Raw genomic sequence first — 112,009 nt, 5'->3', positions numbered from 1 at the left:
TTACCTGTGCGTCAATCAAGTGCCAAATTCCATAGTAAGGATGGATTATAGGCTAACTTTTTTTGCGATCTACCCACACTACCTTCGACGTATTGGGCACCCCTGGTCTACAGAAATGTGAAAGCATAAAATATTAATAATAAAATTAAAAAAAGATATAACTATAAAATATATTTTGCCAAATATATTCTACACACTCACATAAACTCATATCAAATCAAAAACCAGCTCCACTCAACTATTTACAATTTAAAAACATATATTTATATACACAGTGTATATCTCAAACGAGTGCAACCATCTTCTATTCAGTCACAGTTTAATTTGATCTAATTAAATCTGTTGACTATAGACAGGTTATGTTACCAGCACAATGAGACATTAATTAGAGTCTTAAACTTAGCTCAAAGTTGTAGGTTGTTATTTTATATTCTGATATTCCAAAGTTACCAGTGATACCAAATATGTCAGACTGAAATTATTGAAATATTTACATTTAACAGAATGGTGCAGTCATAAAACTCTTGTTAGTTATGATCATGAATTGTGAAAAATCTAGCCAGAAATGGAAGGGTTCACTGTGACTCTTATAAATTACTAAGGGGAAATAAAAGTGGGAAAATTGATGGATAAATAAACCGTGCAAAGTGTTAAAGCTGCCTAAACTCTTTCTATTTACTCTGGTTTCTAAAAAAAATGGTATTCTTGATTTAAAATCCTGCAATTACTCCTTATTTTGTTGTTTATATAGATATCTTTATATTTTCATTAAAATAAACATAGTTTTAGAGTGGTTCTACTTTTACACATTGTGGTTTTCTAATGTTTTAATGTGAGCGTAGGTTTTTAAATGCACTGACCAAGAAAATATATTCCTCACTGAAACTACTTTAATATAGTAGGCTACATTACATTACATGTTACTTATTAGACACTTTTATCCAAAGCGATTTACATACTCCTGAGGGCAATCCCCACAGGAGCAATTTGGGGTGAAGTGTCTTCCCCAGGGACACAATGTTTGAACCAACACCAAGGCTCTATCCACTGCGCCACACGCCTAAAAGCATAGGTTTAAATAAATAATGGCTGAATATCATTTGGCTGCTTCAGTTTTAAGGTCCAAGGTACCATGCATGCTGGCTCACTGTCACACGGTCGAGGCTTAGCCTACTGGGAGACTGGAACATAACTGAGCCATAGTTAATGTTATTAGTAACACCTGTACCTCTCCTGAAATACCAGTCAAAAATGTCTGCTGTGAAAACAAGCCTGTTATCCACCCCTTTAAATACCATACATAAAACATTAACACTTGACAGTTTTGCAGCATTCCTAAGGAGTGAGTAGAAGTGAGTTTAAATGCCCATGTGACACGCATGGAAAACACACTTTTTGTGACAATTAAATGTAAAAAGTCTGTTTTACATTGAAGCATATTACTATTTACTGTAGCCTACATAAATGTAGATCAAAACATTATTACATTAGGCTGGTTGTTTTAACTAGCTTTAAATCATGGGGTTGAGATGGGGAGAAGTGAGGGTGCTAGGGCAGAGAAGGGGAGGGCTCCTTGATGATGCGCCAATGGGAGGAAGTATCCTCATCCAGCGTCCCTCTCACGTGTGCGCCAGTGTCAATCAATCCAGCGCGTCATGAGTCTCATTCACAGGTGATATCTATTAGCTTATCTCCTATATGCTGTCAGCTGTCGCTTCCTGCGGTCTATCAAACCTTTTCCTTCCTGTGGTGGGAGAAATTGTAGGTGGAGGGTTTGGCAAGCTGCAGTCCGCTTTGCAGATGCCATGGTTGAGCAGTGAGCATGGCGGAAAATCATCTGGAGTACGGCTACCTGGAGGGCGAGTCCATCGTGGAGCATTTCGCCGACGACGCGGTGGGTATCATCGTTTTAAACTGAATGAAAAGGCTGCCGTCCCGTTTGTTTGCACCCACGTAACCTATAGTACGGCGAACAGATGAGAGCTGTGGTGTTGGACAAGCAAGTGCAAACATAAGCTATGCTATGTGTTTCGTTTTATGACTGATAAACGGTATGTGCATAAAGACCGACATCATTGAATCACATCCAGTATAACATGCTGAGTGAGTTTTCGGCTTGGAGCCAATCAGGTGCACTGCATGTCCTGGGTGAGGTGTTGAACACAGGGTGGCTCAGTCACTGAAATAAGTGATGGTAAAACCCCGTTCTACCTGTCCTGAAACCCCAGGCCAGCTACATGTTGTACTATGACTTGAACTGATTAAATTAGTATATGTTTTCATTAAATTAGTACATTTGGTGCTTCAGGAGATCTTAATGCTACATTCACAATTGTGTAAAGTAAAAGATGTCCATCCCCTAGTCATTTTATTTAACTGAATTTCCCCCTCGGGGGATCAACAAAGGGCTATCTTCTTCTTCTTCTTTATGATAGCAAACCAATACTTTCAGGATGTTCCATTGTCTCTTTTTATATCACATACCCAGATTGGTTTAAAAAAAGTCTGCAGTAGCCTACATCAATACGTTGGGACACCAGAAAACCTTTACATTTTCTTTTTGAATCAACACAATGTATCAAAATCAAGATGGCCTGATGCAATATGGGCTACTCATGTAGTGTTGGTGATCCCCAAATCTTCTATAGGTGTTATTGTGCTGAGATCTGGCAACTCTGAAGGCCACAGCATATAATTCCCATTAATTCTTAAATCATCCAGTGACCTTGTTGAAGCATCTTTATCCAATAAGATTCTGTACTAAATTATTCAGGTTTCAAGGTTATCACGTATTCCTTTTATTTTTTCCAGTCAGATTTGTGTATGTTTTTTTTTCTTCTGTTTGTCAACACTGTATGACTTCATGCTCTGATTTTGTGCTTGTGTTTCTCAGGAGCTAGCGGCCATCAAAGCCAGAGTTCATGAGATGGAGATGGAAGAAGAGTCGGATAGACTGGAGGAGGAGAGGTGTGATGCAATTGACATGCACCTCCTAACCAGTAGCCCTCGGCCTGGTGAGACAGCCCGTGCGTTTCATTCACCTCCTGGTTTGTTACTGTGTCACTTTGTGTACAGTAAGTTACTTGTAATGCATTTGGGTACCCTCAACAGCTTATTTTTAGCAAGGTGTGTGTGTGTGTAGCATCGCAGCCTCCAGGCAGGTGAGGTAGCTGCATCCTTCACCATCTGGCTAACACCTGGGACACTTATCTCTTCTCTGTTCACATGTGCCTCATCACTGCCCAATGAGACGAAGTAGTGAGCTCCAGAGGACCAGAAGGGGTCCTCCTTGCTGCCTGCGGCTATTTTTTGCCTGTGTGCGTGTCCTCACCCACTTTCTCCCTTTTGGTTCCTCCTCAGACCAGAGATGCCATCAGAGGGGAGCTAGATTCGGACATATACTATCTAAGATGGCGCAAGCGATGGATATAATGACGGAATTATCATTGTGTTCATGGCACTTGGAGTGACCCCCCCCTATGTAGGCAGTATTTTCCCTATGCTGCAAACATAACAGCAGTGGTTACAGTTTTTGTTTCCTTCACAGGACCATTCTACAACATGACTCCAGAGGAGAGGATGGACGCAGACAACAGATCAGTCTATGTCGGAAATGTAAGATGTATATGTATTTCTTTTATATGAGAAGGTTTTTCGCACCTTTGATCTGACAATACCGTTTAATTGTAACAGGTTGACTATGGAGCTACTGCAGATGAGCTGGAGATCCATTTCAATGGCTGTGGTCCCGTCAACCGAGTGACCATCCTGTGTGACAGGTTCTCAGGCCATCCAAAGGGGTGGGTAACACTCCTGCTTACAGTTAATACTTTTTTTTTATACCTGACACTGTTTGACCATAAAATACTAATTTTAAGCGTGTTGGCATTAAAGTTTATTCTTTTTCTGCCTTTTTTCTTCCCCTTACACAGTTTTGCTTACATCGAGTTCTCTGATCCAGATTCTGTTCACAGTGCTGTTGGTTTGCATGAGACCTTGTTCAGAGGAAGGGTCCTTAAGGTGAGGAGCATTAAACTGCACGGTAGTCTGTATGAACATCTCAGACCAGTTAGTTACTCATTGTCAGTCACATCTAAATGATGCACACACAGAACTCTTAGTACGACTAACACTGGATTTTAGCATAGCTTGGTGGTGGAAAAGGTGCTTGGATAGGGTTTTCTTATTGTTAGTATCTATACAGTGATATTATTCCTATCACAAGTACAAGTTCGCATTCAACATCTTGAGTTAAAGTGCATAAGTATCAGCATGAAAATAAACCTTAATTATTTGGTAAACAGAATGACTAAAATAAATAAATAATCGTTTAGATCATCATTCATGATTATTTAAAATTGTATTCATATAAATCTAAAGTAACAAGTTGTCAATATTTATCTTTTGAAATGTATTGGCATTGAATAGTCTTAGTGCGTTTTAGTTAAATATTCAAGTAAAATGAGAACCTCAAAATTGTACACCAATTAAATGTACTTAGTTACTTTCCAGTAGTGGGATATATAAATTATCCTGATCCCTCCTTAATTGATTTTAAAAGTCAATTTGGGGCTGCTGTATAGCTCAGTTGGTAGAGCTGGAGGTCCCCAAGCGAAGGACCTGGTTTCCATTCTGGCACGGTAAGGTTTGCCACATGTCATCCCTCTGTCTAAAAACAAAAAAAGGCACTGGTTGCCCATTTAATAATTAAAATAAAAACTCCTCCAAAAAAGACCATTTGGTCATGTGTACTTCAGAAACTGTAATATCGCTCCGTTTGGTAGATATAGAAACAACCGCAAGAGTTAATGTTATTTGGGTTTGACTCAATTGTAACTATTAGGACATTAAGGTTTAGCTATTCATCAAACCATCCTAAACATTACTGTAAAAGTCTTCCTTGACTTGCAGGTAATGCCCAAGAGGACCAACATGCCAGGCATCAGCACCACGGACAGGGGAGGACACAGAGGTGGCCACACCAGAGGCAGGGGCCGTGGTTTTCGTCCGCCCCGATACCAGAACAACACTCGCGGTAGGTTCCGGTACCAGTCGACCAGGCCACAACACCAAACCCCCCACCCTTACTACGGAGCGCCTCCAGTGGGGAAGAGACAGTGGGGACACATGGACTACCACGAACAGATGCCTAAACGTTACCCGTGTCTTCTCCTCATCACCCCCCCATCAGAGGAAATGGGGCCAGGTTCAAGTGGTCCGCACTACCCTCAACAGCGCTAGCACTAACTACAAAATGCATAATAAAATTGGGTGAAAATTACTAATTATTTTAAAGAAATGTTTACAGGCATTACTGAGTTGAGTATTATGTGAGAGCCAGAATGGAGAAAGAGATGACTTTCTAAGTTGCATCAGTGATTCAGGACGTGAAGAGAAGAAGACTGAGTCCAGAGGTGTTGCATTATTAGCTTATGTTGATGTGGATGCATGGGACAATCCTCAAATAGTTATGCAGTTGCATCTCTTACTGTTTTTACAAATTGGTTGAGAATATTTTGTGTTGCTGCCTGCAATGTATTGTATAAAGTCTCCCTATGTATAACTTAATTTATTTGCTATGTTAGAAAATAAATAAAACAATGATCTGTGATCCATTTGTAGTAAAAAGTGACACGCGCACGGCATGATAATCAACAAATGTAGTTTATTATGCATTTAAATAATCAAGGCAACATGTTAACAATAGTTGGGATTAGGGGTGTTCTGTACAGTGGAGGTTCGGGGGAAGAAGTGTCAGCCAGCTTGCACCATCATTCCAGATACAATGCCATCGAAAGCCCTGAAGAAGGATTGATCAACAATTAAACAATGCTAGATTTGGATGATATAAGTGACAACATTTCTTGAAAATCTAGTCGAGCCTTAACTCACTTGGACTGAATGGTGTCCCCTGGAGTGTGGAATGGGTTGCACATTACATCAGTGAAAGAGTTGTGTAGTTTTCTGAACATCTGGAAAAGAACAAGTAATTAATTAGTAAACAACCCACACACCTTGTAAAGTTTCATCATACATGTGTGCATGTCCATCTTAAAGTCAGGTATATTGATAATTATTTGTATAAAAATGTGTGTGATAAGGATTCTGCACAAGGGACAGACTAACAACTTGCCCAGATAACTGCACTGAGAAAATATAGAGGAGCTCTTTGGCCTTACTCTCTTCCAGTTTTAAATACATTGTAAGCTGAGGCATCAGGCAACACAGTCTGGGTGTTTCTCAATAGAGGTTTCTCAATACTCGAATCTCCTTTCCTCGACTCCTATCCTCGATACTTAGTCCCGCCCACAGGAGATGCGAGCGGGGAACCGAGGAGAGAGGAGACAGCAGGCGGTTAGAAAAATGAGAACTCCTCTCTGAGCGGTCATTTTAAAGAGACGTCCATCAATGATGACAGGAGGCACAGCAGCCCTCTGTCTGATGGACAGCTGTGTTCATGACGACTTATATATTTACTTTTAATTAATTGACAGTGCGGTATAATGAGACAATAACAGATGCGGAAATATACACACACACATATTTATATAAATATATACAATTTCAGAATCAAACACGTTATTATGAGAGTGCTCTCATACTTAACACAATCAGACTGGATATATATATATATATTCCCCCCCCCCCCTCTCTCTCTCTGGTCGCTGAAATGGGGAATTGAAATTACGGGCCAAAAGTTGTATTTACAAGTATTACAAGTAAGCAGAGGACACCAAACCAACTGAGACCCGTCTGTCCACCACATCTACACACTGTACAACACACACACACACAACTACACACTGTACCACACACACCTACAGCTCCTAAAGCATAATCAGGCTACAGCCGTTGTGTATTTTATTATGTGAAGCACTAAATGGTCTTAGAAAAATATCGACTCTTTGTTTGTAGATATCCACTAAACTACAGCATACAAATACAGAGAGTAATGTAGGCCTGTTACACTGAGTGATATATATTTTACACACTGCTCTGCTTTCTGCACGGACCTCACAGCTGTTCTCACTGTAAACATCGCGTAGCGATGAAAGCAGTTTCTAAAATAATATCCAGGGGATGCATGCAGCGCTGTCATTGGCTGAGATAAGTCCGGCCGTGCGTAACACTTCCACCGTTCCCGGAAATGCATCCACGGAGGAGCCGTGGAGGACCCATCAGTGTCTCCTCGGTTAGAGCTCCTCCAGAGAGCCTCCTCAATGCTCGGTCCTCGATGTGCATTTAGAGAAATGAGATGTCCTTCAACATGGCGCGCTGAAATTCATTTCCGGGTCACAACCGGAGGACCGAGGAGTCGAGGAGGGGAAATTAGAGTATTGAGAAACCTCTAATGTCGGTGAAGGCTCCTCCAGAGCCACTATTTCAAGGATGCTACGTCATCGAGTCCCGCCGAAGGACTGTTCCAATGTCCAGGATCCTTGGAATTCTACCGAGGCCGGCGTCTTTCGTTGCAGGAAATTTCGAGGCTGCACATGTGTATCCTCCACGGTCTTAAAATCCCCACAATGCTTTGCACACGGACCAATTTCCAAAATCTTTGGCGGAAATCGCGCTCCATTTAAGGCGGGGCCTCGCATATGACGCACACTTGCACACCCGTTAGCCTGTTGCACCATTCTTCGTTTTCCGAGGCTAGGAAGGATTCTTGCCTAGCTTCTGAAGGACCTGACTCGGAAGACATGTCCTACCAAGGAAGTGCCTCGACATTGAGAAACACCCACAAATTCAGCATTTGCAATATAAAACTAGCTCAACATACTGACTCAAGTGTATACTAAACTAAAACATTGCTTGTAATGTAGCTTTTGGAGAATTATGATTGTTATGCACTTTTCTAAGACATGCAGGGGTTCAACTTACACTTCGGATTTCATTGTCCCGTAATGATGTATTTGAGGAGTCCACAACGATAACAAATTTCACCTTGGAGTTTGTTACATACCCATATCTAGTTCACCAGTCAAGGATATTCGTTTTTCCTGTTGGAGTATATTTACAGAGTTCATTAAAACCCCATTTTTTACAGCACATATTTCAATAATCATACACTTAACCATGCAAAAAACATTTTACAAGTTAAATGCGATAGCTAAAGGAGTAAGGTATCTTTGATTAGTAGAGATGTGTACATGTGTTTAGGGGTTGACAATTTTGTTTAAAGGGTATTTACTATTTATCCTTGGACCACAGTCTCTAGATTGATGATCTAATAAATAGAAAAGTCAGGTGCTGGGAGTACATGTCCCTTAACCTGTGGAGACACAAGGATACACTTTGTAGTCTTCAGTGGGATAGAGCAGACCCAGGTACAGCTCTCTCTGGTCTCCTAAAGATTTGCCCACAGCCGAGATCTTCTCTTCCACCACATCCAGGGAGGTGTGCACGGTGTAGTGAAACTTCAGCTCATTTTGGGTGGGCACACTGCGGATATACAGCGGGTAGTTCTGGGAGAGGACAATAAAGAGTACAGTCACATAATAAGCTTCCATTTAAAAACTCAACCATGTCGACGTAGATGCAGCAAATTATACACCAAAAGAATAATGCTAATGTTGTTAGCTCTGTTGGTGTCTTTCAACACCTTCAGACCTTCTGGTTTACACAGAGAGCTGACATTTGCTTCGAGACAATGATAAGTAGAAAATGGAAAACATCTTAGCATTAAAAAGCAGAATACAAATAGAACCTGGAACATTTAACAAAAGCAATCATTACCTCTTTTGCGATGACTGATATGCACACCGCCATGTTAGCTTTCCTTCTCTGATCTGTCAGGCACTATCACGTGATACGCTGCATTCAGAAGCTGGTGGAAAAGTGGAAATACGATTTGACTTGCCTATGTGGTTTCTTATATTTTATATCATATAATACATTTTAACCATGATATGCAAAACATGTTTTTTATTTACGTATTTCATTGTATTTATAAATATATTTGTTACATGATTCATTATTCATTTCGACCGATATCTAATCCCATCGCGCACGTACATTTACCAGAAGGTCCTGAATGCATCACATGACATATATATTTTGTAGTTTTGCTATTAAATCCTTATACCCAAGTCCACCATTCGCGTTAACAAATTAAGGACATAATGGCCAATAAAGCTTAAAGCAATCTCAAACTTAAATGCAAAAACACAAAATAATTGCTGTGTGTGTATGCGCAAGCGTTGCGCTGAAGTTGCCGCACGAAGACAAACAAAGCACTTCCTAGAAGTTGCTGCCATGGATGTATAATGTTGCTGCTCATATGACTGCAGCTATGCGAGTGATGTCTTCTCTAACTCTTACTCTCTTTTTTTCAATAATATGTTGTTCCTTGACAGAAAAGCTTTCAAATGCATCATCTCCAAACATAATCATCATGCTCATGGATGACGTAAGTTATGTCTTGTGTTTTTAATGTGTTATTGTAACTTTAGTTCATCACATCAGCAGCATTACAGATCTGCTTGAGCAGTGAATGAGTGTCTGAATCATATTTCTCTCTCCCTCTTTCTTACAAGTCATTTGTTTTCTCTCTTTCTCTTTCTTTTTTCGGTAAAGGTATTTGTTTTCCTTCTGTCTCTAGGCTTTCAGAACTAGTAGCAGTTGTCCATGTACTGTATAGCCTGCATCTCATTGATCCTTGCTGCCTGTGAACAGTATATGTGTGCTTTAATGTATGCTTTCTTTTTCTGAAAGGGATACACTAAGTTCGTAGTCCTTTTACATAAGTAAAAGTAGCAATACCAGTACAGAAACTCTGTACAAGTAAGAGTCCGGCATTTAACTTCTTACAACATTGTTAGCATTAAAATATAAGTAGCAAAAATAATCCTGACAATATAATGTACTTGAGTTAAATCCTTTAGTAAATGTACTTCATAACATTCCACCACTGCTTTATGTGTATCTGTATATGTGTCAATAAACTTCCCTCTGCACTTCAGATGGGTTGGGGGGACTTGGGGGTGTTGGGCCAGCCCTCTAAAGAGACCCCCTACCTGGATGCCATGGCTGCTCAGGGCATGCTGTTTCCAAATTTCTACACTGCCAACCCGCTCTGTTCCCCATGTGAGTCAGCAGCTCTATGTTGTAATATAGAAGCTAACAGGATGTTAGAACAATGCCAGTCATAATCACTACTTCCTTCTATCTCTACTTGTTTTTATTGTCACATTATCAAAATGTAAATCAAAATAGCACCTGATATATGAAAGAACCTCAAAAAAAATAAGCTTGCACCTCATCTCATTTAAATACAACATACAGAACAAAGTACACTACTTACAGTTATTACATTAACTATTGTTAAAAAGGGAGTTTGTATTTTGTACAAAAAAGGTTAATAAAAAAGTACAGATAATGTATTACAAATGCCAGTTTGACAAGCTGTAAAGGTGATTTGCATTTTTTTTTTATTGAATTGTGTTCATTGGGGTTGCACTTGACAGCAGTGATCATTGATTACAATTTAAGATTTGAATAGCAGTTGATAAACTAATGGGTATTGGTATTTGAGTTGTTACAAAAAACACAATTTCAAAAGCTTAACGTATCAACAAACTATTCAGATGCATGCCAGAGCATTATGAAAATAAGGGGGAAAAAGCATTTGGATCATCATAATGACCTTTTTTCCCATAATTTCTACAACAGCCAGGGCTGCTCTTCTCACCGGGAGGCTGCCTGTCAGAAACGGTTTCTACACCACAAACGGCCACGCCAGAAACGGTACACTTGCAGTACATCCAAACTGTGTAAATTATCCAGCTGCAAATGATTTCCTGCAGGTTTTCTCATTACTATAATGTACAGTGTGCAATTAAGTCACGGAAAGTTTTGTACACTAAACTTTGACCTTTTTTATAGCATACACACCACAGGAGATAGTGGGAGGAATCTCCAAGGACGAGATTTTGTTACCCCAGATAATGAAGAAAAAGGGCTATGTCAGCAAGATTGTTGGCAAGTGGTGAGCTCTTTATCTTTTGTATTCCAGGTTTTTAGAGGCTACTGAACTTTTAGAGGTCGCAGTATGTTGATGACCATCCTTGATGGTGCCATGGAATAAATGCCTCGCATTACAGGATCGAGGCTTAATGCCATATTGCATATTTTGGCAATTTAATCACAAATCATGTATACTTAAAGCTGGGCAGGCAGCTTTGGAAAAGCCAGCAAAATTAAGCTACATTTTTTAAAGTATCCAACCGTTTGTTTATATTTATTGATTGCTGTCATCTGGAAAGAGAATTTGAAAAAATATAACAAAATATTATTCCAAAATAACTTTCCTACTCTAGCTTTAACATTACTGATGAACATTATTTCCACATTCTTTAATCATTTAGTTTTTATTTCCACTACATTTCTTTGCAGTAATGCAACCAGGCATGCTTACTTATCCTCACAATGTTACTATACCAATCACACAGCTTTGCAGACCTGTCTTAAAGTTTCAAACCTCTGCAAAAGGTTTAAAAGGTCTGCATTTAGGTCCTAAATTGAAGTGAATAGAAACCAATCAGAGCCATAATATAGTCATTTGCGGAAAAAACATGAATTTAAGTATGTTGCGCTTTCGAAAAAAAGATTTGTAGTAGCAAAGGTACAATTGCTTTGTAGTAGAAGTCCACATTTAAACATGCAGAATGGTCCTTCAGTCTCATTGATCTTACAGTGTATGAGTTCACTTTGTTTGTCACTCAGGCATCTGGGCCACAGACCGCAGTACCTGCCCCTGAAGAATGGTTTTGATGAATGGTTTGGTGCACCAGACTGCCACTTTGGCCCTTACAACAGCAGCATCAGACCCAACATCCCCGTCTACAACAACTCTGAGATGCTTGGCAGGTAGGATAACACACAAGCACTCATATATGCATAACAGCAGACAGAAACCGAGGCTGAAAATGTTCATTCCACCTGACTCAGTGGAATAGCTTGGCTGTCTGCTTCTCTGGGTGAGTTGGGTGTCTCCCCTCCTCTTCTTTCTCTGTACCAGCTGTGCTTGTGTATTCCATTTTCCGCCCATTTGTTTTCCCCAAAACAGCCATATGTGTATTCAGGGTCATTGGAACTGGCAGCCGGGCGTGTTTTTCGCTTAGCCGTGGGTTTAATCAGCATTGCTTACCTGGGCCCTGGACAGACAAACACACACACATAGACACGCATACTCACTGAAACACACAAGCCCTCATGAGACGGCAGGTTGCGTTGGCTGTGTGCGAGGACACCTGGCGGAAGTGAAGCGTAAGAAAGAGAGATGCCTGTCACTGCCTCCCTGCTTGCTGCGCCACGCTTCAGCAACACCTCATAACAGTTCCCTCTGTTCAGATCTGCAGAGACTCCCCAGATATGTCTTTCACCAAAATCTCCTGCAAACACAGTCCGCAAGAGGGAAATTTGCTTCTGTTGTCGTAATGATATTGTCTGCGGTAGTCTAGGTAAATTTAGAGGGAGATTGAAAGCCTTGACAATACAATCAGGTTGCTATGAAAGAGTTATTTTATGCGGTTGAATGAGCAGTGGAGAAATGGCATGGTGTGGGGACAGCAGCTATTCAGATGGGATAATGGCTAAATAAATATGAAGGTTTATTTAATAAATAATAGCAACCCACTTGTTTTCCAGATACTACGAGGAGTTTAAGATTGACAGGAAGACTGGAGAGTCCAACCTCACACAGATGTACCTGCTGGTAAGTTAAGGCTCACAACACTTCAGTGGAGTATTTCAGATAAACCAAATTCTGTTTCAAAGTTTCCTCTGTAAAGTCATTATTAGAACATAATGAAAGTCACTATATATTTATGGTCTACCATAGAAGAATGGTCTTTTGTTCACCAGAACATAAAAGCACAAAAAAGTGAATCATCTATTTAACCAATTTAAAGCTCAATTAAAGCCTGATTTTGGCCTTTGATCATTGCCATGCTTTTCACCAGCAGAAGTGGATTGTTGACTTTTGCGCACTCTGTTTGATTATCCCTGCTGCCTATGTCTGTCCCTCCTATTCAGTTTATAAAGGGATCAAAAGCAGCATGCAGAGACGAGCTGCATGCTTGAGAGGTGCACTCTGTAATCACAAGAAGAAGATGGATCTGTCAAATAGAGCTTTGTAAAGCTCCTATTAGTATGCTTTTTGTGATCAACAATTTAGATTTTAGAACAGTGCGAAACAAAAACCGCAGCCCTGAAAATAGGTGGCAACTATTCCCAGGTGCAGTACCAAATAGACTAAATAAATCCATATTGTATGCCTTTTTCGAAAATAAAAGTCTCAGTAGACCTATTATTAATGTTGTTGAGGAAACAAAGGCACAACAAGTTTAGATATAGTATGTAGTATGTAGAGGAGAAAGGGGTTATTTTCTGACAGCTGTATTGTGATTCAAGTAAACCATTTGACATCTGCACTGACAGACTCTCCCACCCTCCGCCCTCTACAGGAAGGTGTTGACTTCATCCGCCGTCAGACAGAGGCCCAGCGGCCCTTCTTCCTCTACTGGGCGCCCGATGCAACTCACGCCCCTGTCTACGCCTCCAAACCCTTCCTAGGGCAAAGCCAGCGAGGCCGGTACTTTATATCCTACATTACTGACTTACTGTCCAGCAGAGGAATAAGGTTATAAACTAGAGAATGCAATTCCTGAAGAAATTGCTAGTGGGAATGCTTTATTCTGAAAAGCTGACGCTAAACTGCTATGCTGAAATGTAATGTTTAAGAAGAAAGTGAAGAATTTAGATTGAAATGATACATGAACACTGGGGGCTTGAATGTGTGATGACAGAAGAAAAGAAAGTAAAAAGGCTTGGAAAAGCAGCAGAATATTTGAACTGCAAACTTCTGAACTAACTTGATGGTGAATGGTCTGTCGCGATGGCAATGGCATTTGATGACACCCCATAATACGCTTAGATGCGTTGATGGCTGCATCGTTACCAAACCTGTGAAGTTTTGGGGCGTTTGGAGCAGTTTCACGGAAGTTATGAGAATGGCGAGCATTGTGTTGCCATGGCAACGGCATTTGAAGAAATCTCAAAATTGTCCCGTAGATGTCTTCACGGCTGGACTGTTAGCACACATGTGAAGTTTGAGCACTTTTTGAACATTTTCATAGGAGTTATAGCGACATCGTCTTTTATGACGAGGGATGCGTTTCCATGGAAACGGCATATGATGAAACCCCATAATTGACGTAGAGCTGTTGAGGGCTGGACCGTTAACCATTATCTGAAGTGGTGCTGTTTTGACCCTTTTCATAGGCGTTACGACAACATCGTGTTTTATGGCGAGGGATGCGTTTCCATGGAAACGGCATATGGTGAGAGGTCAGATTTGATGTAGAGCTGTTGAGGCATGGAGAGATGATATACAGGTGAAGATTGTGGGACGACCGGACCGTGTCCATTGGAGCTACAGCGACATCGTGTTTTATGGCGAGGGATGCGTTTCCATGGCAACAACCTATGGTGAGATCTCAGATCTGGCGTAAGCTGTTGAGGCATGGACCGATGATATACAAGCGAAGTTTGGGCGTTTGCGTCCAGCACGTCAATGTTTAATATCTGTAAAAGTAAGAATCAGATTTAAAAGTTGTGTTACGCGAATATTGTCAGAAAGATGTGTGACATTTTAAAGTTGGAATGAGGTTTCTGAGTGAAAGTATGAAGGAGTAGTTAGCAGTTGAAGAAGTAGCAGTTAGCAGTTGAAGTTGCATGAAGATTGTTGAAGTCTGAAGATTTCTCCATTGACTTCCATGTTAAAATGGGATGTATTATGGGATGTATCTCTGGAATTATGAAAGTTATGAATGATAATAATAATATCCATTGATTCCCGACCGAGCTGAACGTTTTGATGTTTGAACAGAGTTTCTGCGATGTTCAAAGTGGGAGAAGAAGCAGCGCAAAATAACCCGGCGGAATAATAAAGAATTTCATGCGTAGCATAACAGATAGTTGGAATGCTGTGTCAGCATTCCCACTAAATTAATATAATCTCTCATTGGGAAGGATAACAGCTTTGACTGTCTGTGTTCTGCAGGTACGGTGATGCAGTGATGGAGCTGGACTACAGCGTTGGTCATATTTTGTTGTGGCTGAAGAGACTGGGCATTGAAAATGATACCTTTGTCTTCTTCACCTCTGACAACGGAGCAGCGCTAACGTCTGGACCAAATGAAGGAAAGCACTACAAATTAATTCCCACTTGCACACAGAGTTTCTCCCTTCGAGTCAGTGCATACCAAGGCACATTTTCTGTCTTGTACAGGTGTGTATTTTTATACATGCTTACATGTGTTTTTGTGCTTCTGATTCCTCAGCCGGGAGCAATGGGCCATTCCTCTGTGGGAAAGAGACCACCTTTGAAGGGGGCATGAGGGAGCCTGCCATTGCCTGGTGGCCTGGACACATCAAAGCAGGCACAGTAAGAATACCCCTGTGATTTGAAGCTTTTTACCAAATAAAGCCTGCTAAAATACAATCATTCACTTAATCCCTACCGTCTTCTCTAGAGAATAAACTAGACCCAAGATCCAGAGCCAGTTATTCCTCTTTTAAACATTGTTGCTGCTCCTTAATGTTCTGCCTATCAACAGGTACCAGGAGCTGTAATATTCTCTATAAAGCTGCAGGCGACATACAGGACCGTAAAGGAATCATTTAACTAATCCTCTTTCTAATTATTGTTGCTTTGTGTTTTATGTGTGTATCATTTACCACTTAACATACACACACTCTCACCTACTGGCGCTGTTAGCAGTCAATCTTGACTATATTCAACTTCTTTGGAGTGATTGAACTCTAGTAAAGAATTACTGCGTGATTGCGGCCTCAAAGCGTATGGGCGCTCTCTCCACTATTTCTTCAAATATTTTTGGCCTGGAATTAATACTCCAAGCTCTCTCTTTCCTGCCTCCCCCTCCCCAATTTAACCCCCCACCCACACCGTGATCCTCTAAGCCTGTGCGTTCTGCAAATGACTTTTAATTGTATTAGGGGCAGCTGTGACACGGGGCTGTGACGCAGAGGGATTTGGTGGAGGAGCGAGCGGAGGCTGCAGTCTGCAGTAAGCCTTGCCCCTGGCTCATCTCACAGGGGTGTGCTGGGGCCTGATAGCACAGCAGAGGAGCGAGGGAGAGGGGGATTGGGAGCGTCTTAAGCGGCTAATCTGTTTGTGTGTTTGCTGAGGTTGGATTGAGCCGTAATGAGGACTTCAGTATCTGAATATGCCAGGCGCTCAGGATAAAGGAACAGGAGGGGTGGATGGGGGGTACAGGGAAGGAAGCAAGGAAGAAGTAAAAGAGGTGGCTGGCATAGAAAAGAGAAAAGGAGCAATGCTTAAGACACTGCTACACTGCCAGGAGTATTCTGTGTTGTTAGGGCTTTGCCGCACCCCTGCCACTTTATAATTGACCAGTGTGTCTTAGCATGCATGTGCAGAACATGTCTGTGTCATTTGTGACTTTGCATGCCTGCATATATGTGTGCTTTTGTATGGATTAGTTGTATCTGTGCAGCTGTATCTGTGTAGCTTTCTAGACCAGTGGGAGACACAGATGTAACTCATTATACTACAAATGAAGAACATCACGAAACAAACATGTGTGTATGTTTGTATGTGTGGCTTAGCTGTGAGAAGGAGGGTCAATCGATCCTCCCCGGAGCTCTTTGGGGTTGTGATGACAAAGCTGTTTTGTTGGAGCTACTGTGCTCTGCAGCTCTGGATGTATCACTCTAGGAGGGAGGACACGACACACACAGGACTGCCCCCTCTCTGGTTTTGTAGTCTGAAATCTCTGTTGATCTGTGTATTGAAAGGTCTGTAAGCTCTTTGAACAAAATAATAGACAACAAACAGCCGTGCAATCCTTTGTTAAGGCGGGATTTCAGCAGGTTTATTTCACTCATGATAACATCTTTATGGTGTTTAAGAGACACATTTTGGGGGGATTGGTGATCTGTGAATACATCTGACAGATGAAACTAAGTAATTCACCTTACTTTTGTGAATGTGCAGAAAATTGTTGACGACTGGTTATTCTCTCGGAGGATGGGAGGAGGTGTACTGGAATGAAGCAGATTCAGCATTCTCCCAGTGCCTGAGGGGGGGGGTGAGGGGGCTAGGGTGATGAGGGGTGGTGGCTGCAGGAACAAAGATGTGGAGGCGGGTGGGGGGGTGTCGGGCCACACCACGTCGTCGAGTGTCACAATCCCTTTTGTTGTGTTTTATCAGGCAGCAGACACACAGGCAGAGTGGCAGAGACCGGATAGAAGCTCTGCCTCCCAAGATAACCAACAGCCCCCCTCACAACACAGACAGAAATGAATGAGACATTAATAGAGAGTGATGAGTCAGTTAAAAAAGTAAAGAACAAAGGGTGAAGAAAGAACGAAGTTCAGCCATGACTGCAATAAAGGGCAGGGCTAATAAAAGATGAAATAAAAGATGGCAACAGGCTGAAAGTTTAGCTTTCTTGGTCATGCAAGTTATTACCAACTAATTGTCACTTTTGCTTTTTCTTATGCCCTGTTGTCCTGTCTTCTTTAATGGTTTCTGTGTGACTGTGTGAGGGGGACTTTAAAAAAAATGAAGTGAAGGGCTAAATCTGTTAGTGTTTGTGTGTGTGTGAGAGGAAGTGTCTGGATGAGCAGATAGATCATGGAATGCATTGCAAAGCCTTTTCTGTGGCTGGTTCTGTGGATACAGAAGAAAGGGGAATTCATTTCAGTGCTAAGGAGCTTGTGTGTGTGTGTGTGTGTGTGTGTGTGTGTGTGTGTGTGTGTGTGTGTGTGTGTGTGTGTGTGTGTGTGTGTGTGTGTGTGTGTGTGTGTGTGTGTGTGTGTGTGTGTGTGTGTGTGTGTGTGTGTGTGTGTGTGTGTGGTGTGTGTGTGTGTGTGTGTGTGTGTGTGTGTGTGTGTGTGTGTGTGTGTGTGTGTGTGTGTGTGTGTGTGTGTGTGTGTGTGTGTGTGTGTGTGTGTGTGTGTGTGTGTGTGTGTGTGTGTGTGTGTGTGTGTGTGTGTGTGTGTGTGTGTGTGTGTGTGTGTGTGTGTGTGTGTTGGCTGCCGATAGGAGCACAGCGGCACATGGCGGTGCAGCTGCAGAGGCCTGATAGCGCTATCTGATTGTGAGCGTGCCGCCTCCCTCTAAGGCTCGCTCAGGAGAGAATGGAATGGAAGATCAAGGATGACAACGAAAAAATGTCATTTTATCTGAAAATAGTTCAAAGTTTATAAATAAAATAAAGCTTTTCACTGGGACTGGGAAAAGGAGATAAAACACCAGCTCGCTCCAGCCGCCTGCTCGCCCGGGCCTTGTCCTCTCCCTACTTTCTCTCCTCTTTTTCTTTGCTCCTCCTTTTTCCTTTTCCTCCCTAAAAAACTCATTTAGAAAGGAGACATTTTGGAGGCTCCCCGAAGCAGGGATTAGAGAGTAGACTGAAGAAATGCACCTCTTTCCTACATGTGTGCACACAATAACACATACAAACATCCTATCATGACTATGCATTGCTACCTTGTACATGAAGAATATCTAGCATTATAGAGTAAGCTTGTATTAAAAGCAGAATTAAACTGTTTATTCTTGATTTAGGAGCAACATTTTCATGGGATAATTCTTAGAAAGAAAGAAACCAGGACCTCTTTGTTGATGCTAAAATGTTCCCCAAAAAACACCCGTTAGCACTGCCATTAATAACGTGTGTGTGTGTGTGTGTGTGTGTGTGTGTGTGTGTGTGTGTGTGTGTGTGTGTGTGTGTGTGTGTGTGTGTGTGTGTGTGTGTGTGTGTGTGTGTGTGTGTGTGTGTGTGTGTGTGTGTGTGTGTGTGTGTGTGTGTGTGTGTGTGTGTGTGTGTGTGTGTGTGTGTGTGTGTGTGTGTGTGTGTGTGTGTGTGTGTGTGTGTGTGTGTGTGTGTGTGTGTGTGTGTGTGTGTGTGTGTGTGTGTGTGTGTGTGTGTGTGTGTGTGTGTGTGTGGCATACACATACATGGAAGAACCTAGGAGCAACGTGAGTTTAAGTCCTTGAGAGGACACTTGGCCAGTCCTCATTTCTTAAAGGCTTGTTTTGTGTGCAACAGAAACACACAGGGATTTTTGTTTTTGATAATATTGTCTTTTATTCCAGGTGAATTTCCAGTTGGCCAGTGTGATGGACCTGTTCCCCACCAGTCTGGCTCTGGCCGGCCTCAGCCCTCCTGATGACAGAGCCCTGGATGGACTGGACCTGACACCGGTCCTCTTAAACCACCCCCACAAACAGGGAAACAGGCCAGTACACACACACACTGTTACAGGAGTTCCCCATTTTTGTGAGACAAAGATTTTTGGTACCACTTTACAATAAGACTATCCTTATAAAGGATTCATAAAGGATTTATAATTAGGTTATTAATTAGGTTGTAAACACTTTATTAATCATTAAGAACCATTTATAAACAAGTTCTAACATACGTCAACACAGGCTCACTATTTGGCAAGATGACTAAGCCTTATATTGGCTACCTAGCTTAATTTGTCTTCTTCATCAGCCAGCATCCTTAGTATCTGTTGTTCACCGAGTTGAATCCCCCCCCTTCCATCTTGATGTTTCTTGGCATCTCTTTATTACCATTTATTTATGAGTTACTAACATTTATAACTGCCAAAAGGGAGCCTTATTGTAAAGTGTAAAACACATTCCCATTTATTAATGAGTTACTACCATTTATAATCGGTAACAATATTTCTAATAAGGCTTAGCAGCACATAATAAATGTGGGCTCACTATTTGGCAAGCAACCGGTTGCCCTGTTTATCTCATGTCTTATAAAAGCTTATTAATGATTTATAAAGTTTTCACAACTTCATTAATAAATGAATTACAAACTATTCTTAAACCCTTTATAAGGCTAGTCTTATTGTAAAGTGCTACCAGATTTTTTAAACCCTTTTATAATAAACATCACGTCCCTGAGTGAGAGCATTGTTGTAAACTTTCCTTTAGTTATCATCTAGGGGAAATCATTTTTCTGAATTTAAAAACGAATGTCATTCCTGTCAACCTCTAATTGCTTATTAAAAAGTACTAATGCTACTGTCCGACACTAAAATGCTGAACACGGTTAACACTGAACCCGGTAAACATTAGAAAGCCTATGTTAGATTTTGGGGATTTTTAGGTGATTAGAAAGCTCATATTCCTGGAAGATAAAAACATTTAGAGAAGGGGTAAAAAAACGTTAAAAGTTTTCCAAGACGAAATGTCTTTGTTTCTTAAAACACAAGTTTCCACGTTAGTTCAAACTCAACGTGGAAGAAAACAAATCTGAGCATTTGTTCCTAATCTCATCCATTACAGGCCGATCTTCTATTACCGTGGCAATGAGCTGATGGCTGTGCGTATTGGACAATACAAGGCACACTACTGGACCTGGAGCAACTCATTAGAAGAGTTTAACAAGGTACGTTTATTAACACAGCCTCTCTGTCCCATGTCGGTTTCCTCAGTTCTTGATTTGTGCTTCCACATCCTCCCTCTTTGTCTCTCCTAATCTGCCTCAAACACACAAACACTTACACTGTTGGTGTTATCTTGAAAATGGCTCATCAGTTGACTGCTGTGTACATCAGAGCGTAATGAATATTAATGAAGAACCCCCACATCAGCGAACTTACATCATTCATCAACCAGATGACTTGTTTGTTCTGACTCCAGTGGAGATCTTCTTCCTCGTCATTTACATACCGTCATTCCCCGCTGTAGACTTGTTCTTTTGGCACCACGGAGCTCAAAAGAAGGATAGAAAGCCAGATGCCTGCAGTATCTCTTGGGCCGTAATTACATCAACTTTGTGCTGATTAAATGTATCTGGAGAAATGTGTAATGTGACACTTGAGAAGCAGGGTAGTGTGTTCTACATTTCTCTCCTCTTTCCATAAAAAAACATGTCCTCCTGTCCTCCCATCATGGCTCTGCTTTTCCTGTGATCCAGTTTGTTTTATGCCCCATCGGTCGCTTAAATTGCTCTCTCCTTCAGGGCCGCTGAATCAATAGCAGCCTCCTTTATCAACTCATGTGAACTGAAGTGGAACTTCACAAATAATGGCTTCTGATTGCCTGTGAGTTGCCTATCGATTGGGGGGGGTGTGTAGTGTGTGTGTGTATATGAGAGAGAGAGGTGGAGAGAAAACATGAACATGTATGTTTGGTTCTCCTTATTAATGTGCAGATCAGTGTCTGTTCAGGAGAAAGTTAAATCCCCAATATGCGTTATGTCTTTGTGATTAGATTCCTTAAACGTTCCAATTAATGTAACCCATAGTACATTTTATAAACAGGAACAATTTAAACAAACTGACATACATGTTTTGCTTCAGAGAAAATGTATATTCCTTATTTAGGTTATCTCTCCCAGGAATAACATGAATTATTGAATAATTTTAAATAATAGCCCCTTAAACCCTATAGAGTTTCTAGTGTATTCTGTCTTCCTACAGAAATAACCAATCAAAGCCCTTTTACATACAACAACATGATTCCTGCTTCTTCGTCTTATATATAAAATATAATTTGTATATGGTAAAAAAAATAAACAAGAACGGAATAAGTGTGTCTGTGAAAAAGAACAACATTACAGGTTAATAGATGAGACGTTTTGCTCTGTCCTGGCTGTGTTCATGCAGCTCAGCCATGAGGAAAATGAGAAATTTCACAGGCTTAAATGGCTCTCATTCAACTCTCTTGAGGGAGTGTAGGGATGTTAATATTGCGAAATATAGTTTGTCGTGGCTCCTTGTATCTGTATTGCTGAGTAACCTGTGATACAGCAGGAGATCTATGGCAGTTAAATACTTCACAGACTGATGATTGAAAACTGAAAAATAACGATTTCCCAGACACCTGTTAGTCTTACACTGTTTTTTTATACTTTGACAACAGATTACTGTCATCAGCTCCTGCTCACTTTTGAGCTACATTGTGGCCTGTGACATTAACACTGCTATGCTTGCTAAACAGAACATGGTTCACTTACTTTTAAGCAAAAGGCATTACAAATGTTTGCTACACATTAAGACAGCAATTTCAAGATGCCTGTAAAAAACAAATGCGTTCCTATGAAATCGAAAGTAGATATTTTTCGGTATATTGTAATACAGATATGCTACAATCTATATAAATATCTGTTTCATTTAGTTTTGGATCAAAAATACACATCAGATATTTCCATTTCCATAATCCATCCTACCATCGCTGGATGCTCCTGCTCCTTATCTTGTAATAGCGACTGCTCTGCTCCAGTTTGAAAGCAGCCTAGTTGTATCCATAGCATTAATGTCAGGGGAGATATGGAGTTCTCGCTGTTCTGTCTAGGGTACATGAGACAGAGTCAGAGAGACACACAGCAGGCCTTTTCTGGCTGCTCCTCTGGGATGAGATTTTTTTTTTTTTTTCGTTCTTTTCTGCATTTCTAAGCTTTTGGCTTCAAAAGACAGGGCCTGTCTGGATGAGAGGAAGGTCTGCAGGGCGGGGGGTGACTCTGCTTCTCACATTCTCTCTTTCTCTCTCTCTCTATATGTATTTTTTAGGTGCTCTGTTGAGCGATCTCAGAGGGGGGCAGCCACAGTGCCTCACAGATGAATGCTTTCTCAATATTAGTTGTGCTCATCAAAAAGTGTGTGTGTATGTTTGTGTTGGGGAAGGGGGGAGATCTCCAGGGGGTTCTGGAGGAGTGAGTGTGACTCAATCAGGCTGCGATCACTGCCAGAATGGAGTCATGGAGCGGGAGCGAAGGCGTGGAGAGATGAAGCGGGGGAGGCAGCACGAGGAAGAAAATCCTCATTTTGTCAGTGACTTGAGCCCCGTCATGATGTACCAACAGTAGCTGCATAATGAACACAACAGATTGGAAGACAATATGCATATAGGCCGTGCAACAATAAGATTAAGCATGGGGCTTAAAGTAGCAGCTGGCTGCACGCATACATTTAAGCATTTGGATATTTAATTTAGTTTTTAGATTTTCTTTTTTGATGCACATGATGAACATCTAAAATAATCAAATTGGGCGATCATCATGGGGGAAAAAAACATAAAGAAACGTCATAACAGAGAGCAACAAATCATTACGGGAATTGTTGAGAAAATAAGATGTAAAGGGTTGTCTTTAAGTTTTTTTAAGTGATGCAGAAAGAGTTCAATGAAATATATAATTGTTTCATACCAAACATGGTTTATACATTCCTCCTAAAATGTTTAATTTATCATCAATCACTAATCTCATAAATACTCTGCTAGAAATACATTATGATACATGTACAATGATACTGTAAAGTGCATCCGAGTCATAAAAGTTGTCATTATGCTCATCTGTTGTGTGATTTCCCCTGAAGGGCATCAATTTCTGTCCAGGTGAAGAGGTCCCGGGTGTGACTACTCACGACCAGAAGGAGCACACACTGCAGCCAATCCTTTTCCACCTGGGGCGGGATCCTGGGGAAAAGTTCCCCATCAGGTTAGTTCCCTGAAAAGAAAAGAAAATCAAAACATGTGAACAGGTAGAGAGGGAGACAACGAGGAATAAGCGAAGAGATGTTGGAAATGATCTTGGGGGGAGCGAATAGGAAAGCAGTTTGCCTGTTGGGAGCGCAGTATTTGTATGAGATCAATGCTGATTCATTGGGATAAATTGTTCAGGTCTAAATTGAGAGCGAGTGCTGTTTCATTGAGTTTTGTGTGTCTCTGCCTTCAGTCAGAGGAGAGTTAAGATCACAGAGAGGATCGAGTCACACCAGAAGATACAGACGGCCAAAGCTGAACTCAAACTATTACTAAATAAGGGTGCAAAGATAGATGAGCGTCATACTACCAATATTTATGTGGTCTTTGAGGGAAAATGGTGCAAGTTGACGTAATGACTAATACATTAAGATCATCTAATAATCGCTTTGATGATTATATATTCCTTTTGTGCTCAGTGTTCGCTTTGGCTCCCTCCTGCCATAAAACCTTTCTGGATTGACCTTTCTTTGCTGCCTTCTGCAAGCTCTGCCTCTCACACCCTGCACCGCCTCATCTCCTCTTGGCCTCCTGCTCCAACTCCTTTCAGCTCTGTAGTGAAATTGGATGATGAAACATTAATGTTGTTTTTCAAATGCCCACCTTTTAGCCTTGCTATTTACTTGGAAGAATAAAAAAAAAAGGAAAAACCAATCAATACGCAGCGATGTGTTGTGCAGAGTGCTAGATGTGCACACAAACACACAGACCCATACGCACACACAAACCAAACAGGCATACTCCTGTTTCACCTCTACAGCAGAGGTTCGTCTACAAGGTCACCCAACTGCGCAACACTTTTCTTCCATCCTCTCTCATCCTCTCTCTATTCAGTCCTCTCCCTCTCCAAACGTTCCTGATACTCTTTCCCTTGTTACTTCTCTCCTTCTCCACCGACTGCTGTGCACCTCAGCTCACTTCTCCCCACTCAGCCGCTGTCCCTCTGCATCCACTGGGAGCGTTCTCCTCCATCCTAGTTAACTGTGTGTGTTTGTGTACTCATGTGTATGTGTGCGTTTTGTCCGTGTGCTCCTCGGTCCCCCAGCTGGACTGGCTGCTTGGCCATCATTAATCTCTGTCTGCACCTAAAGAGCCACTTAAGATGATGTAGGGCCTGTCTGCACACATGCCTTCACTACTGTCGCAGGAAGTGATACAGCAAAGAGCACACACACGTACACAATCCCCAGTCCTGAACAGTCAGCATAGAAATCAGTTTAGATTATAATTATGCAACCTAGGAGAGGACTCTTTAGTGTAGTTTTTTTGTCTTTTAAAAAACAGAAGGACAGCCACATATGACTGGTGTAACTAGAGAAGGCCTCTCCTGGTGGTCCGTGTGTCCAGGATGAAGCACAAACCCAACCAAGTCTGCATCTACAAAACTTGGTTTCTATCCCTATTAGATTCACCCTGCTTTCCCAAAGGGTGCCCGAGTGGACAGCCTGTGTGTTTTTGGATGTGTGTAGGTGTTTAAGGCTACAGCATTTCCCCTTTCTGATATAATGTGGACTGGATACATGTGCGCTGAGCATTCACTACAATACTCCTTGACCAAAAGCCCAAAATTCAGAAAGGATGCTAATTTGTGTGTATGTGTGTTTTGAATGTATAGTTGTTAGGTTTTGGTCGTATAACTTGTTAAAAAAACAAAGGACAGCCACATTTGACTGGTGTAACTGGACCACGCCTCTCATGGTGGTCCAGGATGACAAACCCAACCAGGTCTGCATCTACCAAACATGTTGGGTTTCTATCCCTATTGGATTCATTTAAAGCCTTTTGCTGCCTTCCTCTTTGCCCTCGGTCTCTGTGACCTAAGGCCCCGAGTTTAACACATCCTGGCTTTCACACCACCCACCTCAGCTCGGGTCCCCTGAGTCTCGGTCATCCGCAGTGTAGTCCCGGCCCTAACACTGCAGGCAGCCCTGCTCACAGTCTGGCCTCATCTGCTGCCTGCCACCGAGCTCCCGTGTTCCCAATCAATAGTCCTTACTGAAGTGCTCAATTTCCACCGGGGTGGAGTAGGTGGTGGAGGGGAGGGGTAGGCAGGACAGATGTATTTGATTGTCTCCTCAATTCCCCCACCTTCTGCCACTGTGGTTGTGGTTGTGTGTGTGTGTTCCAGCAATAGTGTTATGAATCAGTAATCAGAGTGGTGACACACCTGAGCAATGCCCCCATCCCCCTAGGGTGCCATACATTATAAATCAAAAGACTTCATTTGCATACAGCCTGCTTATTATTCCAGATTTTGCCTCTACACCAGTAAGCTGAGGGTTATAATCATGATAATGAGCTGTGCTGACTGTAGGCTTTTTATTATTTGTTTGCAGAGGGGGCATAAACAAATGATATTATTAGTTTTTGATTTAGAGGTCTGCAGTGTGAGATTTTCAGTGCATAGACAAAACAATAGAAAACATATCTTATGCAAGTTTCTCTATGCATGGCGCACTTTACTTGCAGACTTGTATGGTAGCGTAGACAATTTACGACAGTCTGATAGATATCCCCATAATTTACTTTTATTAAGTTGCTTCATCACTTATCACAAAATGAATCGCAGCAACCAGTAGTGGGCACAGATAGGAGGGGAATTAAATATCTCTCTTGCTGATCATAATCTGGCGAAAGCAGAATTTGCGATTTTAGATAGCTGAAGCAATTTAATCTGAATGTCTGATTTTTAACCAGGGGTATGAATCCAGTGCTGTCCTATCAGCTCGGGTCACAGTGCATTGATAGTTAGCTCATGACGAATGTGGCACACCAGGAGAGAGACTAATTGCGGCCAATGCACTACCAGGCGAGTAATTGTAGGGGAAAGTAAAGATTGAGAGTATCAAGGAGAGGAGCAGGTGCTGGCTGATGGAGAAAGCCTTGCTGCCCTGTGGGAGATCTAAGAGGGAGGGTAGGTGTGAGCTGGACAGGGCCTGGGGTTATTACTCTAATTGACACTTCACCTCACACACATGCACATGGTCCCCAGGGGCCAATCAGAGGGCCGGGTTTGCAGTGGAGGGAGCATGGAAGGCTGGCACAGGTGCTGCCGGCGAGCGTATCAGGGGTGTAATTGCACTGCTGATATTTGTCTATCTGTGTGTCACGCTACCAGACACCCACTCCCCCAACACACACACACGTGCATGCACAGCCCATTAACCCTACAGGTCCTATTGAGAGCAGCGTTCCTTTGAAAGCCTTCGGGGCCCCTGTGTTTTACACACTGAATATAATAATGCACAGAGGTGCTCGGGCTCACTGCTGTCCAACAACAGTAATTGAGAGACAGGGGATGAGGTAGGGGTTACATAGTTCACCCTGCTGAGCGTACTTTCCCAAAGGGTGCCCGAGTGGACAGCATGTGTGTGATTTTGGATGTGTGTAGGTGTTTCTGTTGTTTAAAGCTACAGCGTTTCCCTTCTCTGTTATAAGGTGGACTGGATACATGCGCGCAGCATTAACTACAATATTCTATGATCAAAAGCCAAAAAAATCTGAAATAATGCAAATTTGTATGTGCGTGTGTGTGTTTGAATGTATGTTAGGCTAATCCATTTATGTTAAATACCTCAAACAAATGGACAAAACAGATAAAACAGACTTGTGTTTGATACACTATGAAACCGTTGATCCGGGTCTGTATATGTGTGTGTCATTTTCAATTGTTGGTTAAGTCATTGTTTCACATGTATTAAAAGCTTAAAATACTGAGTCAATTGACAAAAATAAATACATTCTCTTTGTAATTTATCAAGCAAAATTACCAAATATGTATTCTTTGTGCTTCTATAATGTGTAGTTGTATGCTAAAATATTTCGGGCTTTGGACTTTTGGTCAGACAAAAAAAGATTAGATTTTCAGACATCTGCTTTCAATAAGAGTAAAAAATATCATCAGATAATGGAAACTGAAACAAACATTTAGTTTCAACATACTGACCATGTGTGTTGTGTGTTGCAGTGTTTCGTCCCATGAGTACCAGAAAGTGCTGAGCAGGATCTCTCCTGTTGTGGAGCAGCATAAGAGTACGCTGGTGCCCGGTGTTCCCCAGCTCAACATGTGTGACGTGGCGGTGATGGTGAGATTTATACAACATAAATATCAAGATGCACTTAGTAAAAGTGCAAAACTATATCAATTATGTTGAGAATACATTCATTGTGTGTGTAGAAGGTAACTCAGATACTGAGCGTTAATCCCAGGAATGTGTACACCTTATCTCTCTGTCCATCACACGTATACATCAGGTACACGAATACAAAGACAAATTAATTAAGCCCTTGTGAAAAAACTAAGAATTCATAAAACTATCTGAATATTTAAGTTAAAGGTGGGGTAGGTAATTCACTTCAGAAACACTTTTTGTTATATTCCATGGAATGCTCTTAACATCCCGATAGCAATGAATACATGAAATGCTTTGACAATAAATACATAAAAATATCTCATCTGTGGAAGCCGTAGTACTGTAAAAAGCACGACCAATCATCTGAGCCGGCCCGGCTAAAATAACTGGATGGCCTACCTGCCTGTCAGCCTTCCATCTGTGCACAAACTTATCTCGTGCCCTCATTGGTCATGTGCACGTTTGTGTGTGTTGGAGGAGGGGCTCTGTAAGGAAGTCTGAAGGAAGGGGCAGATTTTTTCCGGTTGTGTACTTTCAAATTCTAGCGCACTCGAGCTGGTTTCTCCATTCTTACCTACCCTACCTTTAACTGTCTGCTTTGAGCTTGCAGACTATTAATGTATAACTTGAACATATTATAACCTATATATATATATATATATATCATATCATTATCTGAACCTGGACATTTTCCTTTAGATTGTGTCTGTGTTTGACTTTTATGAAAAACATGTCCTTTAGGATTTCTTAGATATAAATTAGGCAGTGGCTTTGTCACACTGAAGCACAGAGTGAGAGCTACACGGCTGTGCATTTATTTGTGGCATAGCACTGCCCCCTTGTGGTGAATAAAATAAACAAGCACAGTAATAACTTCCTGTAAATCACTGATAACTGATAACGTAATATTCTTGTGATAACATAATATTCTTGTGCTTGCTGTGATTGCTGCTCTCTGTTACAGAATTGGGCCCCCGCTGGCTGTGAGAAGTTAGGAAAGTGTCTCAACGTGCCAAAGTCTCAGCCCTGGAAGTGTGATTGGCCACATTGAGAGGATGAGGAACCAAAACCTGAAGATCTGCCTTTCTAGTCAACAGACAACCTTATTCTTTTGTAAAATGATGTATGTACAGTGTTGAAAAGATGGACATGGGGTCAAATCAAGGGATGTTTTTTGGTATTTCATTGTATGGGTTATGCAAATAGATTTTTGCTTATAGCTGCTATTTCAATGAGTGCACAAAAGCTGTACCCGCTCTGGAGAAGCACTGCAATAAGAGCCAATGATTGAAGTCAGGAAAAATGATTTAGAGAAGTTGGGATTTTTATTTTTATTTGATCAAACCTAATGTGATGTACATAATGTTGTATTGTTGTTTTAAATATGAATCCTTATTACCTGCATACTGAAAAATGTGTTCTCAAAAAAAAGTTATTTTGTAATACCTGTTATCATGACGCTTTTAAAGTGGACCTATTATGCGATATTGGAAAAATATATTGTAGGGCCATACCTATACAAAACATGTCTGTGAAGTTTTTTGCTTAAAATACCAAACAGATCCATGCCTCATACTCATCATACGCCTCTTTTGCAGCACTATTATGGCACATTTCCACTGCAGGGCCTCGCACGGCTTAGTACGGTTGGCCAGGATCACTTTATGCTGCGTTTCCATTACAGTTTAGGAACGGAGGTATTAACTATAGTCAGGGCCGCCCCTCCCTACAGGCCAATCACGCAGGCTTCATGGGGCCCCGCCTTGCGCAGGGGGCCCCGCCCAGAGGGCCTCAGCTGCTGTGCGCAGTTCTCCGCGCACCCGCTGACACGCGAGAGTGAGGTGACAAGGGGAGCACGTCTGTAACCCGACACCGTTACGGAGCGTCCACACTACAGCTCCAAAAAAAGCTTGGAGCTGGGCGTGTCTGAAGCTTGGGGATGTTATTCAAGCAACACGACCAACAACCAATCACATGAATCTCCCGCCCCCGACATACAAAGCAAAAACCCCCGGGGATTTTATGGGAGCAATATATATATATATATAAACTCCCCAAACAGGCGAAAACCTACCAGTTTCACCCACTGTCTCTGCCACCTCCCTCCATGCCTCGCTCCTCCGGTTTGTATCCCGGTAGATGAACAGAGACTGATCATTCTATGGAATGCCATTTAAGCCAATATTAAATAAATAAATATATACATAAATAATTAAATAAATACATATATATATATATATATATATATATATAAATATGCCTATGAAATAAATTATAAAATAAATAAATTAGGCAATAAATATGTATACATGTACATTTAAATACACATTTATTTATTTCATGGGACTTTTATTTCATAATGACACATTTATTTATTTCAAGAGACTTGTATTTCATAATGACACATTTATTTATTTCAAGAGGCTCGTATTTCATAATGACATATTTATTTATTTCAGATGACTTGTATTTCATAATGACGCGTTTCTTTATTTCAAGAGACTCGTATTTCATAATGGCTTATTTCATGTGACTTGTATTTCATGATGAGACATTTCCATTCCTTATATGCAAATAAGGATTAGCTCACAGGTCCAGAGACCCAGACCAAAGCAACAGCACCACACTGACTGCTCGAGAAGAGGAAGAAAATGGAGGAGAATGACTATAAGGCAAACCACTAAATTCTCAGAGTCAGAGGGAGGCATGTAATCTGATACTCTAAATTTCACCCGCCAGAAATGTTCACTTCTTCTTCTTCGGTGTAAATTGTCCGTTGGCAAACCAGTTGACTTCTTCTTCTCTCGGTTTTTTGGCGGATTGCAAACAACTTTAAGGTGCATACCGCCACCTACTGTACATGAGTGTGAATCATCATATCATTCCATTCCTTAACTCATGGACGTATCTATGATCTAATCCAAAAATAAATAAATTAGGGCTGTCAAACGATTACAATTTGTAATCAGATTAATCACAGCTTAAAAATTAATTAATCATGATTAATCACCATTCGAACTATGTCCAAAATATGTCATTTCTTTATGTATATTGTTGTGGGAATGGAAAGATAAATGAAAGAAGGCGGATATATCCATTTAACATGTTTATTGTAAAAAATGTCTGTGTCAAAATGAAAGAGAGCACCTATCAATCATCAAACCGTGGAGTCTTAATTCATTACGTATTGATTTCTATCTTACTTAGAAACTTCAGGAAAGTCGACGGGGGGGCGCTAGTGGAGTGGAGTACTTCGTGACCACAGAGTGTGAACGTTGTGATCAGCTGTTTTAGCGCAGTTCTCCAGTGAAGGGAGGAGTCTCCCTCCGCAGCCGGTTGGCGTAATTTATTCCGTTGTACAGACCGACGTTAACAGCAGCCCTGTCTGTGCACACGGAGACCGATTCTGTGGTCCGGTGATCTAACCGCCTTCTGGAAAAGCTTCACAAGTACGTCGGTACGCAAATGTGCTTTGTGACACAAGTGACGGTACGCATTTCAGATTACGCACATAACCTGCGTACCAGTTATGTGCACCCCTGTACTACAGCAAAAGTATTCTCCGTCGGGACTTCCTGCAACAACACCACGCCGTTATCTTGATTCTGATTGGCCAAAAGACATTATCAAAGATGTTCTATTGGGAAGATGATCACTACGTGACAAAAGTTTTCAAAACCGTTTCTGGTCTTCCGTATTTCCAGACAAGTGGCTGCTGAAATCAATCTTACTAACTGCTGTCTGTGCAATTTACTCCGCGCCAGTTGGCGGACTTTATTTTGCTTACTTTAACATCATTTTTCATGGTGGGGCTAAGCCATTTCTTGGTATGGGTGTAGCCTACTCCAGCCATACCCTGTCTTTATAAATATTTGTCTGCTGGCATACCAGCAGACCAGCATTTATCTATCACCAGCTTATGTTAGTATTAAATATACAATGTATTCTGGTAACTATCAAAATAAAGACATTGTATAGTGTTCATAACAGTATTTTTATTTAATAAATTATACTTAATACAATAATATTACAAAAAAAACCTACATCTAAATAAATATATCATCTAAAAAAGATGCATTTTATTTAAAAATAACAAATATAATTCAAAATGTAAACAGCAACAAATAAATTATAAAGCCCGCACAGCAGCTGATATATCTCCGCCAGCCAGTACATTGCAGGCCAGTGTGGAGCTATTAGGATCAGTGTGTGGCGTTGTTCTCTCACTCTGGCCAGAGTTGGGGTATCAGAGGCAGCCAGGGGTGGGAACGCGTACAGAAGGACCGGAGGCCAAACGTGCGCGAGCGCGTCCACGCCTAACTGCGCGTTTAAATCGCGCATTGAAAAGAACAGCTGACATTGAGCGTTTTCTTTTGATGCGAACATATCCACCGCGGCCCGGCCGTAACGCACCCACAGCTGACTCACAATTATTGGATGTAGAGTCCAGTCTGCATATAGTGGTGCACCTCTGGACAGCAGATCTGCCCCGAGGTTCATCACTCCTGGTACGTGCGTCGCTCTCAGAGAGAGGAGACGTCCGCAGCTCCATAAGATCAGTTTGCGTGCCAGCATGCGTAACTGGAGAGAACGCAAACCCCCTTGGCGGTTTATATACGATATTGTGGTCGTGTTGTCTGTCCTCACGAGGACATGATGTCCTCTGAGAAAAGGCAGAAAGCGTTTCAGGGTGAGGAACACCGCTAAAAGCTCCAGATAATTTATGTGTGACCGTTGGAGGTCTCTGCTCCAGAGACCCCTCACAGGTCGACCTTCGTATATACCCCCCCAGCCCGTCAGACATGCGTCTGTGGTGACCACCTTCCGCGATAGGACAGCACCCATAGGCATGCCCCGTACTAGAAAAGTCGGGTGCAGCCAGTGGCGCAGTGCCATTATGCAGTGACCATCACTCTCCTCGCGCCATGACGCACGGGGTCCAGTCTGAGGGCAGCTACCCAGCGCTGAAACTCCCTCATGTGTAAGCGTCCCAGTCGTACCACCAGGATGGCTGACGCCATGAGCCCCATAACCGCAGACATGATCTGAAGATAACATATTTGCGTGGCTGTAAATGAGCGAGGCAAGCCCTGAAGGCTTTCACTCTCTCTGCTGACAGGCGGGCTGTAAAGGGCACCGAATTCAGGTGTAGGCCCAGGAAGAGTACAGTCTGGGCTGGAGACAACATGCTCTTTTCTGTGTTTATTACAAAACCCAGGTCGAGCAGGTGTTTTACGAGGACATTCGTCTGCGTAATAGCCTCTTGCTCCGACTGTGCGAGAAGGAGCCAATCGTCCAGATAAGTTGCCAGACGAATACCCTGTTGTCTTAACGGGGCTATCGCGGCTTCCGTACACCGTACAAACACTCGTGGGCTGAGAGACAGACCGAAGGGAAGTACTCTGTACTCGTAACAGACACCCTGAAAGGCGAACCTCAGATATTTCCTGTGTGGATAATATGGGAGTGGCTATATACAGGACCGTCCTGTACACAACGCCAAATGGCTATATACAGGACCGTCCTGTAAACAGCTCTCTGAAATGGCTATATACAGGACGGTCCTGTATATAGCCATTTCGGAGCTTGTATACAGGACGGTCCTGTATATAGCCATTTCAGAGACCTTATATACAGGACCGTCCTGTATATAGCCATTTCAGAGACCTTATATACAGGACCGTCCTGTATATAGCCATTTCAGGGCTTCTGTGCAGGACCGTCCTGTATATAGCCATTTCAGAGAGCTGTGTACAGGACGGTCCTGTATATAGCCATTTGGCGTTGTGTACAGGACCGTCCTGTATATAGCCTCGGCCGGATAATATACTGGGATGTGGAAATACGCGTCTTTCAGGTCGACTGATGTGAACCAATCGTTTTGGCGCACGAGACGCAACAGAGATGTGTGAGTGAGCATTCTGAATTTGTATCTTTTGAGATATTTGTTCAGAGCCCTATAGGCCGAATCCCGTTCCCTCCCCGTTTGGGAACGAGGAAATACTTGGAATAAAAGCCGCTCTGACTCTGTTCGGAGGGTATTATAGATAGCCTTCTTGTCTAGTAAAGAGAGGATCTCTTGCTCTAGAATATGGGCCGACTCTCCCCGGGCTTGCGAATGCAGAATGCCCGAAAAGTGAGGGGGGGGTGACGGCGAATTCGAGTCTGTAACCCCGTGTTACTGTCTTGAAAACCCAAGCAGAATCTGTGAGCATCCTCCACTTTTCGCTTCTCAAAGCGAGTGGAAATGTCACATCCCTGTTGTCTGCCCTCAGTGTCTCTATTTGTTGTGTTATGGGGCCCTCTAGTGTCTGAACACGGTGGTACCCCAGGTTGACAACCCCGGTCGACACTGCGCATGCGCGTGGCGGTGATGCCTTCACAGCCCCGTCCATCGTCCGCCTTCTGAGAGAGGTAGCAGCCACTCTTAGAAGGGGGTAGTAGACGTCAGACTGTTTATTGTTTTTATTGTCTTTCTTTTCATTTTTATTGACTGCGCCCTTGGCTTTAAGCCTGGAGAACGACAGTGGAAAATAATTTATTAAAAGACAATAGTGATGACATGTGTTTATGTGACTTAAACGAGCAGCGGAGCTTGCTGTCGTTGATGTTAAGTCCATTTCCCTCATGGTGCGAACTTGAGGATGACGTTCTGACATCACTCGAGGCGGCGGGAAGATGGGGGCATGGTTGCACCCCGGAAACACATGAGCATCTAACACTGGAACGTGTTCTGGAGCTGGAGAACAGGGAACTTCCAGCTCCTTTATCGAGGAGAGGAGGCTGTCAGGCCGCCCTCTTCTTCTTCCTCGTCTGGTGGCGGAAAGTCTGGACCGGCTGTGCCTGTGCGGCTACTGCCGGAACCGGAGACTTTCTTGGCCAGCTCGTCCTCGCCTCGTGTCTGGGCTGGAGACCCTGGGCGGACTGTGGCCTCTGCTGTGGCCTCTGCTGTATCAGGATCTTGAAACGGTCAGGACGTGAGGCAGCCTGAGCGAAGGACTGCCGCGGGGCAGTTGAAGGCGGCGGCTGGACCCTTCGGGGAAGACAAAGCTGGAGAGCCTCATCCTCCTTCTTTTTGGATTCACACCGCTGCTGCATCGAAGCTAGAGCGGAGCCAAATATGCCCTCGGGAACAATAGGTATGTCCAAGACGTCCTCTTTTTTCCGGTCTGGAAGGTTCGTCAGGGTAAGCCACCTGGCTCTCTCCTGTACCGCCATTATCCCCAGTGCTTTGCCCGTGGCTTGGACTGCACAGCGCTGCACACGGAGGCAAATGTCCGTGATCGCTGCGATTTCGTCCCACACGGCAGGCTCAGGTTTGATCGTCATGTCCTCGCAGAGCTCCGCCAGCTCCGTCAGCAGCGAGGAGACGTTGAGCGCCCTGGCGGACAAAGCTGCGGCTTTATAGGCTCGTTCGGTCATTGCTGACTGGAAGCGGTCTGCCTTTGCCGGTAGCGTTGGGTTCCTGCTTGTGCCGAAGCCAGCCGCGGTTGGAGGTGGGCTGCCACCAGCGGTTGCATGGGCGGCATGCGGAGAAGGCCGAGCTTCTCCATGCCGACACAGTCCAAAGAGGAGGCACCCTGGATTGGGGCCTTGTTGCTGAAAGGGCGGTCTCTCCACGAGACCGACACCTCGTCCAGCATCTCTGGAAAGACTGGGAGAAGCTGCTTTCTCATCCTCGCTGCTTGGGGCAAGTTCTTCCCCTCATAGCGAGATGTGGAGGTCTCCTTGGCCACTTCAGGCCAGGGGATGTCCAGCCCGGACGCAGCGCGTTGGCACACGGCCTGCAAGTCCATACTGAGGCAGGGCGAAGCAGGTGTGCTTTCACCCGGGGGAGCGGACATCGCCTCCGGCTTGGCAGCCTGGGCAGATGAAACGAAGATGTCATCTTCGTGCTCATCCGAGTCGGATAAGAGGAACTCAGAGGCATCCTCTTCATCCTCCTCCATATAATCCAGCTGTAGGACATCCTCCGCGGGTGGAACCACGGTGAGGTCCAGTTGGGAGCCCCAGCTTGACACAGCGCGGGGCTCCGCTCTCGCGGCTCTTGCCGCCACCGGGCCCCAGCCTGACACAGCGCGGGGCTCCGATTCCGCGGCGACCGCCGTTGTTGAGCCCCAGCCTGACACAGCGCGGGGCTCAATCTCCGCGGCGGTCGCCACCATGTCCCGATTGCCGGCCGGCGAATCAACGGACATGAAGGGGTCCCGTCCCGACAGGCTAGCTTGGCGCGCTAGCCGTCGGCGGAGACTCTTGATGGTGAAGCGGGCACAATGCCCGCACGAACCGGGGGTATCGATAGCTTCCTGGGCATGTTCCAGCCCAAGGCAGGACGAGCAGACCTGGTGTGAGTCCGTGCCCGAGATCCTAAACCCGCAGCCGCAGAGCCGGGCCTCCGAGCCTCCGACTCCTCTGGTGTGAGGGAGAGAAGGGTCCATCCTTGTTTGCCGGGGTGTCGGCGCGGAGGGACAAGCTAGTAACAGGTATGTTACCGAAAAAAATCCAACCTTATCGTTATTCCGAAAGGAAAAAACGACGGGGTAGATTTTTCTTTAAAAAATATTAACTGGTGTGTTAATATCTTTCTTATCTCCGTCTCCTCTGGTGTGAGGGAGAGAAGAGTCCGTCCCCGCTCGCCGTGGTGTTGGCTCGGAGGGATAAACTAGCAACAGGTATGTTACCGTTTGAAGAAAAAAATCAAACCTTACCGTTATTTCGAAAGAAAAAACGGCGGGGCAAATTACAATATTAACTGGTGTGTTAATATTTGTTCAATTCTTCTGCAAAGCAAAAAAGTAACCGGCAAGCGCCCGTCGACCGAATGTTAGCTTGGGTTCAGTCTGTGGACCGTTAAACTAGCCCGGCTACTGATATTCGAGATGTGCTCTGAAGAGGTGTTTGAATGACGCTGCGACGTAGCGCAAGCTACTTAAAGGGTGGGTGGATTCCCTGACGTAGACGTCAAGATCACCAGCCAATCAGGATTGGCGTAATGAGATTGATGCTTCTGTTTGCATACGCGTTGAGGCGCATCCCATAGTGAGACATCGAACGGAGTGTTATGAATGAGAACTGTGAAAAAGTACTCGCTAGCCGGAACTACGCCTAGTGGAAACGCAACCAAAAACGGGCCGGGCACGGCACGCTTAAACCGCGCTCCGCGACGTAGTGGAAATGCGCCATTAGAGGAACGCGGATTTTGGGTCCTTAGCTTAAAAAAAAAAAAAAAGAGGAGACGAAGCTAATGCCTGATCTGAAATCTACCGGAGATAAAGTTAAATTCTGCTGTGATAAAACGCCATCCTGTTCTAAACCACATCAACGATTATTTCTGAAACAGCATGGAGCTCAAATGCTTTTTCTCTTGCGGGTTTATCACATGGTCAGTTCCTTTTTTTATTTCCTGCTTTTTAAATACATGTGCTCTGAGTGTTAGCGAGGCTTGCTAATGTAAACAAAGACGAGATTACGTCCAAAACACGTCAGGCATTGTTTCTGATGGCAACTTTCTGTGGGTCCACCATCCGAAATTACGTCATATCGGCAGGAAAATCTGTATCCGCTCGTTGTACCCCCGTTTTTTAAGGATTTGGGTACAGAGGAAAAGAGAAAGGGTTTTATTTTCTGACTGCGGGAGTTCCCTGACACATATATTTATGTATGAAATACATCAAAAAGTGCATTTTGCATGTCCCCTTTAAGTGATTGTTGTGGTGACCACCTTTAATACACTGGGTTACATAATCCACACATGGAACTAGAGTTGGGGGTATTGTTTCCACACAGACATATATGTGGTTACCTTTATATGTTGTGTGCCCTCCTGGCTCTTTCTCTTGTTGTCCCGGGCTGCGACCCGACAACACCTGCATTTCTGCTGCTCATTAAAGACAGTTTTGCACCTTCGATGCACCGCCTCCGACTCCCTTTCTAATTTTTTTATTTTAAATTAAATAAAAAAATGTAATCCCCTTTAACTCTCTAGGCCTACTTCCATTTTGAAGGATTACTTGCCCTGGTGGAGATTATGTTGAAATGTTTTGTCCTGTAAAAGTCAGAGCTCATACTGTATAAAATAATGCACATCTTTCATAGCTTTCACAGCAGATGGGGCAAAGAGCTGGTGTGAAAATATTGCGCTTATTTTGGCTGACAGTCATTTCCTTTACAGCTAAAAGGAAATTGCCTGTTTCAGGAAACAGACTGTGAGCTGTCTTGCAAATGAACTTGCACCATCATGTCAGAGGATCCAAGTAGAATAACAGCCATGGAGGTGGACACTGCGTTTATCAAATCCAAGAAGGGCATCCTGAAAGTAGCAGAGATGGTGAGACAGATCGCACATCACCATGAGGTTAAAAGTTTCATGGTTGGCAACATAAGTAAGGAACTAAAATATAACCTGTCCTGCACGCTTTAAAGGGGAAGCAGATACAGCATGTGAAGAAATAACAGCATTTAACAAATCTGCTCTATAGAGTGTTTAACAACTATTTACCAGTCTGTTTATCATTGTAGGTTTTCTGCCATGTCTCTACCACTTTAGTTTGACCATCTCTGTTATTAAGTTATGAAATACATAAATAAATAAGTAATTTGATACCTTACCGTTACTGCGCTCTTAAAGAATGATAAGAATAATGCGTATTGAACTGGTTTAATTAATTAGTGAGTTTATTTAAGGTAATTAGTTAGAGGCCCTATGTTATCAGTTTGTCTGGACTGTACACTGTAAAATGTTTGGCTGTAAAATTACAGTAAATTACTGGCTACTAGTTGCATATTTCACAGTAATTGACTGTAAATATTTCACAGTAATTTACTGTAGATATTTTACAGCAAATTAGAATAAACGTACAATTAAATACTGTGACTTTACAGTTGCCATGCCCATGGAATTACTGTGATATAGCAGTACAGAGCTGTGGTATTATGGTACCTTGCTGTACATAAATTACAGTAATTACCTGTATTTTCACACTATTACTGTAGAAGTAATGCAACACAGTAGCCAGTAATTTACTGTAAATATAAAAATGTAAAAATACGATAATATATTGTAAATTTGACTAGTTAACTGGGATTTTACCATGAATCTGCTCAATCAACAAAGAAAAACAATGAAAATGCCCATTTTAACTTTGTATTACTCCATTGAAGTGCAAAGTACATTTCACAGTGTCTTGGACATGTTACGGCCCCAACCTCTACTCCGCGGTAGTGGCTCGTGCTGAGACCCGCAACATGAAAGAATACACGCAATAACCGGTACTTGGTAACATGCATTTATTGATAATCAGCCGTTTGCTCACACAAGCAAAACGGGAAACAAGAAGAGGTCTGGAGGAGTGGCCAAAAGGAACAAACAGAAGGAGGGGCCGTAGGACCCAGAGCTACCCCCCCCCCAACCAGAATTCAATTATAAACCCTATGGGAAACAAAATAAAGCCAAAAACTGTACTACCAGGTCCTCCAGGCTAAACATAAACACATCTGTAAAAATATGGCCTACAGCTCAAAATGGCAAAGAGGTATTCTAAGGAGAGTGTCTCCCGTCGTTAGGATAGGCGAGACATCCTTCTTCTCCAGCTTCTCTTTATATATACACGGCTGAGTGGCATTTGGAACACCTGGGCCGAGGCGGAGCCAGGGGCAGACCAGGTGCACCACTCTAAGTCAAGAATTTTTCTGAAGAATGTGCTGACATGGGGGTTTAAATTGCCATGCCTCTTTTTGGTTTTCGAGCCCGTCTCAGGATTAATGCCCAGGAAGCACCTGAAAACAATAAGCCAAGACAACAATTTCAATTTTACATAGATTTATATGTTGCATCGTTTATTTTAAGGCACATTCAGCGGTGAACCCTTTCAATTGAAGTGAAACCTGCACCAAAGAAAGAAATTAGTATTTAAAGCAAGAGCGATAAAAGCAAGAAAATCACTTAATTTGTTGTGTTATCACAGAGGATGGTCTGAATACAGTATTTTACTGGGAAATAATACAGTAACATGTTGTGAAATCCTGGTAATCATTGATCCTGTACATTCACAGTAATTAACTGTACCTGCATTGAATTCACTGTGAAATTCAAAATTACAGTATTATATTGTGAACATTACAGGTAAAGACTGTAAAGTGGTAAAACAGTAATTTATTGTAAAATATTACAGCTAAATATTGTGAAATCATGGTAATATTTTACAGTGTACAGCAGTTACAATGGTCTGGTAAAACTACATTAGAACAGAATTGTCCCCATTTTGTCTTTAATAGTTAGATAGTTAGATATTTTAATGAGATATGGACCGCAAAACAAAAAATGTCCCTGGTTTTCATTTTTAAAATCAAGTCACCGAATGCAAGTAGTCACCTTAGCTTATTTTGTTATGAGATGTGAATTACTGTTCAATTTAGTTGATGTAATAATAGCTTGGTTTCTTTTACATTAAAACAAGTTACAATTTTTGAAAGACGTCTTATGTTTTTTTTCGGGGGGGAGGCCCTTTTTCCAGTTTAGAGCAATAGCCCCTCCAAATGTCTGTGCACGTCCCTGCAATGAACATTAACAATTCCAAATGCTCTACAACTGATACATTTCCCTGAGCTTACTGTACAATGTGACTCGAAGTGTTGTAAACTGGCATGTTTCAAACTCTGTATTCAAATGTATTTATTGCAATGTATTTCTGATTTGTGTTTGACGATATTTTTTTATTTGATACAAATCTCAATAAGACACAAATATCAATAAAGCCTTTACAAGGGCTAGTTTGTTGATGCAGTGATCAACATTAAAATATAATATTAGCAACTGTATTAGTTACTTGTATTTAAAAATAAATGTGATTAGCCGACACTCAGTTCCTCTTTTTCTATAGGATGTGCAACAGGTCGTATGAAGGAAGAGTAAATCAGCTGATGTTCTGGTTCCTGTTGGAAGTTTAGAATACAAATTATAGATAGAGAATACAAGAGAAATGAAGACACAAGAAATAAACAGTCGACAAATATTTCTGAAATCGAAATAAAATAGCGTAAAAAAGTTAAAAAAAATATGTGGAAAATATACATGATATAAAAATGTCCAGTAATGCGGGATATTATTGTGCAGAATCGTCCTGATACGAAAGCTCAATATTGTGTTTATATTTAAAGAAGTTTTCAAATTGCATTTATTGCAGTTACCATTTTCTAACTGTTGTGTCTCTGTTTCTGCTTTAGGTGACTCTGTTTGTGGCCTTTGTGTGTTTCGCTGTAGCCTCCAGACCAAAGTACATTGCAGCCACAGTGCTGGAGTTTGTTATCACTTCCCTTCTACTGCTGCTCTACCTGTTCAAACTCAACAAGAGGCTGACATTCTTCTTCTGGCCTCTCGTTGTGGGTGATGTTTTACAGCACATAACAATTGAAGTCTACTGTAAGTGTTGCATTTTAAAAGTCATTGTTCTAAAGCTATTTTTGTTTGTGCAGGATGCTTTTAATTCAGTGTTTGCAGCAGTCTACTTTATTGTCTTGAGCCTGTTGGCGGCGACTACCTACACTGTCACAGGCACGCTGGTTGGAGGGGTGAGAAATATATATTCTTTAATCTATAATTGAAATCTCAGTTGTGGGGGTCAAATTTGAAATGGATTTTAGTTTCCCCTCATACATTGGCATCAAAATAATAAATAGCAGATAGCAATCATAACATTGCTTGTTATCTCCATTCATCTTCTGACTAGCCCAATGTACATGACGTTTGATTTTCTCTTTAGTTAGACACACTGAAGTGTTGACAGGAAATATGCATGTCAAATATGCTCTTCATTTCCAGATATTTGGTCTTGTCTTCGCTGGGCTGATGTGTGTGGACAGCTTCGTACTTTTCAAGAACATCACATTCAACCAGCCAAGAAGTGAAATGAATACAGTAAACAATGAACCAGGGACGTGCACAGGTACGGGCTAATGTTGCCCGGGCAATGGCCCGTTTGGCCTTTTTGGCTGACCTGCCCCTCTGGAGAGAGCGAGAGTTTGTTTTAGTTTTTTCTGTTGTGGCCGAATCAACATGATAAGCCCACAATTAGTATTGTAGCGTCTCGCTGCGGGAAACACACTTTGTCAGCGCTGTCATCTGCCTACTTGTTGTTATTGTGCTTCTGTCTTTCTGTGTCTTTTCATCTGTAAACTCCCTCAACGGGGCCGCTCGCTCTCTTTTCTTGATCGCCCTCTCACGGGTGAACAGTTCAATGTCTGTTTATCATTGTAGGATTTCTGCCATGTCTCTACCACTTTAGTTTGACCATCTCTGTTATTAAGTTATGAAATACATAAATAAATAAGTAATTTGATACCTTACCGTTACCGCGCTCTTAAAGAATGATAAGAATAATGCGTATTGAACTGGTTTCATTAATTAGTGAATTCATTTAAGGTAATTAGTTAGAGGCCCTATGTTATCAGTATGTCTGGACTGTACAGCAGTTACAATGGTCTGGTAAAACTACATTAGAACAGAATTGTCCCCATTTTGTCTTTAATAGTTACTAACATTAGATATTTTAATGAGATATGGACCGCAAAACAAAAAATGTCCCTGGTTTTCATTTTTAAAATCAAGTCACCGAATGCAAGTAGTCACCTTAGCTTATTTTGTTATGAGATGTGAATTACTGTTCAATTTAGTTGATGTAATAATAGCTTGGTTTCTTTTACATTAAAAACAAGTTACAATTTTCGAAAGACGTCTTGTGTTTTTTTTCGGGGGGGAGGCACTTTTTCCAGTTTAGAGCAATAGCCCCTCCAAATGTCTGTGCACGTCCCTGCAATGAACATTAACAATTCCAAATGCTCTATAACTGATACATTTCCCTGAGCTTACTGTACAATGTGACTCGAAGTGTTGTAAACTGGCATGTTTCAAACTCTGTATTCAAATGTATTTATTGCAATGTATTTCTGATTTGTGTTTGACGATATTTTTTTATTTGATACAAATCTCAATAAGACACAAATATCAATAAAGCCTTTTCTTTGCCTTCTGATATGAGGAGTTGGATATTTCCACTGAATGGCTGACGATTGTGTTGTATGTGTGCAGCTGGGGGGCATCACATTTCACATCTGGAGAAAGCAGATGTTGCGCTTGTTGGGAACTCGCGCTGCGTTTCCGCGCTGTCATTGTTTCCGTTTCCACCTCCGAGAAGCCTCACGCCTCCACATATATTTTCTTTAGCTTTTGATCCGTTACATTGCGGGTTAGTTTGAACTCTCTGACTGTTGAGGAGAGTTGATATCTCTTTTTATCCAACCATGGGGGACATCGAGACTCCCAGCTCGATTCACCCGCGCCAGACTGTCCTGCTGTCGGTCCTCCCGAGCAAAGAGTTCGCCTCCTCAAGGAAAGGAATGCTGCTTATTGCTGAAGTGGTAAGAAATGGACCAGAGTGATCAGTGGCGTTTTTATATGTACAAAAGTGGTGGGGCACAAACAACTCAGATGTCTATAGCTTCTGCAGTGAGGTTCATGGTTGGTGAGGCTCTGGCATTGGCTCTTCAGGTTTACAAATATTATATTTTGACCTAAATCAAAATATAATATTATTTTCAAAAGCTTTTTTTGTCTGATGCTTCAATTAATTTTAAACAGACAGTTCAACAGAAGGATACCCAAAATATGTAATTGTATCATTTAAATATTGAATTGTTCTCTCTTAGTAAGATCCCATTTTCAATAAAATTGCAGTCTTACCTTGACTTGAAGATGAAGTCCATTTGCCTATCCCTCTGGACAAAAATCTCTATTACTTTTTTGTAAAAGTCCTCCTTATGTTCTTGTAGTTTCAAAAGTCTATCATAAATCTAATCAATAGATTTATGATTCGAAAATTATAAAAGTAGGGTAGACATGTGGATATTATCCGGCTGAACAAAACGTGCATTTATCTAACAGGTTTGTTTCCCACAGATTTTATTTGGAGCTATTTTCTAAAATCTTATGGAGAAATATCATTGCTTTTTTGTGGAGGGAAGCCATGCGCAGCTTACTTCCGGGTTTTAGGATGCGTCACTGCAGCTCTCTCTCCTCCTCTTCACACACCACACTTTTCGCGGCACACGTACTTACAGCCAATCAGCTCTGAATTACGTGAGATGACGTATGGTGGGGATGGCAGCTCAGTGCCCCTATGGTCATTATTTTTTTGCCACACACATTAAATAGGACAATACTCTGAGCATGCGCAGTGTAGTTTTTACAGTCACCATTGACTTAGACAGTAAGAGGGAGGGGCAGGATCGGGTTTTGTCCCACATGGCTCTAAACAGCTCAATAGGCACACACTGTAGACACTAATTAGAAGAACACAGACTAAAACAGCAATGAGACGAATCAGATGATTAAACATGATCTTAAAATATATTTTATATATTTTTTAATTTATTTTTTGCATTTTTTTGTAATCATTACTTTTAATACTTTCTGCTGACACTAGGTGGGGCTGTGCCCCACCTGCCCCTAATGACCAGTCGCCACTGAGAGTGATCTGAAACCACTGATATTCTTACTGTGCAATGCCTTCGCCAAACGCGCCCAAAAGTCAAATCGCTAGTTAGGCCTAGTTGTATTTTTTCTTTTGTAAGAGATATGGCAGCCATGACAATGTGTTGCATTAATGCATTAATGTAACTAATTTGGAAATAACTTTAACGGACTATTTAACTCTCCTTTTGAATATGGGTCAGTCGGTTTTCGTCTCGGGGTTTCTAAAGGGAAGAATAGTGAGCAACTTTGAGGGACACTTCGGAAAGTTGGAATACAGTTTTCTATGGATTATGGAGACACTGAAGATCACTGTAACCATCTTCTCCATTGAAAATAGCCATATGTGCTGCTAGGTAAGCTAGATAACAGTATACACTTTTTTAAGACTGTTTGTTTAATACATTTAATCAGCTAATAAAAACAACTTCCGAATGGCTTTTTCAGTGACTTTTCAAGTGCATTTGAACAAAGCATGAACTGACTGTAGCTACTCGTGTTTGATAGTGGTGGGGGGTGGATGTCTTCTTGCTTGTTACTGCTATGAACCCTCAGATTTGTGTCATGTGAGAGAGCATGCAGTCATCTTCCTCTCAGTCACATCCTTTGGTCTGTTGCCATAACATGTAGCCTGGAGCACAGTCCTTACTGTGTGTGCATGCAGAGCTCAGCAGCCCCTTGCACTCTCTCACACACACAATGCAGTCTCTTCACTGCCACTCAGCAATGTGACTGTGATCTTCATCCTGAGGCTAAACATGTTTCTGCATAGCTAACTAAAAGGCCACAGGAAGATCCACATAATGGATACACTTCTCTTTCAAATCTAAAGACACACTTTTAGAAACACGCTTTTTTATGTGAATCACTCCCTATGTACTTTTAAGTCTTGATCTGTTGTTTATTGCATTGCAAGAATAGCTTTAAACAAGAATAGCGTTACATTTAGGCTAATTCCGTAAATTAAACAATGGACAAGTAAAAAGGAGCTTACAATGTCAACAAAAGCAAATAACAACCCAACCTTGCCATAAAACCTTGATGCTCCTAGATTCCTAACATTGCCCACAAAGATGTAGAACAGTCAGAGATGGTAAAAGGAGAGCTACTCCAGTATAACAGTATGGTAGAACATTTTGTCTCATGGTATCTCCCAACCCTAACTGCAACAAATTGTTACAGAAGAAACTGACCGTGCAAATTCCATTAAATGTTGTTCAAGTGTTCGTTGCCAGCCGAAAAAAATAAGCCTCATCATTATCTATGAGTGAGGGCAAAGACAAATGTCCTAAATCCTGCATTGATACCAATATATGTAATGAGAGATGTTTTTATTTTGTATTTATTACGCTGTTATTCCCTCTACAATCCTAACTGATGCATTCAGAAACTCAACTTTTATTGGTTTGTAGAACATTAGAACACGGAATTCATTTGATTCATCTGTGTATGTCGTTGTTGTTGTATGGGTTTATCAATGGTATTTTTTCTGTTGATATTATTATGTTATTTACTGTACTGTGCCATGTGCACTGTGTGAGTTCAAACTCAATGCTGGGAAGCTGTTGTTTATTTCATTAAGTATGCAGTTGTACAGTAAAATGAACGCAGGCTGTAGCTTTTCCCTTCCTGGGAGTATTAGTCAGACACATATTCTGCTGAGCATGCCTATTATACACAATGTGTCAGAGCACTGTGTATTCCTCATTAGGCTTCAGTCTTTGCCAGCAACAGGCCCAATAAGAAACACAGGTTGTATATGCGCTTGAAAAAAGCAGATTTGTGTAACATTTGAAACATTTCCATAATGCAAACAGGCTGTTAATAGGCGTGCATGATGTGGTAAAGTTGTGCTGTCTCCCTAGGTGGTATAAACTGGATTGTCAGAATTCTTCGCTCAGTATGCCATTTTCTGGCCCTCAGAACTTATAATGTATTTCGGTGTTTAACACTCATGCACTCACAGGTTTCACTATACCTTTAATACCTGCGCAGTTGACTCATCGCAAACCTTTTAAGGGCAAATCTTTCAAAACAAGCTCCCTCACATCGGACCTAATTTCAAAGCACATAGCTTTTGGTATGGATTTATAAGCAAATGAGTAGACGATTAAACAATTATCCAAAAAAAACACAAAATCTTTACTTTCAGCCCTAGACCAGTGTTATTCTCTGGACTCGAAACAAAAGGAAACATTATTGTCTCACTGATGTGATGTGTTTTTCTTTCTTTTTTGCCAGAGAATGCAACAAATTGTCAAGATTACACAAGCTCATCCTGTGCTGTTGCTCAGTCATTCCAACATATACTTTATTCTTTTTGAGCAAACAATACCTGAGGATCTACTGAAAAACGAGAATAAAAGCTTCCTGAAGCTGTTATGTGTCTTATTACCGAGAAATATTATATATCCCTGACAGCATACTGCTTATTTGCAGCATTTTTAAGTAATAGCAGCTGCAGCAGTGGGTTCAGGCAGGGGGAGTTCCTAACCTCAGGCCAGGGTAGGAAGACTGAGACAAAGACAAGATGGCTGGGCCTGTCTAAGATTACAGTGTCTGGACTTGCTTATATGGCACTGATATGATCTGTCCAGCACTCCTAATAGAGAGCGTCAAACACAGTGCAGGCTCATTTACATACATTTGAACTACTTGTTGCAAACACAGAGCCCGTTTGAACGTCCTCTTTCAGTAACAGCTCTGTGTTTGTGGGTGCTTGCACAAACGTGTGTGAGAGAGAACGACAAGGCCTGAGTGAATAAACGTTGTCTTTTACAGCTCTTAACAGCTGTATCTCCAAACAGGAAGTGGGCCTGAAGCTGTAACTCACACAGACTCACAGCTTCAGGGCAAGGTAACATGATCTTAGGGAGCAGATCATAAAATAGTAAATGTATTTATCTGTTGGGTCGAAAATGTAAATGTGCCTTTTGGTTCCAGCGCAGCTCCTCTTGCTTGGAACAGTATGCAAAAAGAATGGAAACCGAGCAATTTGGTTCCACTGCATGTTTTTAAAGCTCGGATAGATGCTATGCAATCTGATACTGTTGGTACGTCGTTAGGTATGTAAATTGTAACCCTGTAACTATGTTGTATGATGTCCTTTTTGTTTTTCTGTTCTGTCTTCATGTGTAACCTAATTGCTGCAGGTCTCCCTTGAAAAAGAGATCAATGATCTCAATGGGATTCACCTGGTTAAATAAAAGTTTGAAATGAAATAAATAAATTGGTTAAAGGATTCAAAAGCTTTATTTGTTATGCATAAAAGCTACTGTGTCGTTTTAGCAATACAAATATTGAGACAGCTCCTCCGGGTGAAACAAAAACACATAACATAGTGAAATACAAATGGTGGCAAGTTGCAGGATGAACAAAAACATTGACATATAAAATAGAATAAGATAATCAGAATGCAAAATTAAATACTGTACTGTGAAATAAATACTTTTACCGTATGTATGTGGAATTAACATAAACTCAAGACAGGGGGATATGTCCCTTCCTCAATATCTCTAGTTGTCTTCAATCACAGAAAAAAACACATGTTTTATTTCTTTGTTTGAGGCATGAGTCATTAACTCCTCATTGATCCAAACTTGCTGTACATGTTGCACTTACTTCTCTTTTTATTTGTCTTTCAGGCGCTGTCCTTTGTTTCATTTATCTGTTTCGCGGCATCCACAGCAGCAGCCTTTGTGACATTTCCCCTGCTGGAGTTCCTCACTGCTCTCTTCTTGTTGTTCGCCTACTCCATCAAATTCAATGAGAGGTTTAAAGGCTTCCTCTGGCCTCTTATGGTAAGAGCAGTTTTACCATAACTTAAGTGATACCCATGATCTTGTACATGAGAAAACAAAGAAATGTTTAAAAAAAAGTTACGGTTTTCCTCTAAAACATGTTATTTATTTCCTCTCTTAAAGGATTTCTTGAGATGTGTGACTGCCTCCATTATTTTCTTCATCATCTCCATAATGTCAGTATCCAAATATGTGGACGCTGCCTCTAAGGCTGCTGGGGTAAATTCTCCTTTTTATCTCTGATTATAGCCTACAACTCCATTGTTTATGTATTGTTAAGTACATACAACTCTTTAAATCGTTGTTGAATAATTCAGTTTTTATCGCACCAGTAATTTTTCCCTGTATTGATATCAAATGCCTTTCTTTTCACAGATATTTGGGTTCATTGCCACCATCGTCTTTGCTTTAGATTTTTACCTCATTTTTAATGAGCTGGCCACTTTCCTGAAGCAAGGAGGAGGGGAGACCAACGAGGAGCCATCGAGACAGCAAGGTAATACCCAAAGGACAATCTGATTTAAATCAGACAAATAAGACTATTTGATTTTAAATAAATATACTTTATTTATTAAAATACACATGACTTAATATAGGCCTGTAAGATATGAATTATTGCGCAGTATGTTTTGTTAAATGTAAAAAAAATCCACATTTCTTAAACTAAAATGTGTTTGCTTTAACCATCCACCATTTAAAGTTGTACGGTTGACTTATTGGGGCCTATTTTGGCAGTGCACATACAATGACTGAGCCGAGTTGTGTTCATGCGTATGACAGTATCAATTTAGACATGATATTTAAGGGTTAGTGCTTCAGCCACTTCCTTTGGTTCCCTGTTTTTGGCAGACACAAATTCACAACTTGCATCAGACCGCTTTAATATTCGAGACAACCCTTTTTGCATGCTTGAATGTGCCTCCTTAACTTTGATGTTGAGATAGATCAAAGAAAGATAGAGAAAGATACTTTAGTTATTTTTCAATTGTATTTGAGATGCAATAAATGAGAACCTTTCACCTCATTTACTTTGCTGTGTTAGTGCAAGTTTTAGAAAATAACTTTTTAAACCTTTTCTAAAAAAAAATCGAACTAACTAACTAGTGATACATCTAGAGGGGTGTGAAGATGCTTTATGTGATGATGGTGACCCATACAGTCTATGGGGTGAACCAGCACTTTAACAAACAGAGTTGTTGTATCTTTCAAAGTTTGGGCTTGTTCTGTAGTTTCATCAAAGTAGAAGCCATAGATTTTGCGACATCATAACTCAACGTCAGATACTTAAATCCATGATGTCCTCCAACATGTATTCATGTCTTCAAGTGCACCATATTGTTCAATGACTTGTTACTTTCTGGGATTAAAGTTAAATATTAATGTAACTGGTACACACCAATCCAGATACCTAATCTGTTGTTTGCATTTTTTTTCTAGGTGAGTTTTCAGACTCTGACTCGGACTGAGCACACGGACCACCAGCAGGTCTTCACCAGCATGTTAGATCGTCACATAAGGGTCACATTGATTGTCAACTAAGTGAATTAATTGGTGGATTGGGGACTTTCTCCATAAAGTAGTTGGTCTTCTGTGAGGTGAACGGACTCTCTCTTCTTCCTACTTTGAATTCTCCTGTTGAGCGTTCACAGGTGGAAATGTATTTCACACATTAATCATGTCCACACATTCAGAAAATGTCTAAACTGATGTGTCAAATCTGTGTTGTTTTTTTAAATGACTAATTTACTGCTCATTATATGTAGTTGTGTTTCATGCCTTAACACAAACCTATAGTGTCTTAGACGATTTAGAAAAAAATACCTGATACTTAAATAATCATTAAGCTGTGAAATTGTTTGAAGATACTGAGTTTCAAGAGCCTTTTGTACAATCTGCATGTAGAAGCATACGTCTTAATCTGGAATATTAATTAGTATTGACTTTTAGGTATTTACAGTGTCCTTATTTACAGACATACTGTATCCAACAACACTAAATTGCTGTCCTTAGTGAATCAATGTTTATGAATACTAATAGTGAAGAAAGTAAGTGCAGTATAATCATCATTTATACATTTGCAGTATTGCTATAAAAACACATATGTACAGTATAAAGAAGAAACGATTGGTTTGAGGGTGGCTGGTTACAACCTCTGTCAAATTTTTTACAGAGTGAATTTTCTATAAATTGAAGAAAATGTTTGCTTATCTTCTTTAAAAACTATGGCGTGTACTGCATAAGCTCTTCTTTCTGGGTCCTTATATGGTTTACATGTCCCACAACTTTTGTTTAGAGTTGCCATGAATGAAAGCTATAAACACATTTTCAAACCTGTTCAAAAGACGCTCTGCTCTAATGTTTCCGTTTGTCTACTGTATGTGCTTCGTACAACCTGTGTGTGTAAATGACACTTCATGCATTATGATTTTGTTAAATGTTTAATATGTGATTTGTTTTTGTTTGTATCGAAAGCATATTTTCTTATGTTGGTTGTGCATTTTTTTTTTTTGCTTGCAAGTCTGATTTTTCAGTATTTCCAGAAACATTACTGAATAATTAGATGCACTAAAAGTCACAGTGACTGATATGTATTATACACTGCACTAGTGTTATTAACAGCACTGTGAATTTAAAGCAGATGAATCAGAGGCCTTTCACTTCCCTGAGGAATTCTAACTGTTGAGCGAAATTGGCTCAATAAAGATATTCTAAAGTTGCAATCAATTGTTTACTGTTGTACCATTTACTGTAAAGTTTTGATAGTTTGTTTCCTGTGTGGCTTCACTTAGATTCTTTATTTAACTGGTGCCTTGGCAATAATATATCCACATTTTTGTTGATAAATCGGGGTTTAAATTGATCTACGCCAGCTCAGAGCTGTAGGAAACACATTTGCAGTGAGAACTGAACCGGCGTTTATCTTCACTATCCCAAATAAAGATATAAACAATTAATCTCCAAAACTCCACATTTTCACAAGCTCACAACAACAGTGTCAACTTTTTGATAATTGACATTTTCAATGGGGTTTCGAATGATTTATTTATCATAAGTCAAAGAATGTGTTATCTTGTAAAATGTAACATCACTAAATCTGGAGATGCCCGGTTTTCACAAGACAGCAACTGAATTAAACCATAGCCATTTGCTGTGCATACAAAATAAAGGATAATAATCTCGTTATTCGAAGGAACACTGCATCGTTATATAAAAGAGGCCCCTTAATGAACTATTGTTTGTCAGCTAAAGTTTGTTTTTTATTGTTATTCCCTTTTGTGCAAAACATGTTGGAATGAAAAAGTGAGCTATTTTCAATAATGTCCAAATCACTTTATTTCAATTGTCACTGTAAACTGATGTGAAGCCTTTTGTGAATGTTTAAATACAAAAATACAGCTACTGCAAATAGCAAGAACAAGTTGGGCTCCATGCTGTAAAGGACAGACGTTATTGAAACCAAAGCACACAGGATTAAAAGGAAACAAAAGAGCGCTTCACCTCCAATTTCATTCTAACAATCATAATGATCATTCACGCTTTAAAGCACCTGGAAACTTGTGGAAAGCATTTCTTATCTTTCCCATAAATAAAAAATATGTAACATCCTAATACAGCATAGCGTTCTAAATAGAGCTGCAATATTGAGTTTTAATGGATAAAATGGTCAATTTATATTATCAAATAGAATAGTGATTGTGTTACTAAATGTAAATATGTTTACATCACTCAGAAACAAATCCATGAATGCAAAGTGAACACATGATTGTCTGTTCAGAAAAGTACTTCAGTCACTAAACCAGGAAAAAAGTTGTTTATAATATAATTGACTAAAAGCATGATTAAGGCTAATAGCTCTCTGAATAGTGTGAACCTTTTAAGCTATTTAAGAAGTCTTAGTTTATATTTCAAATGATTACCCCCAGTCAAACACACATCTGCTCCTCTTCTTATACACACCAGTGAGGGTATCAGGCTGTACAGCAACACGGAGTGCATTTTAGAAGACCACCAGGTGATGGAGACATAGAGTCAATCTAGAGACTTAGAAGACTTTAAAGAGGTCTCAAACAACAAATAAAACACACATGTGGGACTATAGTGTAATATCAAAGCATCAAGAAGCCAAGAATTAGGTTAATTTCTTTCTTCATTTTAAAAAGCATTTAATTTTCCAAGATGTATCCTCCTGTTAGTCAACTGGTCAAACAGAAAAAGCATTTAAGGAATAGCAAATATGTTTCGGGCTCTGCATGTATAGAGCTTCATGACAACTGCATTGTTGAGTTATAAATATTTTCATTATACGAAGTGTGATAATATTCTGCAGATACATTTATTCTACCAAACACAGAGTGAAAGCTTTTACAATTATGTTAAAAGTACCGTATTTGCATCCTTCACTTGACTCTTCCATTTAAAAAAATCATTAAAGTTTCACTAAAATGGTATTCTCTATGACAGTCATATCATAACTTGTGGTTTTAATGGCATAAAGAAATGCAGATCAGAACGAGGCAACCTGTGTTTCAATTTAAAATCCTTTTTTTAGACTCAAGATGGAAGGAGGGTGTCAATACCTGAGATTCAGTCTATAGGCTGGGGGCTTTGATCCTGACCAGGTCACCAACTCAATTACTGTCACTGATGTACCATCAACATACGTGTAGCCTGAAGCCATAGATATGTGCAAAAGTCACAAGATACCAATTACCTTATGATCACCTGATACAACCTAATCCTGCCTCACAATGTTGACCCAACACTGACCTTGAAATTAAAATGTTAGGAATGCTAGTGTGAATATCTTTTTGATGGTTACCACAACCTGAGATAAGGAAGATGAAACAAAGGATTTTTTGTTTGGTCTCATTATTGTGTCAATCCCATCGGATGAATGTGTGTTGAATCTGTTTCACTGCTGTCTTTATTGCAGTTTAGAGTGACCCTGTACTGTTACTGTTTACGTGTTGGCAGCAGAGATATTCAAAGCAGCTAGAGGTCCGGTGTTAGAGGCATTTGTAAAGTTAGTGTAGACAAAGGAGAAACACACACAGCATGTGTAATCTTAACATTCAAATATCTAATGTCAGCCTTGATAACCAAAGGCTGAAGTCAGTATCTGAGAGATAACAGTAAATGTCATGGTGCCTCTGTCGTGGAGCAGGTTACTATATGCTGCAGGTCCTGGATCCACGGCTACATTTATTACCACAGACATCGGCGCAAAATAAGCAAACTGTACAAAAAGCTGACCTTCTTTAACTTCATTCACAGTGAAACACAAAACCTTCTAAAAAGTCAACACCTACGCCAGAACAGGAGTTAGTGCGCATTGGAGTGTAGTCAGACATTTTTAGTTTTGGCTCTTCGTTGGAGTCATCCTTCATGCTGACTTGGAAAAACATGAGGATGAAAAGTTTTACAGAGAATACCTTCTTTCTGACTGGAGCTCTTTACTTTAGAGTCTGTATGTGTCACAGAAGCCCGGAGGCCTGATGAACCAAACCATAGAGCTCATCTGTGGATTTGAAATGAACACTTGATGAGAAGTCAAAAGCATGTGGTGAGCTGGAGATGCCCTTCCACTGGACACTTGAATGAAATGCTGATCTGAAGACAGACTCCATCTCAGTCTGGTGCTGGTAGTGTGTCTTTCCTTTAGTCTTTCCTTTAGTCTTTCCTTTAGTCTGTCTGATTCTCTGCCTGCTTTCATGCAAGCTCGGGTCTGGCCTCCATTTCTCCACGAGACGCCGTGCGCGCTCGCATGTACTCGCTGGTCTGAGCCGCCCCCTGACACCCATTGCCCCGGCGCCACCTCCGTACCGCCAGGAAGGAGTTGACTCCGTACACACCTGTCACCAGGAAGCCGAAGATCTGCATACAAGTGGAAAATGGAAGTATAATAACAATGTCAGAATTAAATGGGACGCAAAGAGCTAACCTAAGCTAGCATGGCCACACTGGTTCTTTAATTAGACTGAAGAAGTTACATCTGACAGACTTGATCAATTGTACAGACCTAAAAGCTTACATATTATATAGTTCATGATATATAATACAAATGCAGAAATGGACTTGATCCAGGTTTATTTTGGCAGCTTTCTGCACACTAAACCTATAGCATGTGACTCAGATCAGCTAGAGCTATCCAGCAGCAGATGGTTCAATAATCTGGTCAGTCTCCTCTGCTAACACACCCATGAGTTAAATGAAATAAGTAAGACGTTTGCTCAAATCTAAGCTGACAGTTTTCAAATCAATCTGTATAGATTTGCCTTGATAGGAAGCTAGATGACTGAAGATGGAGGTTTGTAAAGATGTTTTCCATGTATCTGAATAACGTGGAAATAGAGGAGGGTTGTGAATACTCACCACAGCTGCTATTTCAGCTCCAGTGTTGTGGTTGATGCAGGCCAACACGAGAGAGGACAAGAAGAAGAAGAAGGTGCTGGCCGCTGTGTTAACCAGGTCCTACAGAAAGACACACAGATAAATAAAAGATAAGATTAGACTTCAAGTGTGCATCACAAGTATTTTTTACAGGATGAAGCTCAAAGGGTTTCTTAAGGGTAGCTGCTGATGCAGAGTCATTTATGATGCCAGTTTTCACTACTTGTTTTAAATACATTTGGTCAATGCTGAAAAGGGTTGATGTTCAATGCTCAGCTCCACATAAAGTATATATCATATGTCAATTCAGAAATTCACAAAAAGGGAATTCATACAGCAGGTGTAGCATCTAATGCATCTATAGCACTCAGTGACAATGTTATAAAAGCCTGCCTTTTACATTTTCAAATGTTTTTTACCCCAAAGCACATCAAAGTGCTATTTGAAAAGTATTACACAATTCATTCAGTAAACAAATACAATAGAGCTCCATCGATGCTGATACCAACGCATCATTTTAGACTTTAGACTTTTCAATATATGAGGGCGTTTGGTTATAACCAAGTCGGACAGGTAGGACATCCTGGATGATGTTTTAACATGTTGAACAAACTGTTTGCTCACACTCTTATAAATATCCAAACTGCTTCACCAAAAGTCATAAACTGCAGGAGGGCAAAGAAGCCAACAGCATACATGTATACTTAAATGTCACCTAGCACCTCATATTACTACACACAACAGACATGTAACTGGCTGCATCCCCCACCTTTTACACATGGGAAGGAGAATGAAAGAGACACTTCCCTTTGATGTTTGTACTGAAGGACAGGCTGTTAGGGAAGGGTTAATAATGAGCCTGACTGGGGCTCAGCGCTCGTGATCAGATGCATGATTGTGATTATGGCAGACGTGGTGTCTCATAAGCGCCCTTACAATGGCCACAGACACACACACTGACACAGATACACAGACAGACAACTCAGCAGGGCAGAACCCATTGCAGCTATGTGTAGTTTAATCAGTAACACATTAAGATGGAAACCATAACATCTAATGCTAACTGGAACAGTCAATGTACACCAGTGTTATACTATAACCTCACAATAAAAAAACTCCACCCTCCATACACACACATACGCGCACACAGTCACATGCACACAGACACACTACTACAAACATTGACGACAATACTAACAAACACTCCTATCTATCTCTCCCAACTGGTTAAACAGGAAATGCTGCTCACGTTCAACTGTCCCGCTTTCTTGTGCAGAAAAGCGAGATCCAATTTGTTCCCAATAGGCAGTCAGTTCAGTCCCTTCAGTTGACCCTCAGCCTCTCCGCTTCACTCATTTCCCAAATTCCACAATTCAACCAAACCGGCACTCCGTAAAACCTTAAATAACACAACCAAAACCACTGGCTCTCTGGCTTACTATTGGCCCGGTCATTGTTTTATCATCTGTATGTCTGCTAAGATTCAAAGCATTGCACCAACTAGTATGCTTTAAAATATTAGTTGCATTTGAAGTTTTTCCCAAGCCCCTTTGGACTGAGCTAGAGCTGGCTCCAAAATAAATGTTGCGTGACAAGAGGAGAACCTGTCCACTATACTAACAAGGAGAGGTGTGACATGTTTGTAGGAGGCACTTACTTAATATCCTCAGTGAACCATAGCTAATGATGTTATCTTGAACCTAAAAAACTGTAAAAAAACTAAAACGTTGCTTATTTTAAAACAAGAGGGCATGCGCACATCCAATTAATTTGTTCGCAACATAAAAACCTTTTTTTGTAGGTTTGTTAAACATAGATCTGTGTCACAAATATAGTCTTTTTGATAGTTACCTTTAAGGAGATCCCCTACAGAAACGACATGGATCAAAAACCAGTGATAATTGGATTTTCCACTATATCAGGTTTCTACAGAAGAAGGGGTACTTCTATATATATGCTATATACTGTATATATATATATGTTCAATATTCCTATACGTGCGTCCATGTTCATGTTTTGCTTTCAAGATAGAAGCTGGGAATATTCATTGGACCGGAACCATGGGAACCCTAGAGGACGAGCAGAGCATTAATTATGAAATCTATTCCTCTGGCAGTCGCATCAAGTCCCGCAGGGCCTGAAAGCTTCATGCAAAGATAAATTGTCTCTCAGGCTTTCTCATCCACGCCTGACTGATTATTTTTGAAAGACAAATAAAGATATCAGGGAACTATTTCATGTCTTTTGTCTGCCTGGGTGGCAAAGTTCAGATGTCAAAACCCAGAAAGCTTTTATTGGATTCAGCTTTTAGGTAAAGTAAATACAACATGAGCAAAGTGCTCTCCGGTCTGAACTGATGATAGATTAATGACTACGGCTAATAATAACCACAAATCTCAGCTATGTGCACAAATTCAGCAGGAGGGTGTAGATCATAACCGGCAGAATAACAAAGAGTAACAAAACTGGATTAAAATACACATGCATACTGCAGATACAGGCTTTAAGTTCACAAGGTAACTTATGTTGGAACCCATCAGGAATCCTAAGCATTATGCAGAACTAAAGGGATGTTTTGGCACTGTTATGTGTGTGTAGTAAGGATTTCAATGACTACTAATACATTGGTTGAATATAAACAATTATAATACACCCATAAATCAGTTTAGAAATCACACAATATTGCTTCTGATTTTGGCTCAGCCTTACATCCAGCAGATTATTACTTCAGTAAGTATTCCAGGTGATAAACTATGGACGTTTTATGATGCCGATTTTCCAAATGTTAACAAAAAGGCTATTAAAACAAACTGCAGATTTTAGGTTCAATAATAGATAGGGCTCCAATAACATGTCATGTACAAATATGATTTTTTTTAAGCACAAACATCTGGATTTTTTTGTATAAAATGTCAAAAGCTAAACACATAAGGATGAAAAGCATATATGGTAGTAGAAAACAATGAAGAGATCTGAATGCCATCCAACCAATTGCATACACATACACATATTTTGTGATATGATACAGACAGCAGCTTTTTATTACATTCCTGGTGTAACAGGACCAGCCAAACTGGGATGATTTACTGTCTGTCCCCACAACAAAGCAACCAGAATATATTGGGCCAATTTGCAGAGTATTCAAACAGTTGAATAATACAACTATTCTACTATTGTCCTCAGGGTCACCCCATTTCTGTCCCAAAACCCCTCAGCTTTGCCAGAATATGTAGGGCTGTGAATATAAAGGGAAACAATTCACTGCGCGGTGTGTCTTTATCTGCCAGCTTCTAGCATGTAGTGCAAAGTAGAGCTCATTCACGTAAACTAAACCCTGAAGAGTCACCCAGTGGCTTTACAACCAGATCCCAGGACAGCACTCATGTCTGTGTTGGAGAGGCGGGAGAAGAGGTCAGAACCGGGTTTCCCCTTTGAGCTGCCAAAGTCATCAGAGGGTGAATTGGAGGAGATGGGATCAAATACCACATCATTTTACCATCAAAACCTCCTTCTGAGACGTTTAACTGCATTATAAAACAACTCACTCCACAGAGGAGGAATGCTCTGTTTGTCTTCTCTTTGACTTTTGCTTATGCTTACAATGTTTTTGTCTTTACAGATATACTTTGTGTATATTCTTCGTGTGCTTTGTTTTAGTTTTTCACGAGTTATAAAGCTCTTTTTACCTGTTTGAATAGAGGAAGAATCTGAGTAAGCCTCTTTTGTTCCTACATTGTAATTAATCTGTTTCCCTATTGAATGTATTTTGAGTCTTCTTTAGTGTTTAAATAAACTAAACTAAGTCCACAGTGTTGAGTTTGGAAACAGGGGAAGGCAGCAGAAGGGTTAACAGCTGGTTAACACTCTGAAATGCTTACTCATGATGACATTCTCAAGGGCCTGATTTGATTGGAGCAGCTTTGAACTTGATATACATAAACAGCGTGGTGCACAACCTACACCTGTGGAGTGGAGCTGAGCATCTTGTGCTTGTAAATTACACAGCCGTTAGGAGTCAGGGCACAGACTGTTAGAAATAGCTCACAAAAACTGAAAAGCAGAGGGATTTTTGTGCTGTAAACACAGAATTTGTTGTCATCCAAATATTCGGTTTTAACAAAATATAAAAGACTCAAAATCGTTGGGCATACAGTATGATTCCAGCAATAACAATAAGCCAGACCGTGGCCCACAATTCTAATTTCTTTGAAGAACAACTTCCTTTGTGAGTCTAAAGGCACGGACACACCAGGCCGATTATTGGCGTCGGTGGGCGTCAGGCCGACGATGAACGTCGACACGCCCTACTCAGATTGGTGTGTCCCGCACAGGGGCGGACTGGGACTAAAAATCAGCCCAAACTGTCAACGGGGGGGGGGGGGGAGCCTCGCTGCGGGGAAACGGTGGACCTAGTGACCCGATCGGAGTGGGCCGAGTGGCCTGACCGGCCCACTTCGGTACCGGCCCATCGGGATTCGTCCCGATGGCCAGTCCGCCACTGGTCCAGGACCGTCAGGTCTTTTCAGCCGTACCGACGCCTTTTCGGCCGAAAACCTGCCGATTCAGGCCAGTCGGCAAAATAAATCACTCTGATTGGCTGTTTAGCTAGCGAATCAGTGCATGAGAAGCGAAACGGAAGTGAAGGACCAAAACAAACTATTAAGAAGGCAAATTTGAGATTTCATTTAACTCCAGCTCTCGACACAGGTTCGGGAAAGCCCCATGAGCTTCTCGTTGTAGAGTGAAAATGGAACGCACACGCTATTTGTTGTTTGTTTATATCATGCAGTCTGTTCTTCTTCTCTCGGTGTATACGCAGTCTGTCTTCCGGTTGTTGTCTCTTTTGAATGACGAATACACACTACCGCCGCCTGCTGGTAAGGAGAGTTATTGCCACTCACGCATGCGCAGTTCGTACGTGCTTCTTGGCCGTCGGCTGAAATCTTTGCGGTGTGTTCCAGTGCGACACATGGCCAAAACGCAGAGACGTGAGGCGACGCAACAGTCGGGGTCCGTCTGTGTCAGTTCTTTGTTGTCAGATTGGTGTGTCCGGGCCTTAAGGCGATGCACAACCAAACTCACTTCTCAACATGCCTCTGCCTACAAATAATATGTGTTAATTACATATTTCTAGACTGCTCATCACATGAGGAAAATCATTAGAAAATCAGAGGCAACCTGATAAATGCCTCAGCAGAAAATTACTAGAATGTCTAAGAAAAAGTACGAACAGTAGGATTTTTGATTATATGGACTCACACTCCGAGACTGTGAAAAGCTTTCATTTGATGTCTTTCTGCCAAAAGTAGAATCCAAAGGCACCTCTCTTTCTGTATGAGGTGGAATACTGTACCACGGATGCCATAAAGCAATCTGATAGCTATGGTTGGATTTGGACATCTGGCTTAACATCCACAGCGTACATACTACAATAATCTACGCTGTGTGGCCTCTGGAAAATCACTTTTTCCACTCTCTTCTGCAAAGGATACTTGGCTGCCGCTCAGAAAACACCAACATGTGTATGCAGGCAAATACTGAAAGGCAACCAGTATCTGCTGGAGAACACCCACCACCACATTTGCTTACAGCTGACAATGCAACATCCTGGTGGTAACACTGAAGCTGTTCCCCTCCCAAACAGTTTTATACTCTAATAAGCTTCACAATTTACTGGTACAACCAGCTTGTGCTGCGTCCGATAGGTAACGCAAGACTCGAGCAGTCCAATTAAAGCTTTTTTAGATTTGGTCGGAAACAGATACTAGGCTCTTAGTTTAATATTGCACATGTCCAAAACCAATGTGGCATAGAGGGCTGACATGTTGTCTCATACAAGGGGTTTTAAGTACCTTTTATTCTAAACTGAGTCATATAGTCTGGTCCTATCACACATCACGTCTGTGTGTACCTACCGTGAGGCTCCAGTTGACGTGGGGCACCTTGGTGTGCAGGTTGAGGCAGAAGATGAGGAGGAGGACTCCGGTCACCACGAAGCAACTGCAGCTGACAAACTCGAAGAAGTAGACCCCCCCGCAGGGAGAACACATCATGATAGTCTCTATGCAGATGAATCCAATCAGTGATAGGACCTGAGGTGAAGAAGAAAAGTAGAAGGGCATGTTAAGTATTCTGTTTATTGTGTTTTTTAAATGTCAGTCTCTCTTAATGCCTGTTATATCAGTCAAACCTTTTGCATCGATTTGTATTAATGGTATCTGGATATATCGTCATCAGAGCTAAGTCATCCTCGGAACTACAATATGGCAAAAAATTTGTAAATGTTTCTCGGTAAAAGTGCTCCTCAGCATGTAGGTCAAACCATTTTTCTTTAACTTTATGAGTCTATTTGTGCTGAAATTCCAAGGTTTCCAGATGATGAAGTGATTGTCCTATGAATAGACTGGAGGCCATAAGCCCATCTCCAGAGTCCCAGTCCTGGCAGCCTGTGAAGATGCCTCCCTCCGGCCAATAGCCATCAACAAACCACAGTATGGGAAGAATTCTGCTATTTAGGTGTTCCTCTTGCCATCCAGACCCCGAAGAAAACCACACACAGATTACCGATTGGCTTGGAGCGGTCTAAAAACCAGAGACATAACAGAACCAGGAGAAACTCACTGAGACTAATCACTGACCTGACGCTGCTGAATTCAAACCAGTTTAGACCAGATCTGCTTGGTCTTTTGTCTTATCTGTGTTTATCTTTCCTTTAGCATTAGAGTAATTTCATGCAAAGCAAGTCTTACAGTAATGTCTGATTTAAACTGCCGCATACAAAAAACAAAATGCTGGTAACAGTCTAAAAAGCAAAAGATTGAGGAAGTTCATTAATCATTTGGTAGAAACACACTTTCTCTAAAGACAGACGGAACAATCTGACAGGTATGTGTTACAGTTCCTGTTAAGCCAGGCTAATGTTTTCAATAAACTGCTGTAGTCATTTCATTCATGTACAGTCTACAACATTCACTGCTTCTTCTCTATCAGCCTGACACTTAAGTCTGTATGCTCCAGGTTGCTTTGATGACTTGACATATTCAAGGTTGCAGGGTTTCAATCTTGGTTATATTACTTTTTTCCATAGAATATATAATAATACAATTGTGGCTTGTTTTCATTTTTACGTATATTATGTTAAAATGAATAAGAACCCCAGGCTGAAGTGAGGGACTTTTATATTATGTGAAGGCTATTACTCCAGGCAGCTTTGCGCTTGGTTAAGCTCCATTTACAAAACTTCAAGACCCATAAATATATAAACCAGAGTTCCAACCTCTTTGAAATACACTTCCTACGTTTCATCAGGGACACAAAGTCAAGGGAATTATGCAGGTATGGGTTTAGGGATGCCATCAGGTTATTTCAAGAATTTCAGGGGGCAGTGAGAGAAAAAAGACTTGAGAGAGATGGTCACATGGCTGTTATATGTGGGAGGTAACATACATGGGAATAGGGGAGAGCAACAGTAATGTATAAAAGCAACATGTCAGATGACACAGAAAGGAAGGAGGAATAACTTAGAATTGGGAAGCATCAGCACTAGGATTAAAACTATGCAATGCACCAAGTGTTTCAAATAAATGTATCAATGGAACACCTTACTCCAAAAACCAAGTTCATACAGGACAGAACAATATGCATTGTAATAATGCACACATAAATAGATGGCTCCAACATAAGCCCAGTCTAAAAATAATCTTTAAAGCCTTAGAAATGTTTTTCATCCGAACAAAAATGGCTTCACAATAGTAGTGATTCAAACAAACATACACAGACAAGCACACACAGCATTGGTCTATATAGTCTCCATGCAAAGCTTTGTTCTGAGCTGCTTTTGACATGGAAATGAAATGAGAGCTGTCACACTGCTTAGATCTGTGTAAGTGTGTGTGGACTCTCATTGAGAAGATGTAGGAAGTGCAATGATTTGCAAATACTGTGCCTTGTATTTAGAGACTGGTCATACGTCATAAAGTGTATCTATGAAAAGTTGAAATCCTGACTTAAAATCCAAACAATGAGATGGTTTGTGAAACCCAATATAGATTTGTCTGAATCCCCACAGCTAGTTGCATCTCATTGCTTCACATAATAATGCCCCGGCCACACGAGGACGAAAACGGTCGTTTGCGTTACTGTTTAGTGTCATATAGACCGTTCGGCCACACGAGGACGACCGAATACGGCACTAAACGACAGCGGAAACGATAACGGGTCCCAAGGTGGATAGAACGGCATACGCAACGCTCTGGGGGGTCCAACGGCTCCGTGTGTACGCCCTCTATACGATCATTTTCTGATAATGATGAGGCAATAGCCCCGCCTCTCCCCACCTCTGCTGCTCACCCCCGCGTCAAAGTAAACTGCACACTGAATTCAGATTATTTATCTTTCTCTCGATATGGACATAAACACGAGTGAAGTCTAATCTGACAGGACGGAGACACCTCTCAAACTACCTAAACTAGTTATAAATATGTTTATTTTTACTGTCGGCCGGGTCACTCATTACTGGATCAGCTGCTGCATGAGACAGACACTGACGCTGTCCAAAGAGAGGGAGGAAAAAGAGAGGCTCCCTGTATTTTATTATTATATTATATAGAGTCGTTATTCATTTGTTTTAAAGCTCAATAAATAACAAAGAAGACCTTTGACCGGCACTTTTATAATTTTGTCGGAAGATTTAAACATTAATACACGTTGACTGGCAAAAAACTCTGCCCGGTTCCCTCGGCCCCCACCGCGGAGAATAAACAGAAGGGCAACCATGACAACCATGCTTCTTCGCTGCTTTTGTGGAGGAAGTTACAGCGCCACGTACAGGCTCCTGCATATGTACTGCAGCTTCTCCAGCGGTTGGAGCTAAACGGAGCGGTCTCGTGTGGGCAGACACTATCCGGATGACTATTGCGTGTGGACGGAAGCTTTTTTGCGATTGCGTTTGCGTTAATCCTATGCGTTTAGCCGTTTTCGTCCTTGTGTGGCCGGGGCATTAATGAGCAGAGTGTACTGTTTCTGACAGACAAACTGTTGTGTGCTGACTGCTACTGGTGACCTGTCAGTGGAGGACTCTCCTGTTTGTGACAGACTCTTCGTCCATTCTTTCAAATATCTGGCTCTGCCACAGAGAAACCTAAAGATCCAAAGATAGTAATACATGTACACGACATGTCCTGCACTAACATTACCAGAAATACACTAAAGACAATTGACAGCAAATCCACTGGGCGGGTCACCATTAAAACAAAAGCTGTATTTTGTACAGCTGCTGCAGCGTCATTAGATCGTGTAGTTAGATAGTAATACATCCAAAAAGGTTACACCCAAACAGGAGTGGAGGGCTGCATGGGTTGAGGGGGTGAGGTCATGTCTGTTGAAGTAAGCTGATTGCTTTCCCCAAGTCCCTGTGCAGCAGGTGTCAGGCAGCCTGGGGGGGAGGCAGGGGATGGCAAAGCACCACACCGGATAATCCTGTAGGTAATGATTTTATGTCAACATTCTACACAACCTGTTTATTGCACATGGATAAGTGCACAATGAACAGCACATCAACCCTCTTTCTCCCACATGTACACAAATCCTTATCTTAAGGATTATGCACACTATTAGTTGCATTAGAGGGCCTCTTGAACTCAGATCCCCTTCTTACACGCCATCTGTTCTGGGCAGAAATCTAAAGGGTGAGTAAAAGAGGCGTCGCTGCGAAGAATATGCAAAAGCAATGGTGCACTCCAAGTCTATGGGACCTCATGCACACAAAATTACAACATATGTAGAATATACCAGCAGCAGCCCACAGTGTATGTGATGGAAAATGTGGCCTGAATGCAGGTTATATTTCACCCCAGAGGATAAGGAAAGTATGTTGTGTGTGTGTGTGTGTGTGTGTGTGTGTGTGTGTGTGTGTGTGTGTGTGTGTGTGTGTGTGTGTGTGTGTGGTCAATGCATGCATGTTTCCCACATGCATTCACAGTGTTCTTGTAGTCTTTATGTCTCCCATCAAGCTCAGAATAAGTAATGTTTCAAACAGAAGAGAAAGTAGCATATGGCGTCCCTCTCTCTCTCTCTCAGAGCAGGAAGTGCTCACTGACATTTCGGAGCATCTGGTAACTTCATTACACAACATCCACAGATCCAGAAAAAAACCACCTTAGCATACTATTGTTCTACGACTTGTTAGAATAGGAAAATGTGGGTTCGAATACCATCACGAGTGAACTGTTATTCATCCTGAGGGCATGGGGCTTGTTGAGAAACAAAGAAGGTTTGACTGGTGTGCTGTCAGGCCTACAAGGTATCAGGTTGCAGTTAGTGTAGAGGAGCAGGAGCCGAATATCAGTTGGTCTTTATTGCCCCAGTCACAGCAGGGAGACATTGCCAAACCTGTTGGCAGGATTGACACACCTTGCTCAGGTTACATCCTACAGGGGGTTATTTCTGACCAGGACGGGGTCAGCAGCAGCAGCAGCAGCCTGCCTGTCCATTCACCCAAGGAATGACTGGCTCTATAAAAGCATGTGCAAATGCATTTTAGTGCTCTGGAGAGAAGCAACTACACAGCTCTATTAGCACTAAGCACCTTGGACTGTTCATAGGGATACTGAATTTCTCAGTAAACACGGGTTAGTGCAAAGGTCTTCCTTAGTGCAACAAGGCTAGGTGTAAGGTAATATAATACTCTTTTGCGTGCCAAACTCATAAGTAAGTGTATATTGCCATAGGGGTGTTTAAGGGGCCCACTAACATTTGTGTGAGCTTTACATATATAACACGTATTTCATACAACAGGATTTCCTATCACTCCATATTTACAATGTGTGTGCTAATCATTACTCCATCCAGGTAACTTATTTCTGTTGGGATAATCTATTAACAACACACAACTACTGCTTTTTCAGCCAAGGAGTAACTTTCTGTTTACACAGTGATCTGAATAACAGACACAAAACCTCCTTTGCAGTGTTTCCAGATAGACTGTCCTACATCAGACATGTAAAGACCATCAAATGCAGTTAGCCTTGCATTGTCTTCAACATTATCATGTAGCCTTAGCTAGCACAGAGCTACACGTTTAGAGGACAGAACGATACAAATAAATGCTGATTAAGCTATTACAGTTTGGCAGCAAGCCAAGTTGTAGGCCTCACCTAAGGTACTGAATGTAAACTTGGATGACTTTCAAATTGTACTGTCCTTGTCGGTGAAGGACATAATATGACTAGCTTTTTCTGGAAATACAGTATCAGCCCTGAACAAACTGTTCAAGTACAAAGAAAGTACAAACAGTAGATTAGTAATGAGAACTAAGATAATGTGTTACACTTGTATATAACTTAGATGTACCAAGGCTTTTATATGTTACTGCAAATACAATATAACTGCAACTTTTTGTGTTATAGTGTAGCATCTACTTTCAACTGGCGTTAGTGCTTTTGCAATATTGTGAGCAGATTCCAATCATTATATTATCCACATGAAGGAAAGGCTCACTGGGAAGCCTGTTAGTGAACCTATTATATATATCATTATGGCAAGTACTATAACATCAGATAAAGACTGTTATTTATTTACTTATTTTGTTAAATTAAAAAGGGTTGGAAGAAAGCATTTTTTTATGTTTTGGGATGTATCAGTCTTGAAATGGAGGTATTAAATTAATAAAAGTAATAGAACATTTAAATATAGCCAGCCCTATACCTTTGGGCTCATAGATCTCTGATGTTGCATTAGAAAAATCGTAAATGCTAGGATATAAATCATCATGTTCATATACAGCAGGCATCAGCACACGTGTGCACATGTATTCTAAGAATTATACTTATTACTAAATGTTTTCATCTGTAGTTAGTTAGCCTCTGCAACAAAAGGAATGATATTTAATGTATTCTTGGAGAGCCAAGTCAAAGACAGTATTTTATCAATCTCTGGTAAAATACTGTGAGTATGAATCTTCTAGTTCTCCCTGCTCCAAACTCCTACACTGATGACAGATGGCTTCCTATCCTCACCTCCCACGTACACAGAGGTAAACATCACAGGTGTGTGCAACAGGCTGATTGTTCTGCTGTAGGACCAGTGGGAGACCCAGATGCCCAAATGCTGAAAATCATTTTTTCATTTTCAAAAGCTTTAAAAGTGAAGCAGAGAAGCCATAACTCTGCAGCTTATCTTCCAACAGTTTGGACTTCTAGTTTGCTTGTGCTATCCACAAACATTGTTAGAAGTAATTGCTAGTTTCCTCAACTCCATGGCTTTTCCTGTTGTGGACCCACATCATGTGCATGAGTGTGCAGGCCTGTCTGCGTTTTTTGGCACCAGAAGAAGAGAAATGGCTCTGGCTTGATAGATATTTCCTCCTCTGGTGAATTGTCAGAGATTTGGGAGCCCTCATTTTTGCTTTGTTGCTGCCTTTGTCCCAGTTCAGACATCTGGTTTAGGTGTATTGGTTTAATATAACGCTGGAAATAGGTTATTTTTTACCAATACATACCAACAGAAATGATGATAACCGGTTTTTTTCTAAATGCAATTCATATCAGGACACAATAAAATACTATCACTGGGGCATTGTTGAGTGGGAAAGCAATGATTAAACACATTTAAGGACTTTGCAGCATTGGAATAGCAGCAATGCATTCCAATAAAGAAGTGATTTAGATTAAAACCAAAGGTTGCCAAGTCCCTAATAAACACAATTATGTCACAATAGACAAAGTATCACGAGACAGACACTATGAAATCACTAGTAAGGCACTGTGGGGGGAACCATTGAAATACTGTAAACATGTTGTTGAAGCCAATGAGCATCCTTCAGAATAAGAGTCTACCGGAAACAAACAACGTTTAGCAAGGTGTGCAAAGCGTTACTAAATCGAGAAGGGTAATCCGTAGAGAATTCAAGCTCATATTTAAGCGTAATGGGGTCGTCATAGCTACTGTTAGCATGAAACCTGACTGTCCACTATAAGTTATGTGATACAGGATAAACAAACCAAGACCTGTGGAGCAACTTTGAGTTGAATTACAATTTTGAGTTTACTATTTCAGGAAAACTGTCTGTAAGTATGAGTGTTAAAACATACTGCATTGAAGACATTGCTTTGAGGAAAACAGTACTTTCCCTGAAGGTACGTTGGCCATATGTTAGTGACCACTAACATATGGCCAACGTGCCTTCAGCCGGCTGCTTAGTTGATGTTCTCCAACAATGGTGCGTCATAGTTTGTGTTACTAACTTCAATGAGGCTGTACATCTTTGAATGTTACAGTAATTTAGCGTCGTTCTCACACTTACCACTTCAACCACCTTTAAAATCCCAAAGTATGACTTCAGGTACTCCATGTCGCACCTTATCCCCCCCAGAACGTTCCTAGAGAGGACGGGCTCGGTGGTGGGCTGATACGGGCTGCTGGCCCCGGAGATCATGGAGGTGTTGGAGGCCTCGCCGTCAAAGCCCTCTGCATCCTCGGTGGTCCTCATGATGCAGGTCGGCAGGAGCTGGAATCTCGACAGGCAATGTTACCACATAAAACCCCACGCTGACAAACCGCCTGGATCCACCTCAAGACAGCAGGTTATGTTTCAGAAAGCACACTTTGTTCCATGCAGGTTCGAAGTGGATGGAGAAAACAAACCAGACGGTCCACTTTTCAGAGCCGCCCCACGGGGAAGCAGCCGCGGAGGGTGCTCTGCAATATCACGCGCAGAAATACCAGGCTGGGGTCCGTGGATGTGACCATGCGCTGATTCCTCCTGGGTACAATGTTGCGTCTCTCCAAAAATAGCCGCACTTCTAACTATGTTAGGCGGGTCACTTGTTCGAGTCCCAGTGTCACTCCACCGTGTACGATTCTGGTTAGTTCAGCAGCATCGCATCGGGACACAAATGCCTACCGGGCTGTGTGACTCGTCTGAGCGACCGAAAAACATCCGCCCATTATGGCCGGGAAGAACCGAGAGAGAAGCTTTGTGTTCCCTATTGTAAACTTATGCAAGTCCCTGCAGCAGCCTACAGTGAGGCTGCCTGTACGCCGCTTTCCTCACTATGGATGCGAGGCAAGCTTGTCTCCGCCCCTCTGAAAACTGCACATTCTTGTGTAGGCTCTGCGCCAGTTTTAAGTATTCCCTAACAGCCTGCAAAACGAATCCAGCCGGAACCACGCCGACAGGACGGAGCTATGCCGCTTTTCTTCTGGTTCTTGCACTGGTCCTTTCTCACCGTCAGTATACGCCTGCAGCTAGGTCTGATACGATTATGTCTATTCTCCTGAGGGTTGCAGTCAGAAAGCAGTATGGAGTTTTTACTGTCTTTAAGGAGCCTATGCCTACAATTATCCTGGAAAAGTTGGCTGTATTATCTTTCAAAGCCTATTGTTACTTTAAAACAAATCCTCAAATTATAAGAAACTAAATGGATGTTACTGTATTCTTCATCCAAATGAAAGAAAACAGCCCTAGCAAGAAATAGATGAATTGATTAACAGATGTGTGACAGCAAACATCCTGGATTTCTATCAGATGTCATGTCAAATAAACTTTCAGAATTCAGGGAAAGATCTGATTTTAAATTAAGTAAACTGTGTTTCGCTGCCCTCGTATGGAAGGCTGTGGTATTGATAGCTGTGTGTAGGTGATAATGGCCAGAGATGCTGCATATCTGATACTTGAAATCCAACAGTACAGTTCCGTCTTAAAGTGGCCCTGCTGGGCGACAACAATGATTAAAGACTCTGATCTAATGTAAAACAGAAATGTGCAAACTGACCCTTACTGTTTTTCTAGTAATTCCTCGGCCAATAAAATGTGCAATGTTGGCTTCAACGAGGGGACTTTGGAGTAGTATGATGAATATAAGCAGTTCAATTAAAAAAGGATGACTGGAATAAAAACTATGACTAAATAAGTTTGTTTAAATAAATCGTATTAGAAATAATCTCTATAGGAGTCCCATCAGAAAGAGTATGATATTTAACATACACAGCACGATTCTGGTGGAATACATTATTACTGTAGTATAATTATGATATTTAGCAGCAAAGCGACGATAGGTGATTTGAATTTGTATTTTAACCATTTTAAGACATTAAAAGTTCAATAGTAAACAATCTTGCATTTTTAGAAATGTACATTATCTTTCTGATGGAGCAACCGTCACCATAGTTTCCATTAATGCCCATTTTCTTTGAGAGTGTGAGGGGTGGCGTTAGGGGTTGTCAGGTAATTCAAATCAATCAAATCAACATACATTGTACAATTAAATGCAAAAATGTGAAGGTCCACCAAAGTTTGGATTCTTGGTTTTATTGAAGCCAGGGGTCTGATAAACATGTTCCTTATCTTTGTCGGCATAAGAAGCGAGAATCCACACGGCAGCGGAAAGGCTACAGAAATGTGTTAAAGTCATACAATCAAACTTCTAAATTAATTCAGGACACACAAATGCAGCCAGCCATGTGCTTACAATGTCTCGATATCCTGAATACAAAAGGACTGGAAGCAGAAGCTCATTGTCTTGTATAGATGTGGACTGACAATAGTGGTCGAAGGCAATTCAGTTAGCATGTGAGGAGGCAGACGTTTGAATACAAAAGTTAAAACAACTGTTCATTATTCAACTTTGGGAGAAACATAAAACCCTAATAAAGAGCGAGTACAACTTTGACACCAAGCCGCATGAGAGCACTTCATTCTGCTTAGCTAAATGCCAAATTAAACAAGTGTGGCCATTTTATGAAGAAATGTCAGTCAGGTTAGGATGGCATTTCAAATTATTCTAAACAGAAAGTGTCAAAGGGCATCACAAACACATTTTAAATAGGTTGTAAACATAAACAAGAGGTGATTCATGGGCAAAAAGGCATAGGTCAAACCTGAAAATGAATTGACATTTTGTTTTGGTTTATCTATTGCAAGATCCCCAAAATATGCCCCTATCACAGGTGTAATATCAATGATTTTAAAGGATTTATTATATTAAAAAAGAAAAGAATCACCAGTAGAAAGCAGTTATTCCATAGTAACCACAAGGGGCACCTTCCATAACTTAAGCAGCAAATGCAGATAAATAATGCAGTTTTACTCGGGAGATTAGCTTCTAGTTTCATTACTAAATATTCTAAAAGGGCAAAGCAAAAACAAAAGTGATATGCATTCTTTATTTAACTGTAGGAATAGGGAATTGATACAAGTGTCCAAGGAAAAGTGCTTATTACATGTGGCCGTACTTCTCCTGGCTGTTATTAAATTGTGCTTCGGCCACAGGCTTGAACATTCCACAGTCACAAAAAAACAAAACAAGAAGAGCTTAATTTTAATCAAAAATAAATCCAGAAAAGTTGTGTAGTATCATTTTAAATCAAATCATGCATAAAGTATACTGTACACCAGTATGGTCTTGTGGCAATTGCATTGCATTTGTAGACCAGTTTAGAGAATGTACCATAATCGACTGTCCATAATTATGGCATAGTATATTGAACAATGAAACCACGGTTATGGTTGAATGGAGTAAGGCATTTTCTACCATTAGGATGTTATGAAAACAAGAATTCATATTCAGGTCTGAAGTTTAGGATTATAGGCAAGAGTGGGACGAGAAAGCATCCACTGGTTAATCTTAAGGACTATTACCAACTTTAAAAGCAGAACAACTTGACTAAAATGCATCTTTGGTTCCACATCCCAATCTTTTTATAGCATATAACAGCACTCCTCTGCTTGCCTTTCAGTGTAGGCCAATGTAGACATAGTGCTCAATGTAGGCTTTCGATGAACACTATTCATAAGATTAAGTAGGGCCTTGCATACAGACTTAATGATGATGTACACTTCATTTTAATTAGATTATGGTGACCTGAAACCATAAATAGTTGTACAGATTATTTGATATGGTACAGTATAATCATTTTATATTAAAAAAAGAAAAAATGTCTGGACACAGTTGAGCAACCCCTTAAGGACACACAAGTATTAGGAGCATTCCTGTGAAGGCAAGGTGGCCGTTGTGACAAACTGTTAGCTGTACAGTGAAGGCAAAGGTTGTTATTTTAAACAGGGCACTGAAGGAGACGGACAAACGGGTTTCACTACTGGGATGTGTTTCTACAGCTATTCCATGTGAAAACGGGGAATGTTTAACAGATATGCAAAGTACAGTGTGAATAAAACATGCGAACCCAAAGGAGGAGAGTGCTGTCAGACACTGTATGATACTATACGTCATTTTGATCACACCACAGCAATTCATTGTTTGTCTTTTGGCTGCAAAGCGAGTGGTTTCCACCACAGTGAGTGTTGTTGTGTGGTTCCTTCTAAATATGAGCAGCCTTTACAGTTTTCATTAAGGCATTCAATCTAATGCTCTATTGAATACCATCAAGTAGGCCACAGAAATCTAGTTTCTGAAAAATAACAGACCACAGGCTTATTGTACATTAACAAAAATGTAAAACGAAATAAATTATTTGGATGTCAAAAAATGGACAAAAACCTTTTAACCGATGGTGCTACAGTGCATTTCCTCTTACGAAGACAAGCATTTCTACTATGAAACAAACAGCTAACTGTGCGAGGCACTTAGGAGTTATAGTAGGAAAGATGCCGCCTAACCCAATCCCCAAATATACACACCTGTAGCAAAATAAGTGGTTCCATCGCAACCTCTAAACTCATCAAATCCCATTCTCATTTAGCCAAAGAAGCTATTTTTTAAAATGTTGACAGAATTGCATTTTTATACAAAATCAAAGTTAACCTGAATAGATTTTTTTGTATATATATTTACAGAATTCTTCGAGATTATTAGGGAAAATTATATGATATGCTTTCAGCTATCTGGACTTGTCAAATTAGTGTCATGACGTCAGTGGCATTTTAACATGTTTTGCGATACAGACACATTTTTTCTTTAAACCGGTTAATGGTGCACAAAATAAAATACATCAGTATCATATCCAATATGTTGTACATACATATGTTTGCAAGTATTCTAATATTTTTTCTAAATGTAAAGTTGAAATACCTTTCCAATCGTGACCAAATTTCTTCCATGAGATAAGCTGACCCAGAGGCCACATGACCGGTAGATTTCCACTCTTTAATCCCATGAGGAGAGGGAGTTAACCCCAGAAACTGGGGGGCCTGCAGCCCAGCGCATCGAGCTGGCTGCCTGGGGGTGTGCACACATTTCAATAAACCAACATCCCTCACAAAATTACATTTACAGTGGAAGAGAGGACAGAAATAAAGCCACGCCTTTAGCGTGTAGCACCTATAAGCAACAGCTTCATCTCTGTTGTGTCTCTCTTCCCATCCCACCAGAACACCAACATATCTGATAGCATCTGAAACTCCTTTTGGTGAAACCACTGTGTGCTGACTGATATAGACATTGGGAATTTGGTCAATTTTTTATGCTCACATGTACATGTATAATTCCAGAGTATTAACGCAACTGTTTTTGTTGCCTTCACGCTTCGTTCCCTGTCGGCGGCGGTACGTTGTTAGCTGAAACCATGGAGTCCTGTTTGCGAGTCATCCGGTCCAACTCCGCCTGGACGTCAGTCAAACCCGGCTTCTGCCCTTGGAAAAACAGGAGACAAAGTCCAAAAGTAATCTCCTGTAGTCTCTGTGTGTATTCAAAATGAACAGTTTTCTACAGGCAGTAAGCAGACAGATGAAGGTGGGATGGTGAGGCGGTCCCACGCTGGAGTGTGGCTGCTCGCTGCCACAGTTAACACTCATGCAAAACGTATCATCGGACAAAGGAAACATTCTCATGCGTTCCCCTTCCAGCTGGGTCAGATAAATGTTACCACAGCTCAGCACTGGAAGTAGAGGTACATGTCAACGGAGAGATGAGTTATGCAATGGTTCCTTCAATGTTTTTACTGCGTAGTACATTCAGCCAGTATTTGACTTTGTTACATTTACCTGATGTAACAAAGTAAAAAAAATGAAGCTGGTTGACATGCGAAACAGCCGTGTTTACTCAAGCATAACACATTAGTTGAGCAAGAGATATGACATGGAGTGAGTGACATTAGTTGTATGGAGGACGTTTATGAGTGGAGGTTTGGTGCATACAGGCCTGTCACAAGTTTCCTCAGATGTTTAGTCAAAGACAACTTTTATTTTTCTATTGATTTAACTTTTCTCTCTCTTTCTCTCTCCCAGGCGTGATTTGAGATCTCAATACACAAGATGCTGTAGTAAACATTTTTTTTAATTAAAGAACAACTGCTAACCTGTGAGGTAGAATGATTAAAAACAGTGAGGCTACTGTTTGACTGAGTTCAGAGGTGAGCATGCTGGAATAAGAGATGGTACCTGTTTTCTTGGCGGACCCTTGCACTCCAGCTCCAACGGCTCCACTTCCCGGACTCCCGGGGCTTCCTGGGGATCCGGTCTTTTTACTCAGCAGACTGTTGAAGAAGTTAGCCAGCACTCCCTCATTGGCCGCCCCCGCTGCAGGAGAAACATAAAGCTTAAAATCCCTTCTGTAATATGGAAAACTTCCTTTTCTGTTCGGCAGTTTTAAAAATAGGTTGAACATATACACATATACTATACTTAATTATTGAGTTTTCAGTCACTCCTTCAACACGTACAATACTGAGAAAACCGGCTGATTATAAACAGACTTTTGTGCTTTAATGCTTAACATCTGATAATGTTATGATTCCAGATAAGCAATCAGAGTTATCTTGAGTGAACTTTTTATTGAAATGTCAATTCTATGACACAATCTATCTTAGGATCCTTGATTTGGAGAAGGAAGAAATTAAAAAAAGTAAAAACGTTACAAAAAAGGGGAAGAAATTGTGTTGAAGTCACACAGTCTAGTCTGCAAACCACAATAGGCAAGGGTTAAGAGACCTATATTAAATCCAGCTAAACCCAATGTAGCTGGAATGCACCAGCACCCTACTGCACGGAATGAAGGAGAGAAAGTAAATACTTCTGCTTTATGCTGAGCTCAGGAGGTGTGAAGGAATTTGTTGTTATGTTAATCATTTTAGTTGCTACCTCTTCAGACGTAGGAGAGTAGAAAACAACTGTGATCTAAAATGTTTTATCATTGTTATTCTTCTACGGGGGTCTTACAATTTGTTTCAAAACATGCACCCCATGAAAATCAAGAGAGCACTGGAGAGAAAACTATGATTCTCAATAATCGTATATGAAGATTAATGAGCACTAGAGCTTCTACCTTTCATGTTGGGGTCTGGCTTTTTGACAGCAGCCATTGGTGAGCTGCTGGTCATGTTGGGTTGGCCGGCGCGGCCTGCAGGTCGGGGAGACCCCGAGGTGGTCCTGCCCGGAGACTCCTGCAACACACAAACCAGGACAGGACTGTGGTCAGAAACACAAGCGTGTCTATCGAGGAGAAATCGGATAAAGTGGCAAGAGGAATAAATCCATCCACTACAAATATTGCACATTACAGGGACTTTAAGACACTTACTGTTGCTCCTCTGGTTGGTGTGGCGGGCTGCTTTGATAACAAAGACTGTAGGGGAATAAAAGTAAACATCTTTATTCCGCCATGGTTAAACTAATACTTTCCATGCACAATCCATTTAAGGCAATATGCAAAAGGGTTTACTAATTATAAAACATACATATTTATACCATTTATTCAAGATAATAGAATAATTCTTTAAAAAATTTAATTTAGATGTCTCTAACAGGGACATTCAGCAAAGATGCATTACATTACATTTTGTAGAGAAAACTAAAAGTGTAACTATTAAATAATTTTCTATCTTGCGAAACAAAAACCTCTGTTAAGTTTTTTTATTAGATCTCCTTCCTGGTTTATTTGTGTACAAAATAGGAAGTGAAGGCAAAGTCAGGTGGAAGTATCACATATACAACATCGAAATGTGCTTGTTCAGAATCAGTAAAAATGTACAAAAGGATTCTTGGGTCTACTTATTCACTGAATGGAAAACAATGTTTTTTTGTTCAGGCTACCATGTCTCATGTTTCACTTCTAAAGCACCTACACCATTTGGAAATATCAGTACTATGCTTTCCTGTTTAATCAGGGGAGTAAATTCTTCAATTCACTGTCAAACTTGGCAGTCGCAGACAGAACATATGAAATATTCAAGAAAGACTGACACATACCTGTTGCTTCATTAGGAAAACCTGCTCATCCTCTGCATTAATCTCTTTGTCATGTACCAGCTGTAAACAAGAGCAAAGGAGAAAGCATGTTCTTATTCATTTAGCACTTCAGGTTGTGATTTCATACTCTAAAACTTCACATTTAGTTTGATCTGCCATACCTTTCGTACTGGAGGCATTGTGATAAAATCTTCAAATGGATCGTCTGGTCTGACTGTTGTTAGGTTTTCATGCAAAATCGCAATTTTCTTCTCATTATCCCATCCACATGGACTGAAAGGAAAAAGAGACAGTTCAAAAAAGGGGACACAATGATCTGATTTCTGGTTTGGAGGATTTTTCTGTGACTAAATTGGAGATTTGGTTTTGCTATGTCAGTGATAACAAAAGAAGAAAGAAAAATGGCTGTTGGCAAAAAATAAACATGATTAAGTTAAAATAAAATAGCTTTACTCACATGAACACTGCATCCTTCTCTACCACTAAGGCTGGTGAGGTGAACTTGAAGTCATACATCTTATGCACTATATATTTGTAAAGCAGATCCAGGTTCTTCTCCTCTTTGACGGAAGTATAGATCAGGCCAGCTCCATCTGTTTACTTAAATTAAGGCTTGTTGGGTCAACGATGTAGATGGTCGATTAATTGATGACAATAAATAAACCTCATGTGCAATATGAACAACATTTAGAACACTCAATCATATAGGTATCATGACATTTGTGATAGAATTGTAAACAATCGTGTATTGGAAGGATACACTGTAAGCAAAATCGCCTGACGTTGGACTGGATGAAATCAAAGTGCTCATCTCTGAAATCGTGCTCTTTCTCTAGAACGCCGACTGCGTCACACTTGAGGAGAAATAGAGAGAGGAAAAGAGATACACATTTAATGACAGACAATGAAAAGTCAGGATGAAAAACATGAAGACTGCTCCCTACATCCTGAGCCCATTTTACAGTGTCCTTTGTTGTGATTCTAGATGGTATTCCTAAAAGTCCCCTAACTGACTAGGGTAATGCACAAATTGATAAGCTTCGCCTCCAGTGTTGTTGTTTTGCATAGAGTGAAACATCATTTCCATAACAGGTTTTTCACAGCACAACAATTTTACAGACCAATCGTTTTTCTGTTGGTTTTCATATTAGTCTGCCTGGCGAGGATCATTTTTGACAGCCTCTGAAAGTATAGTGGATGCAGAGGACAGAGACAGTTGATGGCGGAGGTAGGAGTTAGTGTGGTGTGTTGTCATAGGAACAAGGGGGAGAAACATGCCCTTGGGAGGCTCCAGGCAGAGATGATGTGTTGCTTTAGTGTTTATTGTCCTTCTGGTGAAGTTTCCATGATTAGTCTTGCCAGAAGTTGTGATGGTCAACAGAAGATTGACAGCCCAATTGAACTACTTTTGAACAGCAAACTATAGTCTTCAACTTTTTCTAAAGCTGAACATTTCTTCTCCGATGACAGCTAGATAGAAGCACCAGTGATAAAGAGCACATTCACCATGTCACGGCTAGCATGTGAAGCTCTGCTGACGGCTATAGGGTGTTTTTCAGCACTAGCATTTGCCTGGAGGGTTAACAGGCAAGTATAATGGCTGCTTTTTATTAGAGTTTGCTGCCTCACAAAGCACAACATAAAAAGCATGTATAAAAGGTCTGAGCCTGAATGTGCGCATCATGGAGGCCATTAAAGAACCCAGCAGAAGGAAACCAGCAGTAAGCACGGCTGTGATGGAGTTAAAAAGAGGCTTCCTGTGCCTGTTTGTCTCAGGCAGATCAGGGGAAAGTTGTGAGAGGTTCCTACAGGAACAGTCTAGAACTGCTTGGGCTACACATGTTTAAAAAAGCAGATCCAAGGGAGTAAGGGGAGTTTAGAGAAGCTATGAACCACAGCCACATGTGGGCTGAATGAGCTTCTGGAAAACCATTCAGCAACTAAGGAGTGAGCGGCAGGATGTTACTTAGGGGGTGGACCATGTGTTTCTCAGGCTTTTTATGAGGATATTGTGAATTAGGAGCTCTTTGAGGAACTGCTAAATGCAATGGAAACAGAAGGCTCATTAGGGGGCAAAGATAGGACAAGTACAATTTCTTAAAACCAAATTAGCCAGATGTAAAGATTAAGGTAAGTTGCACTTTTTAGGAAATGAAAATGGGTTAAACAATCTCATGCTTTTCGATAAACCAGTAAAGATTTGACATCACATTTGGAAAAACACCAAACACAAAACAACAGTGATGTTTTTGCATTAGGGTTTGTTGCTTTCTTTTGTAGCTAACGGAACAATTTTGTTGTACTGCATAGCCATGATTAAGTATTGCATTCGATTATCATTCTTTTGACTCTGGTGACAAGGATGTTTTATCCGTCAGAGAACTAGCAAATATCTTATCTCAGAGTGAAGTACCTCAAAAAATCTTTGATAGATTGGTAAAAACCTTGGAGCAACAACAAAACATTATTGTCTGTTGATAAGAGTCTATGGCTTCAAACATAAGACTTTTTGCATGTAGGACATATTTACCTTTGTGCAAACTATTAGCACTGGAATGCCCAGGTTGTGTGTGAGTGTGCTCTCTCCCAGTGGGAGCACAACGGCCTCGTCTTCCCCTGCTGTGGGGGCCCGTCTCTGTGGGGAGGACTGGGCGGCATCCTCTGGTTCTGTGTACTCTTGGAACGCTTTCACCACTAGCGGAGAGACGCAGGAAGCAAAATAAAGAATGTAATTAGTTATAAGTGAACACCACAACATAATAAACATTTCAAATTTTACCCAACATTTTTTTATTTTTAGAAGGTCAAGTAGTCATGACTAAAACATGTGACCAACAGTATTTATGAAGACTACAGTAAACCTGCCTCTGCTTCTCTTTCCTACACTGGCAGTCTAATAATAATAATGTTCACTTTGGTCATGTTAGCTCTCTCTGAAGTGTAGTGATCCAAAACACAGAATAACACTCTCAGGATCCTGGGCACAAGTTGTTTAACTGCCTATTTACAAACAATCGTAACTACAAATAATCCAGGCATTAGCAACACATTGAGCAAGATGACTTATTCACACCTAATAGCCCGCTTCTCTGGTGCGCACCACAGTTTGTTACATTGTTTCATTTTTCAGAAGGTTCGGTTTGCATTCAGGGCAAAACTCAAACGGACTATAAACTTTAAACACAAGTCATGTGCACGGAAATGCTGTTCAACAATTGGTGAGACATTAAAGGGGTAAAAACGCAAATCCCGGCCATTTCTACCGGAGCCTCCGCCATGGAGCATCGGCACTTTCGGCAGGTTATTCTCATGCTGCTGTTAATCTGGAGATCAACAGACTGTAGCGGCCCGCGCATATGATTATATAATCACTAATCAGACAACGTCCGTTCAAAAACATTATAACACATATAATGAGACGTTCTGCAGTAAAGAGGGGCGTTTCACTGACGACAGGTGTTCTTAATTTTATGTAGTTGACGGAGCATTTTTACTTTACACGACACTGTTCAACACTTCATTCTGCTTCACTCTTTAACTTAACAACCGCGGATGTCTTGAAAGACTCTTTCGCTAAAGATTTTGAAGACATCCGCGTTCTTGTGACACGTAAATACTACGCTTCCTATGTTTTGGTGCGGACTGCGTTCACACCAGCAATGAACCGCTCCAGAGTTCGCAAGCAAGCGTTCCGAGACCACCTATTTTAGCGGACCAGAGTCCGGTTGTTTAGTTCACTTAAGAGGTCTCGGACTATGTTCACACCGACCCAAATGAACCGCACCAAGCGGCTAAACGCACCAGGGTTCAATTCAACCGGACTATACAAGGCAGGTGTGAACGCACCCTTAGTCATTGTAGTAACAAACTATTCAAACACAAAAAAAACACAATAACATTAAGCTGAAAGTCTTGAAAGCTGTAAGAATTCTCCACTTGGTCTGTCTGTAGCCATCATCTGCACTTGACCTTCAGGGGAACCTTTGGTGTAGTTACAGAACCAGACATCCCCTGCTTTAATGAACAGTACTAATTGATGCGCTCCACCTCAAACTGTGGGCCTCATGCTGACACATTCTGTTACATTTCTAAAACCCAAGATGCACCAAACACTCTATTATACTAATGTAATTATTACTCTGCAACATATTAAAATCATATTTAGATTATGTTTTGTTATTATTTCAATGTTCAAAACATTTGTTTCTTTGCGTTTTGGAGTTACTTTGAATGAACAAAACAAATGGTAAATTACAGAAATCAATGAGTACCAAAAAAGAAGTTAGAGAACTTGTGTCCTTATTGCTTATGCATTTGGCCCATTGTCTCAAATAAAAGGGTCAACACCAATGAATGGCCGTTAACTGGCATATTAAAATATTCCTGATCTTCATGAAGAAATAATTGATATAATCCAAATGTGAATACAAATAGCAAGTCATTAATATTATAGGTCCTGTATTGTGTAGTATACATGGACACAATATCAAAAGTCACATAATAGACCTTTGGTAAAAAGAAAAACAGATACATACATGGCATCCTTTACTTTCCTGAAGTGGGAAGTTTGATTCTACAGCTGTCCAGACATTTAGAAAGCTATAGCATGAAAGGGAGGGGAGGTGGAGGCAGGGAAGGGGGGGGGTGGAGGGGAGGGGAGGGGACTGTAAGCAGGAAGCTCTGGCCTACTTCCTCAGGAGCTTTGGAAACGCAGTAGGGGTGAGCCAACAAAGCCAGATTGCCATTTCGAGCCAACTTCTTAACTTTTAAACATGGAATTTAGTATTTAGGGCGAGGACTAATAGTACAAGCAATCTAAAGAGTAACTATCATTGGACACAGGATTAACACAAATCTAGTGCACATGCACAAATAGTTTGGTATTATGTACACTATTCAACATGCTGATTTATAACCATTCAAATGTATTACTATTGAAAATATCCTTCAGAGGGGTTTATACAGAAGACATCTGGACCTAATATAAAAGAATATTGAATGGATGACTGCAGCAAAAATCTGAATTCGATCTAATCCTTTCCTGTGCAGTTTAAGCTTCACAGGGGGTCTGCTCGGCCAAGACATGGCATGCTAGAAATAATTAAGATAAAATAGGAGTAGCTGCTAGATACAAATAAACATCGCTCAAACATTAACTGCCAGTCATTTATTATGGTGTTCTATCTTCACCACAACCGTGTCCGAGAAAGCTTAGCAATGAAATGTGTTTTAAATAAAATATGACTTGAGTATCTTGTATGGATGTTCGGATATGTTATGTTATGGCAAGTACATGATGATGTGTCTTAGTGGGACAAAGTCTGTCTAACTGTTATTCAAACAAAGGTGGGGTCAAAAAATGTTGGCAAACATAATCGACAACTGCTCAACCTTCCATACATGTGTTATACAGTAACTCTTAAAGGTTTCCTTTTTTAAATACCAAAAGAACATAACTGCAATAATTGAGAGCATGAAAATGAATATTAGTTTGCTTGAATATGTTGTATAATATTTGTAGCTAAAGTTCAGCTAGAAATTAAATGTATCTTTCCTGGATAACTAAATGTCAAATAAGCAAATTCGGTGTGTCTGGCTGTTGTAAAAAAAGCCTGACATTTACTCTTAATCTGTTTAGTTAATGCTGCTTGGCTGATGGGTTGATTTTTAAAGCTGTCTGGTTACTTCTTTCCTCTGATTTCAGAGAAGCAGAGTCAAAACAAAATACCAAAGTTGTTTGCTTAATGCCTGCACACCATTCCAAAATACTGTAGCTAAAAGTCTCTGTGACGTTACTACCACATCAGTCATAAAGCGACATATTTCTCATTTAAATGTGTGGTCCAGCAATAGTTTGAACAGGTCATTCAACTTGAGACGTTTCCAGCAGCCAGCCGACTAGAGTTAGAGCAGAACGTCCGGCCCACACAATGAATTCAGACCCTCTCACTTTACGTCCCTTCCTCCTTCTCCCTGACGCTGCTGTTGGAGGGGAGGGAACCATGATGCAAGACGCCTGCAAGACTCGCTGGAAAAAAAGCCACTCACAGTCTATCTGTATTTGTCACTCAAATACTCATGTCTACAAATATGTAATCTAACGAGGTCTCACCAATCTGCTACTGACATCACGGCTGGACTGTTCAAAAATATCTTGCCAAAGAGAGGAAAGTAGGAGAAAGCCAAGACGAATTTGACAAAACAGTTTCAATGTTAAGACTTCAAGAAAAGATCATTAAAGAGTACACAACCCTACAATTACAACTGCAATATATGCTCTCACGAATATTTAATGAATACAAGTTACAGTGTATACATTTCAGGCAGTGTTTCCTTTCTACTGCTTGTTTATTCAATGCATTCATTCAGTCTTAACTCATATACCCACCATAACTTAAGTAATGCAGTAAAACAAGATAGAAATGTAGACGCACTAAAAATCATTAACCATGTGCTAGTCATCACTTGGCAACTGGATATACTTTGTCTTTTAAACTTGCCAGCAGACTTGTAAACACATGTCACTGCTTGAGCATGTTATATATTCAGAACCTGTTCTGTAACATTAATTAAAAAATCATTAAATAATGATGCTTCTTTGTGATTAGTTCTTATAGACTTGTAAGAGCAGTACGGAATCTTTGGTGCCTAACAAGAACTCTCTGTTAAACCCTGCAGACTCAACTAACTTGTAAGCCCCTAAACACAAAAGAACTGTTCATAAGGGAGAGATGATGTTCTAAAATTAACAGGAGAACAACATCTGAGTGAATCACACTCATTGATCTGCAGAACTCGCCTCTAGCCAAAACAAACAGCTGAGGATCATGGGCCCCTCTGATGATGACCTAGAAACATCCATGACAATGTGTAATGTTACACAGTGCTCGCCTGGCAAGGTACTCAGCGACCACTTTCTTTTCCTTGAAGCCAGTCAGCAAGGAGACTGCCTCTAATTATGTAAGACTAACAATGATTCCACCCTGGGATTCTTCAGGAATTCTTAAGAGCTTCTTCATTCAAACCCTCTTCAAATCTTACAATTAATCAAAGTCTAGGTGTGTCATATTTTCATTTTCGTCTCAGGTTGTTGCATATTGAGACACTAAAACCTAAAATTGACAACTTATATCAGTCTTAACCAACGGTCTGCTTAAACGTATGTAAGACTGGTGAGGCTGTATGCTCGTCGCTGCCATTCATTACATTTAACATAATGGTGATCGTTTCATCAATCAAATTGAATTCAATTATCACCTACATGTTTATTTTACATTGGTCAAATGCTCCACCAGTGAACAATCAATGCACATGATGAAGTGTACAATTTCTAAGGTAGGGCCGTACTATAAGAGAGTACGGCATAATCACTCATAGGTATATCAATTCAAACATTACTTACTGTTCTGCTCCATTTCTCTAATGTCCTCTGGTGGGATCTTGAGTTTGTCCACATGGTCACGTAGCACACTGGCCCATTTCTGCAAAGACTCCATAATGGTCCAGGGCCGTGACATGTCCGCAACAAACACAGCTAGACAGTTAGGTAGAGACTGAGGAGAGACAGCAAACTTGAGTAGGCCTTTGTGGTATAGGTCTCCATCCAGGATCCACACGCTACAGCGAGTAAGGTCTGCAAAGAAAAAGACAAAATACCAGTTTAATACAAGCAATACTATTATTGTTTTAAACTACAGTCATTTTGCAAAGACTACTGCTGTTAAACAAACACAGGTAAAGATAAAACAGGTTAACTCACCATCTCTGTCCTCGTCATGGACATTTAGGTACAGATACTCCAGTCCTCTCCCTCTCTTGTTGTGATCAGTTCCTTGAAGTTTGGCCATAAGTGCTGTTTTTCCGGATCCATCTTCGCCTGTAAGATATGTCATTCATGTATTATGTTATATGCCTTAAATACAATTACTAGCCTCATGTTTTATGGCTGTCAAGAGGCTGGCACACATTTTTCTGGTCAATAAATGTATTACTTAATATTTGAAAGTCACACGACCCTAACCGAGACATACTCTTTGTATATTGTGTTTATTTTGCTTTCCTTTACAGAATGTGGCAAGAAACATAGCCAGGCCTGCAGACTATTTAATAAATCAGAAAAGTATTTATTTCCTATAATAAGCTTTTGTTTTTGCACTTGACAAACAGACAAACTCCAAACATTGCAGAAACATAGAATTTCACACATCTAGAACGAGTTGCACTTACCAAATAACAGGATATTTTTCCCTGATGGCAACTTTGAACTTGATGTAGTAGAAACTTCACTCAGAATTTCGGTCCTACAACAAAAACAGAGTGTCCCGTTAGCTTGACAGCCAAGTGGCACAATGACAGCTACATATGTTGCTACCAAAACAGTTATAGATCAGCTAGCTACAGTATGTAACATAACTTAACTATTACTTGTACTGTTCAAGAAGATTATTCAACCGATTCAGCAAGAGTTAAGTCAGCCCTGTGTGTGTCCACGACAACACTTGAAAAAAGCAGGAAATGATAAGTCATATCCACTGACCCGGCAACGTTACTTACAGATAAAAGTAGCTATGGATCTGAATATATGAAACATGTCAAGCCCAATAACGATACGAGCCCTTGTGACAAGCGTCGAGTAAAGCCAAGATATATTTCTGCAGAATTAAACTTCAGTTAGTCGGTTATACTTTCTATTAAAGTTCCTGTTAGCTTGTATCCTGCATAACATGAGCTGGTGTTAAGGTGTTGTCATGACATGAACTAGAAGTCTCTCAAACAAGAGAGACACTTGACTCGTCGATTCAATAACTTTGCCTGAAACTGTTAACTCGTCTAATGAACAATATTTGCTAACTACAATGTAGCTAATCGGCACTTTGCTTTAGTTAGCTGGGCTGTTAGCAGGAGTACCGTTGACCGCCCAGCTTCTTGCTAATGTTCCTGCTAACCGGGCCGGTGTCTGGTTGTCAGCAACCGTCAGTGACAAAGCAGAACCAAAGCATTTGGTCTTTTCCGAGACGTGCCTCGGTAAACATGTAAGAGTAAAACAGAAAAACAGGAACTTGCCAAAGGTTTTGTCCTTCTTCATCTTCGTTGTTATTGTCGGCTGCGCCCGGGAGCTGTTTCTCCAGAACGGGAGCCATCTTCTCTTTCTACAACCACAAAGGCAAGGCCCTACTGCTTGGCCACCACTAGCACCGCCTTCATCCAAGTAACCGAGGGTAGGTTGCATTCATTCACTGTGACGCCGCGACGGGATATTTGGTGCACCTCTGCACTGCAGACCTGGCGTCCACGTAAGGTAGCTTTAAAGTTTGGTCTATATAACCATCCTTAAGTATTTTCGTACACAATGGGATAACCATGTATGAAAAAAAGAAGATTGGACTATTCATTTGTGGTTCAAACGTGGTTCAAACCTATCAAGCACTTCTGGCCACATGCCAGTGAATGATGTCATGGCACTGATGGCAGGTTCTTTCTCTTTAACAGCTGATGAGAACAGAGTGTGATATCAACATTTGACTTGTGGCCAGAGTTTCAAAAATGCTTAAAGCCTTAAAGTCTGTCAATGGGTATTATGTCAAGCTTTCTTAAAGGCTAATTTGGGTCATGTAATGGATCAAATAAACGTTTTTAATGCCGACATCAGAGCTTCTAAAATGATTAATGATACAAATGCAAGGCCTGAGCCTCAATAGTGTGCCCTGAGCAATATAACCTTGGTGACACGTAGAGAGTGCTAGGGAGGAGTGGTAATGTGTCTTAATGGTATCCTGTTCCTTCTCTGTTCTCCTTTGCACTGTGTCACTCTCTATGTCATGTAGGCTGTGTTTACTGGAGATGGAAATGCTTTAGTTGGTGTTGTAGCTGAGATTCTTCTCGTTCCGATGATATATGGGATGTATTTTTGATACAAGCAAGTCAGTGTTTTATTGTGTACTTTCAGTATATGGTCCGGACCCACCGGTGGGCCCATCAAGTTCAGCATTCACTGCATTCACTGCATTCACTCACTGTGAGGAATATAAAATAAGACACTGATACTGTTTTCCTCATTGAACATTTAGAGAACAATTAATATTCAGGGCTCCTCTCCCTCAGGGGCCTCTTCCTGGTCTGTTGACTGTTGGTCAGACTCATAGTCTGGATCGCTGTTGTCTTCCATTTCTGAGACATCGTCCTTTATGTCTGGTTCAATCTCGTCTTCATCTGGTTCAAAACATTTGTCCAGAGCCTCTCTGACAGAAAATCGCCTAATCGGTCGCCTACTCATGAGTCAATGAGTCAAATGTGAGCAAGGCACAAATATAACTGCATGAGAGACAGTAATGGAGGGGCATTTACTGCGAAAAAGTGAGAGGTTCCCGTAACTTAAAGTAAATTGTTTTGTCTGGAAGGTGTGGGGGGACATAAGCACAATAAGTGTGTGTGTGTGTGTGTGTGTGTGTGTGTGTGTGTGTGTGTGTGTGTGTGTGTGTGTGTGTGTGTGTGTGTGTGTGTGTGTGTGTGTGTGTGTGTGTGTGTGTGTGTGTGTGTGTGTGTGTGTGTGTGTGTGTGTGTGTGTGTGTGTGTGTGTGTGTGTGTGTGTGTGTGTGTGCACACATGGAAAATATCTCTACGCATGCGTAGAGATTATTTCCATCTGCAGGATGAACATAATACACTCATACCCATTAATTTTCTATGGCGGTCAATTCTGACCGAAAACAACATGGGTGTTTCACTGTTAAATAAATCACAAAAAAATCAATGCAAGTGGTGTTGATCAATTGTATATGTTCAGAGGCCTAGTGTGGAGGATAACATAAGGTCTTGAGGCAATTGGATGAAAAACACAATATTTATGATAAAAAAACAAAGTCACTCGGCCACTTTTGACCCGAAACGCAAGAGAAGGGTTAATCCACATTTGTAGGCCTACTTTCTCTAAGCCTAGTAGTGTTTACCACATGCAATAATAAGTAAGACATTGGGCTTTGAGGGGGTGTCATGGTTGCCCAGCAATCCAATAAACACATACCATAAGGGTATCCATAGATACAGTTAAAAACACGTGTCACTGATTCAAGAACATGGCTACTATCTTGATTTGTAAAATGTACATTTCATTGAGTGTTGAAAATGTTTACAACTTTTATCCAAAGGGGTTGCCAGGTCAATAAATGAGTGTGCCAACCAGCGTGCCAACCCTCACAACATTTGCACTAGTGACACCATCTTGTCAAATGTTAAATCACCTCAGGCCTTTAACTCTAAAACCCGTTGTCACATCCATAAATAGTTTATTCTAAAACGTCTCTTGGTTAACGTACAACACAGGGGTCTTCAATGTTTGTACGGCCAAGGTCATCCCGAAAGAGAAACAGACGATACACTGCAAAAACAGCCCTTCCAAAAACAAGCAAAAATATTCTTGAATCAAGTCAGATTTTCCTGTATCAAGCAAAAAAATCTGCCAATGGGGTCGCTTTGGATAAAAGCGTCTAACAAGTGACATGTAATGTAATTAAAATCTAGCTACTGAAAGACCGTAATGGGCCTTGATACTAGACAAAAACGAAAAATGTAAGCACATTTTGCTTATTACAAGCAAAGATTCCTGAATTATTTAAGAAAGAATAACTTAAAACTAGAGAATGCAATTCCTGAAGAAATTGCTAGTGGGAATGCTTTTGCTGAAAAGCTAAACTGCTATGCTGAAATGTAATGTTTAAGAAGAAAGTGAATAATTTAGATTGAAATGATACATGAACACTGGGGGCTTGAATGTATGATGAGAGAAGCAAAGAAAGTAAAAAGGCTTGGAAAAGCAGCAGAATATTTGAACTGCAAACTTTTGAACTAACTTGATGGTGAATGATCTGTCGCCATGCCAACGGCATTTGATGACATCCCATAATACGCTTAGATGCATTGATGGCTGCATTGTTACCAAACCTGTGAAGTTTTGGGCCAGTTGGAGCATTTTCACTAAAGTTATGAGAAAACCGTGTTTCATGGCGAGCATTGTGTTCTCAAAACTGTCCCGTAGATGTCTTCACGGCTGGACTGTTAGCACACATGTGAAGTTTGAGCACTTTTTGAACATTTTCATAGGAGTTATAGCGACATCGTCTTGTATGGCGAGGGATTCGTTTCCATGGAAACGGCATATGATGAAACCCCATAATTGACGTAGAGCTGTTGAGGGCTGGACCGTTAACCATTATCTGAAGTGTGGTGCTGTTTTGACCCTTTTCATAGGCGTTACGACAACATTGTGTTTTATGGCGAGGGATGCATTTCCATGGAAACGGCATATGGTGAGAGGTCAGATTTGACGTAGAGCTGTTGAGGCATGGAGAGGTGAAATACAGGTGAAGATTGTGGGACGACCGGACCGTGTCCATTGGAGCTACAGCGACATCGTGTTTTATGGCGAGGGATGCGTTTCCATGGAAACGGCTTATGGTGAGAGGTCAGATTTGACGTAGAGCTGTTGAGGCATGGACTGGTGATATACAAGCGAAGTTTGGGGGACGATCGGACCGTGTCCATTGGAGTTACAGCGACATCGTGTTTTATGGCGAGGGACGCGTTTCCATGGAAACGGCATATGATGACACCCCATAATTGACGTAGAGCTGTTGAGGGCAGGACCATTAACCATTATCTGAAGTCTGCTGCTCTGAGCATGTCAGTTGGAGTTATGATATCATCGTTTTCCATGACACAGGTGTTTATATTTGAGCTAATGACGTGTCCAGAGATCATAGGTTTCCATGGTGATCAAATAAATGTGGCAAAGGCTCAAATTTGTTGAACAACACATTTGTAACAGGTTTGTTAATTGACCAAAACATATGAACAGTTGGAAGATTGAAAATGGGATTATTATTAGGATTATTTGTAGGTCATTGAAAAGTAGAATAATTTAGAAAGATGTGAACATTGAAGTTTCTATTTTAGAAAAGCTGACACTGTAGTGCATCGCTGGTTTTAAAAGTGATTTATAAGAGTAATCTTTAAAGATGTGCAATACTTAAAACGTTTATAAAGATCCTCTGAGTGTGTGTCATTAGTTAGCTGATAAAATGTTAGGAATAAATACCTTGACATATTGACTACAAGAGCTTGAATCAAACAAGCAACCTTGTATTTGAAAGACTAACTGACATAGCAACAGTCACACGTGGTATATAAGTGGTGTGGCTGAGTACTTTAAATTAAAGGGTTCATGAATAGAGGGGACTTGAATGTGAAATAAGAACAAGAAAATAAAAGTCTAAATGCATGAAAAAGCAGCAGAATATTTCAACTGAAAACTTTAGAACTAAAAGTATACGTCACCAATAATGTCTAAAATATGTGGAACATGTTGAAGTCAGTATGAAGTCTCCATTAGACGGAAAAGAATAGGCTGAGACAGTCTGTTAAACTCCAGTGACCACGTCATTAGTCTGCTGCTCTAATTATGTCAATTGGAGTTATGACATCATCGTGTTCCATGACACAGGTGTTTATATTTGAGCTAACGACGTGTCCAGAGATCAAAGGTTTCCATGGTGATCATTGAGAGGAGAGCATTTCATTGTTCTGAATGAGAGATAAACCTGTTATATGTGAACGTTTTGTTGAAGAACCGTAACAGATATCGGTGACATTTCAAAGCGTGAAGCATGTCAAGGAACTTGAGCATCTGAAGTGTACTTTTTGTGTACTTTCGGGTTAATAATGTGGCCTTTTTGGCAGATTAACAAAAGGTGTGTGGCTGCTGTGGTGGGGAAAGGTGAGGCTGAATTTACAATGGAGTTTAATGGAGACATGTTGAAAGTTTTTGTCACTTCATGCCCTCAAGAGGCATTTTGTTTAATTATTTAGCTTAATTTTTTTTATCTTTCAAGCTACGAGATGTTTTCCTACGTTTGCCATGAGAAATTATGTCTCAGGAATGTAGGGTTTGGAAATTATGGCAGGTTTAAAAGAAAATATGAAGTCAAAATTAAATCTGTCCTCCACTCTAGCTGTGTCATCACGCACTCTAAAATCTGAAGAAGGCCTCTTTACCAAGGGCTGATTTAAAGGTTGTGTTACACGAATAATGTCAGAAAGATGTGTAACATTTTAAAGTTGGAATGAGGTTTCTGAGTGAAAGTATGAAGGAGCAGTTAGCAGTTGAAGAAGTAGCAGTTAGCAGTTGAAGTTGCATGAAGATTGCTGAAGTCTGAAGATTCCTCCATTGACTTCCATGTTAAAAATGTGATGAATTATGGGATGTATCTCTGGAATTATGAAAGTTATGAATGATAAAAGTAATATCGATTCCCGGCCGAGCTGAACGTTTTGATGTTTGAACGGAGTTTCTGCGATCTTCAATGCGGGAGGAGAAGTGGCGCTAAATAACCCGGCGGAATAATAAATAATTTTGTGCGTAGCATAGCAGATAGTTGGAATGCTGTGTTAGCATTCCCACTAAATGAGTGTTTTGGTTGAGTTGACAAAGAATGTATTTCTTAAATTAAGATTTATAGTTAGCAAAAAAAGCTTACAATAAGAATCATTGGCTTTAATTGACACAATATATTAGTGACTTTGTCTTAATCTTAAAATGTAAATCTTAAATTAAGTTTACAAATTAGCAAACAAAGCTTACAATAAGAATTCAATTCTTGAATTTTAATTACATTACATGTTACTTGTTACTTGTTAGACGCTTTTATCCAAAGCAACTTACATACTCAATACTGTGGGCGATCCCCACAGGATGAAGTGTCTTGCCCAGGGACACAACGACGTGCTGACTGCAGTGGGGTTTGAACTGCCACTGCGCCACACGCCTCTATATTGCATTTGTCTTAAATTGAGACAGCAGAAACATTCTTATATTTAGACTTTTTTTTTATTCAAACATGAACACATTTAACAACATTGCGTAGTCATTTTAAAATGTTTTCAATTTTGATCAATGAGTGCCGTGCAATACTTACACACCAAACTAGTATGTTTGGTGTGTGTGTGTGTGTGTGTGTGTGTGTGTGTGTGTGTGTGTGTGTGTGTGTGTGTGTGTGTGTGTGTGTGTGTGTGTGTGTGTGTGTGTACCACAACACAGTTGTCTCAATGGCAATGTGAACAGCTCTCGACAATGAATAAATATATATGAAATGTAATATTGGTGTCATTTCATCAGATTCTTAAATTGAGAAGTTTTATGATGGTTTATTTCTTAAAATAAGAAAAAATAAATCTGTTCCATGATGGGAATTTATGCAAACTGCTGTAACTGGTTAATTCTAGCTCAATATAAGATAGCATTTTTTAATAAGAAAAAGTAAGATGTATTTTCTCAAAGTAAGAATACTTTTGTTAAGCAAAACATTCTTAACAAGATAATTTCCCAGAAACAAGTTTTGTTTACTTTCTTAAAATTCCTTTTTTGCAGTGTACATACATGTATAAAATAATGTATAGGACAGCCTTAAGTGCAATGTTTAAACATATGGGATATTGTGATGGTACCTATAATACTTAGCTATTCAAATAATAAAATAAAGCAGTAAATAAATAAATAGGTGCCACACCTGATTGCACAAGGATTCATGTTCAATAGTGTAGTTATTTTTTTACGATGGGTCGATTTATCTTTGGCAATATAATGCATTAATCAGGTTAATGTTATGCATATTTGATTTATAATATTTCTTATAACAACTTTTAAAAATATTATCAGACAAACACTGCCTGCCATCACTCCAGTAACTCATGGGGATCATTGACCCTCGCTTGTAGACCTTTCATCTAATAGATATAAATTGAATGAACAATTTGGAAATCTAAATAAATGTAGTCATAATTCAAATCCAATTTTCATCAACCTTGAACATCTCAGAAATAGTATTTGTTGATATTAATTTGTATTAAGATTGTTTAGTACTATTGTTGTAAAATAGAAAATATCCAGTAGAGGGTGCTATTCCTGTTTTGTTTTTTTAACTAAATATGTGGGAATCATCATATTATTTGAAATGGCATCATATTCATAAAGAAACCTTCACATTAGTTTTCTTCATATCAATTTGTATTTAACCTTGAATTCCGATTGGTCAAATTATATAAAAATCTGATAAAGATGTACACAATCCACAGCTTTTATTTAACTTTGAAGACTGATTCTTCATCACGTCAAAATGACATGTAAATGGTGATTTTGCGTATAACCATGCTCTTGTCCAAACTGTTGTTGAATGAATCCCAGACAAACTGAGTCACGCAGCACGACTATCAAGTAACTTTCCCATAAAAAAAGGGTCCGGATGCTCAACAACTTTCACTGTCATGTTTGCATGTGCGTGCTACACACTATGGCAATATAGGCTATTCTCCAAATCTGCTATTTCAAGCCACACTTCTCACAAGTTTGGAAAGTTGAAAACAATGTATATTTTATTGAATTGGCTGTACACTTTTAAGTGAAATATCAAGCTTTAAAATGTTTCAATCACAATCAATATTATGAACCTGTCAAGTGTGTACGTTTTTGTTCCATTCCTTCACTGAGCATGTCGGAGCAACAAACACCTTTTTCTTTTTCCTCAACCTCCTCAGTCTTTGGTTCAGCCCAGGCCAAATGCTTCAGGACTTGCAGACAGATAAGCCCTGGACATTTTATGAAACTCTGGGGGGTTTCTAAGACTTACCCATGTCTGTGAGACCTCTGTCTATGGAGCAGCGTGGTTGGCTGGAGTGGTGGTTATACTCATGGGAATGCATTCCAGAAGTTTTGCTCAATGTGAAACCGAGCCTTTGCTGCCCCTTTGTCTCTGTTTAGGGGAAACAAGCAAACTTTGTGGTGCAAAACATAGAAAGCAGAGCATTTTTATAACGTTCATAACCAATATAACGTGATCAACTAGTATTCATGATAGTCATTTCTATTGGTTTTTATTGTGTAAAAAAATATGTTCTCAAACAAATGTGTTTTTGTTGTGACATGCCTTGATTGAATCAGCAATATTTCAATTGTAATTGACAGAGAGTGTCACACTGTTTTATTGGCTTTTTCACCGATGCTCTATCTTTACATATACACATGTATATTGTCTAACTTGCACATTTAAAACATGTTCAGCTTATATCATAATTTATTAATGCACAAAAAGGTTCATCAGAAGATGCTGTGTTGTGCTATGTGCTCTTGTCAACAGAAGGGGGTGCTGTCAACTCAATACAACTGTCTGTTTGGCGTGAACTCTCTAAAACACAAGTGATATATTGTATTTATTGAAAGGTCCCTGAGGAAAAACACCAGTCGGGAAGAAGGGAAAATAAAAGAAAAAATGCTTGTAAAACTGCCAAAAGCACTTGGTTCCCACAGGGAATATGTTGTTAAAACATAAAAAAAAAAAATATATATATATATAATGCAACATATATTGCCCATTCCTTTGTTTACATGTCCTGAGACACATCCACTCCTTTAATTACTTTAGGTTATACATAAGCTAGAGAGTATGTCAAGTAGCCACTATTTATTTAATTGATTTTAAAATATTTTTGAAAATCTCCCCATATGCCCAAACCAGGACAAACAAACCTGTTTGGCTGTTTTAGCCCTTCTTTTGATTAAATACCAGGTTGGTGAGTTTTGAGTGATGTAATCAGATCTTCAGCCCCATTGTTGTGTAATTGGTGGTGTATTTCTTCTAGTTTCACTGAGAGGTACTGTTAAGAAAACCTGTTTGTGTGAACTATCAGGGAAAGACCCAATCTCGCCTTTATTTTTCACATAAGGCTATGCAAATGGTAACAATGGAACTGTTGATGGATATTATTGAGATACTTCATACTAGATTATAATTTGTATTGTTGGAGAAAATTAAATGATCTTGATAGTTCTACCACAACTTTATTTGATGAATATATGGCTATCTTTATACTTGGTTTTAGATACCTCAACAGTGTGTCAGTGGCATGCTGCTCGGGTCAAATTGTTATATTAGACAACATGTTAACCTGGAAGGGTCAGTTGTTGAATTTCATTAAGTTTCACCCCGGACCAACCTTGTCCCATTAACACATGGAAGGCAAATAGCAGATAAGGGCATGCATTTGAATACTTTTGGTCCTCCTAACAAGAACATTCCATTCATTTGAAGCCAGGCATGGGTATGCACATACAATAAAAACGTTCTTGTATATATTTATAATGCCACATGATTTATACGAGTTATTTAGAAGCCCATATTGATCCAAACATCAATGTCCATGTATCAGCAGATTACCCCAGCTCATGCATAAAACACATCTTGCATCATGTAGATTCAATGAAGTGCTTTAAAAAAAAGAGTTTGCCTTATAATTTACCGAAAAAGCCTTTAATTGTGTTATTCTTCTTTGAATGATACCATTCATGATGCAAGTGGATGAGAATGCCAGAAACATCATTTTAAAATCAAGGACTCAATGTGATTTCGTGTGAAGATCACTGTGTGTGTTTGTGCTGCACAAGTGGTTTTGCTGACATAATGTCTCTTATGAATAATTGATAATATGGTAGGGTAATACTCCTGTGGGGAGGGGGCTAACATGCATTATTTTAGTTGTAGTATTTGTCAAAGCAAGAACAGAGGATAAATTGTCATTTTAATACTTGAATTTAGTGCCAGTCCGCTCATAATCACCCTCAGTGCGCATATGCATGTACACAACAGATAAATATGCACGAAAGTGGGTGTGTGCGGGAGAGGAGGGGTTAAAGATGGGGAGGGTATAGATTGCAGCGGAGCAAGAGAGGGGTTGGCTGGATTGTGATAGCGACAGATGTCTAGAAAACGTTGAGGGGGCACTCCTCAGTTACAACACAGTCCCAAGCTGCACCTCGGAGAGCAGGGGAGGAATCTGCAGCTGTCACTCCTAAGGTTTACCTCCATTATCACATCCACACGGACGGAGCCTGGAAAAGAAGACCAAGTGATCACTCTCTAGAAATACAGGTTGGTTTCATCCGAGCATTGATTCATTTTTAATTTTCAATTGCATCATGTATGGGGTTGGTAGGCTATGTTCTGTGGGTAAAAAGAAATCAAATAGGTGCAGAGAAAAATAAAGAAAGATGGGCTGCAGCTTACCCATTGTTGCCTCTCTTTGCTTTTCTCCTTTTATGCAAATGTCTACATTTGAAGGCTGCGGACGATTTTTTTCGTGCGCAGCGGTCGAATGTGATTTAGTGCGTCTTCTTCTAGGCCAGGATTTTTTTTTTTTAAACTGCTGGGATAGAGGAAAGCGCAAAACAAAGTTATGAAGTTGCGATGCCTGTTAGTTATTATCGCTTCATTGTGGTAAAATTGGTTTTCTTTTGCACGTCCGTGTGAGTACCACATTTGCTCGTGAACAAAATGGGCAGAGCAGCTGAGAGAAGCAGCGGTGGGCGGGTTCAAATGGGGGATGGAGACCCCAATACAGCTTTTATCTCTCAAGTGTCCGTAGCCAGTGCAGTGTTTAGTGTATTCCCCTAGCGTTGTATGGTTTTATATTATATTGTATAGGACAGATTAGAAGTGTTTGCTGCCAATCTAATCAAATGACTTTTGTCAGAGAGTATCTGCTGGTGAGGAATCCCCATCCTTTGTTACCGGCCAGCACATGCTGCCGTACTAGCTGTCTTCTTTATCTTTCCAAAATGAACGCCGATATATTGCTGTGTGTGTACTGTAGATTTGATTTTCGTACTAACCAGGTAATTGGCTTAATTTAACTTGATTTGATGTCGAAATCTCACGTTTTTTTCTCAAACTGTACATTGTGGCTTTGTCTGATTGGGAGGCCTACGATGATTTCTGGAGAATAAATTGGCATAATACAAATCGACCACATGAAAAATAAATAATGATAAGTTAATGGTATATATCCTAATGCCAAATAAGTCAGACGTTGCTGTAAAAGCACAAAATAACGTATTTTGATCACCACTGGCCTGTTCATTTTACTGTAAATGGGTGTAATGGAGCCTATCCCGTAGTGTATGGCGCATCCTGTCTTGATTGCTCCATTGCAGCACTATGGACAGTTCCCAGATTTTACGCACATTCTCTCCTACAGTCATCTTTAACATATAATATGAAAAGCAACATGTGTGAGATAACATGTCCAACTTGGAATAGGATTTGGCAAATAGAGATTACAATTATCAGATTTTTTACATTTTAAATAAATGTGTGGGCTAGTCTCTATTATTGAGAATCATGAGATGTTTAACAGCCTTCTCATATTTAAACCTGTTCATTTGTTCAGGGTCAGCTGATACACAGACAGTAAGATAAAGTTGAACTTCCAGTTCTCTTTTCTGTCACTGGAAGGAAGTTGCATTATGTTGCAATCACAAACTCTTCCTACAGCCACAACAGGGTTTCACATTAACACAAAGGACTACATGTTTGCTTTATTCCCATAACATCTACTTTTTTAGATGTTTTACTTTTCAGCTTATCATCTTGAGAGAGAACAAGTTGTACATTTACATCATAGATGCCTAACTCAGAGTTGTGGGCTGATTTGGCACTGGGCCTTACCCACCATTCCTGAAAGGGTAGAGAGTCTGTGGAGTTGTCTGATCTCAGTAAGGTTCCCATGCATTTACACAGTTTTCTAGCCAAACAGTTTGGCAGAGAACGGTTTTCTAATTGAACTTCTAGTTAACCTCTAGACAATAGACTTCTTTCCATTCCCCTTTCTGACAGAACAGTGTATAGCTTTTTCATTTGGACTCACACTGCATTTTAGAATGTTTGACACAAAAACAATCCAACTAATGTTTGCATTTGGTGTATACATTTTAACAACCTAACTAACTTATTATCCTCTTTGTGCCTTGGTGTTATATTAGATGTTCAATGTTTAGCATATGACCATGGCAACTGGAAGATCCAGGTTTCAAACCAAGCCAGCTTGGGCATTTTTAAACCTTGTTTTATCTCTCATATTAAAATACACCTTCATCTGCTTGTTCCTAGGAGACACCATGGGAGGCAAACTAAGCAAGAAGAGGAAGGGATATGATGTGAGCGATCCCAATAAGGCAAAGGATGAGATTGCAGCAACAGTTACTGCAGCAGTCGAGGCTGTAGCCCCAGCAATAGCTGATGTGACAGCTGAGGCAACCATTGTGGTGAAGGAAGCTGTGGTGTCAGCTGTGGCCGCAGTGACTGAAGCTTTAGAAGCTCCAGAAGAGCCCAAATCAGCTCCTCCAGAGGACCCAGCTACAGTAAAGGAACCCGTTCTAGTAGTAGAGGAACCAGCTGCGGCAGTCGAAGAACCAGCTGCAGTAGTACAAGAACCTGCTGTAGTAGTAGAGGAACCAGCGGTAGTAGTAGAGGAACCAGCTGTAGTAGAACCGGCTGCAGTTGTTGAAGAACCAGCAGCAGTAGAACCAGCTGCAGTAGTAGTAGAACCAGCTGCAGTAGTAGAAGAACCAGCTGCAGTTGTTGAAGAACCAGCTGCAGTAGTAGAGGAACCAGCTGCAGTAGTAGTAGAACCAGCTGCAGTAGTAGTAGAACCAGCTGCAGTAGTAGAGGAACCAGCTGCAGTAGTAGTAGAACCAGCTGCAGTAGTAGAAGAACCAGCTGCAGTTGTTGAAGAACCAGCTGCAGTAGTAGAGGAACCAGCTGCAGTAGTAGAACAACCAGCTGCAGTAGTAGAACAACCAGCTGCAGTAGTAGAACAACAACCAGCAGCAGTAGAACCAGCTGCAGTTGTTGAAGAACCAGCTGCAGTAGTAGAGGAACCAGCTGCAGTAGTAGAACAACCAGCTGCAGTAGTAGAACAACCAGCTGCAGTAGTTGAAGAACCAGCTGCAGTAGTAGAAGTACCACCTGCAGTAGTTGAAGAACCAGTTGCAGTAGTAGAGGAACCAGCTGCAGTTGTTGAAAAACCAGCAGCAGCAGAACCAGCTGCAGCAGCAGAGGAGTCAGCCCCAGTAGTAGAGGAGCAAGCTCCAGTGGAGCTCCCAGCTCCAGCACCTGTAGAAGAACCTGCTGCAGCTGTAGTATCTGTGCCAGAGCAAGAGGTTGTTCCTGTCATCACAGAGGAAGCGCCCATCCCAGAGACTGTTACTGAGCCAGAAGCTGCTGTGAAGGAAGCAGTGGTACCTGCAGCTGTCCCTGAGCCTGAGCCAGTGGCCGAGGCTGCTGCAGTGCTAGAGCAAGCCCCAGAACCTGAGCCGGAGACCAAACCAGAGCCAGCACCAGAGCTGGAACAATTACCAGAGCAGGTGGTCGAAGCTGTGAAATCTGCAGCAGAGGAAAAAGTTGAAGAAGTTGAGCCAGAACCAATGGTTGCCACATCTGAGACTACTGAACTTGGGACTGTAGAAGCAGAAGCACCTACAGTCTTGGAGACTGCACCAGAAGAGGAATATGTTGTAGCTGAGCCCGCAGCAGCAGAACCTGTCCCTGAGATTGTCATCTCAGAGTCCGTCTCTGCCAACCAACTTACTACTGAGTCCGAAGAGGTAGCTGAAGCCTCGGTGGAAGAGTTGCCTTGCCCAGAGCCTGAGGTAGAAAGCAAGATGGAAAATGGAGATATAGAGAGCCCTTCTGTTACAGATGTTGTGGCAGAAGTAGATGCCCTTCCAACTGTGAATGGAGAGTGCACAAATTATGCGGCGACACCGACAGAGGAATGTGTTAATGGTAATGAAAAGCCAGAGGAGACACAGATCAAGGAGCAGAGTGACTTTGAACTGAAAAAGGAGGTGAAGCTGAGTGGGGATGTCCAGGAAGTTCTCGACGCAGTGTCCGGCATGGCAGAGGGTCTCTGCACTGAGGTCACCCAGGCAGTCTGAAAAAGAGGCCATCTTTTAAATCAATGTGAATTCAGTTTAATCCTCCCGAGAAAGCCATTAAGGTATCAAAAACACAGCTAGGCTTTCTGGATTGCTGTAACCACCGCAATTTCAATAGTGGTAACTCAGGCAAAAAGGATGTTTTCTTTTGAGTAACCAAAATGAATGCAACAACTTGAGAACAGAAAGAGACAGAGATAGAGAGAGAGCGGAAGAGAAATTGGAGGGTAGACAGGAGACTTGAGTTTGGAATAGAGATGAGTGAAGACAGTGTGAAACTGGACAGCAGAGCAAAAATACTGGACAGTAAATATGATACTAATGAATGGAATGAATAAATTGTGTTTGTGTGTGAGCTCGATTAATATTGCAAAGTGGTTTATTGGAACAGCATTCGTTATTAGCATATTATCTGATCTGATTTAGAATGTCATATATCCTTTCTATTACTATATGCAGAGACATGACATAACTGTTTTGGCCTTTTATAATAATGGTACCTGTGAGGACTGTTCACTTTAAATTGATTGTTCAGAATAGAGAATAAAAAGAGATTGTTATAGCCTACACTGATCTTCTTTTCTTTTCATGCTTCCCCTCCTCATCAAGTGTGTTATATTTGTCTAAGGCACTGGGTTACAAGTAGGATTTATTGCATTTTATTCTAAGCTACAGATAACACATTCTTACTGATAAACCAGTAGACCCTCACACATTTCCAACCATAAAAAAAAAAAATGAATTGCATAATTTGTGTTTGTGTCGTAACATTATGTACAGAAAATCTACACTGTTAATTACAAACCACTTGTTGACATCTACTGCCACCAAGCTGATATTAGCTCTATTGGTTCAGAGTTTGACTGGTTATTCATATCTAGGAAGAGCAATGTCCTCTGGGTCACTGGCCACATTACAAATATGTTGGTTGGTGGAACATGGCTGCCACTTGTATGCAGCCTGCATGTCAAGATTGGGCAAACAAAAGGATTTGACGGCGTCCAGAGAAATCAGTCTATTTTCTGAAGCAATCATCCTCACCTCTTTCTCTTTCACATCACCATGCCTACAGCCGAGGCTCTATGCCATAGCAGCACACCCTGCCAACATTTCACAGATCCATACCGGCAAGGGGAACTAAATGGGGGAGGGGCAGGAATGCTTGCAGGAGGCAGAGAAAAAGGAAGAGGGGGTAGGGGGAGGGTGTTCTGGGATGAAAGCAATTGCTAAGATGCTGTACAGAGGAAAATAAGATAAAGTCCCTTCTGGATACACACGTATACTTTAAAAAAATTATATTAAAAGCAATGCGTATAGTCGGACGGTAATTAGGGGTGATAAACATGTTTTAACACCTACCTGATGGCTCCTTGAAGAATGCTGCCACGCCTGCTGTTCACACTAATGTCAAAGACGAGAGGGTCTTTGTCGTGCAGGTGCTAATGCACATACATTAACAAGAGGGGGTAAAATGATAATTGTGTTCCTGTGCATCTATGTGTGTGTGAACATATATGGACAGTGGGAGAGGCGGGTGAGTGCATGTGTGGTAGAGGGTGGGCTTTAGTAGAGTATAGTCATCCAACCTTGAAATAACTACTGGGCCATGGGTCAGAACATAAGAGGAGATGGGAGAGTGATAACAGTAACCTCCCATAGAAGTAGCTCCATAATGGGCCCTTCCACATACCAGCTCTCTCCGATTTCTTTAAAAAAATACTCAAGCACTGCAAATGTATGAAAGGAATGTTGAGGGTTTTTGGGGCCGGGAGGATGAAATCGCTGGCATGTTTTCATATTTCTTGCTCAATAGCTTTGCCAAAACGTCTTACTCTGTTTGCATGTGGGTTGCTGCCTTAGGTTGCTGGTTTGGAAACTATTTATTGTATTTAAAAAAAAATAAAAAAAGGGACAAAAGCATCAGTTCTGCAAAGAATGAAACTTGATGGGTGAAGTTTACAATGCTCTGAAATTATTTATTTTAAACAATAATGACAATACGCACAACATGGGCATGTGTTAAAGTTTAACAGCTTTGCCATCGTTATCCAACGATAACAGCAATTTTGGTGGAAGCATTTTAATGGTTTTACTTTCGTATCACTAATAGATTAAATTTACAGGCCTTTATTATTTACAGGTCATGTCGCTGCAATGCCAAATTGACTTATTTGGAAGGGAAGTTTATCAGCCAAATGACATGCTAACCTTGAAAGAACAGTATATATCCGGTGTAGCACAGTAAAGAAAATCTGAAAGAGCCTTCAAATTAAGTTAACTGATAGTAGTAGTAACAACAGAACCAAAGGAAATGTGTTGCTAAAGATATTTATTTGTGACAAAATTGACTTCGATATAGCCACAGCTAAAGTCCTATATTCAAAGCTCATCATTTTAACATTTCCCTTTTTTCACTTTCCATCACTTTCCTTTCCTTGTATGTGTGTGTTCATGTGGGAGAACAGTGTTCTTGTCTTTTGCATCTTGATTTAAACACTGCCTTAAAGTTGCATAGTTGTGAAAGGCCAGCTGCACTGCCTGGTTACCCCAACACTATGTGCTCTATATGCAGGCCCCTGCACAAAGCTCAGACTGTGTTCCAGCTTCTTTTTTCCCTGTGTGAAAACTAGCCTGCAGGCCTCTGAAAAGCAAAAGGAAAAGAAAAACGTGAACTAAATCCAAAGGCTACATTATGGGGAAATGCATGAGACACTGACCTACTAGGTCACGTTTTCAAATTTGTTTTCGTTCTTGTTTTTCGGGCAGCTCACAGCCCCCATCGGATTGGATATAAATAAAGCTAAATCATGAGTGATAAATGAAATGCATGGCATCACTTTTTCTCCAACTGAGCCCTGCCTTCTTCTGGTGTGTATAGCAAAACTCCTCAACCCAAACTCTTTTAAAGTTGAAAATGTATTTTCATGGCATTTAAAGCTTTATTGTAAATGTATAAGACTGAGCAGTTCTGACAAACTTTCCTAATGCAATATTTAACATAACGGTATTTATACACATTTAAATGGTTGTTAAATGAAATGTATCCTATGCCCTGTGTGCTTTGGGAAGGAACCTCTTAGTTTTCTATAACTGACATAACAAACAAGGATAATGTGAGTGAGGAGAGAAATGCTTTCTGATATCAGACATTCTCTCCCCCATCCCAGCTCCGTCCACTCAGCTGGCTGAGGAGATAATAAGAGGCAGGTGGCCAAATTACAGCAACAGCTGATCATTATTTATTATTCAAGCAAGAGGGTGTCAGAGCAGAAGTACAGACAGGAAAACACACAAGACACACATGCCAAAAACAAACAAGTATCTCCTTCCTTTACTCTTTCTTCACACATACTGACACACAGTAATGTAACAATGCTTTTACTGTGATGGCTGTACAGGGACTTCCTCTCTTTCCCTTTATGTTCTCTAAAATGGTCAGTATGGAGAAGATGCACTAAGTCACTGAGATGCTGAGAGAGCAAGAGTGTTTCTTATGGATTCATCTTGTGGTTCAGACTGTGCCTACATAATGAAACTAAGATGTTTCTGTTTTTCTTATCTGGTTTATCTCCCTCGCTTTTTCTCTCTCTCTTAGTTTCTGTCCTCTACACATTATCAGCATTTCTGCCTTCTCCCCTTCCTCCTCTGGACCTGTACATCTTTGTAAGACTCTTTATCACCCTCACTCTCTTGTTCTGGCTATGGTTCACCCTCCCACCCCCGAATCCATCCATCTGGATATGTGCGCTAATGCTGTCATTGTATCAGGGCGGGCAGAAGCCTATTAGACAGAGCTCAGTGGTAGTACGGATCAATATTGATCCATAGGGTTAGTCTAATGGACGCTGAGAGTAGCAGTGATTCCCCTTTGTCTGCTCGAAGACCCCATCACCCCTTTACTCCTCACACATGCACACTTATCTGAGCTACACACACACACACACACACACACACACACACACACACACACACACCACACACACACACACACACACACACACACACACACACACACACACACACACACACACACACACACCACACACACACACACACACACACACACACACACACACACACACACACACACACCAACAAAGACATTGCTTTCTATTCCGTCTTACTCTGCAGATGCAGCTGCTGTACTGAGTAAGCACTTTGCTGCTTTCATATTGTGTGTGTGTGTGTGTGTGTGTGTGTGTGTGTGTGTGTGTGTGTGTGTGTGTGTGTGTGTGTGTGTGTGTGTGTGTGTGTGTGTGTGTGTGTGTGTGTGTGTGTGTGTGTGTGTCTGATTAGTATCCATGTCAACAGTATTTGCGTAAACATATAGGGCCTGTGGATTCTCAACCACACCTATATGTATTTCCCGTGCGAGAACAACCAAATGATTCAGGGCAACACACAAAGAAAAACTCACTCACACTACTTTGCTTCTTCAGAAATCTATTGAGATTTTTGACATCACCATAGCAGGTAGCAGTGTGGATGTCATCTCAGTTTTCGTTTTGGCTCCACACTTGCTGAGATTTTCAGTGCCAAAGTCGTTGTATCAGCAAGTATTCAATATCACGTTGCACCAAAATGAAAGTTGAGACAGCATCCACAACCGCTACATCCATCGTTCTTTGAAATACAGACACAATAGTTCTCTTGATAGAACACATTTTAACATTTGTAATAGCAGGAACAGCCCACACTAATGTTACTAGTAACATTAAGGATAGACTGTGTCCGTCAATAATTCACCACATCCTTTACAATAGACACTCAGCAGATTACTCTAAAGTGAGCATTACAATTGAGATTATGAATGACCTTTTAGCGGCAACGTGGATTGGAGTAAAGTCGCCCAACTGTATATGATGGAAAGCATTGCATCATAGGATTTGGGTCATTATTTAAAAACAAAGAGCAAGGGTGAATACAATTAAAAATAAATGTATTTTGTCAGCTTGGACCAGAATAAGGTGCACTGTGAAGTCTGTAGGAGATAAAGTATGAATGACTTATGAGTCAAAAACAATACCTAGGTTAGGCCCTCTTTTTTAAACATTATTAGACAAGGCACCCTTCCTTGATTGTGGAATTTGTCATTTCTAATATGGAGTCATTGAACAGCATGAATGTTTCGAACATTCAGATCGTCATTTCAGAAAGGCAGAACATACGCATACAGAAGCGGATCCAGAATAGATCACCGGGGAACCCGAGAAAACGAAAGGAGTATGAAGTCTCCAATCTTTACAGCACACTGTTTCTTTTTCATGTGGGATTATGTGAGGGCAATATATTAAGCATGCAAATCAAATTGCAGCCATTAAATGAATGTACTATAAGGATCAATTTCAACTTGATGTAATTCAGCCATCATTATGTTGTTTTTTCTATTATTTGTTCATTAGTGCAGTGCCCCCGCTGATGCACAGAGTGCTGGTCCCTATGTTCGCTACCCACAAATAGATTTGTACAATCAGAAACCCCAAGATGATTTCAGACTGTTTGTATTAACTGCCTAAAATAAAAAATTAAGGGATATCTGAACGGGTAACAACAAAATACTCTTTCTAATCTAATTTCTATTTTAAAATTGTACTAATGATGCTAAAATGCATGTATTTACATCATATATCATGACAATCACCTTATATCAGAGCTATTTTGATACCATCCTCAAAGAAAATAAACATTACATTATACACTGAACACACACCTGTTATCACAGAGTCAATGAAAGAAATATTGCTTACATGGAGTGCATAAACACAATGTGTGTTGTAGATTAGAGATGGAAACTCATTCTGTGTGCGGTCACCTTGATCAAGACTCCAGGCCCTGTAAGTCGCAAGGAAACACGCAGTCAGAAGTTCATTCCACTGGCTGCCTTCCTCTCAAGCATTCACCATCGCGCCATAGTGTTTATGGTGAGGAAGATTATTACGACCAATTTTAAGCAGAACAGAGCACAATGTACTTTTTTTAAAGATTCAACTTATTCCCTGAAGATTAACCAGGACCATTGTAAGAAACCTTTGGGTTGGTGTATATAAACGGAAAACTTTACCAAAAAACGTCTGTTTTAAAGCCCAAAACACTTCATTATTATTCTGATCAACTTAAAACAAAACAATCAGAATGATAATGAAAAGATGGTTTTAAGATTTGTGTTTTGTTTGCTTTTAGCTGGAGCTACAGGAAGAGACATCACATAATCATGGGACCGGGGTCCAGAGATAGTATTGATTGGTGGTTGATCCCTGCCCCCTGCCCCCTAAGGCAAAATAACCCCAAATTGCACCTGATAGCATATGCATGTGTGAGCGGGCATTTTAATGTTTAGGTGCGGTAGCCTCTGCCTACATTTTTGTTTGTGTTTTAGCACTTTGAGTGGTGAGAATAAGCATTATACAACTCCAGTCCATTTACAATTTAAACACATAAAGACAGATAGCACTTTTGGCCATTCTATTTTTATGAAACAAAATGTACTTATACAGAATTGTGCCCTTGTAATACAATTCCAGCTGTAAATTGTTTCAACCCCAGCCACAGTGGCTGCAGAGGAATGTCCATTGGGGAGAGATGACCTTCACTGTTCCTCTGGCGACAGAGCTAAATCAAAGCTGCTGCTTGTTTAAGACAGCCACTGCACACTGGCTGCACGGCCCCTGGTGAATTATTTATACATGAAATGAAATGACCTCTGGCACTTTGGAGACAGCAGGGATAGGGCAAGGACAAGACATGGAGTAAAAGGTAGGGTAAGCATAGCGAAAGTTGCAGCATCAAAGAAAGGATTTACTGTATGTGCATACGTGACATTTAAATTAGAAAAGGAAGAGAGAAACTGAGGGCTCAGCTCGCAGTAGGAACCTGCAGGGGTTTCTGTTTGAGGTAATTCCCGACCTGTTGGAGCAGTAACTCCTCCTCTTAGCATCTATACCTCCGTATTGTTTTTAAGTCTGCTTTTGGATGTTTACCTTTGTGGAGACCTTTATGACGTTTACACTTGTGTGAAGGTTAAGACTTCATTTTAGATAAAGGTTAAAGTAAGAGCAGAATGTATTATCCGTTAATACACAACTATGTACGAGTGATTATCGGTGAATTGAATGTTCCGTTAGTGCCCTAAAGCGAGAAATTAATACATCGTAGTAAAAAGTAAAGTCAGGGCAAGTGTTTGCCTTTGGCTCCAGATTCCTGTGTTTGTGTCCCCTGCTTCTAGTCAGACTATATTTATAACATTACAACTTGACAATGAACTTTGCCAGACCCTTACCGAGTGGTTCTAGTTGTTTGAACTCCACATTTACTTCTATTCATAACAAATGTGCAGTAAAGGCATTGATTGAGTGCTTAGTAATTTTGGCTAGCTTATCAGCTGATTTATTTATGTGCTAAATAAGACCTTCGCAAGATGTTACCTACAGTAGTACATTCTTAGACAATTGACCAACTTAATACTGTGAGTCTGTCCGGTCAGTCATCATGGGAATTTGACAAGTACAGGGTTTGGCAGCAAATTGTGTTGAAGACAACAAGCACCAAACACAACAGGAAGGCAAACACGAAAAGGAGATGTGCGGGACAACATTATTATAGGCAAGTTGACAGGGGGGCTGACTGGTAAGACAGCTTGAAATGCCACATTCTATTCCAATGAACTCTCTAACACACATACACACACACACACACACACACACACACACACACACACACACACACACACACACACACACACACACACACACACACACACACACACACACTCACACAGAGGTTTGTGCGTTTTGGATGAGGTAAATCAATTATATTTAGCTGTAGGGAAAGGGAAATGACAGACTTTTTCGTAGGTGTTGATGTAAATACTACGCAAGCTCTGTCTCTCTCCATATACTTCAAGTAATACTCCAGCACTATACTATGTTAGACATTGATGATTGTTATGTGTTAGGTAGATGCGAAAAGTACTTTTCTAGCAGCCTCCTAAAAATAGCAGCTCAAAGCATCTGTCACCTATAGTCCAGCTGCAGCAGGCACATGGGCAGCAGTCACAGAACTACATGAACATACCAGAGGCCGTTACATGTGTTCCACTTTTACAAAAGGCTGAGTTATTAGACTCATTCTGTTCACATTTTTGGTCAAATCTCAAAAAGGCACACAAGTTTACACAACTACACAACAGTAGTAATTGAGAATTGCCAGCACTTCATATTGGAGAGAAAAGTAACAGAAAGGCTCCATAAAATGCATTCCAGGAAAAATAGAGCTGAATTGGCCAATAAACCTGCATATTGTTTTACATCAGCTCTAGAGTGTTCTTTGTGTTCCTTTTGTCTTGGCCTGTCAACATGTATTTAACTGTGGAGGACTCTAAAGTGCTGTGGCAGATCGTCATTCCAGCTTTTCACATCCAGTTATGTTAGCAGAGAATGGAGAAAGAGAAAAGGAGAGAAAGAGAGTGGGATTGTTTTCTATTCAAATTAGTAACAAATAAGCATTTAGAATTTAAGGGGGAATTACATTTTTTCCCACCATAACCATAAATAAGAACATTGCAGACATCGTCGTATAGAACACAATGATCATTTGTAGAAAAACACTATCTCTACTATCCCTCAAGAGCCACATGGATTACACCATGTTAAGGCAATGCAATTTCCCACAGAAGAGGCATTATATATATGCCAAATACCATTTAATTAACTTTTTCCATTTAAAGATGAGCAGTCTGTGTACGTCATTTTGTCTAGAAGAGAACATTCCAGCTATGTTTTCAGAACGAGGTAGGCAGGACTCATAAAAAAGGAATTATTCTGCCTGGATACACAGCAGATACACACATAAACACACCGCACCCACAACACTCACAACCAATAGGAGTTTATGGTATTTTCAGCCTCTATAATTTACACATTGTTAATATTTCACTTATTAAAGTAGTTTGTGGTGCCTGCATTTATGTACTAGTATTCTAAAGAGAAACTGAAGCGAAAGCAGTGGACAAAAGGACTGAGATTGAAAGTGTGGATTGGAGGAAGGTGGGGGGTCTTATTGTATTAGAGCAACAAGGACTTCAAACTGGCCCCTCCTTCAGATGCACTTATAGAGAAACACTGGGCGAGTGCAGGGACCGCCTTCTGTCACTGACCCCCTGCACGCCTCATTAAATCCCTTAACTTTGTCATAGATTCATCCCAACACGTACATAGGCGCACAAACGTTCATGCAAACATTAACACACACATATAATACACACAGTGCCCACGCGCCTCCCCCTTCCCATGATGCCCCTGGCCCACGGGGGTGCCATATGTCCACCATGCAGGAACTGGCAGCTCCTCCCTGCTTTGTACTCTCTGCACACACCCTCCAACCCACTGCAACGTGTGAGGAACACCCGGCAGAATGAAAGGAAGGCGACTACTTTTGTGAAAGATGGCGACTCAATTGATCTTGCCTAGACATAATCAAGCACCATCTTATATTACAGTTACCTACTGAAGGTTGTGGCAGTTTTATACCTAATGCATGACATATTCCCTTTTGCGTTGGGACATGTTTGCAAGATCTTATTTTCAGGACAGCAAATTAGACTGTTTGCCCATAGTTTGTTTTACTTTGATAAGATATTTGTTTTGTGCCATGATTACAATATGTTTAGTTCTATTGGTGTAATCTCAAAATGCGCCCTGTAAAATATGAGTTTTCCTCTCACAATGCCTCTCACCTCTGTTTGACATAGAGAGAAATCCATAACCTTCCCTAAGTGGATTATACACGCTTGAAGCCTTGTGGGTGTTGCTGTAATGTGTAACCATTTGCCCATCACTGAGCCAATTGTGCTGCCCTCTAATGTTACATAGTACAACTTATGTGCAAGTCACCACTGTCTCTGCCGGGTTACTGTGTGCAGCAGGGTAATCATTTGACAGTGTTGATTTTCTATTGTGTAGGTCATGGCAAACATTGACAAGAGTCCAGCAAATATATTTTGCATACTTAGGATCTTAATTTAAAGTGGTATGAAGTGACTTTGTTCCCAGTAAATTCATTCACCATTTGCTGTTTTGTTTTTCATAAGGGAAATGTCAAATGTCAAAATCAGATGAAATTGTATTCTCTTGCAATATGTTTACACTACATTAAGAAATCTGAGATTGAAAGAAAATTCCCACCAACGGATATTATTAGGGAACAACATACTGAACTAACACTGGAAGTCAGAAAAATAGGGGCAAGCTTTGAGGTAGCAAGGATGTACACAAAGAGTGATGATAAGAGGAAAGGCCAGATTAAGTGAACAATGACGATGGGTCTCCCCCCCCCCCTTGGCAAACCGGCCTGGCAAGTGGCTGAAACAGGTAGAGTGAGCAGAGTGACTCAGCAATGGGCACTGGGACGCGACCCACATCCACCACTGCTGTGCATTTCTGACGGAGAAGTGTCAGGTAAAGCCGGTCAGGACCGCCATCACTCAAAGTATTACTGACATTCAGAGGAAGCGAAGGAACAGCCTCCCTGGCACTACTTAGCAAGACAGCAAACTCAGCTGATACTCAGGGGAAGGCAGAGAGGGAGAGAAGCTGTAGTGTGTGTGTATTTGGGTGTGTGTCCATGCATGCGTGTAACTCTAAAGAGGTAACCTCCCAGAAAGGTTCCCAATAACTTTTCCCCCCTAGAAACAACAAGGAGTTATCCCTAATAATGTTTCTGTACGGCTTCAAGTACACACTGCTGACTTTCTCCTGACCCTTACTGCATCGCTTATTGAACACAGAGTCTTAAGGAGAATGACAAGATTACACGAGTGCATGTGCAAAAGAAGTGGGCTTTTAGAAATACACACAATGTGCTTTGTAAATTCACACTAATAATGAGATTACAGCTAGTTCACCTTATTAATTGTAAACAGGATTGGATTGTAAAAAACGCTAGAAACAAAGTTGTATTATTCAGAGCGGTGAACGCAGCCTGCTGCAGAACATGGAATGTAAAACACTCCTTTGAGATGAGACGTCCTGTGTTTTTCTTCAAAGAGTGGCGGTAAGAGGGGAAGGGGTGAGGCGGGGGAGGCTAGTTGTGGGAGAATGAGGGCAGGCAGAGATTGTACACAGTGGAGGTCGATAGTGGTTCTGTTACTGGAGGATTTCTTGTGTTGAAAACAACTCACTAAATACAAAAAAGTCTCTTTTAAAGTCTACTACGTTGTAGCTTGATTGTCACCAAGAAAGGGCAATGTAGCATACTGATGATTATGACTTTAGAGGAACAATGTTTGACATTTTCAGAAATCCTACTTCTTCCACAAGATGTAGGAGAAACTGATAATACATGTCTGTGGTATGTAAAGAAGCCAAATCAATCCAGCGGATAGCTTAGCGCATTATAAAGAGGCACCTCCTAAAAAAGTGAAGCCAATGCCTAAAGGCCTTAAACTTTAATTATTTCTCATATCCAGCAATGAGGAATCCTTTGAAACATGTTCCTTTTGAGTTGGTGGTCTCAATTGCTAGCTTTAGGTCTTTTCAATACAACATGATGTTAATGTTGTAAGTTAGTGTCCTTTGCAGTATGTTTTTACTTTATGAAAGTTATGTTAGATTTTGGATGCATACATTGTCTTGTTCAGCGTTCAGCCCAACTCTCTTAACTCTTCTGTTTCCAAAAAAACAAACATTGCAAAAGCCAAAATGCCAATTTCAAGCTTCAAAACTGTAGTCGACAAACTAATGGGGGACATCACGATCACTGTCAGCCTGCACGTAAAACTAGTAAAAATCACTCATTACACAGGAAAGGAAAACGGCAAGTATGGCAAGCCAAAGTTGAATTAGGAAGCTAGGCTCTAAACTGTGGTGGGAATTTAGAGTGTGTCTGTGTGTCAAAGTCTGTTTCCTCATCGATTAATGTTTCCCCTTATCTTAACCTGACCCCAACCAGTTATCTCTGCGAGGCCTACCTACAACATTAGCTGTGTGGGAAACTCTGATTATATGGTAGGAAAACACTGGAACAGAAGTTAACACAACACCATGGGACAGTTTGGGTAATGTTTTTATGGATGCTAGTTTATTTTATCTTCCAGATAAGTTTGACTTAACTGCTGTGGGTTTGTTTACAACCTGTATGATTGTCTGACTGCTTACTGAATGCCTCTTGCACCATTTCCTTTATTTTGGCTCTGCTTATGATTCAAGAACTCAGCAATCAAACTAGTGGAGTAAAATGTGATTCACAGTAGAAAGGATGGACAGTCGATCCTTAACAAATAAACCAGAATATTTTTGACACATTGGGAAATACATGTATTATCTTTCTTGTAGAGAGTTAGGAGCACTATCTTCCCAAAAGGTATTGGGAATATTTTCATTTTATACAAAATATATGAGTGATTTAAGTGTGTCCTAACATCAAGTTATTTTTCAAATTTGATAGTAAAGGAGAAAGCAATATTGGAGAAATGGAGAGGCTGTAGAAACATGGTAGCTCAAATCCACTCGTCATAATGTGTGTTTGTCCAGTTTGGGACTCTGTTTCAGATTTGTTCTACATGTTTACAGAGAATCTTTTGGCTGAAAACTGTTCTGGCATGTGTGTTTGTGTGTGTCTGCATTAGATAATACTCTTACAGCAACAGACATCTTCCCCCCAAGCCCTGTGCCAGGCCTCAGTCTCCTAACATGGCAGTGCAACGCTCCTCTTGAATGTGATTGCACCACACACCCCCTGCCGTCTAATGAGAGGATTAGGCACTGCATATTTGTAAGGATCCCCTGTTGAGGTTGCCCCTTCCTCTCCCTCTCTCTGTCTCCTCCTCCTCTCTGCAAGGCTCTCTGCTGCGTTTATGGGTCTCTGCGGTTCAATAGAGTATCTACTGGCCTGCTGACGCATGCAAAGCACAAACATTCACGCACGCGCAAATTCAACCTTGAAACGCCTACACACACCCACACATGTGGGCACATAAAGGCCTGTATACACACACAAACCTAGGCTACACACAGCAAAGGAGATTATGTTTTGGTTTTAAACATGCAGTAGATGGGGGGGGGGGCTTTGTTTTCCTCTCACAAGCAGCCTGTTCCCTATAGTGTGTTGTTAGTGAACATAGAAGAATCTAAGGATGATCAGTACTATCCTCCCATGTTTGTCGATAAAAGACATACAGCTGAATCAGACCTGCTAGTATAATTACAGAGAGGAATCTGAAGAATGCTGTGATCTGAACTGAGCCTGACATCATGTATAGGGCCCCCATGCAGCTGATTTACCTACTCCCAGAGTATGGGGACATGTTGACCTTGGTGTTAGCGGGTGCCATTTGTTATAAATTACACCGTTTTCCAAGTATACTGTATTATACAACACATCTGGTGGATCACTACTTTTCCTGGTGTTCTTCTTTTTTTTTAAGTCGGAGTTGCATCAGTCGCTTTTACAAACCCACTTTCATACTGTTTCCTCCGAGCCAATGAGCTTGCGTTAGTGTACACATGTATTTCTTAGGTTCACCATATACAGCCCGCAGTGTGCTTTGCTCTCTCCTACATCCAGAACAGAAAGAGGCCATGTCACTTATCTGAGGAATTCACCCTGAACATCTCTTTATAAACACTCCCCTGTGGAGCTCATCCCTCTCACAGTGTCCATCT

General features: G+C 40.8%; 8 protein-coding genes across 12 annotated transcripts; 5 read left to right on the top strand and 3 right to left on the bottom strand.

Moving 5' to 3' along the window:
* Positions 1–1,596: 1,596 nt before the first annotated feature.
* Positions 1,597–5,611, top strand: pabpn1l (PABPN1 like, cytoplasmic). Of its 3 annotated transcripts, none has more exons than XM_034216743.1 (7): positions 1,649–1,672; positions 1,766–1,894; positions 2,894–3,026; positions 3,548–3,615; positions 3,694–3,800; positions 3,933–4,020; positions 4,912–5,611. In XM_034216743.1, exons 2-7 carry the CDS (start codon positions 1,823–1,825, stop codon positions 5,239–5,241), a joined length of 798 nt encoding a protein of 265 aa, XP_034072634.1. In that variant the 5' UTR covers positions 1,649–1,672; positions 1,766–1,822; the 3' UTR covers positions 5,242–5,611. The 3 variants fall into 3 exon arrangements, with proteins under 3 accessions (XP_034072639.1, XP_034072634.1, XP_034072642.1); XM_034216751.1 differs by having other exon boundaries at positions 1,650–1,672; positions 2,894–3,014; XM_034216748.1 differs by having other exon boundaries at positions 1,597–1,894; positions 2,894–3,014.
* A 34-nt stretch (positions 5,612–5,645) lies between these two features.
* On the bottom strand, positions 5,646–8,827 carry trappc2l (trafficking protein particle complex 2-like). The gene is made up of 5 exons (XM_034216759.1): positions 8,737–8,827; positions 8,293–8,465; positions 7,882–7,969; positions 5,893–5,972; positions 5,646–5,800 (listed from the first exon to the last, which is right to left on the bottom strand). Exons 1-5 carry the CDS (start codon positions 8,767–8,769, stop codon positions 5,755–5,757), a joined length of 420 nt encoding a protein of 139 aa, XP_034072650.1. The 5' UTR covers positions 8,770–8,827; the 3' UTR covers positions 5,646–5,754.
* A 425-nt stretch (positions 8,828–9,252) lies between these two features.
* galns (galactosamine (N-acetyl)-6-sulfatase) lies at positions 9,253–29,216 on the top strand. Of its 2 annotated transcripts, XM_034218204.1 has the most exons (14): positions 9,253–9,409; positions 9,963–10,086; positions 10,672–10,746; positions 10,885–10,987; positions 11,725–11,868; positions 12,649–12,715; positions 13,467–13,594; positions 15,065–15,204; positions 15,345–15,448; positions 19,148–19,290; positions 20,360–20,462; positions 23,392–23,513; positions 27,525–27,642; positions 28,655–29,216. In XM_034218204.1, exons 1-14 carry the CDS (start codon positions 9,260–9,262, stop codon positions 28,739–28,741), a joined length of 1,608 nt encoding a protein of 535 aa, XP_034074095.1. In that variant the 5' UTR covers positions 9,253–9,259; the 3' UTR covers positions 28,742–29,216. The 2 variants fall into 2 exon arrangements, with proteins under 2 accessions (XP_034074095.1, XP_034074104.1); XM_034218213.1 differs by lacking the exons at positions 23,392–23,513; positions 27,525–27,642; positions 28,655–29,216 and adding an exon at positions 22,702–23,368.
* An 8,644-nt stretch (positions 29,217–37,860) lies between these two features.
* On the top strand, positions 37,861–41,863 carry LOC117547877 (proteolipid protein 2). Its single transcript, XM_034218777.1, has 4 exons — positions 37,861–38,017; positions 40,912–41,067; positions 41,161–41,256; positions 41,507–41,863. Exons 1-4 carry the CDS (start codon positions 37,928–37,930, stop codon positions 41,639–41,641), a joined length of 477 nt encoding a protein of 158 aa, XP_034074668.1. The 5' UTR covers positions 37,861–37,927; the 3' UTR covers positions 41,642–41,863.
* A 979-nt stretch (positions 41,864–42,842) lies between these two features.
* Positions 42,843–50,777, top strand: cmtm3 (CKLF-like MARVEL transmembrane domain containing 3). The gene is made up of 5 exons (XM_034216742.1): positions 42,843–43,101; positions 47,857–48,012; positions 48,136–48,231; positions 48,388–48,508; positions 49,450–50,777. Exons 1-5 carry the CDS (start codon positions 42,985–42,987, stop codon positions 49,476–49,478), a joined length of 519 nt encoding a protein of 172 aa, XP_034072633.1. The 5' UTR covers positions 42,843–42,984; the 3' UTR covers positions 49,479–50,777.
* Positions 50,778–51,320: 543 nt separating this feature from the next.
* cmtm4 (CKLF-like MARVEL transmembrane domain containing 4) lies at positions 51,321–68,605 on the bottom strand. The gene is made up of 4 exons (XM_034216739.1): positions 67,703–68,605; positions 60,318–60,494; positions 54,385–54,483; positions 51,321–53,886 (listed from the first exon to the last, which is right to left on the bottom strand). The coding sequence occupies exons 1-4, from the start codon at positions 67,886–67,888 to the stop codon at positions 53,722–53,724; spliced, it is 627 nt and encodes a 208-aa protein (XP_034072630.1). The 5' UTR covers positions 67,889–68,605; the 3' UTR covers positions 51,321–53,721.
* A 1,088-nt stretch (positions 68,606–69,693) lies between these two features.
* Positions 69,694–84,754, bottom strand: dync1li2 (dynein, cytoplasmic 1, light intermediate chain 2). 2 transcript variants are annotated; one of them, XM_034216726.1, is made up of 13 exons: positions 84,605–84,754; positions 83,768–83,841; positions 83,301–83,417; positions 82,944–83,174; positions 78,072–78,235; positions 76,302–76,395; positions 75,999–76,134; positions 75,703–75,814; positions 75,542–75,601; positions 74,874–74,918; positions 74,619–74,736; positions 73,736–73,873; positions 69,694–72,988 (listed from the first exon to the last, which is right to left on the bottom strand). In XM_034216726.1, the coding sequence occupies exons 1-13, from the start codon at positions 84,679–84,681 to the stop codon at positions 72,876–72,878; spliced, it is 1,479 nt and encodes a 492-aa protein (XP_034072617.1). In that variant the 5' UTR covers positions 84,682–84,754; the 3' UTR covers positions 69,694–72,875. The 2 variants fall into 2 exon arrangements, with proteins under 2 accessions (XP_034072617.1, XP_034072622.1); XM_034216731.1 differs by having other exon boundaries at positions 69,694–72,983.
* Positions 84,755–94,285: 9,531 nt separating this feature from the next.
* si:dkey-56m19.5 (calphotin) lies at positions 94,286–98,921 on the top strand. Its single transcript, XM_034216714.1, has 2 exons — positions 94,286–94,509; positions 96,526–98,921. Exon 2 carries the CDS (start codon positions 96,534–96,536, stop codon positions 98,352–98,354), a length of 1,821 nt encoding a protein of 606 aa, XP_034072605.1. The 5' UTR covers positions 94,286–94,509; positions 96,526–96,533; the 3' UTR covers positions 98,355–98,921.
* Positions 98,922–112,009: the final 13,088 nt, after the last annotated feature.

This window comes from Gymnodraco acuticeps, unplaced genomic scaffold, assembly GCF_902827175.1.
Source record: "Gymnodraco acuticeps unplaced genomic scaffold, fGymAcu1.1, whole genome shotgun sequence".
In the NCBI taxonomy this organism is placed as follows: Eukaryota; Metazoa; Chordata; class Actinopteri; order Perciformes; family Bathydraconidae; genus Gymnodraco; species Gymnodraco acuticeps.
The sequence above is the reverse complement of the archived record's forward strand: the minus strand, read 5'-3'. Positions and strand labels throughout refer to the sequence as shown.

Excerpts from the sequence above, each read along its gene's own strand:
- LOC117547877 (XM_034218777.1), top strand. The coding sequence starts at position 37,928 with ATGTCAGAGGATCCAAGTAGAATAACAGCCATGGAGGTGGACACTGCG. Across the intron at positions 38,018-40,911 it reads TCCTGAAAGTAGCAGAGATG|GTGACTCTGTTTGTGGCCTT; the intron begins GTGAGACAGATC and ends TTTCTGCTTTAG. Across the intron at positions 41,257-41,506 it reads CAGGCACGCTGGTTGGAGGG|ATATTTGGTCTTGTCTTCGC; the intron begins GTGAGAAATATA and ends CTTCATTTCCAG.
- galns (XM_034218204.1), top strand. The coding sequence starts at position 9,260 with ATGTATAATGTTGCTGCTCATATGACTGCAGCTATGCGAGTGATGTCT. Across the intron at positions 9,410-9,962 it reads TCATCATGCTCATGGATGAC|ATGGGTTGGGGGGACTTGGG; the intron begins GTAAGTTATGTC and ends TCTGCACTTCAG. Across the intron at positions 20,463-23,391 it reads CATTAGAAGAGTTTAACAAG|GGCATCAATTTCTGTCCAGG; the intron begins GTACGTTTATTA and ends TTTCCCCTGAAG.
- dync1li2 (XM_034216726.1), bottom strand. The coding sequence starts at position 84,681 with ATGGCTCCCGTTCTGGAGAAACAGCTCCCGGGCGCAGCCGACAATAAC. Across the intron at positions 75,815-75,998 it reads GAGAAGGATGCAGTGTTCAT|TCCATGTGGATGGGATAATG; the intron begins GTGAGTAAAGCT and ends TTTTCCTTTCAG. Across the intron at positions 72,989-73,735 it reads AGGGTCCGCCAAGAAAACAG|GGCAGAAGCCGGGTTTGACT; the intron begins GTACCATCTCTT and ends TGTTTTTCCAAG.
- pabpn1l (XM_034216743.1), top strand. The coding sequence starts at position 1,823 with ATGGCGGAAAATCATCTGGAGTACGGCTACCTGGAGGGCGAGTCCATC. Across the intron at positions 1,895-2,893 it reads AGCATTTCGCCGACGACGCG|GAGCTAGCGGCCATCAAAGC; the intron begins GTGGGTATCATC and ends TGTGTTTCTCAG. Across the intron at positions 3,027-3,547 it reads TCGGCCTGGTGAGACAGCCC|GACCATTCTACAACATGACT; the intron begins GTGCGTTTCATT and ends TTTCCTTCACAG.
- trappc2l (XM_034216759.1), bottom strand. The coding sequence starts at position 8,769 with ATGGCGGTGTGCATATCAGTCATCGCAAAAGAG. Across the intron at positions 8,466-8,736 it reads TATCAGTCATCGCAAAAGAG|AACTACCCGCTGTATATCCG; the intron begins GTAATGATTGCT and ends GTCCTCTCCCAG. Across the intron at positions 5,973-7,881 it reads GGGACAATGAAATCCGAAGT|ATGTTCAGAAAACTACACAA; the intron begins GTAAGTTGAACC and ends GTTCTTTTCCAG.
- cmtm3 (XM_034216742.1), top strand. The coding sequence starts at position 42,985 with ATGGGGGACATCGAGACTCCCAGCTCGATTCACCCGCGCCAGACTGTC. Across the intron at positions 43,102-47,856 it reads TGCTGCTTATTGCTGAAGTG|GCGCTGTCCTTTGTTTCATT; the intron begins GTAAGAAATGGA and ends TTTGTCTTTCAG. Across the intron at positions 48,509-49,449 it reads GGAGCCATCGAGACAGCAAG|GTGAGTTTTCAGACTCTGAC; the intron begins GTAATACCCAAA and ends TTTTTTTTCTAG.
- cmtm4 (XM_034216739.1), bottom strand. The coding sequence starts at position 67,888 with ATGAGGACCACCGAGGATGCAGAGGGCTTTGACGGCGAGGCCTCCAAC. Across the intron at positions 60,495-67,702 it reads TTTTAAAGGTGGTTGAAGTG|GTCCTATCACTGATTGGATT; the intron begins GTAAGTGTGAGA and ends TCTTCACCTCAG. Across the intron at positions 54,484-60,317 it reads ACGTCAACTGGAGCCTCACG|GACCTGGTTAACACAGCGGC; the intron begins GTAGGTACACAC and ends GTCTTTCTGTAG.
- si:dkey-56m19.5 (XM_034216714.1), top strand. The coding sequence starts at position 96,534 with ATGGGAGGCAAACTAAGCAAGAAGAGGAAGGGATATGATGTGAGCGAT.